The sequence below is a fragment of the Corapipo altera genome, unplaced genomic scaffold, assembly GCF_003945725.1.
Source record: "Corapipo altera isolate COAL_440 unplaced genomic scaffold, ASM394572v1 2b, whole genome shotgun sequence".
Taxonomy (NCBI): domain Eukaryota; kingdom Metazoa; phylum Chordata; class Aves; order Passeriformes; family Pipridae; genus Corapipo; species Corapipo altera.
The window spans coordinates 12,191,816-12,334,187 of record NW_020884874.1 but is presented as its reverse complement, the minus strand read 5'-3'; the positions used below and the strand labels follow the sequence as shown (position 1 = coordinate 12,334,187).

The window sequence follows — 142,372 nt, the reverse complement described above, 5'->3', positions numbered from 1 at the left end:
CTTCATGGTCAAGGAAAATAGTGTCCTAAGAGCATATTAATATTTCTTCTGCCTCTTTTTTTAAATGGAAAAAATAAGAAATATGTCCTCTGAGATTTCAGCTCTGGAGCTTGTTGATGCACAGTATTGAACCTTCTGCAATGGCCAATGTATTTTAAATAAATTAGAACTATGTAGCACCAAAGTTTTGACACAGAGAAACATTTTTTTAGGTAAAACAGAACTTTGTTAACAATTTCTGTGTGAAAGAAGAAAGCACAAATATCACACATATACATATATGTATACTCTCTCATAATAAAAAGCTTAATTATCAGATATGAGCCAGCATGTCTAGAGAGCAGCTGACTCTGCTGGGCCAGCTACCCGCTACCATCCCTGGATGGTAGTTACAGGTAGCAGTCAATCCTCTGCACTCTGGCAGGCCTTGAGGGCAAAATGGGAATCTGGGCTGCCATCCTACTGGGGTAGGCCAGAGGAGAAAAGGACAGAAAGCGAGGCCCTGCCGCTGCACAGTGATGCTCTGCGCCAAGAGCCATGTGGGATGTTTGTCAGAGGGCAAGAGGAGTGTCCTTCTGCAGGGAGAGATGGAGCCAGCAGGGCAGCTGGGAGGTGGTAGGGCTCCGAGTGGGGGGAGATGAAAGGAGGAGAAACTGAACACAAGTATGCACGCCTCCAGGTCTCCAAAGGCTAAAGCTGTTAAACTTTGGAACCACATTAGCTCCAGGAAATAGCTGAAGTTCACATCCTATCCCCACAGTCTGCATTTAGCTGCACATTTACTCTTAAGTTTATTTTTAATTTTATGGCCAGTCCACATGCTACTCATTGGCCTATGCTCCTGACCCTGCCATATTACTTGGGAGTTTCAAAGAATACATTTTTTTTCTTTCTGGTAGTACAATGCTGAACCACATTCACAAACTTACACATTCCCCAACTTTCTTTAACTGTGTATGGTATTTTTTTTCACATTTCCATAGTAACTTTTACTTCAGGAATATGCAAGAAGGCAATTTAAGCAAGGTGGTTAAGAAGTTAATTAAGGTTATTAAATTACAATAACACAGCATTTTTTGCTTCATTAACAAAATGAAGTGCTTAAAATCATTATGAGTCCAGGAACTGAGGAAATAAATCCTTGACTAAGCCTCAGCACTTCCTAAAACTGAGAACCTCAACTGGCATATCTGAATCCTGCATACAGCAGGGATCTGGCCAGGGGAGGCCAGCACCGAGGCTTTGCCATCTCCTCCCATAGGGACAGAGGGAGGAGGAGGATGGTGAAGAATGTGTCCAAGATCTCCAGCCTCTTAGGATTGCACAGCAGACAGAGAATGAAGAGCAAAGGGAATTCCATCACAGGATGCTCCCTTAGGTTTTCCTGATCAACTATGGGACTAGAGGAGAAAACTCCTCACCCAAGGGAACATCTGTAGCAGATGGATTTTCCCCACAAACACCAGAGGAATCTTAAAACCTGCAGTAGCTGTAATGATGGCAGTTTTGACAATAATATTCATCTTGGCTGAGGTCAGGATCACAGTTCTCTGAACGTGGAACATTCACAGGGAGTTAGTCATATAAACCCAGACAGCAAAGCCAGCCTCAGCATGGAAGATTTTACTATGTACCAGGGTTGGAGCTACAGTGAAAAGCAAATGTGTTCAGAGCATCTCAGATTAGTACTCACATAATGCTCAAAACCTTCACACATTTGGTAGAGGCTTTTCTAAAAAAACTATGCCTAGTTTACAACAACACTTTTAAATTGATAAATCACATTTCCACCAGGTAGAAAATTTTATGATAGTGGGATGGGGTTTCAGATGCAATTTTCAAAGAAATGTCCTAGTCAACTCCTTAAAGGATTCAATCTTACAAGTGTAGGAAGCTCTTGTGCATTCGCTTCTGTTGTTAGCGCTATCACATCTCACCAAACTCCTGCAAACTGTGCCCCTGTTTTTGCGAAATCAGCAGTAACGATTTCTTCTGGATTTCGTTAAGAGCCTATGTACGTGGTAGAAAGCTGGCTACCAGTAGGAATAAATGAAGGTTTAACTGGCACCACAACAGTGTTAAAAAGGGGATTAGTATTAGCGTGTCCTTTGAATTCAGAGTAATGGAAGTAAAACCAGACGCGTTTTGTTTGGCATCTATTTCATGTCCCAGTGAAACTGGCATACCACCATTTGATCAGGCACGAAGCCATCCCAACAGATGGTCCCCAGCAGCAGCAGCCAAGAGTCCATGTATGAACATCAAATGTGTTTGAGAAGGGCAGGTCTCCAGGCTGCCAATGTCAAAATTGTTTTCCATTCCCAGCTTCCATGCCAATGGCTAGCTGGGCTATTCAGCCCCTCCACGGCACTGGGGACAAACTCAGCATCATGGGGAGGGTGTACGGTCAGGAGTGTTGTCAGACCTTTTGTGCTCACTCCTGCCTGACCTTTTGGAGGAGGCCTTCATCAGATCAGTAGAAAAATGCTGCTGGACACACCATTTGTGTTTAAATAAAAGGATGGAAAAAGAGTGAGCTTCTGCTGCATGATTTTCTCATGACCTGTATAGGCATAAGGGCACCAAAGTGCTTACAGAATGGGCACCCCTGGGAGGAAATGAGACATTTCTTTAAGGGCCAAATGAGCACAGATGAGCACCTGTGCCAGCCACTACACATCATAAGGAGAGACTTTTTTTTTCAATTGGCAATTAGATGGCCGCTGAGCAAATCTATCGCTCGTGTTTCTAGGTTGTAGATTACATAGGTTGTGAATTTGGTTTGCAGAGGTTTAGCTAATACACTTTGGATCCGAATGAGCCTCAGCTCTTCCCTGTCCCAGTCATCACACCTTTATGTACAGCAGTAAATGCCACTCAAGCCCTGTTGAGCCTTTTGCTTTCCCATGTTGTACCTGTGCAGGGTTGTGCCTTCATTCCCAAGACAGACTGAACCACTGAGATTACAGCCAAAAGCTCTGCTTTTTCTTCTTTTTTTTTCATCCTATTCCAAAACGGAAGGTGTTTATACTGCCAGGCCAAACGCTCCCCCTCTACCACATGAGAGAATAAAGAAGGAGGCAAGCAAGCCTGAAATCTTGGAAGAATGTCTGTAACACCACTTGGGCATGCTGCCCCCTGTGCCCACCAGTGCCTGGCCTGGGCGAGCTAAGGGCATGGAGCAAGAGAGGTGGCAGGAGCTGCCTCCAGCTGGCTACTCGTGGTCACACCTCTTGCTGGTGCACTGTGGAAAGATGGGAGAACCCTGAGGCTACCTGGCTATAAGGCATGGTCCTCACACCACACGGTACCCACAGGTGTCACTGGTTATGGAGACGGTTTTTTCCCCCTTACCCCCTTCCTCGTCTTCTGCATGTTTTTCCACTCTACAGGAAAGGTTAGCCTTTTGAATTACAAAAGTATTCTAAAGTTCCTTTGGAGCCCACAGTGCTGAGATCGTGGCTTAATTGCCATCCATTGTATATCATGGCATTGTCCATCAAAGAGCATCCTAGAGCTTAACAAGCCAGACATGTAAGCTTCACAAGCATGCAAACACAGACATATGTATTCCAAATAACTTCTCTCATTGCTGAAGCGCAGCCATCCTGCCATGAATTGTGGCAATTTTTCAACAATGTGCAGCTGCATTACCAAACCGTGCAGGGTAGGAAGTAAAGGATACCTCATTTCAAGGAAAGCCAGGAAGAATCTGAGGTTGGCTCCATAGAATTAATCCCATGTGAATTTGTCTCCCGACCAGGTTAAATAGTTGGCAAGTGGAAAGGAAAGGAGAACATATTTTATTAATACTGGGGCTTTAATTTGCTTATATTTGAACTCTTTCGTGTGTATGAATCTTGAAAATAGCTTGTGATTCAACATCAAATGCTTTTGTGCAATTCTCCTGCCAAGAGAAAGAAATTTGTTTGAGCTTCACTGATAGTCCAATACCAACAGTTGATACAATCTGGCTAAACCCTAAATTTCCATTTGTTATATTCCTTGAATGTTTCCAATACTAAATAAAGTGTCAAAAATGAAATGGATCTATGAATATGTTAGAGTGCAAAAAAAGGGGTTACATACACTGATCCATATATATGGTGTTTTCAGTGAATACCAGAAGGTCTTCAGTCTGGCTAGGGTGCCAGAGTTGGTGCCAAACTATCTGCAAACAGCTTTTTTAATAGCATCTGCCCTCATAAGGCCTCAGGTGGACCCGCTCTAGAAAATGCTTACACAGTCCATGATGGCACTTCTAGCAGTCTTGCAGCACCACCTAATGAATTACAAGGTTTTTTCCTGGCAGCACCTGCAGATCTGTGGGAATTCCTCAATCACAGGTTGAGCAGGCCTGGAGTCTGGGGCAGGAGAGAAGTAACATACGTGGTTTGATATTAATAATTTTGCCTGCAGCTTCTGACTGAAAGCTCATGAAGGAATAAATCAGAAACAGTCCTTTTGTAGGGATTTTAGTTTTGCTCAGGTTTGTTTGACTTAGAAGCATTGTCACTACAGGTACTTTATGTTTTCTACAGGTTTGGTTCTGGGTTTGCATCAAGCATCAGATTCTTTGTGGGTCTGACATAAAGCCCTATTTATCACATTAGCAGATTTAGCAGATTTTTAAATCATCTTTTTCATTTAAATCATATGTTAGAAGACAGGGAAGAGACATTTCACAGTATTATCTTTCTAGTATGAAGTTTTATAGGTCTGTTGGTGATACATGGATACTTCCATATAAATTGTTAAAAGGACTGAAAAAATGACATTTCCAGGGGTATCTTTGCCACTTTATCTCTTGGGGGATTTTTTTTTTCTCTTGTGAAAGCTTGAGACGTTTTGGAGTGGGATGTGTGCTGTCATCATGCTTAAGGACTACTTTGATGCACAGCAGCAATTTCAGTTTAGATCTTTAACAGGGTTCTTAGCAATTCAGTTCAAATACTTACTGGGCACGTGTGTGATTTTTCCCTTTTAAATTCTTCTTCCAGTGAGCAGAATGGTGCTTTGCTTCCCTGAGTCTCCTGAGATCTTGCTAATAGAGAGAGTTGGTGTGGGAGTTTTTCGAGCTTTCCAGGACTGTACTGCCATCTCCTGATCAAACTTGAGGTTTCCCCTGCTGAAAATCTATCGGGACAAAGGCTAGTAATCTTTTTCCTTCTCTTTCCAGAATGGACAGTAGAATCATAGAATCATTTCACCTGGAAAAGACTTCTAAGATCATCGAGTCCAACTGTGAACCCAGCACCACCATGTTCACCACTAAATGATTTCCCTAAGTGCCACATTCATATGCCTTTACATACCTCCAGGGATTGTGACTCAATCATTTCCCTAAGCAGCCTGTTCCAATGCTTGACATCCTTTCTGTGGAGAAATTTTTCCAAATATCCAATTTAAACCTCCCCTGGCACAACTTGAGGGATTTTCCTCTAATGCTTTTTACTTGGGACAGGAGACCGATCCCTATCTCATTATAACCTCCTTTCAGGTACTTTCAGGGAGCAATAAGGTGCCCCCAAGCCTCCAATCCTCCAGACTATACCATCCAGCTCCCTCAGCTGCTCCTTATAAGACTTGTGCTCTGCAAGGAACTCCATCCGTTTCCTCCCACCTACTGTTTGTCAAGAGTGCTTGTGCAGAGGACACCTGTGGGCAGTGGCACCGAGGCTGGGTTTGGAAGAGGACCAAAGCTGCTGGGAGCTGCTCTTGCTAAGGGCATTCCCCGGTTTGCCTGGCAGGTATAGGAGAGACTGGGCAAAGGTCCATTCTGAAAAGACGAATAACATTTTCTGAATGTTAGTTTTTGGGAAATTCAACCTAGATTTTTAGGAAAGTTTTGTTTTGGGTTGGGTTTTTTTTTTGGTTTTGGGGGTTTTTTTGTTGGTTTTTTTTGTTGTTGTTGTTTTTGTTTTTGTTGTTGTGGTTGTTTTGGTTTTTGTTTGTTTGGTTTTTGTTTGGTTGGTTGGTTTTTTTTACATGCCTAATCCTACCTTTTCTGATGCACTCACTATCTGCCCACCTCCAGGGTCCAACTCCGAGGCCTACAGGTGTTTGTCCAATCTCCTCCCCTCTCTCCACCTCAGTATTGAGACTTGCATCTTTCTCTTTCCCCTGAGGCAGCATGATGCTGCACCAGATGCCTCCCTGCCACTCACGCTCCTCTTTTTCCTCCTGTGGGGAGACTGCCTTGCTGCACCCCTTTTAACCACTTTTAGGGTGTCCAGCGGCACTTTTGGGGGTTCCCCTGCAGCACAAACACTGAGTGGTCTCCCCGGGAAGACGGCAGGCGACAGCACCCGGGGGCAATTGACGCAGCCCCATAAGCGGGACACGGTTCTCACCATGGGTTTAGAAAAACTGCTGCCGGCCATGACCCGCACCCGCACCACACTCATCTCTCACAACACACGGAGACCCGCACCGCACCACGCCCCGCAACGCGCTCTGCACCGCGCACGCCTCACGCCCCGCCCCACCCTCCGCACTGCGCCTCGCACCCCGGCGCTGTGCCCACCCCAAGCTCAGACCGGCGTTCCGCACCACGCCCACCCTACAGCGTGACCAACACCGCGCCCATCCCATGCTCTGCACCGCATCCCACCCCACGCGGGCATCACGCCTGCCCCAACTCAGGACCGCGCCTGCACTGCGTCCCGCACCGCGCCCACATCAGCCCCGCCCCACGCTCCGCACCGCGCCCTCACCGCGCCCTACACGGGTCAGCAGGGCCGCGCTGCGCCCACCAGGAGGCATTCCAGGGCCGAGGCGGTGTCGCTTGCGCCGCTTATTGATCAGCGCTTATTGATCTTTTTTTATTTTAATTTTATCTTATTTTAATTTTATTTTATTAATTTTATTTTATTTTTTGGCTTTGGTGTTTTGGTGGTGGTGCTGCTGGTGGTTTGGTTTTGGGTTTTTTTGTTTATAATTTCCTTTTTTGGTTTTGACCAGCGGCAATAAACCCTACGTGTGGTACGTCTAAGAGTGCCTTTTGCAGTGATGCTGTAATCTCACTAGATTGAAAGGAACAAGTAAAACGTTAACTGCCCCACTGTACATTTATAATGGCAAAGTGTTTCCCTCTCAGATATTGAGAGTCTTTCTTGCATCCAAACCCAGGGTGTTATTTACTCTTTAGCCCCTACTCCGCTTATTTATTCAGGTTTATTTATCTCAGTAAGTGAGTCATTATTGGAAATTCTTTTTAGCAATAAGGCATGAATTTGCTGCTATGTTCCTTCTAAAACAGGAGTAAAGATTTAATGGTAGCATACCACCTCTCCTACAGTATGATTTCTGTCACTAAAGTAATGGCAAGTGGAATAAGAGACAGGTGGTGGTATCTATAAACTCTGCTAATGGCCCCATCAACATATGTTTAATGTATTCTAAACTATACTTCACATCCTACTGTTACCAGTACATTTCCTCTGGCACCTCTTCTCAACAAAGAAATTTGGAGAGGAAAGGAAACATTAATAAACCCAAAGTGTTTAATTTGAAAGCAGATATAAAGTTTAACACTGCTTATAAGAAAGCTTATTTGACAAGAGATCAGCTCATTACAGATCTCAATAATTTTGTTGCTAGCATTAGTGAAAGGCTTTGACAAAGCAAAGGCTTTTTAGATATAGTTACGGCCTTTCTGCTGTGTTTGGTGTTTGATCATGTCGCGCAATAACATCAGCTTCTAATGGATTACAAAAGTCGACCAGTCATGAGACAACCCTGGGTAAATGTTTGTTGGGAGGAAAAAAAGGTCAGTCTACAACAACAGGATTTCTCCTGCTTAGCTTTTTAAAATGTATCTTCCTCTGTACACTGTATGGATATATTTCAGGCTGACTTCAGATCCCCTGCTATTTGGTGAGGTCTTGAACAAACCTGCACTGCCATTTCCCCTCCAAACTTTCAGAGGGTGAGCTTCGAGTGGTGACAACTTGCCTCCTCCCTGTTCCCGAGGAGCTGCCAGAGCAGCAGGGCCATAATCCCCAGCAGCGTCACCAAGTGCTTTGAGAGCACCGATAAAAGTGATGACAACACTGATAGTCCTTGTGCCAGCAGTATGTATCCAAAGCCTTGCCAACAAATTCGGAGTGAAATCAACTGTCTTCAGAGTGCAGAGATCCCATGGAGAGTGGAAATCTGCAGGAATAATCACCTCTAAGTGTGTGAAGTCAAGACTCCGGTCATTAAGACCAAATTCTGCCCAATCTACTTACAAAATCCCTACTGAAATCAACATTTAATGTGGCATAGAAAGGCATAATTTGGATGCCATCGTTTCTAGCCAGCCCACAGAGGTCATCCTGAAGGTGCATCGTATGAAACAGCTGCTATTGGAAAGCCTGGCTTTGTAGCACTATTATATGCCATCACCAGGAACACTTTCTTCCAAAGAGTTGTGTTTCTTGAAATGCACTGTAACTGTGATGTTAGCATGCTTTTCCTGGGGCTGTGCTTGTCTAGCAATGATGACAGCCAAAATTCCCAGCTGAACTGCAGTATTCACAGCATGCCTCTCATTAGCAGTATCTTAATCTGAAATCACTCGAAACTACCTATCTTCTGGTACCATGCTCAGGATACAAGGGCCTTTCCAAAAAAGTGGACATGATGTGATATTGGGGAAAAGAAACAGTGTCAGTTTAATGTATTCTAAACAGTGTCAGTTGTAAAGTGCCAGTACAGGAGAGATGAGGAGCTCTTAGGTACAAAACCCCAGCTGGACTTTTGGTATCCAAACTCCTATGTACTGCTATGTATGTGATGTACATAATGTACACCTGTAGGAATCAGCTCCTCACGGAAGACAACCTCCATCCTTAGCTCCTGCTGGGGCTCAGAAGAAGAAGGAGGGGATGCTTTCACTTCACAGTTTCTTCCTCAAGGAATCTGTTCAGGCAAGGGCGGGGGGGTAAGGTCTACTTCATCTCCTGTTGGAGAAGAGTCCTTCTCCCAGAACTGGGCACTGAGCTACTGGGTGAGAGCAGTCACTAAAGACCTACTGACTTAAACACAGAATTATCCTGGGAGCAGTCATGGCAATTGTGTTCAACATGGACTATGGGAGAGACCGAGATCTGATACAAACTTGTGGATTCTGCCCTCAGCTAAGATTTTTTAAAATGTTGTGACCACACCTTATTTATTTGGATTGATTTCCTATTTGCAAGTACATGCTTAGGGTAAAAAAGGGAGGCAAACATTAGAATAGAAGAAATTACTAGACATTCAGAAGTCCTCTACAATATGTTTTAAAGGATTATTTGTTATTATGAGTAGTAACAAAACCATTTATTATCATATTGTAAGAAAAAAATACAAGTATCTTCTATTCATATATAAGAGTAATTCAATTTGCTTTTCTGTTGTCAGTGCCAGAATCATGCTGTGATTTCCAACAGAACATTAGTTTATGGGGTTTTTTTTCGTTATTACAGAGAATCAGTTCCACTCTAATGAAATGAAGCACTTCAACGTGCACTTAGTCTTAATTGAAAGTCAATGAATCTACTCATATATGTAAAGCTAATTTTCTAAAAGCCAGACTGGAGTATATAACAACCTGAAGGATCAGGCTCTAGCAATGTTTCCTCTTTCATCTTAATCATTAAAGAAGATTTTCCTTTGGATTCAGTAGGGTGTCCCTTCCTCTCATTTTATCCAGTGCAGGTCTTTGTCCCAGATGGTGTTATTTATTAAGAAGCCCAAAGAAACAGATTAGCTAATAGAAACTCTTATTTGCCTTAGCAATTTTGTTCTCAGATACCCAAAGTTAGTGTTCATGTCTCAAACTCTGCAATAAAAATTATAAAGGGGAAACACAATTGTGAGAATTCCTCTGTATTGTAACATCACTTTTCAAGCCCGTTTTCCCTCTTGCTTTGCCTTTTGATTTTGCTCAGGGGTCAGTGGTGGGAAAAAGTGTTGAAGATGATCTCCCATTTGTCTGTTTTGGCTTTTACTGGTCTGTATCTCTTGCTTGCTAGTCCCTGTTTTTACCCATCCAGTCAGGTAAGAGAACAGTGCCTCACAGTGCTTCATATGTAGCAGGGATGGTGGATGTCTTGTGCTGTGTCATGATGGAAGCAGATGGGACCAGATTTTAGTATATTGCTAATAAAGTAGAACCAGACTTCCTCTAACTCTTCCGGCTCCATGTTTGACTTGGTGTTTGCAGGGAACACAAGCCAACAGAGGGAGGGTTTGTCACTGTTAAAGAATATGCAGCATACATACACACTTGGCAGAGACCAAGACCAAGGCTCTTAGCTGCAAGAGCGCAGCTTAGTGAGATTTCCTTACAACTTTCTCTATGGAGTTGCTGCTTTCCCTGCATGTGAAAGATCAAATTTGGGCTCTTTGAAATCATCCCCACCTTTTTCTTTCCCTATGCCTTCCAAAGTCCTGTTATTTTTGTCTATAAAACCATAGTATAAAATAAAACATTGGTTATTACGCTGAATTTTATTTTCATTTTTTGTATAAATACCTTTATCTGCTCAATTTTTTAACCTCTGTATTAATTCCTGGTAAGGTGCTAATAATTGTCTCAGATGCACACTTGTAATATTAGCCTTTACATCCAACCTTGCTGAGCCTCTGTGTGCAGTATAGTATTGCAGTTTATTTCCTGAGGGTTGTTTGTGGCTCTCTCAGAGCTGCCCATTGATACTGAGGCAGAGATGGTTAACAAATACAAGCTGGGAAAATCAGTTGATATTCCATTTGCTGAAGGCCTGATGGAGAGCTGTACTGCAGTAGCTAATGCAAAGTTCTGGTTAAATATTGTCCTACCGTTTGCACTATACCGTCTGTTGTTTTTACACTAAGGGCTTAGCAGAGGTTGGAGGCAGTATTGACTTTGTAATTAAACTATTTTAACTTCAGGATTTTGTAATCACCATACTTAAACCATCTGTTATGGTACATGGGCAATTCCCCCAACCCCCACTCCACCCCTCCTCTCTGGGAAAAAAACGCCATCATGTTTTTAATTGCAAAACCCCTCTCAGGATGTGGGTAGAAAGGAAAAATGGGAATAATTTTGTTTTTCTAAGACAACATGCAAAAGCTTCACAGATCTCACTCCTTGAGAAGGGAGATGCACGCAGGACTTCCACTCCTACCTCCTCCTGTCCTGGGAGCAAAGTAGAGGGTTTCAGAGTGGGCACCTCCCTTTTCTGACTGACTGCTCAGCCCTTGCCAGGGACTTCTGCTGGGAGAAGAGAGGAAAGCAGATGGAGCCTGAGCTCTACCATGGCAGAACCTGGCAATGAGAGTTGCTCCTGTGGAGATCCGCTGAGCTCTTTGCACTTAGGGAAAGGAAAAAGAAGAAAGGGTTAAGGCAGAAGAGAGAGGAGCAGATTTATTGAAGCCTTTTGTGTCTGTTGACCTACCTGTGTAAGTTCCTTGCTGGTTAGGACAAGTAGCTGAAGTTCTTGATGCTGCTCAAAAAGAAACACAGCTGCCTTTATAGGCTTGGACAAATCCCTCAGGATTTTCCTACTCCTGCAGGTTGCCATTGTCAGTATGGACAAAGCCATAGCAAACCATTCCAAGGGTATAACAATTTGGCATTCCCAGCAAAATGGGTATCAGCACTTGGCAACCCCAAATTCTGGACTTTCACTCATGTAACTAACTCAGCGCAAAGAAGATGATGGTTGAAGCACTTGTTACAGTAATACTGACAGGTATTAAAACCTGAGATTTCTCTGCCTTGGTAAAACAATTTCCTTTCTCCCAGCTGTGTGGGATTCTTTTGTTTTGTTTTGTTTCAGTGGGTTGTTTTGGTCTGCTGTTTCAGCAGATCTAAATGTGTGCTAAATGTGTGCTAAGGTAGGGTTTTAGCTGGATTCTTGATTCCAAGTTTGCTGCTCTGAATTTAAATCACTAGATTAGGCATTTTCGTGCACCTCTTGGTTAAACGTGTCTTCTGTTTCATCTTGCCCCAGTTTTGTGTATTCACCTACATTCTGTTACTGGGAGTCAGCTTGGCAGAGCTTTTTTGACCAATAAATGAGATAAATGCACCTTCACATCTTGTCACATAAACCTGAGATAATGAAAAAAAAAAGAGAAAGAGAGAGAAGTGGCAGGGAATCTTCCCAGTTGCATTGATCAGAACTCCTTTTTTTTTTTTTTTTTTCCCTCTTGTTCTAGTTTGCCAAGGAAGAATTTTCTTTCAGGACAGATCAAACTGCTAAATCAGACAGTAAATGTTCTATATACCTAAATCTGGGATACAAATGTTCTCCCACATATCATATCCATCACACAGGTTGTGTAGACCTGCGCTTTGATCCCATCCTGATTTTGTTTGACATTATAGCTTCTCTTTGCAGGACAGCAGATAAAGCAGTGCTTGAGAGAGGCAGATTTTTGCTGTTAAGCAGTTCCAGCACACCAGGACTCCTGAGGCTGGCAAAGGGCTAGCCACCCTTTGGTTGTCTCAAACTGCCTGCCCCACTGACTCACTTCATGAACCTCTCACAGGGAAATTACTAATTCTTCAAAATTCCTGAATGCTGAAAAAAACTGGTTGATGCATTATGATTATAAGTGGCTGAGAAATTCCATTTAATTCAATCCCATCTGACAGCAATAACCACTGTTATCAATGATACTGGGTTTCACTGATTTCTATCCTATTGTTACTATTTATTTCCTTTCCTAAACAGGGACCCTTGTACCATGCTGTAGTTGTTTTGGAAAAGTGTAGCATTTGACCCAGTGCTGCCATAGATCAGTGACATGCAGTGAGACCAGTGCCCACCCACCCCCACCCCCACTCTGTGAGTTTTGTTTTTATCTCCATGGCTCTCCAGCATGCACTTTCCTGGCAAAGCCATTTCATTAATGCCAGTCAGCAGGAACTGCTGAGTGTGCAACACTTCAGAAGAGCTGTTTGCTTACTTGAGAAACTAAATGCAGATGTAGAAGTCTTGCCTTACCTTTAGAATTGTCAATAAGATGAAAGACCAGAGGATAGCATTTTTAAGTAGTCAGTCATGGGGGATTTTGCATGTTTTCACATGTTGATCTGGTCAACACTGCAAGGGTGAAGATAAGTTTCTTTAAAGATAGATAAGTATTTCTATAGAAGTAAGATTTCTATAAATTTTTAGAAGATATTTTCTATTGCTTACATGATTAGGATGAGATCCTCATAGGCATCAAAAGCTCTCTACACCCATCAGTGTTAATGAAGTTAAACTCCAAATGCCACTTCCAAAAATGCTTGGGCACTTGTTGGCTTATCTCTCTGTTCACCTCTCAGCTTAGCCACAAGTACATATAGTGCATAACCATATGTTGATTAAACACATATTTTCCACTGCACACTATCTGGACATCATCCAGTTTCATCATAGAGACTGTGTGATGTCCAGTTCAGTCTGGTCTGCTATGTGACTAGCATTTCTTGAAGGTTAGCGTCAACTCTTACGAATTGCATTGTTGCAGGGCTGCTGCCAGCCTGGCACTGGGGCTCACAGAGTAATCCAAGCAGGTGGACAAACATGTCACCCTGACCTTGCAGACTGCACTGAGGCTTTCAGGGTCAACAGCCAGGAAGGGACTTAAAGTTTGTCATGTACTAACTGCGGAACAACTGCATGTCCTCTTGCCAACCACACTTCTCAACCTCAACCGAGGCATCTAGGATCCTCACAGGATACATGGAGTGGCTCATGGAAATCATGTGAGCCACAACTCTAAGAATCTGTAAAAGCAGCAAGGGCTAAGGGAAGGGACTGCTGAGCTGAAGCAGTCCTAAGGGACACCCACCTGCCAAATTCTACTTTGCCTGGAGATGGATGAGAAAGGGACAAATTTCCAGCCATAAATAATTCAGTTTCGCATGGGTCTGAGCTGTCTGGGACTCAAGAGAATCTCACTTATCAGTGATAGATAGCTTTCAATGCTGGCAGAAGTAGCCTGAACCTTGTTCCCAGCTCTTTGGAGAGAGCAGGAGCTCTGGAAGTCTCCTTTTGAAAGACTGTGAAAGGATGGGGATCACATCACTGATGTAGAGTAAATGTGGACCCTGGAGTGAACAAAATATTGATTTTTTCACTATTTCTCTACAAAGGAAACAACTTGGCTAGAGGCTGAAGCCAGAGTATACTTTACAGGATTGACTGTAAAGTCAGGAGATAAAGACCACTCTGCAAAGCAGGGGAGCAAACAAAGCTGACTATATAAATATGTCTTCAGTTTCTTCTGATAGCACCATTCTACTACATGTAACCTTTGGAGCAGGATTCTTGAAACATTACCTATATTAACAATTATACAATGCATATTTTGGTAGTTTCAGGTACGGAACTGAGAGAGAACTGTTACATCTAGGGCAGGAAAGGTGTTTCACCAGATCTTTCTCAGGAGCCAGAAGCTGGGTAACGGCTCTCTTAAACATGTCTGAGTTCGGCCATGTGACCTCTAAAATGAAAGTACTTACCACGAACTGAAAGTTGGAGACTGTCAAAAATTAACAGCTGCTGTGGATTGGGTGTGTAGGAACACAGATCCAGTACATCAGTCAGTGGATTGCACACCTACCTAGGAAAAGATGTTTAGAGTCAAGGGAAAGATTCTGTTAGAGAATTCAGTACATTTGGGCTGGTTTTTGAAAGCTGATCATACTTTAAAGAGGAAGCTTGGTAAAAACCATAATAGAGAGAAAGGAAGGGTTATTTATTGTCCACCCCTGTATTGCACAGAGTTTGTATTTTTCCTGTAATGGGGATTTTCTAAAACATGTCATTTTTACTAAATTTAGAGTGATCTCTGTATCTTGGTGCAAAACAGGTGACTAGTCAATAAAGTCTGAGCAAAACTGAATTATATGGGAAAATTAAATATGACAGGAGTCAAAAAGGCATATAGTACTCTAAATGTACAATTTCACTGTATGTTTCTTTCTACTGTAGCAACCAGGGCACAAGGGCAGTATGAACATGTGGCCCTTTATTTGATCAAGGATAATAATCAACTAAGCCAAAAGGAAGGGAAGTAGATTTTCCTAGTTCAGCTGCTAATATAATCTTTTATGTGTTCCCAGTTGTGTAACCATTGCTCTGTGCAGCATTGTAACATGAACCCATTGTTAAATGGGAAAAAACTGTGCAAATAACAAAGAATCCAAATGTAGAGAAATGGTATTTGGTGTCACTTATTGTGCAATGAGCACAATATTTTGCCTCCCCTATTTCAGATCCCAGCCCTGCTTTTGTCCTGTTTTGTCTGATTATGCCTTCATTGGCAGGCTCAAGTCCTTGTAAGAAGGGATTCTGCTGAGCCTGGAAGTTGCTGCAAATGTCTGATGACCATAGAAGCAGCATAGTTTTTAGTAGGATCTCCTGCTTTCCCGATCTTTCACCATCCCAATAATGCTGATTACTTGAAGTCTAATCATTAGCAATGATGCAGCATCTCTCTAGAGGATGCAAATTCAGCAGTCCTTCCATTAAAGATATCTTCTCATCTTTGGTTGTGCAAGATACATCTCTTTTCCATCAGAGAAGTTTCAGCTAATGGCTAATTAGACATGCATTGATCCTGGCTGACAAAAGTACTGACCTAGTCCTAGTCTTTTATTTCAACCCTTAGCTGAAGATAATGACTATATCAGTGAACTCTTATTAATTTCAATAATAAGCATAGATACATTAAGGTCTTAAATCCATAATTAGTTCAGATTCATTGCTTCACGTTGGCTTGAACCTCAACCATAACTTCAGATTCCAGAAATGCCAGTGTCGGAAGATTGATAATGTGGCGTCCATCACCTAAAACTTTAAATTAGTTTCACTCATTTCTTCTAGACCTGGCTTTAACCTAAATGGCTCATCTTCTTTAATTTCCAAATGTAAATTTCAAATCAATTTGAAGTCTACTCTTAAGACCAGACCTTGAAAGAATCATACCTAGATCATCTGGTCTGACTGTAAGTTTTGTATAAGCTCAACAACCCCTGCCAAATGCAGAAACAACTCACTTTTACCTGCTCCTGCTCAAGTAAATCTTAATTGTAATTCTGACTACAATAGTAATCTATATTGTTCTCCCTACATTCTGTTTTATCTAGAACTAAACATCATTTGTGGATCCCTCTAAGCAGCAGCAGTAAGTCAAGCTTGATGGCCACTTCTAATTCTACTATTGTCTCATGGTTCCAGCTTCATGTTGACCCAGCCCCTGAAGTTAACCTTAATGCCAAAGCTAACTCAGGTTTAAGCTCCATCCTGAGTACATCACTAAGAAGAAAGCAAAGAACTTCCATGAATTAACTACATTAAGTTAAACACACCGTGCAGACTCTTCTGGCAAGAGCCGTAAGCCAAACTCAGGTATTGTGCAGGTTCATCCAGCACAGTAGCCTGAATCCAAGACCATAAACTCAGACACAATAATACACAGATTTACATTTTAGAAGTTATTTCACTGTGTTTTCACTACATATTTAAAGGTAAAGGCCAACTTTCTCACTAATTTTGAGTTTGGAGTAATATTCCTGTGGTCCTACTTACCTTCAGGGTCAAAGAACTGCACTTCTCTTGCAGCACAGATTCTGTGCTGCTAGGCATGGGCTCAAGGCACACAAGTAATTGTTTTTTCTCCAATATTGCTTCATCTTGGTCGATACAATTTGTATTAGAATCAGTTTTACTTTAGAAGTGGAAGCTGATTTGACCCATTCATGCATCTCTTTTGCCTTTCCTAGAACCAGTTCGAATTCATAAATATCAATAAATAGATCAAAAGGATTTAATTTTCCATCTTACTTTCTCAGAAAAAAAAGCAAACCACCTTTTTTTTCCCCCTTAGGCAATATTCATTTGACACTGATTGTACTCAACATGTACAATTTTTAATTATGGATTTTCAGGCATTTATATATTAAAAGCAATGCATCCACGAAAATTGCAACTGAACTGAATAGTACAAGACCACCAACAGTCAACTCCATTGATTCTTCATATTATTTACTGTAATGCTGTTGCACTACAAAAGGTAAAAATCTTCCCATGGGGTATTCACAAAAGCTATGTGCTATTTCATTTCCCACAGACAAAACTTACCGAATTCTTCAAACCATATATTTGATTGAACTAATGGGTCATAAAATGGAAATTTCTCATTTGGTTTTGCTAGTTACAATTATGATGGGCTTGTTTTTTTCTGCAGCACTATGAGAGAATTCTCTCAACTGGTTATTTGAATATTAGAATATTTTTTATTGCTCCTTACTATTCATTATAAACTGTGATTTGTAACAGTGTGACACTTTATGTTACTTTCTATTCTGCAGCCTTCAGAAGAATCTGCACATTTGATGACATATGACTGTTTCTTAATTCAGATAATGTGCAGATACAGTAATTTAAGGGGGAAAAAAAAAAACAAACACAAAAAAACCCCCAAAAACCCCAATGCAAAATGTTTCACATGAAAAAAGAAAATGACTGGCAACTATGCATATAAATCCCATATGAGAAATTATGTATTCTGAACAGTTCTTTTTATGTAGGGCCTAACAGACTAAGACCCTGTCTGCTAGTGATTGCCTACCTCCCCTAAATTCTACATATTGCTCTCACATACATTCAACAATCTGGAAGCTTAAAGTGATGATTTGTGCCATGCCGCTTGTCAGCAGAGGGAACCAAGCACTTCAGGATAGTGACATATCCCTTGTCCTAGCGGCATATCCCTTACCTTTGCACTCCCCTTCCCCATCTTATCTCACTTGGAATGGGAGGGATCTCCTCTCCTGTCACGGACTATAGGGGTGACCTGCATAGATAGAGGACCTTTTATAGGACTCATTTTAGAAGAAAATATATCAAGTTCTGAACAGTCATGAAGAAAGAACTCTTTTGCACTACTTACTTCACTTGCTACGAAGATTTGTCTAATAAATATTTTTTTGAATATTCTGTGTTACCACTACATGTCATTGTGAATTTTTATAGAAACCAAAACTTTCTTACACCATTATGGCATTTTTGGTCACAGCATAAGTCTTCATCCTGGACTAGGAAGCAATTGAGTTGAAGCAATTCAGTTGAATTACTGAAAAATGGTGTCTCGTTTCTACATAAATTTTTTCATATCAGGAATTATGCATGAGCTAGCCCAGTCAAAGTTTTTTATTACTTTTTTGCTGCAGTCAGGCTTCTCATGATAGAAAATACTAAAGGAAGTTATACAGAATTAGAAAGAAAGTATCATCCATTTTCTTCCACCAAAAAATTCCTTACTCTCCAATTCCACAATATTCAGCATATATTCAATGGGCTGAATGGGAATATGGACATCAAATACCCTCAGAAGACTGGATTTAAATCCAAAACTGAATCTGCTGTTGAGACAACCAGATTATAAAGTCAGACCTGTTATTTCATTAATGTGTAGCAAGAAGTTTGTTTTGTGAGTGTGTTCTCTGTCCTCTGTAATACCATTAACGAATATTCTTAACCTGGCTTCTCCAGCCGCAAACACAAATGCACGTATGTGCATAGATTATCATGGCACTTGTAAAATATTTTTTTATTAAAATAGCTGTCTAAAGGGTTGCAATATTTTTTAATAATTTTTATTACTTTTGTTTTCAGTTTATACAGTTGCATTAAACCCATGATGAAAATTGATGAACATATTTTTGTGGATTTCCATCAGCAGAAATTTTCGGCTCATACCACAAAGTAGTTCTAAAATCCCATGACATTTAGTGGCATAGTTTTATTTCCTTCAGTTATTCAACTACAGTAGCAGGCTACTGAAATTAGTTAGCTTATGATATTTGAATGTTTTGTTGGTTTTATTTTAAGAGAAAGAGAAATAAAATACCCATAATAAGTTTTATTTATTTCCTGAGGACTTTCACTTACACAAGTAGGCACTAAACATTTGAAATAGACTTTCCAGAGCACAACAGTAAAAAACTTAAGAATTTGGCTTAGTTTCATTTAAAACTGTAAAAATTGACCTTGTAAACATTTCCATAGGAGGTAGGATACATACATTTGACAGTCTGTCAAATATGAGATAGTAAACAGTTACTCTGTGGTCCTAATAAATAATGAGCAACACAGGCATTAAATAAACCTTTTTATAAAAAAAAAAAAAAAAAGAAAAAAAAAAGAAAAAAAGAAAATATATAAGTGAAAGACTAAAATAACATTTTTAATAAATTAGGAATAGATGCAATAATTTCTTTACAACTTAGTCTTGTTTACAAGAATCAGTGGCTCTTTCTGCTTACCCTAAATTTCTGACTGAAAAGCTGTGATGGTGAGAACAATCCTGAGAGATTCACAAGCAGGACCCAATCTAAATATAGCTATTTTTTTATGTGTGGATGTCTGCTAATATCACTAAAATGGCTCCTCTAACACCTATATGTAATACTTTTATATTCCACCAACTTGAAAGGCATTGTCTTCATAGCTTTAATGTCTGAAGTTGGAAATTAAGCTTAAGGCACTGACATGTTTCTCCCAGTTAGGTTCCTCCAGCAGCTGCTCCCATGAAGACAGTGTTGATTGGTGGTAACGATGACACCATATCTCTGCTTGGTGGGCCATGGGCCTCCAGATTTTCCTGAGAAGGGAACGGACCAGGTGTTCCGTACATACATTGTGAAGAAGATGTGGTTTGCAAGTTTGAAGCTGTGGTGAAAAAAAATTTACCATCATTGCAAGTTTTCAGTCTATTGAATTTAACAGAAATTACAATCCATTTTCATTTGATGGAACCTCTTTTCTACCAGGCACATCATCTGAAGGATGGAAACTTCTGATCTTCTCTGCAAGGTTAACAGGTAAGTAGAGGGAAGATATAATCTTGTGGAGAAACAAACAGTGCCCTAGTTTATGTCTTCCATGCAACACTTTTTGGAATGGGAGACCAAACTCAGCTGCCATTTGTATAAGGCATATACCAAAACAAACCCTTTGCAGTCAGGTATTTATGCCTAAAATTCACTGTCAGTGGGAGCTTTGCCTAACACACTCAGTTGTTGAAGCACAGGATGGGGACTATACCACAGGAAGTATATACCTAGACACCTCTGACCCAGGGTTCATTTGATCTGTTTGACAGTGAGGATCCTTAAGAGACCTTAGAAAAGCCCAGTCTGTTATTAATTCACTTAATAGTTAGAAACTGTTTCCTAAACCAGGTTTTTTTGCAATTCAGGCCAGTCATTCCACTCCTCATGGACAGTGGATCACAGACCTCCTTATGGGAGCAAAGAGTTATTAAACCCATTGTCCTGCAATTTTAAGGAAAACACATCTTATGATAAATCCGAAGTACTGAGTTATTTCATCTCTATATTGCATTTTATATCTTATATATGTGAGCTACAGTTTAATACTCAACACTTGCTAGGATGCTATAAAGTTCCTCAGTTATTGGCTATACTTACACATAGGAGTCCGGCAGACAATTGAAGGTGAGGACTCTGTGTAGTATGAGCCCGTTTGTTTTCTTCCACTGTCATCCAAGATATTCAGTGGATCGTGTATATCACTGTACGATGGCAGTGATCGAATGCTGCTTACACTGCTTATTACAGAAACATGCTGATCCACCATTGTTCCAAGTCTATGAGATTCTGAATAATTTATGCTGTTTCCATAATATCCTATTGAAAGAAGATTGAAAAAAAAGATGAGTGAAACTACTGAGTAGGTTAGGAGCCTGTGATAACCTTGGACAAAAAGTACTTGAGAATAAGATTATTTATATACACATACAGCCTAGTAACATTAGAAACAGGTGCAATGATTGACCCAAAACAGAGGTGGTAACAAGGAAACAAAAAGATGCTAAGGGTTCAGTCATACCTTCAGCACAGAAAATTGCCCTTCCCTCCTAAATTCAGAATCAAACATAGCCTGCAGTTGGTGGCTGTAAGAGACACCATGGGGAGCCCTATCCATAGTTCAGTGCTCCCTTTTGAAACTCACAGCCAAGGAAGGTATACATGGAAAGAAAATCTGCAGGGTAATATGGACTTACTGCATATACAAATCCATATAAAAGTAACGTTTCCACTGTGTCTTTCCTCCAGCAGAGGGAGATGGAGGGCCAAAGTCTCAAACTATTGTTAATACACATTTTTATACTTTGTTTCATCATCCTGACTCTGTGACTAGAATGGTCCATTATGGTGATCCCAGAGGTAAACTATCTCGTGTCTGCTCTGTTTCATAGTAGATGTTTTGGGGGCTTTTCAAGAGATCGTTAAACGACAAGGCCATGCTGCTTTTGCATCCTTTGTGCAAGACATGGTGATGGTACAAAAGGAAGATTAGCATAGGTCAGCAGATGCATTTGAGGTCAAATTAAGATTCAACAGAGGAAAATAAATCCTTAAGTAACTTATTAAGCTGCTTTACACCTCTGTGTGTCATCGGAGAAGTGGAAAACAGGAATGTATAAATAAGAGTTGAAATGCATCTTTCATAGAAAAGTGGAGAAAAAGTATTTTACTCCATCAAGGAAAGAGAAACAGAAGGGAAAAAGAAAATATATATTAATACCATTGGAAGCATTAGCAGGATATGCTGCTCCTGGACATGTAGGCACTGAGTTGTTCAAGAAATTGAAACTCCCAGTATTCAGAAACTGCATATTGTGTGTGTCCTGAGACATGTTTGAGGGACCATAGCTGGAAGGGGATCTGGCATTGTATGGAGACACAGCACAACTGTTGCTGAAGTAGTCTCTGGAGAACTGCTGTTCACTGAAGGCATTGAATCGGCTGTGCTCTGCTCTGTGGTCATAAGCTCCTGAAGTGGAATGGGCTTGTGTTCTGAACATAGCCTGGTAATTGGAATTGTTTCCGTAGTAATTCTGATTAGTTTGTGACAAAGTCTGATAAAGCGGTTCTGAGTAAGAAGAGCACTGTGAATGTGTCGATAACACGGGACCTACACTTGGAGGTCTCACAGCCATTGGCCCCTGGTTGATAACACTTCCTCGGCTGACCATGGCTGGTGAAATAGGTGGAGTCATGAGGTGGCCAGTGCTTTGAGACAGCTCCATTTGATCTGGAATAAATAAACATTAGCCATTATTAGCACCCATACTGCAGTACTGCTGTTAAGGCACTAACCCTCTAGTGAAGTGTACATTACTATTTGAAACTTTTACAAAAGATATGCATTAGCCCCCACCTATACAACTCACAGCTTTTAATCCTTGGCTACAGGCTATAAAGCTTCCCCCTTTCATTCTCCAGCTTGGAGACACTACATGCAGTGGGAAACTCCAGCAGTTACAATCCTCTTGTGCTCCAGATGTTACTGTTCATTCTCTCCTCATAAGAAGCTCACCAAGCCAAGAGGTATAAGATAGTTTACCACTTTTCCGAGAGGAACTATTACTGGCAGGGTAATGACAATTGCTGACTTCTGTAAATCAGCACAGAAGGTGAGCTCATGAAATGTTGTTTATAAGAGGTCTTTATAAATGCATGTGGTCATTGCCCCTTCTACAGCAACATGGTACTGTGAACTGAAAAACTAACAAGCAAATTGGGAAGGAGAAGCTGGAAGAGTTGATACATACCTGTCAGCTGCATGTTCTCGCTGTCTCCTGTGGTGAAGGAGTTCAGACCAGAAGGTACGCTGCTGGGCTGGCTAGCTGACAAGGACACATAGGTTTGCTCTGCTAGACACTCATTCTTGACTGAAGTGTCACTGGGCAGAGGAGCAGCTTTGTTACGATTTGCTAGGAAGCAAGAGCTTGGTGATGCAGTGAAGGTGGCTTTGCTTGCATCTGAAGGAGTAAATCAAAACTCCTGTTGGTTGTATGTATGCTCATTGCATATAAATTTACTGCTAGCATATAGACAGCATATGAGCTGCCCAATTTGTTTGTATCTTTGGTTGATTATTCTAAAACCCTCTGAAGTCTGCGTATTTTGCATGTAGGCAATGAATACAAATATTACTCTAGTCTTGATCTTCCTGGTGAAAGTGTTGCTATCATTTTCCCTGACCACAGATATATATCACACAGTATCAGCTCTTTACTGAAGCTGTCGTAGTGAAGGTATGAATCAGATTTATTCCCTTGAAGTAAATGTCAACAATGAAGCAAAGTAAATTGCACTAAGAGTGAATCAGGCTCAACACTTTATCCTAAAGAATTAACAATGGGAACTTCAGAATGCTCGAACTCTGTTTCATGTTGGTATCTAGAGAAGAGCGTTTGTTATACTCAATAATTCTTTAGTTTTCTGCAGATTATTGATAAATTCAGTTCTGTTATTCTGCAGTGGAAACCATGATTCTACCTTATGGTTTCAAGTATTCCACCTAAATACCCAAGGACAAGGCAACTGGTACATAGGACAGATTTTTCTCTTGGAGGCTGAACTAAAAGAAGTGCAGCACCTAGTGTCAGACAAAGTCTATGCAAGTTTCTTTCAACAAAGTTCAGATTTAGAGTTGATTGCCGGTGCTAATGTTAATAAAGAAAAATTCTGCAGAACCCAGTGAAGTTTCACTGTTTTTTTAAGGATTAACTTGGACCAGAACTTGATCCAAATCCATCTTCATTCTTTCGATAGCAAAGAACTTGGAGCATATAACTTCAAATTGTCTAACTTGGAAGAAGTCTGGTAGATGGAAAATGTTAAGGATGCTGTTTTAAAATAGTTTTATTTCTCTTTCACATAATAGTACTTCATCCAGATGATAAACAGGGCTCCAAACTTTTGTTCCAACATTGCAGGGATATTTGCATTTTGGTAATATTTCATACATTCCCAGTTCAAGATGTAATTACATATTTAGGCTTTGGAGAAAAACTGGATTAGGAATTCCTGCCCTTTCTGTTGCTTATACCTGTTTTCACATTTCAGCTCATGGCTCTTTGGATGTACCTACAAGTATATGTTGCATTCAAGCAAATTTCAGTGATCCATTGTATTCACAGGCCCACAAAACATTATGAAGTCAACCATGCTGGGAAGGTGTGAATGAATTGCTGAGTGAACGGTCACAAACTTTTCAGGTGAATTTGACCATGTTGCATATAACTACAACTTCAGGAAAACAGAGTAAACTTGCTTCTGTTTAAAGTTAAACAAATATATCAATTTCTAAAAGTACAGAAGTATATGCAAAAGGACCAAGCTCTAGTTACCTAAATTCTTCATGTATTTGTCCAGTAGATTCTGGAGTTCTTGTTCTTTGTCATTGTTGAACTGTGTCTCCATGGCAAGCAGGATGTACTCATCTAGTAACATGCGGATCAAATGAAAAGAACCTTTTGGAAGAGAAAGAGAGAGAGTAGCTGAGTTATCTTTGTGACCATCTCTCTCTATTCTACAAGAAGTCAGTGAAACAAACAAATAATTGTGGACTTTAAGTGACCTGGCAAGACCAACAAGGAATAGTGCCTAAATTCTAGCTCTAATCTCTCTTTGCACTGGCCCACCTGGCTCAATTGTTTACTGTCCTGTAGGCTATTTGACCACTAATTACATCAAAGAAAAATACTGATGAAAGTGAGACATGCTTTAGACTTGAAGAGGGCACACAGTGGAGCTAGATAAGGCCGAAGTCTGCTAGAATGCCTCTGCTCTATTTCTGTTTGTCTTGTGCTAAATAACCAGACAATAACTGGTGAAGTCTTTGACCTTATTTCAAGGATATATCACATTAAAAAACGTGTGTCCCTAACAGCCATTTAAAATACCCTCTGAATTTTAAATAACAATGTACCTATGACTAAATTTAGGAAATTATGTACTAGAGTTAGTTTCACTTGTTCTACCGTCTACTGTTTTATAAAAGATTCTTCCTGAATGTTCCCAAAAATGTAAACATTCCTAAAGATGGATGTGTGAGCCTTAAATTTTAAAAGCCAGAAACACTGTTGAATTGATAATCCTGGAATTAAATGTGTGGTGACTGCCAAATTTCTTTTGCTTTTATTAAAACATATCATGCACAAATCTTTGACAAAACAGTAATTTTTTACCAAACTTGATCCACAGGTAAAACTAATAAGTTAAATCTTCTGTCTCCTATACTGAGCTATGCAGTTACACTTCCATTGCCATATTAAAGCAAACAAAGCTTTTGCCACTTAAATGACAAAGCAGTATCAAACAGCAATTAAAAAAAAAAAAAAAAACCCCGTTTTAAAAATGAACATGTGACACAAGTCACCACCAAAATATTGCTAGCATTTAACATGAAATGTTAGTTTGAAAAACACATTACACAGCATTTGTGGCTTTGATCAAAGTATCTTTAGATTAGGACAGGTTCCTCTGTTCAGGAAAGCTGGTAAGTACTGGCATATATGTACAAAATATGATTGTTTTTTAATGATCAGGTACCAAAACTTGATGCGTTGTTAAGGGTTAGATTATGCATCACTCGAGCACCAAAAAAGCTCCATTTCAGAAGGAAGTCTTGAGCTCTCTTCTTTAAAGACCTCCCATTTTGCTTGCTTGCCTGAAAGAGAATAGTAAAATACTGTTAAATATGGTAGCCTGCTTTCTGCACACAGGAGAGAAGAACTCAATATGTTTGAGAGTTCAAGGAGTCCTTGGCTCAGGCTAATATGGCAGAGTGAATCAAGTTGCTTGATTGACAATATCTTCTTAATGTGTGTCCTAATGTGGTAAAAAAGAGCAAGATCCTCCCTTTACAGTGCAGAGCTCGTAGAATGTCAACGTTCGATGAAACAAACTGCTTACTGCTTGGGCCTTGATATGCCCTGAAGGTACATAGATTACCTCATATTCTAGTACTAAAGGTGCCAAGTTGTTCTATAAATATGAAGCAGAAAGAAAGAAACCCCCCTCCTTCTGGCACTATGTTATTCCACATAAAGAGGGAATAGAAATTAGTCCTTGTAATTTAATTTAATCTGTATAATACTGGCCAGACTTTCTCTTACAGAATGGTATGTTTACTATCATGATGATTAAAGTGATGTTTTTAATATTGCTCATTTCATACTGTCACTTTGTTCTGGCAGTGATTTGTTTGTGTAGTAACATATGCCCTGTTACTTTCTCAAACAGCAAGCAGAAAGAAGTTGTGCGAGTTTGACAGTAGCCACATTTTGGCATGAACAGAAGGCAGACAGCAATGGAAGGATTGCATGTTCTGTCAATTATTAGCTTCTGCTTAGTTGACCTAGCTTCATATCAGAACTTGTTGGTATTTCTCCCCTTAACTACAGGAAAGCAATGGTAGAAACCTTACTTGTTAACTTTAATAATACAGAAGCACATAGTAGATGCTGAATGGAAAAGTGCTTCACCTTTTCTGTCTGACTTGTTTTATCAGAAATTTTCTTCTGAAATTGTGGAATGAGTTTTAGACCATAATCATTCAGTTCTAAAATAAATCAAGATTGCTCAGCTTCAGTGGGAGTTTTTTGACTAGGGACTTGTGTGTAGATAAGGACTTGCTTTGGCTATGCTGCCCTGAATCATCCAGAGCTCCTCATTGTGCTGCTTACATATGTCAGCAAATGTTAGGAAACTCAGAATACTTTAAAAAGAAAGAAACTATCACTGTCTCCATTGAAATTTGGGAAAACAGGGAAAAAAAAGGAAAAATGGCATGCCCATGATTTTCCTGTACGTGGCAGTCACTCTTCTGCCAGCCAGTCGATGCTAACTGCACTGTCTCATCCTTTTACATCCACTCATATTAAGATGCCACCTAAAATGATGGATAAATTATTACACTTCCAGATAGAAAAAGTCTGATGAGGAGACCTGTGTTCAACTATTAGCAAGCAATGTGAAAAATCTTATTCTGCTAGTTTACAATTATTAAAGTCACAAATGGGTTAGATATCTCTTACTTGAGATAGAACTCCTTTATTTTGTTCTGAGCTGTATTAATCCCTGTATAACTACATGCATATAGAATAGTTGTGATGATAATGCATATTGTAAATTGGAACCGGGTGGGGGAATACCATCAAAACCATCAATTACTGTGTTAAGCACCTTACAATGCTACAAAACTGTATCTTTCATCCTGGTATGTAGAAATTCTTCTGGAGGTTGGCTACTTCTGAATCCACCTGCTGCAGTAACTTATACCACATACAATACCAACCAAATGCCATGAAAGAAAGAATTGCTTCTCTAAGGAATAACTTTTGCTCACCTTACTCACTGAGAAATACCTCTGTGATTCTGCATGCCCACAGAAGCTGGAACGGTTTCTTTCATGTAAAGTTTATGAAAGTGTTGACTTTACTGTTTTAGTTACAGTTTTTCTTAATTGGTCACACATGCAAGATTGTTCAACAGGCTCAACATGATTAATTAGATCTAACAGCACTGGAATCTTTCACACTTCCCTGTTACAGTAAGGAGATGGGAGTAGAGATGAGAATCCCATGTGGGAAACCAATAGGACTGCATAAGGGTCTTTGTAAGGAGTAAGGGGAGTAGGATTTGTTCTTTAGTCAGGCAGAACATTTGAAATGTACCTTGATAACCCTTTGCTCAACCACAGTATCCAACCATTCAATAAATGATTCCACAGTGGCATTCTTCTTTAGAAGGTCCTTCAGTTCTTGGAACACTGTAATAGAGTCATCTACCATGTAAAAAGGAGAACATATCATTGCACACTATTCTGAACACAAGAAAAAGCCACTCACCAGCCATATGACAATATTGTAGCATGGAAAGGAAAAGCAAAGAATTAGAGCTGTGAAGAAATAAGTAATTCCCCAGCAAAGCAAGCAGACACACATCCATCAGTCATATATATTTTAATTACTTAAGCATTACAATGACACAGGCTGTAAGACAGTGAAGTTTTACAAGAAAATAAAACCAAAAGAAGATTATATTTTTCATTCCTTTTAAGATTCAGCCTTGAAAACCTTTCTAATACTAAGTTTAGTAGTAAAGTTTTATCCGTTATGTGGCAGATTTGTAGTGTCTTAAGTTTCCCTTATATCTTACAAGTTTCTCACTATATTATGCAAAATTAACTTCCTCAATTCCCGTTTTCAAAAAAGTGCCTGAATGACCAGTTATTTCTCTTCTCCTTTTCTTTTTTAACCAGTATGAAAGAAGATGAAGAATAAAATAAAAAATAGCTACACAAAAAGTAGAGAATGGGCAACTCAAAAGTGTGAATAGGATTATGAACCATTAAAGAGAACAAACATTCATTATCAAAGTAATGATATTTAGAGGACAACACATTGCTCTTCCATTCAGCTCTCTAAACTCTGATCAACATCACTCTTATGACAAAAGTTATCTTTTTAATGAAAAGGTTATATCTATTTTTCAACAACTGGTATGGATATGAAAGTTAACACCCTCAGAATTTATACTTCGCTCTGTTCTGTGTATGAAAATAGCTGCTGCACTAAAGAGAAAATCATTTAAGATCAACTTGCATAAAAAAAACCCCTATTCATAAAAAAAAAATATTCATTACATTAAGCCATAATGACATGGAATTTTTGAGACATCTTTCAGGAGTCGATCTGTGCTAATATCCACATTTAATTACATCAAAATTTCAAAAGAGATTTGATTGCACTTAGCAACTGACATGTAAATTAATTTTTCAGCAACCATTTAAAGTCATCTAGCTGGGATGACTTCCCAGTACAAGCTTTCTTAAGCTACTGAAGTTAACAGTGTACTAGATTACAGAATGCAGTGTCTATGTGTGCCTTGTCTCAGTCAGTCCAAGTAAAACAGTGTGGCATGGAATGAAATAGTGAATTATAATGACACAAATGTATCACCATGGACTTACATTCACTGTAGACCTCCCCATCAGTGTCTGTGCTCCCTGAGACTGCAAGGAGTGCCTGAGAACCAATACTATTCAAATCAACTTTTTCAATATCTGACACCATGGAATTCACCACATGCTGATCAAACAGTGCTGGCCGAGCAATCTGCAAGAGAAAGCAAGGTAAAATGCTGAGACGCTGCTGTGGTTTAGCCACATCAGGCAGCTAAGCACCATATGGCCACTCAGACACTCCCCACTCTGTCACGGAATGGGGGAGAGAATTGAAAAAGTAAGAAAACTTGTGGGTTGAGGTAAAAACAGTTTAATAATATTTAAAAAGAAAAAATAAAAACAATAACAATAATAAAAAGTAAACAAACAAACAAAACCAGAGAAAAATACAGTCCAAGACAGACAAGTGATGCAAATGAAGACAACTGCTCATCAACTGACTGATGCCCAGCCAACTGCCCAAGCAGTGGTCCCCTGCCAAACTTCCCCCTAGTTTTATGGCTGATCATGATGCCATATGATATAGAAACTCCCTGTAGTTAGCTGGGATCAGCTGTCCCAGATGTGTCCACTCCCACCTACCTGTGCACCTCCAACCTACTCTCTGGCAGGGCAGTGTGAGAAGCCAAAAAGGCCTTGAGTCTATGTAAACACTGCTCAGCAGTAGCTAAAACATCCCTGAATTATTGACAGTGTCCAGTACAAATCCAACACATAGACCCATACTAGCTACAATGAACAAAATTTACTGTATCTCAGCCAAAACCAGGACAGACTCACACCTGGGGATCACCTTAAGTTTAATTTTACTGTCATGGCTGGATTTTTTCACAGATCAGATAAGATAATGTTTCCCTCTCATCAGACTTCTAATGCTCTTCTAATGTGCCTTCCTATCAGATCATCTTCACAGTATCACCCACATGCTACTTTTGTCTTAATATTTGTGAAAGAGAAACCCAACTCAGGATGAATATATGGTGCATTTATAGTCATTCATGAGGACAACCACCTCAAAGCCCAAGCTGTTAGCAGTGAGCAATGCTCAAAAGGCATTGTATCCTTCTGTATAATCTATAAAAACGTCACCTGGAGGTGACTCCTAGTTGCAGATACCTGCAGCCGGACAACACAGCCTTGGAATCCCCAACTCCCTGTCACTCCCATGTTCCCTTTTTGCTCAAAACTCAAACAGAAATAAGCTCACTGAAGAACATCATGGACAAGACAGCAAACGTTTGCTAAGCAAGAAGATCATCTGAAATTTTCCAGTTTGGAACTAAACCAAATACACACGTATTCCACTTCATCATTTGATTGCCAAAAATTGCAATGATGGCTGTTCATTATAACCATGGTCTTTGCTCTCTTTTCTACTACAAAAATAGGAAGTTTTGGTCAGATCTATTTATGGTCACTTCCTTCTTTCATGGTTAAAAGTACAAGATGTAAATCTTCCATGGCTGAAGGTCAACCTTGAAAAAATAATGCATTATATCTCATGGCCAGAAAGCTACACTGAATATAACTAACAAATTTTTGATGTATAGTTTTATTCTGTTTACCTGTGCTAGATGTAAGAATGACGTCTGTCGTTTCAGGGAGGAAACAAATCTTCTTGCAATAGGCAATTTCTTATCTGTCAGGTTTTCTGGTAGGTTTTCTAAAGAGGAAACAACCCACTGTTCCCAGTTTTTCGCAAAATTCCTTATATCTGCCAGTAAACTATAAAAAAAAACCAAAACAAAACAAGGTTTAGAGAATCACCAATAAAAATTGTCTTGCATTAGTTTAAATAATTGGGTTTCAATCTATGAGTAACTTATCTATGAATTACTCCTCAGGTATTACCGAAAGGAAACAGGAAATGACCAATCATTAAGCTAAAACTGAAAATATATTGATCTGTACGTCCTCAAGAAAAATTGTAAGCCAATTGGGACATTAAAATACTGTGTAATATTTTAAGGTTGTCCTATAGGTGTCCTCAGAGCTGACAGTATTTTGTCATACATACTCCACTGTTCTAAAAATGAGTATAAATACTGTGAGGATATAGAATTACTGCTATTTACTTGGAATATGCCTAAAAGCCAGAATATATTGTGATTATTGTCAAATACCTACCTTTCTGGCATTTCTTGCATTGTTGCAGGGATGAGTACATCTGTAAGAACCTTCAAAAAGTTAACAGAAAATTATATCAAGCTTCCACTGGCCATTTATTCATTCATTCATGTCTGTCGTGCTTACTTAGATTGTAAAATGATAAGTACAGAATTTTTTTACAGAATAAAGCCATTTAAGCTATTGGCCAGATATTTATATACCTAGATTTTTCCAGTCACTATTACATAGGAACATATTAGATATTTATATACTGATAGCTCCCATTCTAAATGTATGTCAGCATACCGGTATAACAAGAAAAAAACCAAGACAGCCTATCCCACACGTCCTCCAGTAGGAAAATCAGTAGAAGTGAGGTGCATAAACACTTCGGCTTTTCTAGCATCACCAAGCCTCTGTAAAGCAGATACTCAAGTATCTCCCAAGTCTTTGAGTGCTGTTGACTCTTCTTTCTGCCTAACTGGACATGGCACTGAAAGCATTCAGAGTTCAGCCATAGTACCCTGTAGCTAAGTATGGTGTGGAACTCTTTTTGCAAAAACTGTGCCATCTGGCGTGGCCTTTGGGGAATGTTATTGTGGAGGGTAAAGTTTTTAGCCTATATCACAAAAATCTCTTTTCATTGTTAATGTAAATTTTTAACAATCCAATGTAATTCCTCTTTCCTTTTGTCACTGTGCTGTCAAGAACATCTAACATGATTATTAATAAGAAATAGTGAGAGACAAAGAGGCACATAGTAAATTTATGAACTTTTTAGAAACTCTGTCTTATTCAATTTATAATTTAATGCTTCTGTAGTGTTTCTTCTTCTGTCACATTAAATCTTTATCATGAATAAAGTTAATATTGAATCTATTGAGACAGCACATTTAGAGCAGGAAAAAACTCATAAACTCAAAGTACAGTGTAATCACTACAAGTAAATGAGGCTTAATGGCTCATCTCCTGTGTAGTAATTATGATTCTCAATGCTAATTACCTTTATTTCCCTGTGGTAACTAAAACACTTCTTCTTACTTCACAGATTGTTATGCTTCTAAGAAATACATATTTTCATCATTTCTGGATTTTCCCCCGTATTTTTGGACAGTAAAGAATGACAAATAGATTACAATAGGGCATCAGGGCTAAACAGCCCCAAGTCTCTTGCTTTGACAGGTTGGTGTTTACTGTTATGCCAATAGTTATTTCTCCCCATCAATATGTGATATGAAATCTGTTAGAGGGACATCTGTATGACAATCCTTTTCTATTTCTATGACATGTCCTATCAGAGGAGCTTAAAGTACTTTGCAGCTATTAAATAATGATCTGATCTGACTTTTGAAATGAAAAACTTAGGAAACTTTGGTGGCATTATTTATTTATTTTTTTTATTTTTCCCCCAGTGCACTATCATCTAATCCAGACCTTACAACACTCGTAAGTTTCACTTTGTTTCAACTATTTGTGTGATCATGCCATGAACTGGATCAAAGAACTTACATGGCTTAAAAGCTCTGCTTACAAGTATTACTTAAAAATTTTTTTTGAACCCAAACCAGTTCACGGTGGAGCAGCTTTTCTGGTACATCTAGTAGCACAGGAACAGATATGAAGTGCAGCAGGCAGGAGAGGCAGGAATATTTTAACCCAGTATTGTTCCAACTTCATAATATGAAACCATGGCCTGGTATAACCTGTGAGCAGCAGACTGGCATGTAGAATCACCTCATCCATGTGCCACAGCCTCTCTTTGCTGGTAGAAATTGCAGTACTCTTTTAAGTGAAAACAAGGCTTCCGTTTTCCTCCAGGATTACCTTAGTCAGCCTTTTCAGTGAAGCACATGAACATTTCTTTTAGCAACATTCAAGCAAGTAGGTCAGGATTTCATTGTTAGTGTGCTACCTGTGGTTACACAGCGAGTGTGCAGCAGAGCTGAGACTGAAGTTCAGCTCTTACATGTGCCCATTTTATTTCTTTATTTCAGTGATTCCCTTGCCAATTTACACAGCGGAGGCAGAAAGCAGTCATGGCATCCTGTTATTGTATGTTTTTACAGATACAAAAGTTGTAATGCGGTTGATGTTATCCATGTAGCTAAATGCTTAACTTACCTTATACAGTATTGAGTCACAGACACAGAAGATGTCAATGATGATGGGATTTTCGAGCAGGGGAAGAAGATGATCAGGCATTCCTTGCCAAAAATGTAATAGGAAATGTTGAATCTAAAGGAATAGGAACCAGATTCATAGACATAAATAATGCTTTCTTGGTTCCCTGTGCATATATACCAAGAATATGTGTTCAAACAACCTTACCTCTTCAAAGTTCCCATTAATTGCATTGTCAAGGACACACTGACAGTGTGTTTTGTACATCATGATAAGAGTATCTACCTGTTTTGGAAGGAAGGAAGAAAGATAAGACTGAGTTTCTTAGCTCTCTCCTTTACTGCTATAGTGATCGAGGTTTCTACTTTCTGTAGCTATTTAAACATACAGTATAAACTATATTGCAATGCGTATTCACAAGTAGACAGTCTGTATATCCAGAAGTGATGAGGAGGGCACTCATCGCTAGTTTTATCAACATTTTTAAGTCATTATTAGTCAAGCATTATTTAAGTCAAGCATTTATGTTGTTGTCAGAAATGTAGCACTTGAACATGTATACACTGTGAAAATGTAGGTATTAAGGTAAGGCAATAGTCAGATTATCCAGTCAGATGGTAAAGTAAATTCACCTTTCTGAAGCTAAGATTAATCCCAAAGAGCAGTGCAAGTTAATCATTAGGCTACTATAGGCGTCTATGAGTGTTCTGAAACATCATCTACTTGGACAAATGAGAAAATAGCTGCCAGTCATTTGGTCAAAGTTTAATCACTGCCTTACATGAACTGAACTTTAAAAAGCAGAACTCCCTTTCATCTCATCAGGCTACTTTATCTGAGTGGAGTGCTCTCTTATTCAAAAAAAAAAAAAAAAGACAGTAATTTTTTAAATTTGTAGCAAATTATAAGACAAGAAATACACTAAACTATTTTAAGAAAAGAAAAATGCTAGCAAAACAATTCTTGTGGTCCTGAATCACAGAAAAGTTGTCACAGCTTGTGAACTTCTCCAGCAAAACACTATCAGATTTAACATGAACCTAGTACCATCTAATTGCAACAGGTTTAGCATGCAGATTTCTTTGAAAGTAGAATCTTTCTGACTTTCAGATCTGCTACTGTAACTATGTATCTTTGAAAAACAATGGCAAAGTGTGAGTTCTAAGAACATTTTAAAGAATTGTTTTTGTAAGGGGTTGATGGAAGTTTAAAGTTTGGGTAAGTTTTCTTCAGAAACATTAAATGCAGAAACTACCCATCTATTTTATTGCAGAATGCTACATTTATGGACTCTTAAGAGATCTCAGGTGCAAGAAATTTCTGGGAGTTTAATGCAGGAGTCAAACCTCATGTCTGGACTTAGGTTCAATAATCCTTGGTCAGATAAGATGAAGGAGGGGAAAGACAGTAAGGAAAGAAAGTAGGAAATAAGAGAATTAGAAATGAGGAAAGAGCAGCAACGAAAGAGAGCACAGGAGATACACTGAAATTCATCTCCCTTCTCAGTCTCCTCACAACTCCACAGGTCTGCCCCCAGACAGTCAGGCACAATGCTGCTGATTAAAAAATGAAGGTGAAAAGAGCTGCAAATTTTTCTTCATCGTTGGAGCAGTAAAAATCTGTTTTGTTTACAGTGCTGTGTTGAGTTTGCAAGGAACCTCAAATGTTCTTCAGATTAAAATGTTATGAGAGTGTAATATATAGGAGAGATGTCAATTCACTGATGCAGGCTATAGCAACAGATGGTGCACACTGCTGAGTACATCTGGGCTTTCTTTAGAAACTGTAAGATTTCCAGCTAAGATGGCTCCTTTTGTTTAGCTTCTCACTACAGGGATCCTAGGCTTCACTACTTTCCTAGAAAAAAGCTTAAGAGGAAGGGCTCAAAACCAAAAAGCTTTAAAGCAACATATCTCAAAACAGTCCCAATCATGACCTGCACTGGAGGCTAAATTGGAGAGTTCACAATGTCTATCAAAAGGTTTCTAGAACAGTTCAGGGATGTAGCAGCCTGTAATGTGACCAGAAACAACACAGACATAACACATGGGCAATGAGTCAAAGACAGAAAACATGAGAGAGATACTTTTAAGTGAACAGTTATACTTAGGATACACAATACTAAATATTGATTTGAGGAATGATTTTAATAATTAAAAAAAGCCCCGGATGTTCAGATTTTCGGTCTCTTTTCAAACAATGAAAGAGAGTAAAATTCATCTAATTATTTGTTGTGAATTATTTGTTCTGTTCTAATCAGAACAAAAAACTTACCTTAAATCCAAAGGTATTTGGAAAGAATACAACTCTCAGTTATTTGTTTGTTTTGCTCTCCCCGTCTTACATACCATCAGTTTGTAAAATACTGGGTCAGTTAATAGGTAAATAATTCAACCACCTTTCCAGTGGAAAGCCGGTTAATCGGTGTTAGTAAAGGTTTGCCCCCTCTATAAATCAGTCACCTCTATTTGATTATGGACATTTCTGGCTCTTTCATGTCAATACCTCAAAGGCTAAGATACGAAGAAACATTCTGTGGCAAATTTTTGATCTTAAAGTCGGAAAAGAAGCAGCTCACATTTTACCTTGTCTTTAGAAATGCACCCTTGAAGCAAAAGGTGTTGAGCACTTGGAAACTCTGGGAGGAGTGTTCCAGTTTTGGAACTCAGAGAATATTTACGAGTAAAACCACCCTGAAACAGAAAGGAAAAAACAGGAACATTGAAATAGCTAATATCGATACAACTGAAACAAACAAATCATCCAAAACTTGTATATTATCTCATAAGTCTCTCCACATACCAGAATACTTGCATTCAGATAATCCTTCAAAAATATTGATGCTTATCCAGATCTGGATACCGGCTCAGGAAAGTTATTAAATATTTGTCTAGATTTAAACTCCATCAAACACAGTTCTCAGAGTGAAGGAGCATTTGAGACACATTACTTCATGGAATTCTACAAGCTTTGGATTTAATCTATGTTTAAAAGCTAAAGTAAAATGCTACTCTTCTCCACAGTGTGGGCTGTGATCCTGTGATTCAAGGAGACCCTAATTTTATTTAATATGTATCTTTCTAGTGCAAGGATCTAGAGCAGCGGAGATATTACTGTTCTCCCCTGCTCTCTTCCTGCTCTGATAGCAGAGCAATCATGATTTCAGCTATTTTACTATGCCAACTGTTATTTTAGTTTATCATAAAGTTTGGTAATAGTTTGTGGTGTTATGGATGTGATGGTATATATGATCTGTGGATACTTCTGTACCATATATTTATTATACAGCTTTCTGTGATTGTGGCAGACTTGACATGAAGTCCCAGTTTTACATCGCAGGAAGAATATTCCCATTCTCAGTAAGATATTCCCATTTAGTGTTTTCCACTTTGTTGGGACATGGTCAATATTGACTCAGACACAAGATAAATTCCTCCTGAATTATGCTAAATTCTGCCGATCTCAGAGTTTCTTTCTGTTCCTAGATTTCACATATTAAGTCTCCTTAGCTTGTGATATCTAAAATATTGTAGACACATCTTGTTCCACTTACAGACTGAGAACAGATCTTGAGTACATCTTGTAGTAATATAGGGTAATTACGTGTATACTTATAATGCACACCTTATTAGGCCTATTAAGCTCCTAAATGCTATAATTAAGGTGAAACCCACATCCTCAAGAGAAGCAATACAATCTGTATTATGATTCTGTCCTTACTGACTGAACTGTACTTATTCTCACAGGATTCCATTCAAATCTGAAGACTGTTTGGCTGAAACCCTTTGTTCCATTTTAGCCTAACCAGTCCTTATATCAAGTCAGTGTACAGAGCCACAAGCTTGCCTTCTGCATATTCCTGTGGTAAATCCATTACTTCTGCTTAGATTCCCTCTGTCCTAATGGATGAAATTTATGATCATGCAACAGGCTTTTGAATGGAACTTGAAGTGACCGTTTCCTACCCCTTGGCATACAGACAGATTTTTCTAAAGTGGGAATAGTAGTTACAGAGTGCAACACACAGTGTAAAAGCGTGCCAAGGGGACTATATATCTATAAATGTTGACTCATTAATTGGAGGCCATTTTCAAGTGAAATTCTCTCAAATACTGAATTCAGAAAACTATAGCTGTAACTGACTTATTCAACATACATATAGCCCTATTTTTAGAGGGAGATGTGTCTGCCAAAACAGACAGTAAGAAAAGAAAGCATACTCTATGTAAATGAATTTTGTCTATGCTATCTACTATGCAAACACATATAAAGCTCTAAGTCATAGAAACTGTAGAAATTTAGAAACCTTAATACCTCTCTGTGTCAACACTTTTGGTGTTATAATCATCTATCAGTATAAGGAGGTTCTTTTGGGGTTTCTTTCATAACAGGAGTAGTCTTAGTGATTTTATTATGCAATTACCCATGAAATATATTAAAAGCTCTGATTAAAAGCGATTTGCTCATTTAAAAGAAGTAGTGATTGTGGTGGGAGGTTTAAGAGAAGATAGTATGCAATGTTTTTTACCTTGCTAATGGACTTATATATGACTGTGCCTCAGTTCTAGGCTTAATATTTTAACCTGCTGCCACTTGCCCTTTCAATTTAAGGCCATCTGTTTCTAATGGCCATTTAACATTAAGATAATGACAGTAATATTATCTGCCTAATTAACCATACAGACTCTAATGGTGCACTAACTGGTTTAGATAAAAGAATTTGCTGATATCTCCCCCTACAGAGAGAATACTAGAAAATGCGATAAAACATACCAGAAGTAAACAGTGTCCCTGGTACTCAATAAGTATTCATTCAAATGCCATTTACTCATTATATTTAGACAATCAGTGCTTCAACATCTTTTCAATGTCTTTATGTTCCTACTGGGAATTAGACCTTATGCAATCATTGTAAATCTTTCTGGAATACCTGATTGCATGTACTTTCAAGCAAATGAGTAAGGATATATCTATCACCTGTTCATATTAATGGAAAGTATGATGTCAAATTTTCCATAGGCTGAAATTATTGTAGTTCAGTTTTGACTATGAAAGACTTATTTCTTTTAAGAACTGTCTGAATAATTTCAGACAATACAGAGATAGACAATCAAAAACTCATACTGATGTACCTTTTCTCACACATCTCTACCACGTCATCTGTGAACATTTTTTCTGGGAGGACAAGGGAACTTTGGGGTAGAAACAAGACAGATTTGTGGGACTTTGAATTACAAGGCAAACTGGGAATGCTACATCAGAGATGGAAGTAAATATGCATTCATTTATGCCAAGGGAACTAGATATATTCTGTCCCAAAACTGAACAAATGAATGCTGCAGTAGTGCTTGTGAATTTGTTGGGAATATCCCATGGCATAGCAGAATCTGTATTTGATAAGATAGCTGATTATCTGAACAGGGAAATTGTAGCAAATCTAATCTATCTGAACCTCAGTAAAATACTCGATGTGGTGTCACCATGGGAAATGATTACTTACACTGGTGAGAGTGGGGATTAGTAAAAGAATGTAAAAATGTTTAAGAAGCTGACTCCAGCTGAAAGGCTAAAAAGTTGTGTTGACAGGGAAACTACTGGGTTGAAAAGGGATTGCAGGGAAGATTCTCAAAGTTCAAATTTGGGGCTGATCTCACTGAACATTTCATAGATTAGATTGGTTGACATGAGCTAATGAAATCATCAACAGAGGAATATCAAGAGGTCATGTAGAAAGATCTGGATGGCTTTGAGATAATTGTAATAAAGGGGATGAAAATCAACAGAGCAAAACTACACTCTCAGGGACCAATAAGAATGTCTGCTATTAGCTAGGTGTTGCTTATCTGGAAACAAAAAAGTTGAAAGTCTTGCTGTGTATCAGTTGATCACAGAAGGCGTATCTAGTCTAGCAAATTAAATGATGTCAGAAAACATTCCCAAGCAATACTGGAACAGTATTATTCAGAATGGTCTCTGGTATTCTTTCAGCCCATGCCAATTAGCGGCATCCCAAACACTTTCTGGTCATACTTCAACAGGTACTGCATGTTAGGGATGTTTTTCTGTGGGAATGTGGCTGAGATGTGCCTAGGTTTTTTTGCAGGTTCAGGAGTTTAATAATGTGGATGCAGGATATTCCATGCCAGCTGAACTCAGTGTCAAAGAAAAATACTAGGATCAACCCTTAACCCTTATTGTACAATAATACATAATTTTCTGGTATAAATATGACCGTAATGACAATGACTATACCATAGTATAGAGTTGTGAAAATGTAGACTACTTTGGGAGAACAAAAACCAACAAAACCACATCCTGTTCTAGGGGTCAGTAGAAGGGAAATTTCCAACAGAAATTGCAAATATGCCATTTACAAGGCTTTATGGTTTTTTTACTCCAAAGATACTCAAATCAGAACAAGTATGGTGAAAGGCCGTAAGGCTGATCAGAAATTACTAAAAGCTGCTGTTTGTTCCATCCAACAAGCAAAAGCAGGAAAAAGACATATCACAACACAATGTCATGAAGAGTAAAAAGTAGAGAAAGACAATCCTGACCAGAAGGCAAAAATTTAAGTTTGTTAAAAAAAAAGCTTTCTATTTGGCTTCAAGTCAGACAAATGAGATTCTGAAAAAGTCCTTCTGCAAAGGTAATATATACAAAAAATTAAGTAAGAACCCGATCCTTTACTTAAAATGGTCTATTATGAACATCTATGGTTATGGAGAGTTGGATTGCCATGGGAACCCTAGAAGGTGTCTTCCAATCTTATTTTTCTTTGAATATTTAGAGGAACAAATACTCAGCATCATCAAAAAAGATTATGCAGTCTAATGTGTAATGAAAAATACTGTTGCAATTTTAAAAGAAATTAATATGAAGAAAATCACAGGTCACTTCATATTTGGATTACAACAGAAGTAAAAGGAAACAGGCTACAGTACTTACCTCATTTTTTAGCTTGCTTCCAGAAAACCTTTGGAAATAAGCACATTTGGTTATTTTTTTTCCTAAGCAGAATATTTGTAGAGATGAGGTGCATATAGGTGTATATATATATAAATAATAGATCTGTTAGAAAAATTGTCACATTTTTTCAAATGTAACTCTAGTAAAAGTCATGGGTTTTTTCCTTAATTTCTTCCACTGATTTGCAAATGCCTGAGGATGTCTGGAAACCTACTGATGTCTTATAAAACATGAGGCTTCAGACTGTTGACTAAACAGTAAAGTATAAAGCCCAGTTTCAGCTTTTTGTTTGGATCTTTGCAACTTCACAAACAGCAAAAGGATAGCATAGATGCAAGTCCATAAGGTTTTTATGAGGAAATAAATACAGGTTTTGATAGAGCTAAGTAAATTCAGAGCAGAAAAAGTACATATAGAATTTACAGTTCTTGGGAAAATTAGGAAATCCTGGTGATTTTCTATTCTTTTTCACCACAGTACTATTTTGATAAAATTATTTCTGAGATCAAAGATTTGTTAATGGGTAAAAATATGTTGCAGTATGGTGAATGTCCTATCCAGAGATTCTCAGTGAAGTCATTGGACTATCAGACTACCCTTCTGCACAGAAATCATAAAGCACATGTTTTAAGTTATAACTACTAAAGTAGAGAGAATGTGTAATACTAGCGATTCTAGTAGATCAGTATAATGATAAATGTTGTTTGACTATTTTTATTTCCTGTACCACTAGCTGCCAACTGATAAGATACTGTGGGCAACGTGGAGTCTTATAATTATTAGGGGCAATATTGTGGTTTCCTGCTGTTGAGATGCTCTGCTGGCAGAACAGAAAACCAGAGGCTGAGTAGTTGTGGAATTCCTCCTGCCTGGGCCAAACACAGGTGCCTAACAATTCCCACCACATGATGATCCAGCATATGTTACCTACAGCGTTCCCTTGCCTGTTGATAGATAAGTATAAATTAAGGCATTACTCAGCTGATTACAACGTAGATCTAATTAACTTCCTAGATAGATATATTTGTTATGGGCTCTGGATTTCTGTATGTTCAGCAAAATGTACACAGAATGTACAGCAAAAATGTGAGGCAGCACCTGCTAGCAGTGCTATTCCAGAGCCTTAATTGCTAGCTAAAGCTACCCTTCGCATAGTGCTGTGGATATAAACCATTTTTGGTGTGAGGTGTGCTCCTTTCACAGTGCAAGGCTTGATATTTAGAAGAATCAGGAGGTCAAATTTACAGTTTAAAGATTCAGGCACTGTAACCTTGGATTTAAGGACTATTGTACTCAGCTCAGTTACCTAAATATTAATACATGAATGCCAATTAAGTTTGAAATTGCAGTGTAGAGGCCTATATTTAGGCAACTAAACTGAAGCCCACTGTCCCATATAATCTCTGGTCAAGCTGCCAGCTGACATGCAAACCTTGTGGTAAAGGCCTCCATATGTCTATATTTGTGTATGGGCATGACATGATCTGACATCATTATCAACTCATACATTTTTCCTGCCTATTTTGCCCCAAGCTTGATCCAGGAACCATTTTTATAGCTCACCTAGAAGAGATATCAGACAAAGGACAGATTTTATGGATCACTATATGTAGCAGCCAGCAACTGGGAGATTCAGTTATGAATCCCTGCACTGCCTGACTCCCTATCCAGAAGCTTGTTCTTAACCCCAGGGTACTGCCTTATTCTGTTCACACAGAAAAATCCAACCACAGTTGTGGTCCAGATGGTACAAAATGAGCATTTGAGCTTCTGTTCTAAATCAGCTAGGGAGGCAATTAGACTGCCAGAACCTGAAAATTCAACATCTCATACAGGGCAGCACAGGTCCTAACGCAAACAAAATGTTCCTAAGTACTGAATCTCATGAGTATTCCTGAAAATCTTAGAGAGTATCTATGCCATCTTTATGTGTGTGTATGCTGTCGGAAATCTAGCTGTGGGGAATTTCGCATGACCTCGACTTTCTTTGTATTCATTGCTGCTAGATTGTGCAAAGACAGAGCTTTACATGAGCAGGCACTGCCTGACATAAAGCTGAGGAATAAGAGTTATTATACTCCCTTGAATGAAATTAACTGTCTTTTAGTCAATTAGATAAACAGTTGGTTTGAAATAATTCTGTATTATGAAAGAATAATACACTGTGTACCAGCAACACCTCTGCAGCTCTGGACAAATACTGGATAAGGAAATAGCATATTTGAATCTACTACACCCTAAGTCCTGAAGTGGAGAGAGCCCTCCTTTTAAGCATCATTGGAAACATTACCCTCAATTTTTACAATTGTCCTATTGTTTGGAAAAGGTCTCTTTGAATATAACCTAAACCTGCCACCAGCTGAATTTTCTATGTGTGATTATAAACTCATTTATTCCTTTCCTTTCTTAGAGTCCCACTTATACAGGTATACTGCCATAGACAATGAAAGCCATCATTCAAACCATATGTGAACAGAGACATTTGTTTTACGAACTATTAATCTTTGGCAAACCAACAGGCAGCTATCGTAAAGTATTGATCCTACTAGCTGTCCCTTAAATAAATATAATTAGAGCTTCCTGGGTTAGGTTTAAACTGATATTAGCCAGTCAAAGGACCTGTAAATATTAATCTATACAGATCCCTCCCTCCTTCCCTACAGGTGCCAGCTTCACACCATTCTCTAGACGTTTCATAATGGAAAGCTGTCCTGAAGAAAGAACTCACAGGGTGACACACAAGCAAACAAAATGAGACAGTGCCCTGGAAATGGTATTTTTCTGCCTCATACAAACTTGAACAAATGCTCCTCTGTCATAAGCTGATGCACCTCCACACTGACTGTGGTGGGGTCAGATTGGAAGACATTAGCAAAATATCTAAAACAACATCTTAAAACAAACACTGAGATAAGCAGCAATACTAGTTCTGGTAGAAACAAAAAGTAGAGTCCTACAAGTACCTTCCAAGGGAAGGTTAAAGTTAGACCTTCACTGACTAAGTCTCAGAAGTTATGTCATTGTACCTGGTTAAGCCTTTTCCAGAATACACAGAGTGGTAGTATGCGCTGCTTTCTTTAATGCCAATTCCATAATAGTGGTACCTGTGGAGAAAAAAATAAAAAAGAGGAGTGTTTATGAGTGACATGTCAAGTAAAGCAAGTGGTCTAATTGATTTTAAATGCTTTATGAAAACTTTTCTAAACTGTGTCTAACAATTCCTTCCACTGACATGGAACACAATCTGGTCTCATAGAAAACAATATTGTCATGATTTTATCAAAAATTCAAGGATAGGGTCTTCTTTAAATTTAAAATACTTACAAAAATGTAGCTGGAACAGAAAATACAGAAACGTGTTACATCTGTTTTCCCTGATATGCATTCTGTTTCATTTGACTTCATTTGTTGAAAGGGTGCTGGGTTCGATCTACCAGGTTTATTTTATCTGTCTTACCACTGCTTTATTTAGGCAGTCTCTCAGAGTACTTCTCAGTTGAAAATAGCTTGTTGGTGTACCTTATAACTTAGTGTTCAGCCTCCTAGACTAAAAATGCTAACATGTCATTCATTCACTCTTCTGTTGCTTTGTAGGCTGACTAATTCTGAATTATTTAGCCATTTAAGCAGTTCTTATCCACATTTGTCTCCCTTGCTGGTCTCCTGGAGATTACTGCTCCCAAGTAGAGCTTGAAGAAGGAAACATGCCTATTGCTCAGGCTTTGCAGTGCTATGCCCAACACCTTAATTGAAGACAGCAAAGGTGCTAAAGAGGGAGTGTTGTTGCTGAGAAAACTGGCTGTGCAGTGAATACTTACTGCTTTCCACTGACTCTGCTACAAAATAAGTGACCTTCTGGAGAAGGGCAGGGGAGCAAGCTGGGGGCAGCTCTTTCCTTACTGGTCATAGCAAGGTTTGCTTGAGTTCATCTATCAAAGGTGATAGCCCCTGTCTTGTAGATTTAAAAACTGATTGTGTTAAATGACATTTGTCTAAGAATGTTATGGATAGTATACTCAGGTTCAATTGGTTTTTACTAAAATTAGCTTGAAAATGCTACAGCAGCTGGTTTAACTGAGCTGCTTCAAAGTAACACTTGCAATTTGAGTACATTGTGTGTAAATCAAAATTAACTCAGAGGTACACTGCAACACATTGCACTGATTTTGCGAAACTTCTCAAAAGCTTGAAGAAATGCACTCTTAAGACACAAAGACCCAGCAAATAGTTCGTAGAACACATTAACCAAAGTATTTATCTCATTTCTGCTGTTCCTGGTGATGCCCATTAAAAAAAAAAAAAATCATAGTATTTTGTTTGTTCTTGCATGGGACTATCACAGGTAAGAACAAAATCCTCAAGTGCTTTATATTTACAAATCTGATTAAAGGCATTAGATGTAAATTATAGCTAAGAAAATATTCATTAGGATGATATATTTGCCTAGCCTAGGTAGCTTTGAAAATCTCAGCTGAAATATTCTGTTACTGGACAGTCTGTTGTGTGGGTTCAGGATTTTACAGGCAAAAACATGATGAAAAGTGGCTGTTGTTAAACATCATCACTTTTAGTGTTTTCCTGAAACTGATGAGTCTACATAACACTGCTATATCACTGTGGCACCTGTCAATCCCTAGGAAAGCCAAAAGTTTCTCCCCTCTTTATTCACTTTTAGTTTTCTTGCCCTCATTTTTCTGAGGGATGATGATGTGATGAACTGACTATTTTTAAATACCTGTTAACATAAAAGCTCAGACACAGGACCATCTACTCATAACAGTTCTCTTTTTCTCTGTTAAAGTCAGGCTGATCAAAGCAAACTGACCCCTCAGTGTGGTTTAGGATGCCAATGGAACCTTTCATTAAATGTTACAGTACTATATGGTTGTCCTCCAGCTCACATGTTTTGTCACCTATGTTGTGAGTAAAGTCCTGAAGATTTTCATCCATCATTTTTGGTTTAGGAGTATTAAACTTATAGACTTGGGCTAAAGACCTGGATATGGAAATTCCTAATATTTGACAGAGTTCTGACACAAATGCATTTTTTCTTCTTTCATGAAAATTAAGTAATTTTAGATGTGACACAAGAGGTATTGAAAATATACACGTATGGGCTCTTTGAAATAACAGCATTTACTTAGTCTTTACATTGTAAAGGTTGTCCATTGAACAGGAATGAAAAAAAAATAGAGCTGTGACCACTCTTTGACAATGTTATCTGTACATTTTTCATTGGCAGTGTAAGCAAGCAGTTGCCTACATCTCCTTCCAGTAGCTTAAATCTCCCAGTTTCAATCACATGCCATTTTTTAAATTCTAAAAATAAAACTTTACACTTTCACCACAGATTTAACATTCCCTCCTTGGAGTGGTCCAGAGGCAAGGAAAATCATTACTTCCTTACAAAGTTAGGATTCAATATCTAGATTATTCAACATCTAATTCAATATTAATATATTTGGGTTAGAGACAGGAACTATTGTGTGATTTAGATTCTCAGGCTTCCAGTGGTAGGCAATGTAGTTATTCCTGCTGGACTGCCCCAAAATATCAAAATTCATCATTGAAACATTTTGTTATGTATAGATATTTTCCGTAAGTATTCTGTGTATATTAAAGGCACAACAGTTGCCATTCTGACTTTCTTCAGCGATTTTTATAGCTGAATTTTTTGTACTACAAAATACAGTTTTCTGGTCATGACACAGAAACATTAAAAATAATATAATCTTACTGTTCACTCTCTGTCTGGTATACTTCATAGAGTAATAGGGTATGAAGATTATTCTCTTACAAGCCAAAGTCATTAATTCAATAGGTTATTTTGGGCTCCCTATTGAGAGTAGTATATCAAACCCAGACACACTGATAATATCTTAAACCTACATCTTCAAATGCCTTCTGTCTCTTTTATGAGCATATTTTTATATGTATGTACAGTTTATCTATATTTTATTATTTATATTTCTGTTGTATAATTAATAAAATTTAACCAGTCATCATAAGGAACTTACTTTCAATTTTTGAAACAAACATTTTATAAAACAAGTTGAACTGCTTTTCTCTTTTAATTTCAGTGGTTTGTTGTAACATATGTTCCTATGCTACTTGTAGTCCTGATTTTAGCATACACTGACACAAATGATAGCTGATAAGGAAATGATAGGCTTAAGCTGTTCAGGGACTTGCAATAACTTGTTATCACAGGGCCAGCTGCCATATCAGTTTTATTAACCCACTAAATCACTCCTAATAAATAAGATAATAGTTTTCAGACATGATGGATAAAAGCTAAGATTCATCATTGATCAAAGTCTACACAGAAATTAAATTGTAACTTGAGCTCAAACAGTCTTCTGTGCTTATGGATTAGGCAGTTTGTACGTTTTCCCAAATAGCTGCTTGTAATTCATGTACCATGAAGGTTATAACTGAATTCTATCAGTTATCACAGTATGTTCAACATTACCTATGCAAAAAAGTGGATTCAGGACCTGCTGCACAGAGAACTGTTATTCATGAAATACTCATCTAAGAGAGCAGTTTGCAGTATTTATGGTACTGAACCTTCTTTCACTGAGTAGGAATATAGAAAATTTCCTTTACATTGAACAGTATAGAGTGATTAGCATAGGTATGAGAGATGAATGAACTTTGTTAACAAAATTGTGTCCAACGTGTTGTATTTCTTGGCAGAATATTTAAATGAGTGTTTTAGTATTGATACTAAATGGGTTGTTGGATGTAAACACAGAGGAAAAGAGGCTCTGACTTGAATTTTAGGAATCATTAGACCCAGTTTTAAGTCTGTCCTTTGTCCAGTACTGGAGATGACAAGTGCTGCTTGGGATCACAGGAAGAGCTAACAATTGTGTAACTCACACCTTAAAACAGCAACTGGATTCCACACATAAAGAGCAGGAGCTCTTTCTCAAATCCAGTTCATGCTCATGAGAATGTTAGAGAGAGCTTGGCCTTGTTTCAGTATGGGAGAAAAACAATTTCTGTCACTTTCAATATGATGGAAATGGGAACTGATTTTCTTTGCTTTCTCCTGGTCACAGCCAGGTTCTATCAATAGGTTGCTGTGTATGCATGCAATGTCCAGTAAGGTACCTTTCTCCTGGGGAATTAACTTTTCTTTGAAATATAAGAACAGTGATTCCATTGGAGGAGAATTGTCTCTTTCCTTTCATGCTTTTGAAGCATCTGACTCAGTAGAGTCCTGGACAATGATCAGAGTTCCTAGGCAATACCACCAAATAAAACATCACTGTTAGGAACAGTCAGTACTGATACTGCTCCTACTAATATTATATGGCAATAATGATAGCAATGATAGAAATAATACAATGTCACTATACTACCATGCTTCAAAAAATATCATTTAACTGCTAGTAAGAACTCTCTTACCAGTCTCAGCAACCCAGAAACAGCTTATGACATTTAGAGTCTGTGTGACATGAAAACAGGGTGACTAGCAATTTCTCAAAACTGATGATCAGTCCTTTAACTTGCTTATCAATTTAATGGAAATACTTCAGTAAATGATATTTGTGTGACAAACTGCTACCTGGTGAAATTAGAAATTAATTTGCTCCTCAGTAAGTCTGTGGTTCTGAGGGGAATATGGTCCACAACACCAGACATAGAAAAATAGATAGTCAGAGATGATTGAACTGATAGAGGGGAGGTTTAGATTAGATATTAGGAAGAAATTCTTTTCTGTGAGGGTGGTGAAGCAGTGGCACAGGTTGCTCAGAGCAGCTGTGGATGCCCCATCCCCAGAAGTGTTCAAAGCCAGTTTGGATGGGGCTTTGAGCAACCTAGTGTAGTGGAAGGTGTCCTGGTCTGTGGCAGTGGGTTGAAACTAGCTGGTCTTTAAGGTCCCTTCCAACCCAAACCATTCTACTATTCTATGCCTCTATGATTCTATGATTTATACTGCCTCTTCTCTATGACTACTTGCTGTTGTATTCAGTTTCTGAACTGGAGATATTGTCATTTATGCCTTTTGTAAGGATCTTTTTAACACAACAAGATCAATGTAAATGTATCGTAGTGGAAACGAGAATTGCAGAGGAAAAGTCTCTAACGAAAACTCTGATGAAAAAAAATAAGGAGAAACAAGTGCCAGATGTTCAAACAAAACCAGCAGATGCCTCACCCCTTTGAGGAAATTGTTCAAGAACAGTTAATCCATATGATCTGGCACATAATACCAACCAGTAGGGATATGGAATCTGCCGAAGAAATGTTGGGCATGAGTTATATCTAACATTTTTAAATGTCTTAGAGAAAAGTGGAATATAGTGACACATGTCCCAAAACAATTAATTTTTGCAGCTAGCTACCCCTTTGAAACATACTCATTTGCTTAATATAAGTTGAATTACTGTGCTTAAATTATGCAGACACATGATACATTTTGGAAGTTTAGCTACTGATTGGATCTTGTTTATCAATCCATTAGATATGTCAGAAAAAATATATAATGAGAATGTGGGAGACTTTTTCCTGTATTGTCTCATTCATTATAGTTTATAAGTTGTTCTCCAAATGTGTTGGATTATGAACCTAAGAATTCACCAAGACATTGATGAATTAGTAGGTTGTCAAATAGTCCTGTACAGATTAGCAGCAAGTGTCTATCTGTAAAATTCTGTCTACATCATCTTATGCCTGCATCCATAGCTTAAGTTCACCACAGCAGACAATACATAAAATCCCTCTTTTCCCCAATAAATAACCTTTCTAATAGTTGCTCTCCTCAAAACCCCTCTATTCAGCACCTATAGGTCATCTACAAAAAGAGAAATTAACTTTAGTCCCAGTTTCCCTCTGTAGAATACAGACTGTGTACCATCTCCTAAAAAAGATCAATGGATTACAAATTTATAACTCTGGGATAGAAACTATACAAGAACTGTCCTCTGTCAAAAAAAAAAAAAGGAAAAAAATAAAAGAAAATAATAATGTTCTATACAGGCTTTATTTCCTTTGGATTTTACTTTCATTAATGGTTATTTAAAATAAATACTTAAGGCATACTCAAGAAATAGAATGTCTTAGTAAAAATTTGGAATTTATATGCTTCTCCACTTTCCATTTTTTCTGCAACAAAACCTAAAATCCAAAAATGACATCTCACATGCATTCTTCAGCAAAACTAAGGTGGAATCAAGTAGCTATTTCTTATATTTCTAAGGCAGAAGAAAATCAAGCATAACATGTAGCAACCCCCAAGAATTATGAAAGTAAAAAATGTTTCTTTCAGACATTTCTAGTATATTGCAAAACACTTAGGAAAACCAGTCTTGTAGGGTTTTTTCCTTTTCAGTCTCTATTTGCTTTGAGTTTTGCTTATAAACTACTGAAAGACCTGAGTAACTTTTTCTTTCAAGGCTAAGTAGTTCAAAATTAAGAGTTTTCCCTAACATACAATGTCTGAGTTTCCTCTATTACTACTTTTATTCTGGTTTTCTATCTTATTCATTAGCAAAATGGATGTGAGGGAATAGTTTGTTGCCACTGTTCACAACAGTTTTACACTAACATTATTATAGACAAAAGCATAGTGCCAGAACCAGAACTAATAAACATGTCACTATAGGTGATATAGGATCATCTATGATCTGTTCCTACAACCTAATGTTCCACAGATCAAATATACAAATGAATTGGATTTATGAAACGACTGCATTATAGGTTGTGTGCTTTTTAGAGTTTTGTAAGATACCCACAACAAAGACCAGACATATACCTTCTTCTCAATTTAAACCAACATTTTTTAGTAGTGTATTTAAGTGAATCCATATTGTTATATACAGAACACAATGGAAGTTTTTACGCTTGCAAAATGGAAATAAAATCTATTTATAGAAAGATGAACAACTGTAAAAAAGATATACGCATTATATGTTTTTTATCTCTAACATTTTGACATATATTTTCAACAAATGCAAGGATCTATAAAGAGGATAACAAGATTTAGAAACTTAGTTTAATTTTAGAAATTATACCGGCAACAATGTTTTTAAATTCAAACTTTCGAGTTTGAATTTAAGTGTCAGTTTAATGTACATGAAATTTATCACTTGCAATGTATAATCTGAATAATTAGTATTTACACCAATTAATATTTATTAAAGAGACATGGAAATACATGTCATTCCTAAAATGTGTTCTACAAGTGAATACACAGGTAATTGTGCCTTACTTTGAGTGGCCCCTTGTTCCAAGCCGCCTTGTGGTAAGGAGAGGGAATTTCTGGCGAATGGTCTAAATAGAAAATAACTGTATTAATTTTTAACACTGGTATAGTTTCTTAGCAATCTGCTCATAGAAAAATTGTAGTGTAAATATATGATCTAAGGTTGTTCATGAATAAATATTTGTGACATATATGGCACAACATAAATGATTAAGCATGTTTCACACTGCAGGATTTCTTCCGTCTTGCTGTGTGTCTGCAGTCTTGCCACCTTTTCTCCCTTTCTGTTTTCAATTTTACGTTTTAAAATCTAGGCTTCTTCACCACAATCCTGTTTTGTTCAAGTTCCTAAAATGCAACTTTATCTTTTGCTTCAGAGATCTAAACAAAACCAGGGAAAATTCTGCCCTCTAGCTATTCTGCCTTCAAAGAGAAACAACTAGAAATACATTGATTTTTATTTGAAAAGTGTAACTAGAAATACATTGATTTTTATTTGAAAAGTGTGGTCTGAAAAATAATTCAGTACTAGAAGTAGATCCAATAGATACATCTAATAGGTCACTGTCAAAACAATGTTTAAATGAAAAGCTACTGAAACGGTGTAATAAAAATTAGACATATAATTTCTCAATATATCCAATTCAAGAGGAAAATATACGAAGCAAACATTTTATAAACTGGATTTTAAATCCATTATTATCATTCAATTAAATTAATGCAATTTGCTATGTATAAACCATTACTAGATCAGTAGTGTTTTAAAAAAGATGATTCTTGAAGCATTTTTGGTTTCCCGTTTCACTAAATACTCAGGATTTAATTTGGAGAGTTCATATATCCCTTTCATTAAATTATTTCAGGATTAATTGTAGGGAAGGGCAGAAATTGTGGAATCAACAATTTTTCATTAAGGAGCTCTTTGTGTTATTAATTTTTATTCCCCTTCTATTATTGCTTCTAGTGTCACATCTCACTTTACATTGCCTTCAGTGTAATTATGTGTCTCCCATGTCCAATTTGTTTTTGCGGAAAGAACCTATCACTGTCATCAACAAAATGGAAAAAAAAAGGCACTCAGAGAGGAAGCCTTTTTTTTTAAAGAATAACAATAAATAAAAGGTTATTTCAGTTTCAGTCTCCAAGAGGTGATGTTATGAAACCCCACTGAGACAGTGTATTTGTAGTTAGTCTGATTCCATGTACATTAGCAGTAGAAAACGTGAATTTCAGAGGAATTTTGACAAAAGTGTATTAAATTGTGAATCTGTCAAACAATTAATCTAACAAATTATGAAGGCATTTACTTGTTACCTTCCCAAAAGTTGCAGCACAAGCAGGTTCCAGCTTCTCTTTTCTGCAGAAGTCCAAATAATGTGCATAAAGGATGCATCTTGGTAAACAAACTCCTTCGCAGACAATGTAGTTTTCTTCCAGCCTGTGTAGAGAAAGAAACTGTCAGAGCAACATGCACCATGCAGTTTCTCCTGATTGTAATTTTCCATTTTTTGGTACTGCTGTCATTTTTTTGTTGTTCTTTTTTTAATTTTACTGAAGAATTCCATCACAGCACACAGATAAGTTTCATGCTGAACAACACAGAACTACAGACTGACTCCACACTTGGTGCTTAGGTTAGTTGCAGAATATGAAAAACCTGGAGCCAGGTCCCTTTTCTTCATGGATGTCTTTCAATGTCTGGATTTTTTGCTTTATACGAATAATTAAATTATCATCAACTAGGAGCCAGTCTTAGTCTGAAAATAAGAGCACTAACTAGACTATGAAAGACCTAGGTTTAAGTCTGTCCATTGAAAGGACTTAAGATCATTTTCTGTCCCACTGTATCCTTAACACTTGAGCTAATGTCTCTTTTCTTCCTCCTTTTGGTTTCTAATTTCCACTCTGGACCTGAAAACTGCTTCTTGACCAAACCACACTGAAAAATCAAAGAACAGGTTTTTTTGAAGGAGGTGCAAGTGCCAAGTAATGGTCATTAAAGTAAAATTTTAAAAACCTAAGTAAAAACCTGGCTGTCTTCACATGAATGGAACCCTTGGGTATTTCACTGCTGTCCTGTTAGCTTCTTTCTTTATCATTTTACATTACTCCCTACTCCTGGGATGATGTGCAAAAAAATGTATTTCTCAAATTACACAAATCTGTAAGAAAATACTGTATAGTAAACACTGCATACTGAATAATTTTGAACTGATTCACCAGACTTAACTATTTACACTTAGAACTCAGATGTAAACTAGACTAAGAAACTGAATAATTTAGATTAGTCTAATTTTTCAGGTAGAAGGAAAAAAAAAAATCTTTATTTACAGTCTGCATTTGCTAATTAAGTTCCCACTTAATTCAGCAGCACTCCTCCCTAATTTCAAGTGCACTTTAATAGAAATGTTTATCAATTACTGTCTGAAGAATTTGACCTCTTATTTGGTTAACTTTTTTCCCCAGATAAAATGAAGCAAAGTTAGGGCTTCTATGGGTAGTAGAATAAAATGTAAAAGAAATACATTATAAGACCGAAAATCTGTCATATAGCCTTAAAAGATAATTAAAACAGCCATTCACATATGTAATCCTTGAGTAGTGTTTCGTTTCTATGTTTTGTTGATACATTTCATCCACAGCCATGTACTGTGAGAATTCAACAGAGACTTCTGTTAGCTGACAAACCTCCGATAATTTAAAAAATCAGAAATTTGGGGATGGATGTACTTATCCGTAGGGAAGGCTGATAAGAAAAAAAATATAATAAACCAAAACAAACCCAACCCCCAAACCAACTAACCAAACACCCCACAAATGACAAATATTTCTAAAATAACTGTGAGATGTCACCCTCTTTGCCGGATCTGCTGCTAGAGAAAGGTCCCTTTGAGTCTGACCGCTCGCTGCTGAAGCCGCGGGGTCCCCGCCGAGCGGCCGGGCCCGGGGCCAGAGCCGGCCCAGGGGCCGGGGCGGGCAGCAGGGGCTGGCCGCCGGGGCCCTACCATTGCAGGGTGAGCTGCGTCTGCTTCTTCTTGTCCTTCATGATCTGCGTGATGCTCTTCTTCGCAGACGGGCTCTGGTCGGCGGCTGTCAGCGCGCCGTCGCGAGGATCCGCATCCTCTTCTTCCGAGGAGAGGGCTTCGCTGCTGAGGTGTGTTTCTGAGGGCCAGGGCCGACAAGAAGAGAAACCCGAGGGCATCGTTACGGTCCGGCCACACGCCACCCCCTCCCGCCCGCCGCCCTGCCCGCCGCTGGCCGAGGGGACGGCAGCGCCCCCCGCAAGACCCCGAGCTCCTCGGCCCGGCTGCCGCACCTGCCCTGCCCGCGGGCTGAGCTGGGGACGCTGCCAGCACCCGCCTCTTACCTGCCTTAATGCCGGCGGGCAGCGCCGGCCCCGACAGCCCCTCTTGGGCGCAGGGCAGCAAGCCGCGCCCCAGCAGCCCCCCGTAGCACTCCTCCTGCCCGTCGGTGGGCACCGCCTGCTCGGCTGGGAGGTGCAGGAAGGCGTCCTCCTGCTCCGGCCCCTTGGCCATGCTCCTCACCGGGCCCTGCTCTGCCCCATGGGCGGCAGGAGGGGACGGGGCAGAGGGCGCGGTGGCGGCGGTGGCCTCAGGGCGCGGGGGGCGCCGGCTGCGGCATGGGCCGGGGCTCTGTCGCCTCGGCGGGACACGGTGTCAGCCGAGCGCCGACGGGAAGGGGAGGAGAGGTGATGCGGGGGCGGCGGCGGGGAACAGGTGTGCCCTACGGCGCCTTCCAGGGAGGTTGCATCGCTCCCCTGCGGGCAGAGACGGCCGCGCCCGCAGAGGGGACTCCGCCTTGGACGGGTTCCCGGAGGTGGCTGTCGGGAGGCAGCGGGGAGTTGTCTCCGTCCCTGCCTCGCGCCTCTCCTCCCGCCGCGGTGCTCAGTGAGGCCAGAAGGGGACAGGACACGGCTGAAGGCCCGGGAGGTTCAGGGGAGCCGGCTAGGAGTGGATCTGCTGGGGACTTAATGATTAACTCCTGTCGGCAGCGGCTCCGGCTTGTGTCAGGGAGCTCCGCCGCGACGAGGCCAAGGGGGGGCCTCGAGGCTCCCCTCATTCCTTCAGGGCAGAAGGCGGCCGTGGATGCTGTCCTCATCCTCCCCTCCGGAGGAGGGAGAGGGGTGACCGATGGGTGCTTTGCTCTGCGCAGCAGCCTCCTGACGGCCACAAGGCCAAGACGGGGGAAGTTGGTCGTTGGACCCTTCTGGGTTCTGTCTATCACTGTCAGTATTTCCTTAATTCCTAGTGTAGTTTTGTGGGCGATTAAAAAAAACATCTTCAATCTGTACAAAGTCAAATTCATATGGCAGACGTGTCTTTGCTTTGCTCCATTTCAGCATGCTGACTGAGAGATGGCAGGAGACAATCACAGAAAGATGGTCCCTGCTTTTTTCAGAGAGCAAAATTGTCAGTAGTATAGAAAATAAGTCTGATCACTGCAACATCCACTGTTTTAATATGTTCTCATTCAAGCAAAATCTTGAGTGTTGTGCTCCTCCAGATAAGGACTGGGAAATTTAGTACAGCTTGTGGTAGCAAGTAGCCCTGAAATATTGTATAGGATGAATTGAGAGGCATTCTTCTAGCCATCAAGTAGTGTTGGTCTGTCACAGACAAAAAACTTGTGAAGAGCTGTTCTGTCTTCTAGTCTCCTCCAGTCTTCTGTTGCACTTCAAGTCATTGATCCCACCAGCACTACAAAGCAGCAGATTACGACCACTTCCACTCCTGCACAGATACATTTTCAGACCAGCTGTCAGCCGTCATCTATTACATCCATATTTAATAAAACCCCAGGTGTGTTCATATCTGCCAAAAGCCCAAAACCTCTTCATAAGTAATAAACAATGGACTTCAGAAATGAGGAAGGCATGTGAGAGGGGCCTCGAGTCAAAGATGGCATTTAGCCTGAACTTTCTGCTGTTCTGCTTTCACCTGTTCCCTTCACTATGTAAAATATATTTCTTTCCTTCCTGGTTACTCTATTCAAACATGTTTTCACTGTTCCCATGTCTCTGTCTTACTTCATTAAGTGATGCTACATATGACTTTATCTGTACCTGCCTGTGTCAGTGCATCAATTCTTAGTGTAACTCACTGTGACAGTTCATCTTCTGGTCCCAATGGCTTTGTTTGAGGTTATGGTGAAACAGCATTTGACTGACTTTTCTGTGACTTTTCACTGGCCTGAGCACTTCAGAATTTGGTCCACAAGTACCTGTATTTCCATGGGATAATAAAATCTCTCAGCTACTAATTGTTGTGTTGAATCTTTTGTGAGCAAAACTCAATGTGATATTATCTTTTTGGTATTACGGAGCTAAATGTACCTTTTTGTTCCTTAAGAGCAGGATTCTCCTTTGCTATGATGCCAGAATACCCTCAGTGTCACTAATGAAGTCTAGCCATCATCACCACAGAGATTTATTGAGTGAGGGGTCCAGCTCAGGGGCCAGCTAGCTTCTACCCTGGGACAACACCTATTTGTAATCTTGCTGAAGGAAAAGAGGGACACCAAAAGCTATGGCAGTGGACAATCCTACCCCACGTCTAAGCTCCCGGCTGCTGGAGTTAACAGTCGACCCAAATGTATGATTTCAGCCTTTGGAAGACAGAAAAGAGGGGGCAGGTATAGAATTGGGCTAGCTGGAGCCATAAGTACTATGGACATTACAGCATTGCTAGTGCCTAGAAATTTTTATTATTATTTTGTGGAGTGTCCATTGAGAATTGTGATCCTAACACATTGTTCATTACTGAGTAAAATCTAATTATGAAGTAGAACGGTTAAAACATACATCTACATCTCTTTGTTTCTTTATAGTTTTCCTCTTCAAGAATTGCAGAGAGAGAGAGAAAGAGTGATAGATAGATAGATTAGATAGATAGATAGATAGATAGATAGATAGATAGATAGATAGATAGATAGATAGAATTGCCCAGAGATGGGGTAGATGCCCCATCCCCATCCCTGGAAACTTTCAAAGTCAGGCTGGATGGGGCAGGATTCTGAGCAACCTAATCTAGTGTAAGGTGTCCCTGCACATTGCAGGTGGGTTGGACTAGGTGAGCATTAAAGGTCCCTTCCGATCCAAACTAATCTATGGTTCAGTGATTTGTCCCTGAAGCATGTGATACCTCTTGCCTAACTCTGTCTCAGAGCAAGTTTTCTGTGTCTAATCTGTTCACCTTAGTCTCCCCTTATAGTCAGTGGAGAAGAAAAGGTGTATCCCAGGGATAATTCATACCAGACACATTACCCAGTGGAACAAGCCATTTTCTCAACAAATTTGTTTCTCTTCCTTGTCTGTCCTGAAGGCCTAGAAAGCCTTGCTTAGTTTTAGGTGAATTTTGTAATGGTGTAATCCCACCAAAATTCAACAGGTTCTGTTATGCAGGCTGGAGTAAATAGATATGTGTGCTTTGTAGGACAATAGAATTATTTTTTCTAAAATATACATCTGAAATACCTTTTATATCAGCACTCAAGTATTGCAGCATTTTATCTTGCTTTTTATTGTTGCCAACACAGCACATTGAAACAAAGCATTTTTAAACTTATTTATATCAGTGTGACTTGCCAGTAACAACAATCTACTTGAGGGGTTCTCTGTTTTGAACCTCAAAATGTTTGGAAGGTAAATGAGGCAATAGAAGTGTAATTTGTTATTGATCTGTTCTCGTGTAACTGCATGATATTTACCTAAGTGTTGGAAACTGTTTCACCTCATATCCTCCCCAGAAAAATGAACTACACAGTGGCTCTTATAGGGTGTTGATGTTGATGTCAGTCCTGTTGATGTCAGGACTATTTGGTAGGTTCTAACACCTATTTCTTTCCAAATATGCTGATAGTACAATAACGATACAGTATGGTACATACCAGTACTCTACAAGGAAATAATAAAGTAATTTCTCGTTATTGTCAGTGTTTGTCATTCTCTCTGCTTTGACATAGCATGAACATATTTAGCTCTTTCTGAAGCTCCATTTCTGGTTTTCTGTAAAATTACAAGAAACAGTTTTAACCACCACCAATTCAAACAAGACAGCCTTCCCACTTATTTTGGTCCTTTCCACATCTCAGCAATACTTTTTGACAGTATTTTGGTCTTGAAAATTAAAAAAAATTAGTGCATTAGCTAAAATCTCCTGCATTTCGTACTGTCACTGGCAACATCTTCTGCAAGGGTATAACCAGGAATAGATATTTTTATCATACAGATTTCTTTAGATTAATATCTGCTTATTAATTAAAGGGTCAAAGCATTGAAACATTCTCCATAATTTAGATTTACTGTTTCCAATAGTAATTTAACCATTCTTCTTGATATAATAATTGTAATGATGGCTTCAGGTCATCACTCACTAATAAGGAAAAATTCTTTGGTTTTGCGTTCTTATTGCAGCTTCTTTCTGAGCCCTTCTCAGTGTGCTTATACCTCAGAAACTTTTTCTAAGTAATTTCTCTAAAGAATTTGTTTAGTTCTGGTGTCTCAAGTCACCGGTTTTGTGAATGCGACGAAATGAAACCTTAGAGAAAGCAAAGGGAAAGAAAGAGGAGGGCCCTTAAATTTTACCACTTTTCCATTGGATCTCTCTTCTGCCACAGAGGAGGGTACTTGTTTCATCTGCTGCTACCACTCAATGCTGTGGCTTTTCTGACACTTGTAGTAAAAAGAGGTGGAGAGAGATGTAAAAGCAGGGGGAGGGCATCAGGTATCAGGCAAGAACCCTTAACTGTGTGGCCAGGGATTTCTGCTCTCAGTGGGGAAGGGAAGGAGCATCTTTTGTTGCCCAGCTAGTCCTGTCTAGCAGCTAAAGCAGGGGAGTGCAATCTGCACTGGTGCCTTTTGACTTCAGCAAGCTCTGTGAAACCCACTCCCAGTCTTGATGCTGTAAATCACAGAGATATGCTTGAACTTTTTCTGTGCAGCTGAGAGAATAAAATGTTAATATTCAAAACCATGGAGCTACAGTCAGCATGAACTACCCGGGGGACAACCATGGAGCTCTGTGTGGTACACATGCATGTGTTTATCTAAACAAAAATACCACAAGGAAACAAATTGATTATCCAGAAGATGCTATTGCCCTCACACCTGACTATACTCACCTTCTTTTTATCAGTTCCCATTCTGCCTTATTAGCAATTTCATAGCCTGCATTATAGCAACCCGAACTTTCTGAGTTTGTTTTCATGATGCTGAAAATCTTTTCCTAACTTGGTACTGAAAAGGTCCACCAACCTTGACTTGCCAATAACTTCACAAGCAATGTCAGATCTGTGAAAGCAGAGGCTTGTCTGACAAGTTAATTCAGCATAGAAGCTTACAGTTTCCTTTGTAAGGAACAGTTACTGGCATCCAGTAGATGGTGATGTTTAATAATATATTTCCTACTCTGTCTCCAGCTGATAAAGCCAAACATGTCTGTCTCTACATTTAGGTATTTTGCTCATTGCCTGTTCCTATGATCTTTAAATGAAAACCCTTTTTTTTTATAAAGTGGACTGTTTTTATTTCTTCTCAAAGAACAAACTTCAAAATACACAAATTATGTATTGCACTAATCCCTTCACAGTTATCCACTCTATCCTCTACACATAAAGTGAGACTCTACACTCTGTAGGTAGTCTAGATAAACTGTGTAGTTTGACCTTATGTAGCTACATGTAAGTATAAATTTTCCATGCTTACCTCTCTCGCAAGTTGTTGTTAAACAGTTATCTCAGGTTACTTGTCTTGATATTGAAATGTCATTTTCCAGTACGTATTCTTTTTTTTTTTACCAAACTGGAAGAAAATGTTTGTATTCATATAAGTACATACTCCTACAAGCTTACAGACTGAATAGGCACTTCACTATTCATGTATTTGCACTGTGCTTTGGTGGGCAGCATCCATGAAAAGAATAGTAAGGAGGCCTGCCAAGTTTTTCAGTGGGCAGCTATACAAACATCTCGCATTTCTCTATGAATGATGCAAGAATAGAGCTGAGCTTAGAGAATATGTTCACCCTTTAAGAAGTGGTTTTGAGAGTTTCTGCAGATACTCCAAGCAGCTCTATTAGCAGCACTTATTCTTGTATACCTAGCCTATCTGCAAACAACTGCTAAATAGGTGTTAACAGAAGCAAACCACTAAAGTCAAGGGACTATTCTCTTTATGCAAAGCTGAGGCCTAAGGGCTCTACCACCAGCTGGGTACAGCTCCCTAAATTACTTCATTCACAGACAGCTCACCACTGCCAAAAACAGGTTGGTTTTCCCTTCTGTGTCTCTCTGTCCACCCTATTCCTGGCCACACACTCCCACTGCTAACATTGTGTCAGCTTCAGCACTTGTCACACACTTCTGTGTCAGTTTAATTCACTGAAATAACAAAAAACAAGAGTAGAAAAAAACAATGAAGAGCTTTCTCACATTTCGGTGAATCAAATCACACAAGTGTGATCAGAGAATATGGGTGAGATGGTATAACTGTGACTGAGGGAAAGAGAAGGAGGATGGAGTAGGATAGAGGAGGGAGAGAGTATGTGAGAATGAGACTCAAGTGGAGCGGAGCAAGATTTCCTCACTTTTGTAGCAATAAAATCTGCTGAATTGCCTCAAAAATCTTTTTTTTTTTTTTCATTGAGATTGATTAGCCACAGTCTACACAAAGCCTCAGGGACAGACAGCGCCTTCACTTGGAAGTTGCTCAGGCCCTCAATTAACCTTGAAACAAGACCACGGTCCTACCCTTTTGCATATTCCCATTTGTGTCATATGCTCTGTGGTGAGATGAAGGAGTGAGGCTTTGAATGATAAGGGGACGAGGCTGTTTCCTGGATGGAGAGAGATTCCTGCACTTTCTGTTCTCTGAGTTACAATCATTTCAACAAGAGTTTTCTAAGGTTAGGAACCAAGTGTTTGCTGTCACTGGTCCCTATTGTCACTGATAAAATGGTGCTTCCCAGTAATGGATACATTATAGCCAATTATTTTTAAATTTTGGGACAGAAGTAAAAAAATATGATTTCGTATTATATATTTGGACAATATTTTAAAAGGCATTTAATAGGTACCCTATAGTTAATGGTAGACAATGTAAAAGCAATTCAGTGCCTGATCCAGAGGCAATAGGATCCTTCGCGCTGACTTCAATGGGATCTTGATTAGGTCCTTATTTGTTAAGTAAACACTAGCATGTACACAGTCACAGAATAGTGTGCTCTAAGTAAAATCACAAGTTCTTGATGGTAACAGATTCTGGAGTCTGTTCTGGAGGAAAATGAATTTGATTATCTGTGTCAGAGAAGTTATGTTGTTTACTGTCAAAGATCTGTTTTCAACCACAATGTGGTCACGCTATTTCAGAGCTTCTGAGCATAAATACTGGCCAAAGACAAGATCCTTGGGATAGCTGGGATAGAGGACAGAAACGTAGTCATACCCTGGTGAGGGCCCAGTATGAAGCCTTACATGATGCAGACAATCTATGTTGATATGGGTTCCTTGGTAAAGAGATACTAGATATGCTCAGTAATGGTCAGGTTCCTGGTGGTCAGGGTGCTTCCCAAAACACTGGCATTAAATAAACAAGCTTGCCCATTTCCTACTCTGTTTAATACACCGAGCCAAAGACGGCTGAGTACCTCCTTAGCTCCAGTGAACCTGAACCAGTCCTTTCCTTCACCTCGAACACCTTGAACACCACCTGTTCCACCTGCTACATGTTTTGAAAACATCAGAAAGGTCTTTGCTGTGTCTCTTATCAACAGATTAAGTGAACAGAACATTTGTGCAGGAATTAGCAGCACATCCCACTACAATCTGAACCAACATGTGCATGGCATAATGAATGTTAATGGCACACTGAAATGATGGGTGGATTATTATGATGGTACTCAGTAATGGTTGCTTTAAGAGGCAGGTTTTATTGCTTGCTTTTAGCATGTTTAATTTGCCCTTGGAAAAGTCACCTGCTCTGTCTGTAAAACGAAGTTAAGTAGTTCCTTGGGTTCAGTTAGCATTAAAGTCTTTGAGGGGAAGAACTGTTTCTTTTTATGCATAGTGTGCTATAGAGGCTTAGAGTCTTAAACTTCAGAAGCATTACAAGTGATAATACACACTGATACACACTGATGGCAAGACATGGGAACAGATTTCCCAGAGACGTTGTTGTGAACACCCCACCCCTGGAATAGTTCAAGGCCAGGCTGGATGGTGCTCTAAACAACCTGATCTTGTAGAAGTTGCCTCTGCCAATGGCAGGAGTTTTGGAACTAGATGATCTCTAAAGGTCCTTTCCGACCCAAACAAAATATGGTTCAATGATGGTTCTATGGTATTTATAAAAAAGCCATTATGATTATCTTCAACAGAACAAAGAAGCTCTCAGTTTTTTACAGGTACAGTTTTTTCTTTGTAAGGGCTCTTTGTAAGATTCTCTCATAATACTTTTCATAGAATAATGGAACTATAGAACCATTAAGGTTGGAAAAGACCTCTAAGATCTCAAGTCCAACCACTAACCTAACGCTACCAGTTCCATCACTAAACCATGTCCCTAAGCGCCACATCTACACATTTTTGAACACTTCCAGGGACAATGATACCACTACTTCCCTGAGCATCCTGTTGAATGCTTGACAACCCTTTCAGTGAAGAAATATTTCCTAATATCCAATCTAAACCTCCACTGGCACAACTTTGAGGCAATTTCCTGGTCCTATCACTTGTTACTTGAGAGAAAAGACTGATCCTCCCCCATCTACAGCCTCCTTTCCAGGTAGTTGTAGAGAGAGATAAAGTCTCCCCTGAGATTCCTTTTCTCCAGGCTAAACAACCCCGACTCTCTCAGCCACTCCTCATAAGACGCTTCAGTGCTCCAGAACCTTCACTAGCTTCATTACCCTTCTCGGGATTATTTTCATAGACCTCCAAGATCATCAAGTCCAACCTTTGACCAAATACCAGCATGCCCACTAAACCATATCATATTATTTCAACAGTCAGGGGAATCCACAAAGAAACTTTGTTGATCACTTAATACATTCCTTTTATTTGGGATGAAGAGTGATAGGACGTGGTAACAAGGACAAGTCCTTGGTTTTTATCTACCTACCTTTTTAATTTTTCATAGATATATGCACATAAACTTGAAGAAAATAGACATGGATCTGTATGCTCATTTATCTAAATTCCAATTAAATGCCACTGCTACACTTCATTAAAAACAAGGCACTTGGAAATGCACTGTTTACAAATCAGAAATAACATAAATAAACCAGAATGAGTAACAGTTAGACCTAGTGAGAATAAGAAAGGCCTCATGGGAATGAAATTCCTGATGAGAAACTCTGGAGATTATACCATTTTCAAAATATTTGTGTTGGATTAATGGGATTAAATAATTCTGACCTTAAAATTTGCTTTACATTTCTTTCATGCTTGTATTAACATTTATTTTCTAATAATACAATGCATATGCTACATTGCCATGTATTAAAACTGCTGTTAAAACTTCAAAGACCTTGGTACTTTCCAGATCACACTGTGTTTTGAATTTGGAGGTATGATTGGGGCATTTCTAAAAGTTATAATCTCGCACTGAATCTTGAGATCTGTCATGTTTCAGATCTGGAGGGTACAGATTAGTCTTGTATAGCCAAAACATCTCTGCAGAATTAAGATGTAAATTATTCTTGTGTAATTCAGAAAATAATTTAGTTTTCTGTTTCCTAATTTCTTAATAATGAGATAGGACTAGACATGGCATCTCTACAGAGACCATTCTTACTGTCTCACTTAGAATCATGTTATTATGAATCATCTCTCATAACCTACAGATATATTCACAGACTCTAATATGAACCATCATCATCTACACTCCTCTACCTACCATCAATATCACTATCACCATCATCATTATAATTATTATCATTATTATCATCATCATGGTTTTATAGTGCCTGGTTGATGATTTATGAATGCTCATATGTGGAAATAATGAGATTACCTTTTAAAATAAAATATTATCTCAAGAAAAACAAGAAAATATTTGCAGTCTTTCAGTACATAAAGAAGACGTACAAGAAGGATGAAGAAAGACTTTTAGCCAAGTCCTGTAGTGACAGGTCAAGGGGCAATGACTTTAAATTGAGAGAGGGTCAATATATTTACTATATAATGTAGACATTTTTTACTATGAGAGTGGTGAGACAGTGGGACAGGTCACCCTGAGAAGTTGTGCCATCCCTGGAAGTGTTCAAGGCCAGGTTGGATGGGGCTCTGAGCAGCCTGGTCTAGTGGAAGATGTCCTTGCCCATGGCAGAGGAGTTGAAAACAGATTAAACCATTCCATATGTCTAAGAAACTGCTGCCCACATGTAACTTCAATGCAGTATATGCCTTTCAATGTATTTGAGGTAGAGAAAAGATTTGAACAAGATATTAGGTACCACACAAATATGATTTTTCTTATCACTAGGAATGATGTGAAAACAGAGCTTCCCCAGTGAGTGGTGGGAATTTACATAAAGAAACTGATGTGTGAAAAGAAGAAAACCATTCTGATTTAAAAACAAAACAAAAAATCAAGCAAAAAATTCAAAGAAACAGATGGGAAAACAGTATATGCCTTGGACTAAAACTCCTGAAGTTCTTTTTTCTTGCTGCCCCTCTGGATAATAAAGATGATATAAAACACCTCTGCTGTTGAAAGAAGTGAAATCTTTAGACAAAGGTAGTATAAGGTTTTATGCTTATCCTCTCAGACTTCAAAATGGCTCCATCTAACAGAAAACACTGGTAAATATCTCTGTCTTTTAAACATAGGGATATTTAAATATACCTTTAGGAAAATACTAACTTTTTTTTCATTTTCCAAATAAAACTTCCTTGCTTTTTCATGAAATCATGAAATTTCTGTCTGGCAGTGTAGCAGTAACCATTTCATCCACATAGGTAATGAATTTTTCTCTTAAAAACGTTTTCTTGGCTGATGTTCGTAAATTCTTGTTGTCTTCTGGGTAGCTGCTGACATAATTTGTTTCTTCGAATTAATGAAGGTAATCATAGTTTTTCTACCATCCTCAGCATTCAGGGCTGAGTGATTGCAAAGAGATTTAATACCAAACTTAGGACAAATCACAGTTTTATGTACTGTTAGCTCCTTTGTATTGTATTTCTAGAAGATGTGTATAAGCAGAATGCTTGCAGAAGTAACTGCAGATTAATGGTTTTATCCATCCTTGAAGTATGCCTTCAAAGACAATTTCTTGTCAGGGAGTCAAAATGACAGTAAGATCTTCCTTTTTATTTTCTGTTTAGCCAAAATCAGTAATGCAGTATTTTTGTGGATGTAAGCTCTCCTTAACCAACAGTGCATGATATTCTGTAGGAAGTGTGTAGAATCTTATGTTAATCTACAAGATTTTAAGAATGAACCTTTTAGAAAGAAACATTCCCAGTGGTTTTAATATCTAAAACCTTTTTTTTTTCTCAGTCTTTAACTCTAAAGATTGAAATCCAGAGTGTCTCCTGCAGATTTACTGTTTTGGGTTCTTTTCCTTATCTGAAATGAATCTTTAGAATTGTCACCTGTTCTGCCTGTACTACTCTCTTTGCAGGTGTATGTTTAAGTCTATAACACAATCAGTTAAACCTTGTAAGGTGAACTGAGATCTTTTATGTTCTCAAAAGAAAACCAAAGTAAATTAAAAAGTCCAGATTAAGAGTGGCAATGAGAACCTTGAATCAATAAGTGTAAAACCTGAACTGAGTTAACTAAGGCATAAATTATATCTCTTTTCCAAAAACTTGTCCCTTACCTGCAGAGCTCCTTACAGCTGCATAAGGAGCTCCCAACAGCTTATAACCTGTACAAACATAAAGAGATTTAGGTTCTCAGAAACAGAGTTTCTCAAGACATGCTGGCTGAGCTCAGGAATGCCTACAGTAGTTTGTCCTGAGAGAACCCTCAGATCTCACTTGGGTCTTCTATAGTTTGGCATCTGTGGACACCTATACCTCCCTTACGAAAGAATCACACAATACTTGAGGTTGGAAGGGAATTCTGGAAATCCTCTAATCCAATCCCAAGATATCTTTTGCTGTGTTAAGTAACTCAGTGTTAAGGGAGAACATAAGCAGCTATGTGTTAGCTCAGATATGTGGTTTCAAGACAGTGATAAGATGCAGACTCTTATGAAATCAGGGCAAGTGAAGATCAGCTCTTTTCCTGGTGTACCATTCCAGATACTGTCGGCCAGCACATTTGGGAGACACGGACTTGGTTTCCTCCTCTATCTGAAGGGTCTTAAATCCATGTTTTCCAGAAGCGTTCTTGATAAAATACTCTGAGGGAGGGAAGCAAATGAATTCTCACTTGTTTTTATTCTGAAATTTGCATAGAGTAATTGAACATCTGGGCAAATATTTTCATGCTGTCTTTTAGTGATTCATGCATTCCCTTAAAAGTAGGTTCAAGCTGACTTTCAGTCCATGCTTTCAAAACATTTTCCATGTCTCTTATTGAAATTACAGTTTAATACTATCGCTTCCGCTTTATCTCCAAAATAACTGAAGGAAAGTGCTCGTATTTTTTAAGGAATTTATGTGGGACAAGCACTGCAAGATTTAAAAAAATCACTAAGTGCTATTTGCAGAAGAGATTTAATGAGAATAAACACAAGATCACCAAGATGGCTATGGCAATTTCACAAAATGACAGAATATGCCGAGTTGGAAGGGACTGACAAGGATCACTGAGTCCAACTCTAAGCCCTGCACAGGACCATCCCCAAGAGTCAAGACTTGATGCTGTGACCACTTCCCTGGGGAGTCTGTTCCAGCCAACCTCTGGTTGAAGAACGTTCTTCTAATAGCCAGCCTAAATCTCCCCTGACACAACTTCAGACCATTCCCTCAGGTCCTGTCCCTGGTCACCACAAGGAAGCTGTAGAGACTGTGAAGAGATCTCCCCTCAGTCTCGTCTTCTTCAGGCTGAACAGAACAAGTGACCTCAGCTGATTTAGGTAGTTTTCTGTCCCTTTAACAGCCCATATTCAAAACTAACATGCTCAGATCCTCCACTTATATTTCTAAATCCCTATAAACCAACTTCATACCTGCTTGCCATTATCATTTTCATGTGAGATATCTACAGACTGACTTTCTTGCCAATACACCCCCCAGCATTTCTGGCTATATGAGTCTCTGAGGAGGGTTCTTAATGCTCAGGCTAGAAGGACTTTCTCAAAAAAATTGTCAGTGGCATTCCAGTGAGTAGAGGGCACTGGGAGAAGAAAGGTTTGAGTCCCCTCCTTTATGTAGGAAAGATGTCACTATGGGATAGTCTTTGGCAGAAGGACCCCTGGCCTCCAGTCTTCCAGGAGAAAGCCTGAATACCTAAGCTAGAGGTTCTCTTTCCCTGTGGGTGACCCCTTCACTACAGTCTGAGACCAAATATTTGCACTGTCAACAGATGAACTACATTTTTGCTCTCTTGTTTTTTAATTAAGAAAGAAGGAAATGGAACAAAGGAGAGAAATAAAACCTGGTGAAAAATTCTGAAAACAGCATCTCAATAAGCTGGGTCATGCCTACTATGCTGGTTTTTATGAAAAATTGTCCTGCATCCAACCTATGCAACTGACTATCTTGGCTGGGTGGGAAAGGGGCAACCTTGCTGGATTATTTAACCCCCCCCCCCCGTTAATTATAGGTAAGTTCAGTTTTGGAATGGCTAAAAATATTTCTCATCAACATCAGAAAATTCGAATCCCCTTTATTTTTCATGTCAAAATTGTATTCAACCTGAAATTTAATATAAGTATATTAGAATATCGGAGAAAGAAGTTAAGTGAAAAAAATTTCTCTGATGTGAACTAAAAAAAAAATGTAGAAATTTCCCCTTTCATCACTCTGTTTTAATTTCTTTTATTCTACTATAGCATGAATAACAGAGGTACACTGAATACACATAGCATAAACTATTAACTAAAACACTTTCTGCAAAAAAAATTACTGTGAGGCTGCCCAGGATGGCCCTGACAAGTCCATGGAGCGGGTTGAAGGTACTGTCATAGCCCTCCTCTATGCAGACAATCCAGCATCTCAGTTTTCCACCAGAAGTATTCCAACATGGTCATTTGCATCAGGGGAAATTCAGCTTTCAGGGAACATCAAGAGGCACATTACAATATTGTGACCTGATGAAGAAAAACAGGATTCATCCTTCCCACCATGCAGCTCAGCTGACACCCTCTAGAGGACAAACCCAATGAACTTGAAAATCGAGTTAGTTTGTTTCCAAATTCCATTTCACTGTTGATGTGTTTTTAAATTTTATGTTTGTTTCGTTTTATAATATACTGCACTTCAAAATAATGGGTGTTTATCTTCCTATTCTTTAATTTTAATATTTAATATTAAGCTATACAGGATCCAAATAAATAGAAAATTTTTAAAAGGTAATTGAAATTAAGTAATGAGATATCCACTGCTTTTTTCTCATTGTTTGAACTTCCTTAAAAGAAACTCAGTAAATCAAAATCATTGGGTTAAATACAATGGTTCTATTGATCTAGAAAGCTTGCAATGCTAACCAATATTTAATATTCTTAACGCAAATAATGGGATTTTATTTGAATGCTGCTGGGTTCTCCAAACAGGGCAATTGTCATTATGTCAGTGTAGGTCCTGTCTGAGTGAGGAGAGGTTACCCTACTCTTTTGAATAATGGTGAGAATATCCAAATTTCTTCTTTTTTTTCTTAACTATTGTACATGCCTGGCAGAGGATTTAGCTGTCTGTTGTATGTTTGTTTGGAAACAGCACAATTAAAACCAGTTTAAAATAAAAAGTAATGAAAAATGTCTTTCTCCTTTAACAGTATATGACTGAATGGCCTTCAGAGAAAAGGTATTCCTATTGGAATGTAAGCCATTAACTGCTCCATGAAAAACACCAACTATGACAAGAAGTTCAGCCAAAATATTGGTGTTTGTTTCCTGCTGAGTGTAGTCTCTCTTTGCTTGACCAAGCTACTGACAGTTGCAAAACTTCCCTCTACACAAAAGCCATAACCTGTCCAAGTCTGTTTTCTAGACACGATGGTACTTCAAGTATCCTATGCTTGATTCTACCTGCCAGGAAATATTCCTATGCAGACAACTGTGAAAGTCTAGTGTTGTGTCAATTATATGTCACTATACTTGAAGTAAGGAAAATTTTGTACTATACATTTATATCTATTGCATTTAAGTGCCAAAGAAAAAGGATATTTACAAACAATTCCAGTCAATTCTGCAGTATTAGAGTAGGCTGAGCTATTTCAGTAAGACTTCTAAGTATTTCTCATCACTAGTAGTAATGATGAGATATAGATCTTGAAAACAAACAAAACCAATAAAATCCAAAAAAACCTCTACACTATGACATAAACTCTATGTAGTTGAATTGGAAGCATACCTCATTTTGTGGTGTTTTTATAAATAACATGAAATTATGTACCAATTATATGTGATGTTTATTTTGGCAACTTCCAAAGTGACCAAGTAAAGGTTTTTTACTTGTAGGTAAAATCCTCTTCCATAGAAATTAATAGGTTTTTAGAGACCAACCAGAGTAAAGTTCCTTTTCTGTTTCTAATCATAAATTATAACAAGTCTGAATTTTCTAATGATCAGTACTATTTTTCATTGAATCCTTAATCCTTAGTGTTAAGCCTTTAAAAGTTACATTTTATTCAAAGGGCATGTGGCTGAATATTTCTTGTGGCTTGCTTAAGGAAATCACTAGTTCCAGTCTTATGCTTTAGCTACACCTAAGTATACACAAGTTTTTATATACAAAGTTATATGCAAGGTAAAGAAAACACTAGAATATGTGGAACATGGATGCATTACATGGCTGGTAAAGAACAAGTAAACGAATACTGGCAAGTGAATGTCTCATAACTCAGAGTCAGAGTCTGACTACAGTTAACACTGCTATAACTCAAGAGAAAAACTTTCGGAATAGCTGGAATTTTTGCAAGTCAGTGCAGAAGCAGCATAAACTAGTATCAACATCTGCCCATAAAAGTATGTGATCAGATACACTAAATAAAATGCAGGCAGCTGTTTACTATATGCACTGACCCAGCAGTGAGAATTCCACATGGAAAGAAAGAAGGCAGATGAAAAAAACACAAACTGTTATAATAAAGGGGCCAAATGTTCACTTAACTAAGGATTAACATTTGCATTTGCAAGTAATATGTCCGTTACATTTGGATTTATAAGAAATATCTCTGTTGCAAATGGATACTCTAACTACAAAGAGACTAGCAAGAAAACAAGCAAAATATAATAAATAATTTGTATGGTGTGCATTATGCTTATCAGAAAGAATACATAACAGACATCCCAGTTCTCTTTTTGCTTTCCAGGAAATAATCGTTGACACGAATTTTCTATGTAAACCCCAGCTTTTGTACCTAATAGACAATAAACGGTATTACTGAGCCTGTTCTTTTCAGAGTGTTTTGGTATACTACCAAAAGAAACAAAATCTGAAGAAGCCATTTTAAGAAAACAGAGAAATAAAACAATGTCAAGAGCAGAGAGGGATTATTGTCAGATCTGTGTCCCTTAGTGAGTTGGTATTGTTTATTAGCATAAGTCATGTTTCTGTCCTGAAGAGGTTCACTTTGGTGTTTATGGTTGGAGTTTATGAAAGCTGAGAGTCCAGCCTCTGCTTTTTTTTCCCCCAGTTCCCTCCTGGCACAGCATCTGATTCCTGTGAATCTGATGGGAATGGTGACAGTGAGAACAGCTACTTCCCATTTCTTGCACAGCACAGGAGCTGCTTTTTGTGTGCTCGTGTCCTCAGTCAGAGGGGAAAGAAAGCAAAAACTAGGACTTATATTTCCCACTACTCTGTGTTTATCACATTAACCAGCAGCAGACTCGGCCTGGCTTGTAAGTACAGAACCTGATCCAAAGCCCACTGAAGTCCCTAGGAGATGTGTGTGCATCACAACCATGACTATTAACTTAATCAAACAATTTTTATATAAAGATGTTAAAACATATAGAAAAGTGTTGAGAGAAAGGCAGTCTTTTGGTAATTTGGGGTTGGGGGTTTTTTTTGGACCAGAGTCTGACCTAAGGCACACTGTGGCAGCAGGGTCTTTTCTCAGTACTCTTTGGACTGGACCCTTAAAATATTTTCACAGTAGTATCACTACCATAGTACATGACTGCTTCTTTGCACCCTGCACTCTGTTGGAAGGTATTCAAAACAAGCCCAAATTTATACCAAAACATTTGCCACGTGTTTCAGATAATGTATAATAAACTTTGAACACAACATAACAGATTTAATGGCCAACATTTTCTTTTAAACTCACTTATCTTTCTCCCTCCCACTTCACTCTCACATCCCTGCACCCTCACACTTTTTCTGACAGCATTGCTTTAGTACCTTCAATAAAATAGCCTCAGCCAGTGAAGCAAATACAATCACCTTATGAGGTGTGACTAACTTTGAGTGCAGACTTTGTCCTTTGCTGCTCTTTACAGATGACACGGAGCCCTTGTTGGCCCTGCAGATGGGAGTGAGCAAGTGAAACAGAAACATGGCATTTGTCAGCGTTTTGGTCCCCTGCTTTGTGATAGGCATTGATCTTGCTTTCTCTTGTCAGAATACTGTCGACTTCGTGGGTGCCAGTTCTCCAGGAGACATCATTATTGGAGGCTTGTTTGCAGTTCATAGCGAAATGCTGCATCCAGAAGATCCCATCAAGCCAGTAATTCAGAACTGTGCCGGGTGAGTAATACTGGAAATTACATATCTAGCAAAGAAGAGGTCACTGAAATTGGGCATGTAACTCTTACATTAAGGTGAACAAATTCTGGTCCTTTTGCTTTTCTTAGTCCTTAAAAATACCCCGGACATCACACAAATTTCACATAAATTAATACAGGGTGATAAAGCATGGCAAAGTTATAGTAAAAAATACTGTGCCTGCCTGAGGAATGGAATGAGCATTTGATCCTATTTCAGGCTTCATAGATAATCCAGTTGCCTTGGAGGTTTGTGCTGAACAATCATTTAATTTCCATGGAAATGCTAATTTGCTATAGGAGTGAATGACTCTGCTGTGCAGCTAATCATTTTTTGTTAAGAAGTTGAACCCACATGATTTGAACACAGGTAGAACACATTTTACCTAAGCCCATAGTCAAGTATGCCTCCCACCTCACAGGGTACCTACAATAGTACCTTGCAGACGGCATTGTAATTATTTTTTATAATTACTGTAATTATTACTCTCTGAATTATAATCATGGTATTATGTTACGTGATAGACTACATATAAACACCATGTGATGAAGGTATTCAGGTTCAGAGTGTGTACCAGAATATTTATTTTGTTGGCTCCAAATCCTGCTGTGCTTGAAACATCCATTTTTCTGGAATACATGAGAAGGAAACCTGGTGAAGAACTTCATTTTAAGTATAACGAAGCTTTCCTAAGCCCAGGAACCCCAAATATGCATTTTGTTTAATTTAAATACAGGTTCAGATCCTCAAATTTTATTTGAATTTTGCATGCATCTTAATTCCACATCTGAATCTAATAATCAGATAGGCATGCAGGCATCCATTTGGATATATAACAAAATGTTGATAAAGTTGACAATTTTGTCAGTCTTCCCTTATTTGTCTATGGAGTCATAAATTGTCTCAGGTCCATCTGAAATTTAAGTTAGTTCACAAGATTTGTAAACTTTAGAGAAGTTTGCCTGAGAGTAGGGTTGGTTATAATACAGGCATTTTTTGCTAACAGAATTCTGATTAAGCATCTGTTTTAACATCCACTGGAGATGAGGGAAATAGCTGTACTAACTTTTGCAGGTTTAAGTAGGATTTTGGAACAATCAATGCAATCACTAGAGACTTCAACCTCTGAAATATTTCCTTCTACTCTGAAATATTTAATACTTCCTTTTCTTTGCTTGATGCATTTGGTGAAAGCAAATACGTTTTTTAAAAGGCTTACTGGGCATATGTAATAAATTGGAATTTTTTAACTGACATTGACAGATACTTCTCAAAGATACTACTTGCAAATTTTCATGTAGCATGAAAATTAAATTTTTAGTCCCCTTTTTTTCAGAAAGACACTTTTTTTTCCTTTCCAGGCATATATTAAGTTTTGTGTTCATTTTCCTTAATCTCTCATTAGGTGAGATAAAAATATATGGTTTCTAATCTTTTGTACACTAAAACCCAAGAAAATCACACAAAACTTACTACCCATAATTTCTTCTCAATAGTTGTCAAATTCTAAGGGATATGCTCAAAACTGACTTTGCTTCAGCCTTGTTTCCAGCAATGTTTTTCTAAAAAATACCTCCTGTGTTTCCTGACAGCTTTGAAATTCAAGTTTTCCTTCAGACACTTGCAATGATACATGCTATTGAAACAATCAACAATTCAACGCTGTTATCTGGAGTTACTCTGGGCTACGAGATATATGACACGTGTGCAGAAGTTACAAAAGCCATGGCATCTGCTCTGAGGTTTCTGTCAAAATTCAATTCTTCTGAGGATGCTGTAGAGTTCAAGTGTAACTACTCAAACTATATTCCGAGAATTAAGGCAGTCATTGGAGCCACCTACTCGGAGGTGTCGATGGCAGTTTCAAGGCTGTTGGCTTTGCAACTAATCCCACAGGTAGGTTTTAGGGAATTGAATTATTTTGAACAGAGGTTCAAATTTACCAGAGAATAAAGCTGCATTTCTCATCATAGGAATTGCAAAAGCCACGTGTTTACTACAGGGCAGGATTTGGCTCAATCTAAGGACATCAGGAGGGGTGGACTTCAGCTCCAAATGGAGGACTTGATTCACTTGCCAAAACAAAAGCAGTAAGGGATATTTTATATGCCTGAGGCACATGCATCCAAGTGCTCTTTCAGGGTGATGCTGGGCTCTTGATAGCCTGGAGTTGCCATTAGTCAGTCCTGTTTGTGCCAGTTACTCCAATGTACCTTGGATGACACTCTAGGACTTTGGTCAGGCAGCAAAATTACAGCTGCCACGTCTAGTCTGGCAGGTGGTAAATATGACAATACTCAATCTCAAGCTGAAAAAAAAAAAAAGAGGGACTAAGTCAAATCTAGACAGAAATCTGGGAATTCTTTTCTGCCCAAGAGAAATTAATTATTAGAGTTAGATAAAACTATGGACAGGAAAGTGAGGAAGGCTGCTATAAAACACAGATTTACTCCTGTTACTCCTCAAGCAGTAGAAGAGAAAGAACACAACCATTTAGATCCACACTGTCATTCTCAAAGCGTTGTTCTTCATTTCTGACCTCTCTAGGACTGGTACTGCCCCACACTTGTGCCTTGGCCAGTGCTTATGTTCCTGCTTTCACCATTGTAAAAGAGTAAGGGTCAAAGCTGGGACCAACATGAAAAAAGCAGATAGCTTCCACACCATCCTGTCTTGCACTTTGGTTTTGTGAATTGATATAAATAACCTCTGCAAAGTAGCAACATAGTAACCAAACACTTGGAAAAGACATAGAATCTGAACCAAAGATAACTTCTAACTGAATCTTCTCCTCTGCAATGGTAGGAAGTAATTCTGACCTTCAACGCCACCACAGGAGCTATAGTAAGTACGAAAACTGAAGTGCCACACTTGAACATAACTAAAAGGCAAGTGGTATGAAACAAACCTGCATTAGGGCATAGATGGAAAATGGGATCCAGCAGATTTTTCTTATCAATAGCATCTGCGATCTTCTGACACCTGTAAGATTTGGTATCACCTCCAGGCAGGTGATTCTTATTTTGGAAAGCTCAGATTTATTTTTTAACAACCATCAAGCAATGTAGGGGGAAAAGTTCCATCAAACAAATAGAGAAGGATTAAAACTAGAGAGATTGGAATAGCAATGTTCAATTTATGTTTTTCTAGCTACATTCACAAGAAAAAGATAGTAAACATTTTGTACGAAAGAATTAGAGCATTCTGTACTATTTATTAGTCTTTGTTTTTCTGGGAGGTTCTTCAAACAGATTTAATTATTCTTTTAACACATATGATAATTAAATCTTGGAAAGAATATATGTATATGGATGAACCATATTAACATACTCAATGATAGAAAAATACTGCAATATATAAAAGTATTAGGAATTTGAATAGTAACTCAAAAAATAGTTAATGCTTCCAGTGTTTTAACTATTGTTTTGAATAGTATGTTGATAGTATCTGAACAGAATAAACCAAAATCTTTATACCATCATAAGTGTCATATCCATTTTGAAAGGTTTTGTTCTCTGCCTTCACTGAATTATGCTGATAAGGACGAAAAAAGTGGAACCGGTACTGGGCACAAGTCTGAATCCTAAGAGCAGGGAGAGGGAACTTGTCCCACTTGGCTGTAGCTTGTTGATGCTCACTCACAGGAAGAAGGGAGGCTGGGTCAGGCTGGAAGAAAGAGCAATTGTGGCAGCTTTGGATCTCTTGGTGGAGACCAACTCTGTAACTGAATTGTTCGCTCTTCCTAGGTCAGTCCTGCATCATCAGCTGAAATCCTCAGTGACAAAATCAGGTTTCCTTCTTTCTTCAGGACTATCCCCAGCGATTTTCATCAGACAAGAGCAATGACCCATTTGATCTGTGAATCTGGGTGGGACTGGATTGGAGTAATAGCCACTGATGATGACAATGGGCGGTTCGCTCTGGAGAGCTTTGGGGTCCAGGCCATGGTGAACAACGTTTGCATAGCTTTTAAAGAAATGCTACCAGCCTATCTCTCTGACAGCACCTTTAACACCAAAGTTGATCATGCAATTGAGAAGATTGTCAAGGAAACAAGAGTAAATGTTATTGTGGTCTTTATGAGACAGTTCCATGTGCTCAAATTGTTTAAGAAGGCAATTGAGAGGAACGTTAATAAAATCTGGATTGCAAGTGATAACTGGTCAGCTGCAGTCAAAATCAGTACAATTCCCAATATCAGACAGCTGGGAACCATTGTGGGATTTGGATTTAAAAGTGGAGATATGTCCTCATTCCAAAACTTTCTGAGAAACCTTCATGAAAAGCCCACGAAAAACAACAGGTTTTTACGTGAATATATTATGCTTTTGTCAGTTTGTGCAAACCTGGAATATTATGATTTTCAAACGTGCATTTCAAACCAGTCCCAGGATGATCTACTTGAAGATGTTGAGAATAAACACCAGATCTGGAGAGATGATTTTTTGAATGCTAACATTGAACCAGGATTTATCCAAAGTACTATACTTGCAGTCTATGCCATAGCTCATGCAATTAAAGGACAATGCAAAAACAGAAACTGCAAGGATCCCTCTGTATTCACTCCCTGGGAGGTATGATGTTAATTCTTTCAGGTCTTATAATCTCTGCCTAACTTTCACCTAATTTTTTGCTCCCACATTCCTGGATTTTCTAGCTTGGTCCTTTTACTAAATGACATTTTATTCCTCTTCCTGCCAGAGTAGTAGTATCTAGCTGCTGCAGTGATAACTACACTCCAGATTTGTCTCCCTTTTTTGGCTTATGTGTTCTGCTGTAGATATAGATAGCTACTGGATGATGGTAACTGCATAACAACCACCTCCTCCTTGATGGGTACAATAACAATGGCTGTAAATATGTGATTCCACAAGTGGAGAAGGGATCTTTAGCTTCTGGGCTTCATTAGCTACCCTAACACTTCCTCCATCACCTTCAAAGAGCACATAGAGTAGGCACCAGCTTGAATGAAGGCTCCATTCTGTAGGCTTCTTGACGGAACATCTTGCTAGCTACTCATGCAGGATAAAATAAAATGTGTAGTCACTCTACAGTTGACTTATCAGTTCTTCAGTTACTAGTAGTTAGTCCTGTTGCTGTAAACCACTATGTGTAATACACATCTATGAGTGCTTTCGAGAGATGGGGATACTGCTGGATAGGAACATTCACCAAAGAGTTTCAATTTTCCTCTCTCTCTCTCACTGTTGTATCTGTTTTGTCTTAATTCAAGTATTTTCCTCTATAATTAATTTCTACTTGAAACTGAAAATGCAACACATTTTCGGTTTCATCTCGATTTATACTGAATTGACTGGTTGGAAAATTAGACATAATCTTTAAGATAGGTGAGGTACTCATTATCACACTCAACTGGGTGGGAAAAGAAGAGGAAAAATCAGACGAGTAAACCTGACCTGACCTTTTACCCAAGAACCTGCTTAGGAGTATTCACTTTTACACACTTTTACTCAGAGGATTAAACAAATGTTAATTTAAAAGACAAACAACCACTCTGACTTACTCTGACCTCTTATCCTAGGTCAGGGCAGGTCAAACCAAGATAGGGGATTTGAAAAAAACCAACATCAACAAACCAACCAACCAACAACCCAGTAACAATTGGACTCTTACATGAATTTGTAAATGCAAATGAGACAAATTCAGGACTGCTCTGTAGGAATGCAACTTTATGGAGCCGTATTTACATCATTGTTAAGCCAAATCCCAAACCATCAAAATTAAAAATCCTTTTAAGTTGTTAAACACTCGTGAAGAAAACTGAAAGCAATAATTATTTTCCTTGTGTTGTTTTCATTACATACTTCTTCTACACTACATTTCTAGAGAGTGATATATATATAGAGAGAGATAAAACTTAGGATCCAAATAATCCATATCACACATCTCTATATACAGAGAAACAACAGAGTGATTGGTGTTACAGACTTCACAAAAATAATTATCAGTTACATCAAAATATTGCTAAAAATAGAGCTTCCATCTGAAACTCTAGATGTATTCAAAAAGCTCATATTGCTAGAGAAATTGGAAAAGTAAAGATGAGAAATATTAAAAGACTAGTCTGAGTATATACTATAAAAAGAAATCCTATTCAGTTCCACACAACTATGCAGCATCCAAATTGAATGCACTACTGGTTTGAAACATACTGGTTCTTCATAAGTTATATGAACTCTCAAAAAAATTAGATTATACATGAAAAAATGGCATATTGTATACACCAGATGTGTTACACGTATTTGACAAAGCCTATTGAGGCAGTACACCTTTCAGCATGTTTGTTAAATGCTACGAATATTACAAATGGATCCATGTAAGAGCATGACTTTCAAAAGCAGTTGAACTCAGCCTTTCACCAAAACATTAAATTTTCTCCTTGTCAGTTAATCCCTGTTGCCAAAAAGTCTCTAGGCCTGCAAAATAATAGAGCCTTTGTTTTGATTAAGAACCTGGTAGCAAATTGAAGTTCTTTGATGATATCCCTATGAATTGAGAGTGGGTTATATCTGCCTTAACCTGCTCTTTTCTATATTCACACAGACCTTTTTGATATGGTTGTTTGTGAGTAGGGAGGCAGAAATTTTACCTTGTTGAACAGAATGGATTGCAATATGAAGCTGGACAATTGCCTTATCAAGCATTCTTATTTTGGTATTTCCTATGACCTATCAAATATGGCCTTGCAGTTTACTACCATTGTGCCATTGATCTCTTCATCTGAGCAAACTGGCACATACTGTTCGTTCAACAGTTCTGAGTCTCCTCTTGCCATACACAAATTCAGTCAGAGTCACAGCTGAGAACAATGCTAGATATTTCCAGACATATTGGGGGAATTTACTCTGGAAGAAAGTGTTGCCCAGATTGCCTCTGATGACAGTAAAGTAATAGCAGGAGTACCACTCACTCTTGTTCTTTACAAGAAGGGGAGTGTCAAAGGACCATTAGCTCTTGCAAGCAAAAATATTTTTTCTCCTAACATTATACCAAAATTTCCACAGCTGCAAAAGAATACTAATCTGAGTATTTGTGCACCCTGCATAGAGTTAAGAAATTATTAATTTTTTATTAATAGATTTTTTAAGGTCAACAGGATTGTATATGTAATTCTGTAAACAGCTATAAAGATGAATTTAGATTTTAATACTTTTCTTAGTCCTGAAAGCATTTCTTTTTAACTTGATATTACCATACAAATGTTAAATTACTCAGTTTGTCACACTGACACAATACTGATGTATGTTATCATTTCTTATACTTATGTGCAGCTCCTTGAAGAACTTAAAAAAGTTGTAATCATTGATGATGATAAAGAAGTCAAGTTTGACTCCAATGGAGATATGAGCACCAGTTACGATGTACTTCTTTGGAAAGAAATCGATGGCCACATGGAAATCACCACTATGGCAGAATATGATGCAGAGAAAGGTGACTTCATCTTTGAGGATGAAGAGAAAAAAAAAGATTTTCTAGATTTAAAGGTAATTTTTAATTTACTGACATAATGTGAAATTTGATTCATATGATTTCTTCTCCCTCCAGCATTTGCAACTGAATGTGTCAGCCAGAAATCTCTCTTGTAGTTTAATGTTCTCCTTTAAGAGTGAAGAATCCTTTTGGAGTATATTTGATCACTTTCATGCATCCTGAGATGCCTATTAGCCTGTGAGCATCAATTTAAAATTTATTTATTTCTCTAGAATGCTCCTAGAAGGCTTCCTAAGATGAGAAGTTATGTCTGTCCTAGGGGTGCCACTTAAGAATCTTGAAAAGAGAACTTAAAATAAGAAATGACTGTTTACAAAAAAAACCCTCTCTAATTAACCACAATTTTTTTTCCCTTTCTTTACATGAAGACTCATATCTGTTGAGTTTATTGTTTAAAAAGAAAAGAGGATGCTTTGTTGTTTATTTGGTCCTGTTAGAGCTGGGGTCATCACGGCTACATGAGTAGGTGATGCCACACGTAGTCCCAGCACTGGTGTACACAGAACTAGTGTGTGGTCCTGGACAGTTCCAGCTGGATAATCTGTTATCTGTGCATGGCTGGAGGTCTGAGTTCATGATGCAGCTCCCCACTAATTGGACAAGGAGAGACAGCTTTACCAAGTGGGTTGAATTCTGGTCTCAGCATGTGAACTCAGTTGAGGACAGAAGAAAACCTCAAATCTTGCCCCTCTTTGTGGTGCAAGCAAATGTTCAACGTAACTTTCAGATTCCCTTAAAATATGAACGATACTAAAAAAAAAAAAAACCAAAACAAAACAGTACAAATTGCAGCATTACTGGAGGTTTATATTAATGGGTTTTTTAGAGATTTTGTTTGTTTGTTTTTTATTCTTTGCACACTGCAGAAAGTTCAGTCAACATGTTCCCAGCACTGCAGGCCAGGCCAGATGAAAAAGGTTACAGAAAGTCCACATACCTGCTGCTATGAGTGTGTTTACTGCCCAGAAAACCATTACAGCAATCGAACAGGTAAAGAATTGTGATCCAAATAAAAGTTTATTTAGACATCAGTACAATTGTTCTGTTTGTATGTAATGTGCCTTGACAACCTTGGGTTAACTTTGGAAGGGGATTTAAATATATGTTTATGATCAGTTTCCCATAAAACTTGCTATAAATGCTTCTTAGGAGACCAAACTTAAAGCAGTTAGATTGGTCAGCAAACTAGCTACCCTTTGCTGGGATGGAAATTCTGGCTGATTTATCAGTGAGACTGACTCTCATTAAAATAAAGTCTTGCCTCCCTGTCTTTCCATAGTACACCCACTCCAATAAGGAAGAATTTCTTTACTGTGAGGGTGGTGAGGCACTGGAACAGGTTGCCCAGAGAAGTTGTTGTGGATGCCTCCTCTTTGGAAGTGTTCAAGGGCAGGTTGGATGGAGCTACCTGATGTAGTGGAAGGTGTCCCTGCCTCTGGCAGGGGGGGTTGTAACTAGATGGTCTTTTAAGGTCCCTTCCAACCCAAACTCTTCTATGAGCCTATGCATCTATGAAGTTCAAGCATTATGTATTTTGCTTACCAGAATTGTACAGTAATATTTTCTAGTATCAAATCTGATGTGTACTTTACCAGTGGTTCATTTATGGATTTAAGCAAAAATTTTTAAAGGAGAAAATAAAATATGAAGGAAAGAGATAGAATTAAGAAAACTGTGGTACTTTGTACTTTTAATATCCTGAGAGTAGAAGGAAATTAAATTTTACCTTCTTATTCAATTAGCTGTGAAATGTCTCCATATCAGAGGACAAGAATTTCAAAGCAAAAGCACCTTTCAAATCATAAACTAAAGCAATGTTTCTTCTTGTTATTGTATTTCAAAAGCTATCTGTAATGAGCATATTGGGGTGTTTTCTTGTCAAAATAGACAAATAAAAGAAAAATAGTTCAAATTTTTTGCCAGAGAATTGATTATTTATTGTTCAGGTTTTAGTAAAAGTTTGCCTGTCCAGAGCTCTGGCCAGGTCACATATTGCTGGTCAGTGATGACCAAGACAGTTTTAGAACCCTGGTCATTCTCCCTGTCCTCTCCCTGTCCCTGGCTGCAGGAAACCCTTGCTCCCAGCTGGCAGGTAGTTCTGTGAGCGCCACCGCAGCCACCGCAGCTCTGCAGCTCCTCCACCTGGACGGCTACAGCAGCAGTCGGATGCAGTCAGACACGTCTTTTCCTCTTAGCAGCCCTTCCCACGTTGCTTTTGTATCTCAAGGCCGATAAAACACTTCGCAGTTTATTTACTTTGGGTTCTTAAATTATCTTCCTTTTTGTCTGCTTCCAGATATGGATTACTGCTACCGATGTAACAACAAAACCTACTGGGCTCCCATCAACAGTACCACATGCTACAAAAAGGCAGTCTATTTCCTCACCTGGACTGACTGGTTTGCTGTTTTCCTCCTCCTTCTGTCTGCTTTCGGGGTTGTGTTAGTTTTGTCAATTTGTGTAATATTTACTAAAAACTTGAACACACCAGTTGTAAAGGCATCTGGTGGTCTGACTGTCTGCTATATTATTCTCTTCAGTCACTTCTTAATTTTTTTAAGCACCATCTTCTTCATAGATGTACCCACAGAATTCAAATGTAAAACTAGGCAAGCACTCTTTGGCATAAGTTTTACACTCTGCATTTCATGTATTTTAATGAAGTCACTAAAAATTTTACTAGCCTTCAGCTTTGATCCCAAGCTTCAGAATTTCCTGAAATGCATGTATAAACCTATTCCCACTGTGGCCACCTGCACTGGAATTCAAGTTATCATTTGTACCTTCTGGCTAATATTTAGGACACCTTTTGTAACCCAAAATTTCTCAATCCCAAGAGTAATAATTCTGGAGTGCAATGAGGGGTCTATTGTAGCTTTTGGGATTATGCTGGGCTACATCGCTGCTCTAGCCTTTATTTGCTTCATATTTGCCTTTAAAGGTAGGAAATTGCCAGAGAACTACAATGAAGCTAAATTCATCACTTTTGGTATGCTAATTTACTTCATAGCATGGATTGTATTTATCCCTGTCTATGCAACTACATTTGGCAAATACTTGCCAGCAGTGGAAATCATTGTTGTTTTAATATCCAATTACGGAATCCTCTGCTGCACTTTTCTTCCAAAGTGCTATATCATCATTTACAAGCAAGAAACAAACACAAAATCTGCCTTTCTCAAAATGGTTTACACGTATTCCTCTAAAAGTGCAGGTAGCCTTACTGTTAGTCAGGTTTCTTTGGACTCAAAGTCTTCCAACTTCCGAGCTCCTGTCTCAGACTCATGTAAAACTGACAAAAACTCTGTGAATGGAAACTGCCAGTTCCAACTGCCAGGGCAGCCACTAATAAAAGGCAAGGTTCTTCCTAAAAATGCTGCCAGGAAAAGAGTCTCCAGCATATGACTGGCCAGTGGTCAAGTATTGGAAGATAAAAAGCCATCTTAGAGAGCTATTTATCTCTAAGATCTCTTTCCTTTTGGCATCCCCAAGGAGAGCAAGACATGTGAAACTCTTGTCCTCCTGTACTTAAGCAGTTATCCATTACCAGATCTGAAAGGCTTTCCTGGCCCTGAGATTCCAGTCCTTGCTCCTGCAGGCTCCATGATGCACAGTCCCCTGCGGGACCTGTGGGAACCTATTGTGCAATCTCCCTTCCTCAAGTGAGATAGAAGAATCACAAAATTATTATTTCTTACAGTTGCATAGGGGGGACCACATGAGTTTACTCCACTTCTTTTGCCTCTGATACACAATTCTTTAAGGAGTTATTCTTCTCATCTGGCCCCAATTCACAGATCAAAGAGAACCTTTTCCCAGCCTTTGTTTGCTAGGCTAAACAAGCTGAGTCCTTTAGTCTCCACTTTTAAGATAGGCTTTCCATTCTTCTGAACTTCCAAATGTAACCTTTTTCACCTGGTATCAGTGAATCTCTTTTTTTTCCTCCCCAGAATTGCACACTTTATTCCAGATGAGTGCTGCAGTAACCTTTAAAGTTCCTTGTATTTATCAGGATGGTAATGAACTAGAGACAGGTCTATAAAAGAATTAAAAAATTTCTTGGGAGCTCTGTAGTTATACATATGTTCATCTACATTTTTTCTCCATACTCAGAGGAAATACACTGATTCACCTCGTGCACCTCCTCTGATGCATGAAGAGGGAGCCTACTGTGTTTGTCCCCAAATGTCCTCTTAGTTGAGAGTGTAAGGACAATGTGTAATGTCAAAACTTAAAACCACTTATTGATTCCTCTCATCAGGATAAATAGTGTAATTACCAGTATCAGCATGAGTACATCCTGGGAATTTTGAGGGGTTGTATATGAGTTAAAAAAATCTGATTTTCAATAAGAACATGCCAATGTACCATTACAGTACACAGAAATAGCACAAGATTGAACTGGCATGATCTGCATTGGATGAGTCTCTGCTCTGTAGCGACATGAGCACAGCTGTGCTGTGCCTTCTGCATGAGAGACAAAAGGCAAATTCAGAGAAGGGGGAGCTCTTCTGTCAGGGTAATGGTACCACAGAGCTTTTTCAGACTCTAAACAGCAAAGCTACACTGTCAGTCCAGGACCAGGAAAAATACTTTTCCATATTCTGAAAGCCTGAAACATATTTTAACTTATGTGACGTTACTGTGAAATAATACTAAATTCCTTGAGTTTTGCCCATGCTTCTGTTTTGATCCAGAATAACTGGATGTTGTAGAAGAGCAAAATAAAAGCAGTAGATTTTGTGTTATGGAGGTATGTTGTACTATGGTTATGTAATTTATATCTATTTTTATAAAATTTTTATTTATATGTTGTAACCCTTATCCATATTTTTCTATTCATATTTTGTTAAAAATAAAAAATAAATCACATTTCAAAAATGGACATGGGCGATGAAATTATGACGCATAAACTAGGTATGTACTGTGTATCTATGAAGACATTTTAAAGTAATTTGAATGGCAAGAGTGCAATTTACCTGCAGACTTGTGTAATTGCAAACATTCTGTTGCTGATTGGAGGAATGAAGTTTTATGCATATATATTTATATGATGAGTGCTGTTCATACATCAGTTGTTGCAAATACTTTTCTGGATATGAAGTTATGTATAATAAGGTTTACAATTACTGCAATTTGACTGCCAATGCAGCAAGAAGTCTCTCCCTAAAAGAGAGAAGCAAAGCTTACGTTGCATGACTGTCAGCAATCAGCTGGTCAGAAAAGTTAATTTGGCTCAAATGTCATGCCTGTATTTATTGTTTCCAAAAGCTTTGAGTATAGCATGTCTTGAATCTATATGAAAGGGAATGATTAAAGCCATATTGTCATTTCAAATTGAGTTTGCTTACTTAATTTCCTCACCTCTCCACATGATCTTCTGTTTGGCCTTGAACAACAGCGATACACACACCTGTAAGGTGTTTCCACTGTAGATCTCAGTCTGCTTCTTAGAAACTTCCTTTAGGTTGAAAGTTGTGTATGGTAGGGCATTCCTCCTACAGGACAATGAGGAAAACGTCTAGAGGAACAGGGCCTGGTGACAGCAATGTGAAGGTCTCTACTGAGGTATCTTTAAGGAAAGACACCATATATGGCAGAATTTCAAAGGAGCCCTACCTGCTGCATCTAATTCTTCAGCTACTTGGGTCTTGTGCAAAGCACAGTCAACAGTGGAGCTAAGACCGTGTAACAGATTTGCTAGCCTGGCTTGGCAGAAAAAAGAGACACTATAGTAAGCTGTGTTACATGTTTTTAAATGTTTTGTCTGTAAGAAACAATTGATCATATGTAGGTAGAACCTGAAGGGATTGTGCTACAGAGGATATGAAAAGGCTTAAAACAAGAGTTCATTATGCTAAAGAAGCATTTGCGCACTTTCGCCTGCCCAGAGCAGTAAGTATTCCACCAATGTAACCATTCCTGTTACCAGTCATGGGGACATGAAATGAACCTGAAACAGATTTTCATCCCCAGGACACAGAACAGAATCACCTTCCAGAGTCATAGCAAAGCCTCAGCATGATGCTCCCAGAGCCACAGCCCATAGGTCAGGTCATGTGGGGCCAAAGGGGTCAGCTCATTTTTTTCTGGCTCACAGTGCACTCTCCTTGTTTACTTTGGAAAGATCCTAAAACTAATTCTCAAAACACTAACATCCCATGAGCACATTTTCTGTCTCTGAGAGCAATAGAGAGAACAAACGTCCCCAAATACACTGCTGTTCATAGAGAAATCAAATGTGAAAATGTTGTTAGTTGAAGTCAGCAGGAGGTAGCCCTGGATGTAAACACTATTTAAGCTTTTCGGGTCTCATTCATTGTTAATGGTGCTAAATAATGCATTCTGAACCCACTATCACACAACGCACAATACCTTCAGGGAGACTGAAGACTATGAAGGCCACTCAGTCTTCAAGTCATCTTCTCCAGGGCATAATTCCCTCAAGATTTCAGTAGCTCTGGATGTGGAAATGCCTTTCAGCTGCCCAGAATCTTTAAAGCGGTTCTTTGGTGAGAGCAGAAAATTACTTATGCGCGTTCCAGGCTTCCTCCCAGCAGCTCTGCTCATGGCCATCGAAACTACAGTGACTCTAAATGTGTGGTTTAACATCATGAGTAGCAGCTAATAGGAGTGCTTGGAATGTTGCTCATAATGTATGACACTGAGCAGCCCAGTCCAGATGTGCTGACTCTTCCTGCCCTTGCCAGATGTGTCTCCAGGGACAAGGAGCATGCTTAACCCTATGTCATTCTCTTCGAGCAGGAAGAAGGCAAAGGTAAAGTATCACCCTCTAGGTCATTTCTACCTATCTGTATTCATCTCCTTGACAACATTCTGAAAAAGGAAAGAGCTGCTCAGGGAGTGTATGTGAGTGTGCAAAGAGGTGCATCTCTTCCTATTTGTTATTTTTAGAAGGACATGGGAAAGCTGGCATAGAGCTTTGATTCAGGGAGCTAGATTCTTCCATCTAGAGACTGTCTCATTAGCAAACAGAAATTTTGTTCTGAAACAGAATGTGGGAAGATTGATTTCTGAATTTATTTTTTTTTAAGTTGGTATGAGTTAAATGGATTGGAATGGCTTTGATGTTTTACCAACAATAAGGACATGTTGTTACTTTAATGATTTTGGAATAAAAACTGTACATGTATAGATAAGTAAACATCAGCATGGGACTACTTACTGAAAAGAAAGTACTTTTTTAAATATCTTTCCAGAGTGAAATGTTGTTCAAATGGCATTTTAAAAAAGTTCTAATATAAAGGATGCTAGAACTCACTTTGGCAAAACCAATTTCTGATTTCTTATACCCAACAATTTGATTTCAGAAAAAGATGCTTACCTCTGGCTCTGTTCCTTAAAAAAAAGATAGCTGGAGCTTTTGGCTGCAAACAGTTCAATACTCCTCATTTGTGCTCTCATGCTGAGACAGGACTGTGGCTGTTGCTGGGCAGTGATTCTCCCTGGGGAGTAAGACTTCCTCTGTTCGTCAGCAGTCACTCTGGCTTTGGTTGATGCACGTAAAATCTTCCACTGTTTGGTGCTTCAGACACAATTCTGTTGAGACACTGTCTTATACACTGTCACAGATATCATGCTGACGTGGGTTGTTTCTTACTAAATATGTAGTTCCGTGCTGACAATCTTTTTGTTCAAGGATATGTTCATACCGAAATTTATTTTTTTGTGTTTTTTTGTTTTGGTTTGCCTCAGGTTTTTTTTAATAAGGGCTTAATCTGACTAGGACATGAAAGGAAAACAGAAAAAAGGTTTTCAGTTGAAGTAAATGGAAAAGTATATGATGAGAATCAGTACGTTCGAACCTTCTGAAAGCAGTAAAATGACAGAAACATGGACGTGGGCAGCTGTGTTTCAGAACTTAAATCCACCTTGCTCTGAAACATAGACTCAAAGAATGGTTTGCATTGGAAGGGATCTTAAAGATCATAGAGTTCCAACCCTCCCCTGCCATGGGCAGAGACACCTTCCACTAGACCAGGTTGCTCAATGCCCCATCCCATCTGCCAAGGATGAGTCATCCCCAACTCCTCTGGGCAGCCTGCACCAGAGACTCACCAACCTCACAGGAAAGAATTTCTTCCTAATCTAAACCTACTTTGTTTCAACTTAAAGCCATTACTCCTTGCAATAGGGATATAGGACCTTGTACAAAGCCTCTCTCCAGCTCTCTTGTAGGCCCCCTTTAGTTACTGGAAGGCTGCTCTAAGGTTTCCTTAGAACTTCTCCAGGCTGAACAACCCCAGCTCTCTCTACCTGTCTTCGTGGGAGAGGTACTCCAGCCCTCTGGTCATCTTTGTGGCCCTTCTCTGGACTCACTTCAGCAAGCCCACGTCCTAACACGAAGGTGAACTACTGCGGCTGTTTCTTTAGCCGAATTTTGACCTGAAAGCTGAACTTTCCACACTGGAGTTGCAGTCCGTGAGTGCGGCAGGTGAGCAGGATGCCTTCTCCGGAGGACCGATCCCCGCCGTGTCGGCGGCAGTCCCGCCTTGCCTCGCGTCCGGGCGCGGCTGGAAGGGTCCGCGGGGCGGGGCCGGGCGGGGCCGGGACCGCGATCGAGGCAGAGGGGCCCGCCGCGGCAGAGGGTGCCTCTAATCCTTGCCGCCCTGGCCATGCTGCCGGCCCTTCTCCGCCCCGGGCGGCTGCTGTCCGCCGCGCCGCTCCGCCCGCCCGCGCCGCCCGCTCCGCGGGGAGCCGCCGCTGGTGGGGAGCCCGCCCGGAGCCCGGGCACCTCCCGCGGTAAGGGGGGAGAGGAGCTGCGGGGGACCAGCTCCGCAACAGCTCCCCGGGGCTGACGGGGAGGTGTGCGGGCGACTCGGGGCCGGGGCCGAGCGGGGCAGAGCTTCCCGGTGGTGCGGCCCGCGTGTGGCACGGCAGCTCGGGTGCTCCTGAGTGTTCTCCTACTGGCTTGGGTATCCACGCCTGCGGGCGGCGGGGGTTCGAACCAGACCCGCAGGAACACTCATTGCATGTGCAGGCGCTCCAGAAACCCCGCGGAGGTCACTCTGCGTAGGCGAGACCTGAAGGTCTAATATCTGGGGTTGCTCTTCCAATGACCAGGACGGTCAGGGTTTTCCCCTTCCATCGTCACTAGCAGACATCATTCACTCTTAGTGTACGGTTTGACGAAGTGTTTTTTTCCTAATCTTTAAGCTGAGCAGGCTCACAAGGTGGTTGCAAGTTACAAACCCTCCAAGTTTGACAAAAAAATCCTCCTCTGGACTGGCCGTTTCAAGACAGAAGAAGAGATTCCTCTGAGGATCCCGTAAGTATGCTGTCCTTGTCCAAGAGGAACATGGAGATGAAGGGAAAACAGTGGCGTGATTCTGATCTAAAGCTTTTCCACAGAGTTTAGAACAGTCGGTTTTTCAACACTGAAGACTTGGAAACAAATTAGAGGGCAAGAGAATTTCCTGTCCTGGTTAGGGGTTAAGATGAGAAAATGTTCCTTGCTGGAGTCCCCAGAGCCTGGGATGAGAACTGGATGCATCTGAGTAGACAGCCTTGGTTACGTTTATGTACTGACTTGTTTGTTTTGCTTATTCCTAATATGCAATTGGAGAAGGATGTTATTGGTAAACAATAATTTCTGTTTATCGCTCCCATAAACAGTTGTGAGGGAGCTGGCTGTTACTGAATGATTACATCCAAAAATATTATTATTATTATTATTGAATTTCAGGAAAACTTATGGAAGTAAATTACAAGAGAAGCATTCCCCACCAAGGAAAACTGAGTACTTAACGTAGCCTTAGCCTCCCATTCTTGTTGACCCACTGGACTAGATGATCTCTGAAGGTCCCTTCCCACCGAAACCTGACTCTATGGTTCTTTGACTTGCTGAAAGTTAGCATCCCCCAAGGGAGTCAGCCACTAAACACATGAAAACCATCTAATGCCAGTTGCTGCCTTTTCTTAGGATGTTAGTGTGTTACACGTCTCTCCAGGACACTACTTTTTATCATCACACCACATCCTTGTCTTTGGTGACATGTTGAGAACAAGCAGCATGCAGAGGTGTGTAAAACAGTTACATCCTCTGCCTGCTCCTGTTGGTTCCTGACAGTTTCGCTGTTGTTTGCTGAGCTGGACAGTGGCTTTCTGAACGGTCTAACCTCTCTTGCACTGTGTTAGTCTCACCATCTTCCTCTAGAGAATGGTTCAGACAGGTTTCAGAAGCTGTAAATGCTATTCAAGTCATCAGGAAGTGTTTATAAAGACTTATTGCATTTGCCAGCCCATAAACATACACACACAAAAATCACTCATTTCTGTGCCATAGCTGGCCTAGCAAGTTCGTGTTACCACCTTGTGCTTTCTGGGTGAGCAAAGTCTTTTTACAACTGCAAGATCACCGGTATATACTAGAAGTAGCTAAAAGTGATACACTGAAGCTGAACTGTGACACTGTTTAACTGTTGTTTAAAAAAAAAAAGAATTGCAAGATGTTGCTCCCTGTGAACACAATCTAGCTGCTGAAGATAGTTTGTACTAAAGGACAATCTGCAATCCTTAGTCAAGGTTGTTATGGTTTGTTTGGGTTTTTCTAAAAACAGCTGTCACTGACTTCAGCAGAGATTTACCCAGAGTCTTGATTAAGGATTGAGTAGTAAAGGTCGTAATGTGCAATTAGGGACGAAAATTGTAAGGTCTGTTTTCCTTAAAGCAGAGGAAGTGAAAATCTGCTTCAGAAGAGCTTCAATTAGTGCATTGTGAAATATGATTAGGCTAATATGCCACGCTAATAACATTTATGGTTTTGCTTTTGTTGCAACAAATGGATTATTGGATTAATAATTTTACGCGCTAGGTCTGATGTGTGGTCTGTTTTGCAGATGATTTTTACCATTGTACAAACCAGAAGCAGTTACTTAGAACTGCAGGCATTGTCAGTCATCTGCAAGAAACATAATGTGCTCGTGTGTGCCTTGGCAACGAAGGGGGTAATATGGCATTGCCACTCATAGGATTTGCCCTATTCCATTGCACTAAACCTTAGAGAGAGCCACTGCAGCCCTCAGCCTTGGTACAGGCTTTCATGGGCAGAACTTCCACTGTAAAAACTCCAGCTCTGCCCAATCCCACTGCATCAACTTTTAAAGTAAAGCTAAAGGTGCTTTGGGGAAAGAGATCATTACATGATCTTTACTTAAAACAAAAAATCAATTCTTTGTGAAACTATCCTTTTTACAAATATAGTTGTGGTTTTATACATGCGTATTTATATTCTTTATCTTACAAATATCATGGCTAGGCTTCGCGACTTTGGGAGGGGAAGATTTGGGAAGGGCTCTACCCACGTTTGTTACAAGTGCGTCGGTGGCTAAAAAGGCCAATATGAGACAGGCACGTCGGGTTGCAAAAGGCACAGCAGAAAGTATATTCTGCAGGGCACGATTCTTTCTGCATTGTCTTTTCTCCTCAAGAGTGATCCTGCGTGCTTTCTCAAAGGCATCAGCAGCGATATAGATGGTGTGTCTCCAGACCTCCCGATTGGAGGCCAGAGTAGACCAATTATGTTCATCAATGTAGCCAAGGCTGAGATATTGTTTCAGGGAGTCCTTGTATCTTCTCTTTGGGGCTCCTCTCTTGCGGCAGCCAGTGGCAAGTTCACCATAAAGCAAGATCTTAGGGAGGTGGTGGTCCTTCATCCTTGAGATGTGCCCTGCCCATCGCAGCTGTGTTCTCAGTAACATGGCCTCAATACTTGTGATTGCTACTTGTTCTAGAACAGATGTATTGGTCACATAATCTGACCACTGGATGTTTAGGATTGCATGAAGGCAGCGTTGATGGAAGTGTTCTAGAAGTCGCAGGTGGTGGTGGTAGATGACCCATGATTCAGATCCATATAAAAGAGTAGACAGCACAATGGCTCTGTAAACACTGATCTTGGTACTTTTCTTCAAGTGTTTATTTCACCAAACTCTTTTATGAAGCTTTCCGAAGGCACTGTATGCCTTTGGTAACCTGTTGTCTATTTCCCCATCAATCTTACCATCCGAGGAGATGAGGCTACCTAGGTAATTAAACTGCTGGACTGATTTGAGTTCTGATTGGCCAATGGTGATATGGGGATGATGGAAGACTTCCTGAGGTGCCGGTTGATAGAGAACCTCTGTCTTCTTTAAACTGACTTCCAGTCCAAAGAGCTCAGCAGCCTCTGCAAAGCAGGATGTTAAATGCTGCAAAGCTGCTTCTGTGTGGGTGACAAGGGCAGCGTCATCAGCATAGAGTAGCTCCCGGACAAGATGGTTTAAAGTCTTAGTGTGGGCCTTCAGTCACCTTAGGTTGAAAAGGCTTCCATCAGTATGGTATCGAATGTAGATACCGTCCTGATCCTCAAGGTCTGCCATGGCCCTTTGGAGCATCATGCTGAAAAAGACTGTGAATAGGGTTGGTGCGAGAACGCAGCCTTGTTTCACACCGTTAGTTATTAGAAAGAGCTCAGAAAGTGCATCGCCGTATCTGACTTGGCCGTGTTGATCCTCATGGAGTGAGATGATCATTTTGAGGAACTTGGAGGGACAACCTAAGCATTCCAAAATCTGCCACAGACCTTTCCTGCTCACGGTTTTGAAAGCCTTGGTGAGGTCAAGTCAACAAAAGTTACATAGAGACCTTTGTTCTGTTCCCTACACTTCTCTTGCAGTTGTCTGAGGACAAACACCATGTCTGTGGTACTCCTGTTGGCTCTGAAACCACACTGGCTTTCAGGTAGAGTTCCTTCTGCAATAGCAAGTATTAGTCTGTTCAAGAGTATTCTTGCCAGGATTTTGCCAGCAATGGAGAGCACAGTGATACCACGGTAATTTGAACAGTCTGATTTAATTCCTTTCTTCTTAAATAGGGTGATGATGCCTGCATCTTGAAGGTCTGATGGTAGTTCACCTAGTTCCCAACAGTGTAGTATGAACTTGTGAAATTTAGCATGGAGTGCTTGGACCCCATGTTTCCAGACTTCAGGTGGAATTCCATCAACCCCAGCTACCTTGCCAATTTTCACCTGCTGAATGTCCTTAAGGGTTTCTCCTAAAGTGGGGGTAGTATCCAATTCATAATTCACCAGTTGTTGTGTGAAAGACTGAATGACTGTGTCTTGGACTATACGGCTAGTACTGAAAAGGGTCTGAAAATGTTCAGACCATCGATTCAGAATGGAGGTTTTATCTGTCAGAAGCGTTTGACCATCAGCGCTGAGTAGAGGGCTTTGGACTTCGTATGTAGGCCCATATGTTGTTTTCAGGGCTTCACAGAATCCTTTGTGATCACCCATATCTGTGCATAATTGAGTTTTTTCAGCTAGATTGATCCACCACTTGTTCTGGATGTCATGGAGTGTCTGTTGGAGCTTGCTGCATGTAATGTGAAAGGTTGTTTTTCTTACATGACAGGATGGCAGTGCAAGGTGTGCTTGGTGGACGGTTCTCTTCTTCCTCAACAATTCCTGGATCTCTTGACTGTTTTCATCGAACCAGTCCTTGTTCTTCTTGAGGGAGAACCCTAAGGATTCTTCAGAGGACTGAAGGATGCTGTTTTTGATATGGTGCCAGAGTGTTACAGGAGAGAATCTGTAGAATCTGTGGAATGGTTATCAAGCCTAGTTTGAAGATTAGCCTGGAATTTGTTTCTCACTGTGGCTGATTGGAGATTGTTAACTTGGAGTCTCCTCCTTGGGATACTGCCTCTTTTAGGTTTGAATTTAAGATTCAGGTTAAGTTTACAGCGCACCAGTCGATGGTCTGTTTGGCATTCTGCGTTGGGCATCACACAGGTGTGGTGGACATCGCGCACATCTCTCCATCGCACCAAGACATAATTGATGAGGTGCCGGTGTTTGGATCTGGGATGCATCCATGTTGTCTTCAGACTATCTTTCTGCTGAAAGACAGTATTAGTGATGGTGAGCTGTTGCTTCACACAGAATTCTAGCAGAAGCCGACCATTATTGTTGCAGCTTCCAACACCATGCTTGCCTAATATTCCTTTCCAAGTTTCAAAGTTCTTTCCTACTCTGGTGTTGAAATCACCAAGGATCTGCAGGAACTTTCTGGGTAAGGCGGCGCAGGTCGGTGTAAAATTTATATTTTTCAGCAGGGTCAGTTTGGAGAGTTGGGGCATATATGCTAAAGAGGCATATATGTTGCTTGCTGTGTAGTGGAAGGTGTAGGGAGATAATTTGGTCAGAGTGACCTGTCGGCAGATTTTCAAGTTTAGGAACAATAGAGTTTTTGATCATGAAGCTGATTCCTGAGATATGCTTTTCGGTTCTGGGCTTACCTGACCAAAAGAGTATGTAGCCAGCACCATGTTCTCTGAGGCTGCCTTCCTCGTGAAGGTGAACTTCGCTGAGAGCAGCAATGTCAATGTTGAGATGTGACAGTTCATGGGCAATAAGGGCAGAATGACGCTCAGGACATCAGCTATCCACAGAATTGAGCATGGTTCTGATGTTCCAGCATGCTAGAGTTAATTTGGGTACACCTTTGGAGGCAGGTGTATATGCCTTTGTCTTTTGATCTTTGTGTGACTGCATTTGTAGAAGATGTCGATACAGGGCTTTGCAAATGTGAGTAAGGCCTTCAAGCCCGTGCAATGGATTTTTTAGGTGAGACACAGTATGCCTGGAACTGAACCCACCCTTTAATCCTAAGGTTCATCTGCCAGGGCCGAGCAAGCTTGGATGGTGGCAGCGAGGTCTTCAGGACGTAGGTTTAATTAGAGTGACCTTCTCTTAGATGGATGGCCTTACAGGACTGATCGAGCTCCATCTGCCCAGGTTTAGAGTTGTCCTTCTCTTCTGTGTGTTCTGGGCTCCCCCTCTCATCTCCCATGAAGGCACAGTCCACACCGGTGAAGCTCCCCCTCTCTCGCTCCTTTCCACACCTGGGGCTGGGCCCGAGCGCCCGGGGCCATCTGGGGCCGTGCCACGCGCACGTGTTCCGGGGCCAGCCAGGGCCGCGCCGCCACACGCCCTTACAAATATGTATATATATAAAAAGAATACCCATGATGATTTATGAAAGGAAAATGGTGCACAGTCAGCATTATTATGAACATCTTAAAAACTCTACTCCCATGCAACTGTACATGTCTGACTTGGAAAAAGACTGAGCTGAAAGTTTTGGGACAATTTTCATGATTTCCTATACTGCTGGTTCTGAGCAGCCTGCTCTGAGCAGAGAGGAGGGTGGAAATGGGAGCTGCACCAATCCAGGCTGCTGGGCTGTACATCTCTCTTGCAGCAACTACTGCCAAACAAAGGGCAGAAGTTCTCACTACTTCTGCCTTTGATGACCAGCAAAAATAATCATGTAGCTTGTTCTTGTCTAAATGTACGTTTCTGTGATAGTGATGTGGCTGATGTGGCTGTGATAATGATCAGCTGCCCACTTTCTACAAGGCTGTTGCTTTAATGAAGAACTAAAACCTCTAACTCATAGCAGTACAAACTCTGCTTTAATCCAATCCATGTATTTAATGTCCTTAGCCTACAGGACACCACCTAGACAGCTTAGAGATGACAGTAATTGATTTCTAAAGTGAATTTTGAATAAAAGGAACTTGCTTTCATCCCATCAGGTTGACACCACATTTATTTCTGCATCTATTTAAAACAGATTAACCCCCTTAATTTTCACTGTGTTTAAACAGAGCTTAAGGTACGATTTCTGGTGTATTCATTTAAATGCAAATATTTATTGCCTGAGCAATTTTTTCAGCTTAAAAATAAATAAATAAATAAACAAACAGCCTAAATCCATTAAATGTTGCTTTTCCATGGGAAATGGATTAGGGTCAGAAAATGAGTGGTGCATAACCAACCACAGCAAGCTGAAGATGTTTGTTTCAGAAGGTAATTTTATTTTTCAGTTGTGATGTTACGTGTGTGATGCTTTGAAGAACAGATACTTTACTGCTTTTTAATGATTCAATTCAACAACTTTAATTGCAGGCCAGAGATGCTAGACAAGGCAAGAAACAAAGCTCGAGTGAAAGCTTGTTACATCATGATTGGTCTCTCAATTGTTGCCTGCTTTGCAGTGATTGCTTCAGCTAAAAAGGTGAGTATGGCCATGTAGCATACTTTCAAATTATGGAATTCTGTGAAAAGTAGACTAACCTAAACCAGAAGCAGCAGCTTACACCTACCCAAGGTTTAGCTGACCTAGTCTCTGCCAGCCCCCAGCATGTAAGTAGTTGTTGTCCGTTCCTGAGGTTGGGTAGCTTTCCTGTGGGTGCATTGTTACTCCTACCACACTACTCTTCAGATGTTTTACTTCCACAGGCTGCTGCACGTCACGAGTCCTTAACAAGCTGGAACTTGGCAAAGAAGGCCAAGTGGCGGAAGGAGGCTGCGCTAGCCGCGGAGTCAAAAGCAAAGTAACTTCATATGAAATGCCAAATGCCCTTCCAGGAGTAAAATTAACTGTTGCTGAGAGCAATTAGTGAGTTTCACCCATACACGGACAATAGTATGCACACGCTGGAGCCAATAAGGGCAGTTACAGCATCACAAAAAGAAAGGGAGGGTCTCTTTTATTAGGGAGATATTTGGTGTACGTGCTGCATATAGTTAGAGTTAGTTAGAATGTTTTGCATATGCTTAAAAGCAGTAATTCATTTTAAAGGAGATGAGGTACTTTTGTAAGAATATCAGGCATCTTTAGTTAGATAATGACAAAATACTTAAACCCACAAAGTTTTCTGTCTGGGACAGTGCCTAGTTTTTCAGCACGCAAATCAGACAGTTTGAACTCATTTGCATCAATGCTGTATTCAGAACGATATTTGCATTTCCTAGTTTAAGAAGCCACACTTACTGAACCACTAAATAAATACGATAAACATCTGTAAAATAGGTTTTATTGGTTTCTGTACGGTATTTGGAGATTTAACATTCCATAATATTGCAAACTACTCATATGTGTTCTGTTACAGTAATGGGCCTTTGGCCTGGATTTAAAGATGCACTATTACTATCTGAAGTTAATATAGGTAATGTAGTTTCCACACATTATATGAAGACATTGTGTTGTAAGTTGCTGAAATTTCTCATTCCAGATTTCAGAGAACTCTTAAGGTCACAGTTGAAGTTCACATACCCATTTTCACACTTATTACAAAAATCTTCAGTTGTACAATTTAATAAATTTAAACCAACCGAGAATTAACCACAGAGGAAAGACAATAGTGCATCTTTACTATTTTCTTAAAGACATGTCCAACAATAAATAGTTTCCAGCTGCAAACTTGTTCTACAGCTAACATTTCTGTGTCAACATTATCACTATTTTCTGATTGCTGCTAGCAACAGTGTTCAAAGCAAATACTAGAAAATTAAAAAGCTGTATGAACCAGTCCTTGGACAAAAGTGCAATGATGAAAAAATTAGATATGATTCAGTGTAACAAGATAAGGGAACTAATAAAAAAATCTTATGCTCTGCATAGTTGCATAGATTAGCTAGTTAGTATTCACATTTAAACGGAACAAATGGTACCCTTTTAATAAAACCAAAACCCTTTATTTTTAAATAGACTTTGTAACTGATGGGGGACTTCAGATTCTGTTAGATAGCAAACTTTAAGACACTTTCATATCAGAATTTTATTTTGTTTTTCTCTCCATATCGGTTTCATCTGTTTAGGCAACATCATCACAATCATGCCCCTTCCTGCAAATGAGTAAAACAGAGTTGACTTTAAGTCATAATCTCTGATTTTATATTGTATGAAGTAAATCCAGTGATAAGATAGGAGAGACCATCCTGTATATTTATCCTTTAAAGGATTTTCAGCACTATTTTTTAACAATTTTAGGGTAAACCAAATGTTGAGTTTAAATAATGATTTTCATTATCCAAAGTTCATCGATTTTAGTTCCCTTTTAAACTGTTCCATTTAAATGTATCAGAGGTATGAAGTACAGTTTATCTAAATGTGTAAAGTGCAGTCACTAACTGTTCACACATATAGAATAATATATTCACACAACTGAAGACATTCCTTCGAAACAAATAGAATACTTTAAATGTCCCCTCTTTTTTTCATTTTCAAGTCTTTCAACCAAGACTTTCGGAGCTCAGATTTGGTTTAAATAAGAGAGGCTTATAAGAGAGGCTTTTCACAGGGTTCTTCAAATAAAAAGCAGGCACAGCTGGTTGTGATCAAAACAAGGTTGTTAGAAACAAAGAAATACCCTGTTACCTGAATAATCTTCTTACATTAGAACAATATTGAAATTCAGCATTTGCTACTAATCTTGGTAGATTTCCATGATTGTTACCCTGTACTTTGATAGATGGGGGATGAAGGGGGGAGCACGTGAATGCAGGAAGGTTGGTGTATGAAAACCTAAAACTATGAGAGTAAAAAGGGTATAACTACAATCACCTAACATTATACGAAAATTTGGCAGCTGTACTCAATATTATCACACTACTCAAAACTGTTGTATGCTGTACAAATCTAGGTTTAAAGTGTCATTTGCTAAAATATCTCATTATTCAGAGTTCATAAAGTAACAGCACTCCTATATACACTTCTTATACTTCTATCTTCCACTAAAGAGACTTCAAAGGGAGGTTTCTTCCCTCCCAGTTACATCTTAGTCAAAACTGACCATTAATTTTAGAAAATTCACTTCAAGTCCCACATTCAATTACAATATAGAATATATTGCTGTAACAGCAAAGTGAAACATCTTAGAATCTTAACTTGCATGTAAAAAAAATTCTAAATATAAAATGGTACTGTAAATGATACCACCTTTAACCTGTATTTTTTCAGTGCATTAAAATATTGTTTAGTGACAAGCACAGTGCCATGGGTGAGTGATTTGAAGTTTAAACTGCAGCTTTTTATGAAGCATGAAATGCTCTCATATGTCAAGGATTTCACTTAACCCAGGAGTTTGATGTTAATACATTAATTACAGGTAACAAAAAATAGCAATACTTCAGAGATAACCCAAAGTATTAATTTCTCCAAACAATATATACTACTAATACACCAGAAACACTACTTATATGCAAGTTGAAGCAGAGTATACATTTTTCTGTATTCAAAACTGTTAACATAAAATATCAGAATTCTATTTCTTTTAGTGTTTAACAGCAAACATGGTATATTGCAGAGCCTAAATATTTAGATGACAATAACTTCTAGTTAGTTTTGGTATCCACATACTTAATGCTATTTACAGTACAACAAACTTTTCCTTCAATTGGAAAGGAGTGATTCACTATTCATTCTTCACTGCAGTATTTCTATTGTCTTAGCAAAAGAAAACTGAATTCGTTAACTTAAGGAACAATTCAAGTGGCGGTAGCATATTTGGTCAAAAAACAACACCTACTGTCTAAACTTCTAAGAAGCTACTGTACTAGAAAGGCAAACAATGTTTCTCAAACTAAAGTGGTGTTACCACATTTTGACAGAAGACAGCTGTAAACCATCTGCTTAGTGACTTGTGCAAATCACCATCTCTGTCATTCATAATTGCAGCATTCTTGTGGTAACTACAGCAACTGCTTCCACTGCAAAGTACTGCAGTTGTGGCTGACTTGTAATGTCATTTAGCAGCTTTCATTACAGAGCCAACATCAAATGACCAGCAAGCTCTCTGCTGATTCCAATTTGAAAACTTCTGAAGTAGTCTTCTTCCCACATAATTCAGAAAAAACTTTTTCATATATTCAGTATTATATCAGGTAATTAGCATTATATACGTATATCTATTATGTCTTTAAATACATTTTATAAATAAACTTCAACAGTGTGTTGTAAAGTAAGTAATGCATAAAAGTTTCACAATTTAAATAAATATTTTTCACATTCCAATTCAGCTTCTTACAAGCTCTTCTTTATTTCATGCCTTGGTTTTGAAGCAATGTTTCTGCTTCAATACAAGAGGTAGATTTGATAAGACTGGGCAAGTCAAGCTTACTGCCAAAAATGCAACTGTCAGTAACTGTATTGCTGATATGAAGTTTGAGACTATATGAAAAATTCAGAACCACTACCTAAAATTCTACCAAGTCTTAGCTTAACAGTTCTTGTTAAATCACATTTAATGCTTTTAGACATGATTACTCACAGTTGTTTTCTGTACAGAGGAGATAATGAAAAACACAAATACAAAACAGAGAACAGTTGTCTCTAACACAATATATGAAAGTGCATGAGCTGCTTCTTCATCTATTTCTGCAAAACATATTCAGCTTTTCCTCTAACTTTGGCCAGGAAGAAAAGACCTCTGAGAAAAAAAAACCAAACAACCAAAACCCAAACCGTACAAGTGTTTAAATTTTATGCTTCTATTCACTTCAGTAGTTTAGAGCTGGAAACCCTCCATCGGAGCCTCCTGCTGTTGAAACACAAACTGCTGCTGACTTTCATCCACCTGAGGTGCAATACTAGAGTCCTCTTCTTCAACACCAAAATAATGTTCTATAAGTTCAAAAGCTTTTTGGTAGATCTCTTGGTTTTCATGCCTCTGAAGAAATTCAATTTTATCAAGTCCTAAATTCAAAATAAAACATTTTCAAAAATCTAGTAGCTTAAATGAATGATGAATTCAAAGAGAAACAGCTTACAGCATGGTACTTCTCAAATAAAAAAATGCAATCCCAAATCATCTCAATTAATTCAGTATCACTGATTGTTAATTTCCTAACCCATGTATTTCTACTTCATTTTCTGCTGTCCAAATCAATTTTAAAACTATGCTAAAAGCATATCGGTTAAACTGGGGAGCAGGCTGTAGTATCTCCAAAGAAACATGCCATGCCTATGAAGAAATTGAATCTATATAGAATTAGGATAGCATAAAACTGTTTGTTACAGCAATTTCTCATATGCCAGTTTCTTTTCTTTTACTCTTTCAGTCTTCCCCAACTCTAAATTGTATCTCCAGTCATGTAGTCGTCACTGGCGCAGTCTGGTATCTTTTTTCAAATGTAACTGGGAGATTTGAAGATATTATCTTTCCAAAGGCTTATCATGTGCAAGCTAGAGGACATAACCTCTCCTCTGTTGGCTGAATTAAATCTTTGGCCGTCAGTTAGGTTGATACAAAATTGCTGGTTAGCTATTTTAAATAATTCAGTTTTCACTTAAATTGGATTAAGGCCAAGATAAAGGCCTAAGTTAAGAGGCAAAAGCAGTGAGGGTGATATAATAAACTGTTTTCCCTTCTTGAACTTATACTCTGCAGCTTCAGCAGCCTATGCCTAAGTGGTAAGGGAAAAAAGAGAACCTAGATATTCAACAATTAAAATTATGAACGAACTCAAAATCTGGAACAGAACAAATTCCAATATAGTATTCAGTGCTTATTCCTCTTAAACATTAAATTGCAAAGTTCTTCAACTATGCACTTGATTTTAGAAATAAAACTCTGTAACAGGCAATTCAGATTCAAAGACTGCTTTACAGAAAAGTCACTACCATCTAATCAGATATAATGTGGTCAACTAGAACTGTTACTAGCAGTTTCTGAAATACAAATGTCTGCCAGTTTTGTTGGGTCAGAGCTACAAAAAAGATAACTCTCCATAAATAATGCCAATTTCATTATAAGCCAATTTTAACACTGATTTTGTTAAATCAAAAGCCTCCAGTCTTGGATTCCACAAATTAGTTTTGATAGTCTGCTTTTAAAACATGGTTCAATTCAACAACTTTTATAAGAAGAAAATACTATCACAAGGAAAAACTTGCTCAGTTTTATGGTCTGAAGTTGATTTTGCTGTTACTGATATTTACTATGCTAAAAAGTGATCCAACTTTGGGAATCAGTAAAACGAACCCTGATCTTGCACCCCTGTTGGTAATGAAACTGTACTAGTCAGGACTATGTATTGACGCCTGAACAGAACAGGCCTACCTCGACAAGAGACTAACCATTTTCTAATGGAATTCAAGGGATAATTGATATGGGGAGCATGGAATGGGGTAATAGGGTTGGGGAATGTGTGTAGTTACTATACTAAGGGTAAGGTGTAAGGGTAAAGGTATACATGTTGCTGTTTTTTAAAATCTACTTCTGCTATATAACTATTTATAAAACTTATAAAAATTAGAAAAATCAAAAAACTAAAAGGACCTTAAGGTATCAGTGTTAAAATTATAAAAATTATATTTAGGAATGGTTGATAAACTTACGCAAAGAATGACTCCAATAGACTAGGACACCTGTGTTAAAATACTTCTGAGAATGTTTCTCTAGGGGGACATTTCATAAACTGACCACAGATAAAACACCCAGATGTTTTCTGTATTTTAACAACTTTTCCCACCATGCTACATTACTTCATTTATGATATCTTATGTCTGCTTATGCTTGAAGTAATTCTTGTAATAAACTTACCCACAAATTTCAAAATTACAATGGTTTTATTTTTACAGTCTGGAATAAAGAAGTTCAGGTATGTAGTTTTATAAGAAGTATTTTCTTACCATATGCTTCCTCTATAAGGGCACAATAAGGATTAATGCCCATTCCATTCTGTTTAGACTCCTGTTCTCCAAGACGCAGAATATTTTCAAGTCCATTTAAAGCCACCTGTACTATTTTTGAATCCATCACGGTGAGGAGGTCACAAAGAGGCTTGGTACAACCTAGTGCTACCAAATACCTTTGTAACAGAAGAAAAACAGAGGGAGGGCGAAAGAAGAACTGATAATCCAGCACGTTTATTCTGACATGCCAGTCTACTACTGTTGGTACTTACTTTTGCTATGAAAAGTGATTGAAACAAAAGAATTTCTAAAACATGCAACAACACAAAGATAAACTTAGCCTGACATGGAATAAATATTACAATTTATCTTAATAAGAAAATTTAACGTGCGTATTCCTAATCGGAGTGTGGAATCCGCAGCCTTTTCAACTTCTTTTCACTTATGATCTTCAGATGGGTTTAACTGAATATAAAAGTTTTACCTGAAAGTTCTTTTCTACGGCAGTCAAAATTTTGTAGTAGTAAAGATATCAAGTAAACATCTTAGATACACATAAGAACACTGGACACTGCTCTGTGCTAACACAGATCACACTAGAAGTCCATGAAGATCTTAGCATCACTTACAATAAAGGGAAGGACATAATTATAAAGAAAAAATAGTGGGATCCTGAGTATCTCATTCCTTTTTCCAATTTTGAACAAAATTGTGTATAAATTTCAGGCAGTCATAACCTGTGTCCCTGTTTCCAGTGTGTAAGTAAAATGAAGACAGCAATGTTTGCCTAAATATAGTTTATTTAGTAGTTTTAAACTTCCTGCAGTTAGACAGTAGTACCTTGAGGACATTAGAAGGAGCCAAAACCTCACGACACTGATAATATAACTATTTTTGATGAGAAACTATTGTTTTATGGTATTTCATGCACATTTACTATGTGTAGAACAGTAAATGTTTGAAGATCCTGAATTAAAATTTTTTAAATGCTAAATATTAAGATTATACAAGTGATCAAATTAAAAAATAAACAAAAAATACCAACACACTTTACCTCTGATAACACTTAGTGGTTATAAGAAAACCAGGATTATTTACATTTTAAATAAATGAACATGCACTTATTGCAACAGATCTCCCAAATAACTGGAAGAGTTATCACACCACTTTCAGTTCTGGTTTCCAAACAATACAGTAATTTTGAATCAGTAATTGAGAAGTTGATTTATAAGTGATGATTATGCTGACAATATTCAGAGAAACCAGAGAGTATTTTATTCTGGCAATTCAAGAAGTCCTGTTTTTGCAGCATATAATACCTACTGACAGTAAAATTTTAACCAAACTCAGTTCTGAAAAAGGAGTTTAGATATCTGCTTTAAAATACTACTTATAGTGAGTTTAAAATACATGTAGAAGCCACTAAAATTCCTGAAGTCTCTCCACAAATATACAATCCCACTGCACAAGTTTTCTAAATGACCCACCCAAAGTTTTCTATTTTCAAACACTGAAACTGTTCATCAACTGTTCCAATTGTGTTTGGCAATGTAATATCAGCTCTGGAAGATAACCCTGTGAAAGCCTTAGGTGTAATACCACTGACACAAAGCAGTATTGGTCAATTTATTAAGTTTGCTGCATGTATTTCTCTCATTTTTCCGAATTTCTATGTTTAGTCCTTGCACAGCTCCAAGAATTGAGGCTATGGTTTTCTTGCTATGATTGTCAAGATTCAAATCCAGAAATCCAAATGCCCTGGAGAAGATACTTAGGCAGAGAAAATAGTAACATGCACAAACTTACCTGATCTGTTCAGGGGTTCCTCCTGATGTTGCATTAGTTATGGCCCACGCTGCTTCTTTTCTGGTGCGAAATTCAGCTTTTTGAAGAATTTCAATCAGTATTGGAAAAATATTTGCATCTATAACAGCCTAAGAGATGAAATTGCAGTATTTTACGATAATTAATAGAGATTTCAAAACACTAATAACCTTAAGTACAAGAGTTAGTGATGGTTGCTGATATAAAAGCAAAGAATATTTTGTTAGAAGGTGCCATACAAACTAGAAATGCTAAACTGAAATTCAGAACTATTCTGACATTGCACTGCAGCAGCCATCACAATATGTTCTTTTTCCATTTCTCTGTTTGTGGTGGACAGGACACTGCTTACTGGATTGGCTCATTTAAAAATCATAAAACACATCCTTGGTTTTTGAACTGAAGATCAAGCCTTGGAACAAACTTTCATTTTAGTTTTGAGGTCTCCATAGAGAGAATATGTCTGTAATCGGAGACTTCATTACATATTTTAAGTTACATCAAGAAGTAACATTTTCATCTCTGATTGATGTAGAAGAGAAAAAAAAATCATATTGAAATATGTCCCCTGATCCAGAATTCTCATTTGTGTCCATTAGAACCTTTTTTTAGGTAGCTCCAGACACTTCGAACAATAGTCAGGATTTTAGTAATTTCCACAAAAATACAACTCAGCACTGATAAAATTACACAGGTTTTTTATCAAAAAAAAAAGATCAACATTCCAAATAGGTCCACTTTTCACTGGACAAATTTATGCGAGACGTTTTGTTTCAACTTTTTAAAAATGTTTCTTATTACTTCAATACATATATTACAATGCAGAATAAAATTATAGAGAATGTAGCAATAGATGATGCTCCCACAAGGAAAAATATAACTCTTCATATCAGATCTAAGAGAAGTATCCTTTCGTTTGTTCTATAAGCATAAGTCAAATCCCTTTGAGAGAAATTTACCAGCTTCACTAGTACAAATCATGGCAGCTATTTTTCTTTAAAACAGTATTTCAAAATTTAGAAGAAAATATTCAAATTAGGTAAAATTATAGACACAACTAAAATAATGCGGAGTCAATGCAGTATCTACACAACTGTCCTCGTGAAGGAAAACAGGTGAAGTAGTAAAATGCAAACAAAACCAACCAAGTAACACATTCACATGCTTTACCTGAATCTGAGCTCTGTTTCCTGCAGTTATATTAGAAACGGTCCAGCACGCTTCTTTTCTGATGGATTCCTTGGGACTACTAAGCAAGTGCAAGAGACAGGGTAATGCAGAGCAGTTTAGAATCACCTAAAATAATTTGAGAATTGAAAATTGGGTTGCACAATATACATATATATATTAAAAAAAAAAAAGAGTATTTTAGGGATGCCTTCAAAAGGTTTTGCAACATGTTTATATTATACAAAGTATGATAGACAACATCCTGCAAAATTTATGTGTTCAATGCTCAAGTGTGTGAACTGACAATCCAGCAATTTCAAAGAATCTGCTTTCTGTTAAGTTCAGACCAAAAGACTTAATAAGGCTGCTTAAGGCTAAAATATGAGTAACTCAAAATAACTGAGAAGTGTACTAGTAATTTGTAGTTATTTGTTGGTTGTTTTTTCTTTTTAAGAGACAAAGGTTTTCTGTGTAATTTCTTAACTCTAGAAGAGAGGATTTTGCTCAGAACTTATGTAATTAACCTTTTTCCTTATTTTGCTTTTACACTAATTCTGTCAGCATCTTGGACACCGTTCTTTTTAAAGCACGACCTGATTGATATTTTCTGCATTGCTTCAAACTCAATTACTTTGCCTAAAATTAAAAAAAATAAATCTTTAGAACAAATTACATCAGTAAGACTACCACATACAAATACCTAGACAAATTGTGTATCACAATTGCTTACAAGTGAAAACTCCGACTGCCTTTAAAGACTGAAAAAGGGGGAACCATAATAACTAACTGAACCCCCAGTAAAGAGGAGGAAAAAAAATGGGAAGCAACAGTCAAAGTACCATACAGGAACAAAGCAATCTCGCATTGCTTTGTTCATTCTCGCATTAATTTAATGTTTAAAATAGCAGCCTAAATTGTCAAATTAATGATAGATTTCTACAGAGCCTCTTTCAGTGACGTATGCAGATATCTGTACTGGACATGTATTTTGTCACAATTTTTACAAAATTCTGTCTTGCCAAATAATTTTTTTTAATCAACTAATCTTACCTGTGTTTGGATATCATCCCCAGTAACAATATTTCCAACTGCTCTTAATGCAGGGGATACCACCTTGTAATCATTATGCCTGGAGACAAATATTAAATTACTTGATATTACCAAGTGTTAAAGTATAATTTTGCATTTTCAGTGAACTACGGTTTCCTTCAGGTGCTAAATTTTTAGTTATAGAAAATACTGCATTACTTAGTACACCTCCCCTCTGTTTAGCCAGGTTTGACTACTGCAAGCCCACAACTGCATTGCTGATTCAAAGAAAGGACATCTCTATGGAACAACACAAGTTAGAGCAATCTATCAGCTCAGCATATCCATTTCACCAAGCTCAAGGGTTACTAAATACAAGACCGGAACATACATCATTCCACATCCACATAAACAAAAGGGGTGTTATTTGGTGTATACTAAAACTTAATAGCCTCCCTTTGTTAAGTGAACTCCCCTCTTTTGTAGGTCAATAATCCTAGAAGCCAGTACACATGAAGTCCATGTTCAGTTGCCTGAGGTGTGGGGGAAGGAAATTACTCACTTGTCCTGGAGCTTCTATGGAAGAGAAGCTCACCTCTTCTGACAGCTATACAAATGAGCTTTTCACAGGGAACTGTGCTGAGCTGTCAATGCTGGGAACTACTATCTATCCCTGACCCACTCTGTAGTCTCATGTGAACACAGGGATTTAGTCTTCCTTTCAAGGAAAATAATGAACCATAAACCAAATATACTGGAACAGTTCAGAAGTGGCTCAAGCCTGTCTCTGGACTTTGTTGAGTCCAAGAACTGCCTATATTGCAATTATATCTCCTAGAAAGGAAAATACAACAGTGACATTAAAACAAAAATAAGATAAGAAATTAATTTCCAATTCAAGTTTGGTCTTCAGTCTTCACCCTTCTATTCCTATATGTATATGAAATCCTGCATTAAATTTTAAAGAATACAAAGGAATACTGTGAAGAAAACTTTTTTCACTGTCAGTCTCAGGAATAATCCCAGGAGCCAAGCAACCTAGCAAGCAGCTTAAAAGGTTTCGGACTGAATTCATGTTCATTGCTTCTCACAAAAATAAAGACTTGAGGTGAGAAAAAAGAACCCAATTTTAATATTAACAGTAAGAGATCTATTTGGTGAAGAGAATACTTACATAAGCAGCTCTACCAATCTTCGACACACTCCAGAATCAATAACAGCTTGAATTTTATCATTGGGACCATCTGAAAGGTAGGAGAGGGCCCAGCAAGCATCTGCTAACACATCTGGGTCACTGCTGAACAACAATCTTGATAAAACATTTAAACAAGGAGCAACCTAGGTTAAAGAAAATATTGCATAAAATTAGGTGTTCCGTATTTTTCAAGTTTCAGAGAACACTCTGCAAAGGCATAAATGTGCAAAACTATTTACTGTCAAAGTACACAAGCTCTTTAATGAATCAGGACCTAGGTGGAACCTAGATATTCAATTCAAACTGGCAAATTGGATCAATTCTGATTCACAGTCTATTTATTTACAGATATTATATTAAGTATATAATTGCTCAGCTTAAACAAAACACATCTGCTTTTACAGGTAAACAGGTGATCAGGAATTACTAATGCTTTTTTTAATCACTTAGAGAACAGAATACCAAAGAAATAAAATTAGGTTTTTTTATTGCTGTTTTTGTAGGAGTACTGGCAGTTACTTGCAATAACCAACTTAGAGTAGTTCACAGAGGACCCAACACTCACCAAACCAATCAAACAAGCAATGTCTGATTTCGGTTCTCCCTGCAGCTGTGCCGTCTGTCCTTATCTCCAGTAATATACACACAGACAAAGCCAAATAAACTAGACCATCTTAACACCATTTGGAACCTGACAGGTTTCTGCTGTACACCTTGGGAATTTCATATTCTTTGCAGAACTTAATTTTTTACCTTACGTGGCTTATGCAAATTCAGCCTCCATTATGTGTCCAACTGGTGCTATTGCAAAGGGCAAAAAGCAAAGGATCTATTCTTATCAGCAGCTGCTTACAGGGCATCCTTTTCCTCTGAAGTTTTGTGTTCAAGCAGCAAGAAATCTTGTTGGTTTTTCTCTACCAGAACAAAACACTACTAAAAAATTTAACTTAGGCAGAGCAATTGTGAGGTAATTGATTAACTGACATCAGAAATCCCCCCTTTCTGTTATTATCTGTTCAAGAATTATTAAATATCATTACTAACTCATGAGGTCAACTTGTTCCAGATCAATGATTAATTAACCTCTCTTTTACCAGCATATCCAACGTTCAGTTTTTTCATGCCATTAACCTTACCAGGAATTAATTTCATATTGAAAATAAGAATCTAAAACTCCTACTATCCTCTACAGTGATCCTGTCTTTATAACCACATACTAGTGAGAAGACAAAAAGAGGAGAGCATATAGGCAAATCACTCCTGTCGTCATACTCTGATTTAACTGCATCTGACAGAGCAGAAAACTCAAAATTTTAATCATGCAGCGTGCACTCGCAATCGTAAAATAAACAAAAAAAAAATTAAAGAAGCTTCGATCATAACTCATATCCTCCAAAACAGTTCTGGAGAAAATACAGCCCCAAAGGGTTTGGTGCTGAATGTATAATTTGTCCATTATTTCACACTAGTGAATGACTATTTGCATTTGACTAACTATAGTCTCAAGTTTTTAGGTGATGGGATTTCATTGTTGATAGGTATCAAAGTAGATGATTTTTCCCAGATACAACAGACGGACGAAACTGTGTGAGGACATTAAAAACATAAAATGGAGTCTATATCCAGATTCAAAGATTCTGTTTGTTATAAAATATTACAAACATAAGTATTCTTTAGCTTCTGATTTCTCAAAAATACTACTTTATTATACCTTACTGAAGTCTGGAGGTGGGTTCTTTCCTCTACAAAGATTTGAGAGAGCCCAGACTGCATTTCTAGTTGTTGTAAGACGATTCGAATTTGTCAACAGCCTGTGAAAGAGAGACAACAATAAAAATAGTAATTTCTTATTAAAAAGTTAAGTAATTTCATGTCTATTATTACCAACACTACTTCAAATCTGGAAGAGAAGTCCTATTACTGGGCACTAGTTGAAATTTATTTCTCTTCGTAGCTTACGGGTTGCAGTCTTACATTTACAGTCTTAAAATCAACTGAATTTCAACAGATTATTTCGTGGGGACATCTCATTGTATATGCATATAGAGTACATGCATATAAAGTAAACCATTGCTTATATGAAAAATCATTCAACTAATTTTTCTGAGGGTCTTTAGAAGGGGTACACAGGATCACTCTCGAGGAGAAAAGACAATGCAGAAAGAATCGTGTCTTGCAGAATATACCACCTAAGGAGTCTTTCTGCTGTGCCTTTTGCAATCGGACATGTTCTATCTCGTATTGGCCTCATAAGCCACCAGCGTGCTTGTAACAAATGTAGAAAGAGCCTTCCTAAATCTTCGTCTGCGAAGCCCAGCCACGATGATGATGATGATGATTAGAAGGGGCTAGGAGATGCGGCCCTCCCTTGAATGAAATTTGATAGTTTCACTCAGAGAATGCAATTAATAATAATAAAAATAATTCCATAAGACAGTTAGACAGAACTTCAAAGACCTTCTAAAAAAATTAACACTTTACTGTTTTTGCCAAACAGAACATGAAAGACTGAATATCTGAAAAATCAGGTTCACTTCCTGATGTGGACCAAAATGTCTAAAACAGTTAATCCTTTAAACCCTTGATGAAGGCAATCACACTCTTCTCTGCTATTTTAAGCTATTTTACAATTTCATTACTTTAAGAGGTAATAAACTGGACAAAATTTTTGTTGTGCAATTTTTTTCCCTGTGATGAAGCTACCTTCCATACCATCGTAAGCATATGTAAACACTGGAATGATACTCCTAATGAAGAGAAATCTTCTAGTGGAACACAGCTCATGTAACAACTACTCTCTCAGCTCATCTCAACAAGCAAATGGATAAATAGGAATACTGGAGCTTGGAGCTACCAAAGGTGGGGAAACCACCCTATTGCCCAGCCAGCTGGAAACACACAAGTGTGAATTAAATCATGTCTTCCAGCCTATATATCCAGAAATCTGGCAACACAGAGTTCTGCACAACACAGACCTTTCACACCTGTGAAATAACACTTCTCTCCTTTCACAAACATTGGAAAGCTTCCAGTCATGGACTATTTAATTAAAAATATGCATGAATCTCACACAATCCAAAACACTAGATTCATAGCAATATAATAAAAAAAGCAGCATTCTCAGTTTAGAAAAAAGCTTATATTCTTTTCCAGTATATTTTAAGTTGAAGTTGACAGTTATCTATACATGTATGCTATAGTTACAGTATTAGTTTACAATACTTACTCCAAGAGGGGTGGTAATATTCCACAGTTCAAAACAAAGTCTCTGCATTCTGCATTATCACCAGCAATGTTCCCAAGAGCCCACACTGCCTTAAAAAGCAAAGCATTCAAGTGAATTTATACATGCTTGCAAATCTACTTTTACAGATAATCCATACTTTCTACAGCAGACATTATAGAATAGAAAAAAATCCATGAGGGAAAAAATACACTGACAGTACATTTTTATCTTTCTAGAGACAGATCAACTGGTAGCACCCTCTCTAACCCTACACACCCCAAAAAAGACATTCATAAAGGAATTTTAAGGAACTATAAAACCCCTCAAGAAATCACTTACTTGCTCCTGTACATCTTCATGTTCTGAACTAAGCAACTTAATAAAAATGGGAACAGCTCCAGTTTCAATTACAACTTTGGTGTGTAAGAAAGTTCCAGATGCTATGTTTGTCAAGGCCCAAGCTGCTTCGAACTGTTGAGGAGCACAAAGATGACCATGATAAAACACTCAGCAGTAAAATTTAAATTCATGAAATACAGTTTGACATTAGAGCTACAGAGGTTAATTTCCCAAATTTTTTCCTATGACACTGAAATGCAATTACTTTTAGAGTACTTTCTATTCAGTAAAATACTTGGCATTGACAAAATCTCTATTTAGTAAGAACCTTCAGTAGCTCCGTTATTTTTGTGTTTTGGCTCACAGCACTAACTGTAAGAAAGACTTCAAATCACTATTAACTAGTAAAAATCCCTTTTGTTTACTCTATATTAAGTTAATTCTTCTGGTACGAATGTCCACAAGGCCTAACTGCCATTCCCATGGGCAAGTAGACACAATTAGTTACTCCTACCGCTAATTAGATATTTCACAAAGATTTTCTATTTCAAACAAGTCTTTCAGTTTTCTGTATTTTTTATTATTTTCTAAGATTTCATCTGAAAAGTACTAAAAAATATTCAACACATGCAAAATATCAGTGCTGATGCTTAATATACAACTCTGCAAATCCTCTTGAACACCTGTTTTCAACACCCAACTATTTGTGCAGCTGAACACATCACTCTAAAGACTACTGTGAAATTCACAAGAGTCAAGTCACAATTTTAGGAGCAATAATTAAAATGTATGGCTTTAGCGGTTAAAAATAATCAAACGTGGTTATTAAAAAACCCCACCAGAACAACATGGGCTTTCCAAAGCTCTTTTGCAAGGTTTCTAAATCCCATTCCAAACCCCCAATCGGTACCAGCCAAACTCACTTGCAGAGTGTAATTCTCACTCCTCTCTAGAAACTTCACAAATCTCTGTACTACTCCTGGTTTTTGTATGACTTCATCTATAGGTGGATTAGGCTCTAGGGAATAAAAACAAACTTATCTGTGTAAAAAGATCAAATAAATTACTTTTTCAGTATAACACAAAACATATATGATCTGCAGTTCTTATCATAAGTTCATTCAACCATTTTATTTTCAAATGAAGGAGTTACTTCTTTTGACTTGAGAAGACTGCAGGATCATCACTACAGAGTGCTACAACTTACTAAACACCCTATTATGTATAATAATGGTAGCAACATACTACTATCCATTCACATGTTAGTAACACAAAACACTGTTCCTTCAACCAATAGTTCAGGCCAGTGGAAGAGCAATTATGATTAGATACTATTTTAAATGACCAAGCACACCTTTGCCTGTCATGCTATACAAATACCAGTTTAAATTGAGACCAGCATGTCTTACAGTCCCTGCAAAAACAAGTTGCAAGTGTTCTTTGGCAGCCATGTAATTTTTCTCCCCTTGATTACAGAATGAGAATCAGCAACTGAATCACTGCAACAATTACACACGTTAGTGTGCAGCTAGTTACTGCCTGGACACCTCAATCAAAACATCCTTGTTTTTGTTATTTTGTCTGAAAGACTTAGCATTAGAATAATGAAGCTTTCTGTATTTAGCCATTAGGTTGGAACAGATTTGGCACAGTTTCTCTATAAACAGAACTAGAAGTTTCTGAAAGCTCTATTTTAAAGTTAAACATAACTAAAGGTTAAATGACTGTAATTCGTAATAAGACAGAAAGAAGCAAATAGAAAAATCAGCCAATATTTCCCTACCTTTAGATAGCAATTTTCTGAATTTCTGAGTTGCTGTGAGTTGTTGATCAGGATCATCTGAAAAAATCATCTGTACCATATCTACTGTAATAACTTCTTCCTAAAAATGCAAGGAAGATTTCTTATGTCTAGTACTATGTACATTAACAGACAACATTCCAAACACACTCTAAAGTATTTACCTCTGGAATAGGTACAGTAGAGCTGACATCAGGATCCTGAATAGGACTTTCTACCATAGATTCTTCATTTCCCGGCAGAGAAACATTTCGGCGTTTAAACAGCTAAACGAAGGAAAAATATTTGGGAGACGTTAGAACTTACCACAGAGTGGGTACTGGTGACATACACCTGAAGAAACACTTTCACCAATACCAGTCAAAGAATTCTAACTATTCACCTTCCTACTCATCCATGCAAAGGGAATCCTACACAAAAGTTTAAATAGCATAAAGGAGAAAAACACTACTGTATCTGTATCTTGACAAACTGCACAGGAAAACTTCAGATAGACATTTAAAAACTGAAGTTCTTATTAGTTATCAAAGATCCATAAATTTTTCCACATGCAAGAAAAAGAAGAAACAGATCTTTTTACTTTGATTCTTTTATCCCTTATAATTAGCATTCACTTTTAAGCAGGAAACAGTACTCTACAAGCTACTTTCCCCGTTTTTAGTTTATAGGTTAAAATCATCAACACATAGCCAATGTTTGTACTTCAGCACACTGCATTCCTCCCCTCAACTGCATTTCACACACAGTTGCAGAAACATTAAACTAGAAACATTATTTTAATATAGCTGGAGAAAAAATAGCATAGCTTCAAAGGTGAACTTTCAAACTATGTAACATTATACATTCTCTGCATCCAAAAATTCCTTTACAATTGGCTGCACACACTACCTATGCTCAAAACACATACCTGCACTGTAGTATTTAATATGCTATGTTTAATGAGCGCCTCTTCATTTTCTGGCATACAAGCAAAACCTTCACAGTGGCCTGTTCTCTTCCAGAAGCCAAACCTAAATTTTTATCTTTATCCCAGTATTACACTTGCAGTTACTGTAATTAACAATTCTAAGCATATTATGTTGGTACCTTTAAATATAAATGACAGAATCTCAGTCCATCGACTAAGATTTCACCTGTAAGCATAAGAATGAAACCACCTACTAAATCCTGATGGTTTTGTCCTCTAGGTGTCTACAGACCTAGCCTTCTGCTGCTGTACATCTCCAAAACTGCAGAAACAACTCCATGTTTACATCTAGCGCTATTTCAAACACAAACCTAAACCAAGGTATTCTCTCCCTTGTTCAACGCACTTCTGATTGGCCATAATCCTGGACACAAAACAACTGCAGAATCTGAATGTAAATAAGGTTTAACTCCATTTAAACCCACAAAGGAAGAAGAAACAACATTCCTCTTCTGGAAGAGAAGACATTCTTTCTAGCACTTAACAAGGATGCAGAAGCTCTTGATGTATAAACTGTTATTGTTTGGTCTATCTACCACTCATAATTTCTTCTTGAACCAAAGTAGTCTCATCTCCTGCATAAACTTGTTCTCCCCACTTCAGGAAGAGCTTCAAAACACCAGTCCAACAAACTAGGATCAAGGAGAACATAACAGTAGTCTCATTGTTACAACAGTCAGCATAGGAGAGGAAACACACGTTATTTTCATAATTTATCTAGAGAGTGTGTAGTACAAAATACACAAACAAAACTTTCAGCAGGAACTATTATCCATTCACAGGTAAATGTTCCAGTATCACACCACTTCTGACTCTTACTTTTCTGGCCCAAACAACTTAAATTCTTTTTCCATGCAGTAGCACCACCTTCCCACTAGATGTGTAAGCATTCCTACCTGTAGATAAGTGCCTGGGACATGCTTTAGGTCTTGGGAGACAATTTCAGCTACTTTAGACCGACCAGAAAAACATACTACATTCCTTACCTTCCTGGTAAGAATCTACTAAACATTTTGCGATCAGGAACTACTACAAACTATTAAATTATACAATGTTCCACATAGTCTGATCACTAAGTGAGGACAACTGCAAATGTTTATATAAAAATTCAGGGACATTAACTGGTAGCCACTTTATTAAGTTACTGTAAAAGACCTCTTGGGCAATTTGCACTATGGTATCAAAGATGAAAATAATCCTCCTCCTTCAAATAGTAAAACTTTGACCCACACTCTGGAAGAGAATGCAAGGTTTCAAATCCTTACTGGAAACAAGAGTATTCTTTCAGTCCAGTCTCACATGTGTAAACCTAGACTAAGGATTAAAGTCTCCTCTGTGTGTCCTAGTGACTTAAAAGGGCTATTTAAAGTTAAAAGTTCACTATTTTATGATGCTATTGAGATATTCCTGGTGCTTCCCAAGACTGCAAAGAAAACAGAGATTCAACTTGGAGCTCTGGATTCTATTCCACGGGATGAATCTGCTCAAGTCCCTTCACATATCTGAATACAGCTTCACAAGCACTGAACAACTAACAGCTCATCAAGATACTTACCTGCTCCTCTCTTTTCTGTTTCCGAAGCTGGATTCCTTCCTCCTCTCTTCGCCTGCGCATTTCTTGGGGATTATGTGCATTATTCTTGTAGCTTTTCATTCTGAAGTTATCTTTACCTGGGCTTGCCATGTTGTCTATTAAAAAAAAAAAAAAAAGAAAAATTACTCCAAAAGGCCAAACTGCACAAGACAAACCTGCCATCCCTTGTACTACAAGAGCAGCAGTTATATATTCCTGCATCTGCTTGCAATACCCAGTTCATCAACAAAAATCTTTAAGGTAGAAATCACAGAAAAATCTTTACCTAGACAGGCATTTCTAAACTGCAGATTAAAGTACAGTTCATCTCAAGGACCAGATACATCATTAAAGGGCATAAGCTACTGTAAAAAGAAATTATGGGTCTTACAAGCAAACTGTAAAACAAAAAGCAAAGACATTAGGCTGCTAAATTTTTATTCTGTCAGCAAGTAAAGAAATTTGCATTTCTCCTCTTATAAAGATGACATTAAATGTATTACTGATAAAGACAAAACCAAGAAGAAAACCTACAGTAATTATTGCTTCGTTTAATATCTTATGGCATTGTTTCTTTACTTTCACTATCTCACAAACACAACAGGATCTAAAAGTTATTCTACATTTCCTTCTAAACTGTACACAGAAAAATATTTTAAGGGTCAGTAGCACCCAGATAGGCATACTCTCACATTCTCTATCAACTTCCATGCTGAGATAATTTGTTTTCAGTTCTGGGTTTTTTGTTTGTTTGGTCTGGGGTCTTTTTTATATCAGCAGCACCAAGGACTGCTGAGCAATAAACACAAGCTACGAGAGCAAAACAGACTGCAGACTTAGGCTGACATCAACTAGATACCCCAAAGACTCAGCTGCCTGTTCCACCAAACATATTTGCTTCACAAGAACCTAAGTAAACTACTGCCATCTCTGGACCACAATGCTAAGTGTGCCACTGTCTAAAGCAAATTTCTAGCAACAGTCACATAACTTTGAGATATAATTTAAAAAGATAACTTTTCCAACAATGCTACTGGGCTTAACTAGTCCTAGAACACAATCCCTTTCTCAATCATTCACACCTTGCTAATTCAGTTGTGCCGATAAAACTGTCAGGCCAAGCAAAGTGTACATTCAAAGAAATACAGTCACCAGCTCTAGAAAGAGTTACAGAAGGTCAGCGGGAAGGAAGGTCTCATAAAAACTGTTTTCAAAAGAAAAAACTTACGAATTTATAGCTTCTTTCCTCCCCCAGGGGTTTTGGTATAGACATCATAAGGGCAAGAAGACTGGCATCCAGATTCAAGAGAGTCTGCACTTCTGTGCTGCAAAACTACACCCGTTTTATCACCAAATTCCTCCACCCACCATATCCTGCATCTCGCCCACCTGCTGTGCCTAGACTAAGACCTATCATGCTACTTTTTTTTTCCCCCTCCTGCCTCCACAATCCTGCCGCCCCCTCCCCGGTCGGACGCTGCCCACGGGCTTCGCACCGGCCCAGATCGCCAGGACTGACCAGTCCGAGACCATCAGGGCTGACCTGTCAGTCCGAGGGGACGGACACCCCCCTACACACACCTCGGCCACACACAGCGAGTAGCGAGTCTCTTCACCCGCGTCCCCAGAAGAAGGAGTGGGAAAGTCCCCTCTATCAGCAGCAGGGGGGGGAAGCGGGATGACGGCAGAGCCCTCTTGACTGAGCAAGCGGAGAACAGCGCGTGACGACCCCGACCCAGTCCCGGCCGAGCTGCCGTGCGGGCAATGCCCAGCCAGAGCCAGAAAGAGACCGGCCTCCGCCGGGGAGCCCGGCTGCACCGGGCACGCCACGCCGCGCCGCCACGCCGCGCCGCCGCGCCGCCACGCCGCCCCGCCCCGCAAGCGGTGCAGCCTCTCCTGCCCCTGCCCGCCGGCTCTTAGCGCTGTTCCGCCCTTACCCATCGTAGCGGAGCCGCCAGGCGCCCACCGCCCTCCAAGCGAGAGCTCCCCGTCCCAGAACGCTCGGCGCCGGCAGCGTATCCCGGGCCAAGATGGCGGCCGCCGCCCCGCCGCGCGCCGCACTGGCTTGGGGGCCGGGCCCGCGGCTCCCGGCAGGCTCTGCGCGGCGCGCGCCCGCCCCGGCTCGGGAAACGGCACTTCCTAGCGGGAAGAGCGCGCGCGGGCAGGACAGGGCAGGGCAGGGCAAGGCGAGGAGGGGCGGAGCTGGACTGGACTGGACTGGACACACTGGGAGGCAGCCGGCGCACGGTGTTCGCGGTGTCTGTGCGGGCGCGATGGTGCTGTGCGACGTGTGCGGGCAGGCGCTGCCCGCGGAGGCGGCGGCGCGGCGGCGCCTACCCTTATGCCGCCGCCAGCCCCGCTGCCCGCTCTGCCGTGCCGCCGCCGCCCCGGGCTGCGACGAGCTCCGCCGGCATTTGGAGAAGGCCCACCCGGAGTCGGGGCCTCCGGGCTCCTCCCGCCCTGGGGCACCGCTCGAGTGTCCGTTCTGCGGGGAGGCGGCGGGGCAGGAACTAGAGGAGCACGTCCAGGACCGGCACGGGCACCTGCTGGGCGCCCCAGGCACGGGTGAGCGGCAGTGATGGAGGGGCGTTCTCCCCGTGGGGGTCGGGGAGCGGAGAACCGGCCCGGGATGAGCGCATCGCGCTAGGATGCTCCCGGAGTGCCTCCTCCGCTGTGCTCCCATCCCAGAGAGCTCCGAGGCCGCCTCTGGGTGCAAACACGGGGCAGCGACTGAGGGCGGTGGAGAAAAGTCCCTTGGAAAGGGGAAGTGAGTGCCTGAAGGCGGGAGGGGCGTCACTTGAAGGATCTGCTCCGGAGCTGAACTACAAACGCCAGTGCAGGGGAGCCCGGAGGGTGTTGTATGATCCCACTACGCCGTGTCAGTGAAAGGAAATCGTAAACCTTTTGTGTGGTGGGGAGGGTTTTTTTTTATCTATTTGGCATATATTTGGTTGCAAAGGTTTGGCTTTGCCTCTTTAAGAGTCGTCTTTGACGGGATCCCATAAAGTGGTTGGTTGCATTAGGTGTTAGGGAAAGGAAGTTTTTGACTTTGAAGTAGAGGCTTGGTAAAGATCCAGCACTGAAGTATTCTGAAGTGCTAAATATTGGTTTGGACAGAGATATTCTCGAGGATAAAGTTGGATTAAGGGAAATAGTTGCATATTTAAATACTGTTATTTTATTTTAGTCATGATCAGAATTTTATTTTGACTAACTGTCCAAGTTGCTGGTAGCTATTTCAGAAATTTACCGATGGCATCTTTGCTAGTGGGTAATTCCCTTAGAAGACTAATATTCATGGTGAAACGAACTGTATATACTGAAAAGATTAAAAAATGATGATGTAGGAGCTTGACCCTGGCTGGATGCCAGGTACTCACTACAGCTGCTCTCTCACTCCCCTCTGCAACTGGACAGAGGAGAGGAAAAAAACCACAAAGGATTCATGATTCGAGATAAGAGCTGGGAGAGGTCACTTACTGATCACTGTCATGGGCAAAACAGACTCAAAGTGGGGATATTAATTGAATTTATTGCTAACACTGTCAGAGCAAAAGAATGAGAAGTAAAATAATCTTAAAAATACCTTCCCCACACCCCTCCTTCTTTCCATGTTCTCTTCCTTCTCCACAGCAGTGCAGGGGGATGGAGAATGGGGGTTATGGTCAGTTGTTGTGCCTACTGCTGCTCAGAGGAGTCCTTCCCCTGCTCCTGTAGGGTCCCTCCCATAGGAGATAGTCCTTGATGGACCTCTCCAGCATGAGTTCATCCCACAGGCAAGAGTTCTTCCCAAACTGCTGTCCTGTGGGTCACTTCTCCATAGGGTGCAGTCCTTCAAGAATGAGCTGTACTGGTGTGGGTCCCCCACAGAGGCCACAAGTCCTACCCGGGAAAACCTACTCCAGTGTGGGCTTCCATCTCCTCTCAGGCTCCTGGTGGACCCTGCTCCATCTTGGGCCTCCCACAGGGTCACAGCCTCCTTTGGATATCCACCCGCTCCAGCATGGGCTTCTCCATGGGCTGCAGGTGGGTCTCTGCACCCTGATGGTCCTCCATGGGCTGCAGGGGCCTCAGCTCCAGCATCTGGAACTCTCCTCCCCCTCCTTCTGCATTGACCTTGGTGTCTGCATTGTTGTTCCCATGTTCTCACTCTGCTCTTCCCTGCCTGGAATTTTTGCTGTGCAATACCTTTCTGTTCTTAAATATGTTATAACAGAGGCGTTACTATCACTCTTAGTTGGCTTGGCCTTGGCCAGCAGGAGGAAGCCTGTTCTGGAGCTGGCTGGCTTTGGCTCAATAAGACGGGGGAAGCTTCTAGCAACTTTTAACAGAAGCCACCCCTGTAGCTCCCCCCACTAGCAAAACCCAGCCACAGAAACCTATTACAGATGATTAGGATGCAGAATGTGGCAGTATAATCAACCTCACTGCACGATCTGTGATTAAAATGTTATTTTTAACCAAAAAACCCCCCAGGTCTTAGCATTTAAGAACACCTTTCTTCTATGGGTGCAAATAATGTGAAACTTAAATAAATAACTAAGTTGCCCGCGTGGCAATTTCTGCTTTAAAATGGTTTTATTATGGGTATTTTGGTTTTTTATGTACATAGTATGTTTAAGAAAACTCTGTGTTTGGAGGTTTATGTAAAATGCTCCTGGCGAATTTAGGTTGTTATACCACCAAGATTCCTTCCAGCCCATCATGAATATTTAGCCTGGACAAATGCTTTCCAGAAACAGCTACCATAGAATATTAATTCTTGTGTTTTGTGAGCCTAGGAAGGTGCAAGTAAAATCTAGGGACTCAAAAGGAGAGCAGTAAAGATGGAGTCTGGCATTCGAATGTGGATCTTGGTAATAAGACAACAGGCAGTGGCCACAAATCAAAAAATCAAAAGAATGCCATGCAAGAAGACTTATTTTTTTACTGTGAGAGTGGTCAAACACTGGAATATGTTGCCTGGGGAACGTGTGGAGTATCCATCCTTGAAATTTAAAAACTGACTGGAAAAGACCCCATGTAACTAAACCTGTTTAAATTTGACCCTACCGTGAGGGACTAGATGATCTCCAGAAATCCATTTGAACTTTACTTATCCTATTGGTACTTTCAGTAATACTACTAACACTGCAGAAAGGATATTTATTTAAGGAGATGCGGGAAGACCAACAAAGTAAGAATGACAGCACATTTTATTTTATTCTTTCAGCCCATCAAATGTTATCACATGAATATTAAGTTTTTGTAAGCAAGTGTTCTGTTAGCAGAACAGATCTTTTTATTAGTGGTTTGATATTTAAGACTAAGCATTTTTTAATACAAATATTGTAGCAATTTATGATCTGTAAGTTAAAAGGGGCAAAATGTAATGGAAAGAAGGAAAAAATGGCTTAAAATTGTTGTGTACTTAGATACAAATTCTTAAGTGGTTAAGAGAGTAACAGCTGTTTAGAATTTGCTGCCTTTCACTGGAGAATTTCAATGGTAATGCGTAGACTATATATCAGTTAGGGGGGTGATTCTTACAAAAAACCCCAGGAATTGCATTAATCAAGGAACTGCATTTTTTTTTCAGACACTGGAAATGGTGAACAGCTATATGAATGTCCTATGTGCAGTCTTACCTGTACAGACATTCAGATTCTTGAAGAACATGTGAATTTGCACTTAGAGGAACACAGCTTTTCAGAAGGTACCTGAAAGGATACAGGCTTGATAATACTTGAAAGCATTTACAAGTATTTCCATGTTGGAGAATAGAATCTCATGCAAAATTTAATATAAATATTTCTGTATTTAAAAAGAGAACGAGACACATATATTATGAAGTTAACATAGTTAATAGTAGGTCCTATCACTTGCCCAAGTGCTCTACTTAATTGCACATGCTAAAAGAAATCTTTGTCTATGCATGTTTGTTGAGTAAATGAACTGCATGTTAGCCAAAAGTAAAACTTAAAGCAAAAAATATTTTAAAGACAGCAGTATTATGTATTTCTTTTTCTAGCTCTGTAGAAGGTTTTTATAAATCAAATTTACAGTGGTACGTTCTGCTGAAAATTTATAGCTTATGAAAACTTTTTTCCTCAATTCTTTTCTGTAAATGCTTGTGCTGATTCACTAGTCATATTGTTAAAGTAAAGGAATCAAAATGAATTTTATTTATTAACATGGCTGACAAAATCCTAGAGATTCCCTGTCCAGTTCTCTGATCCTAAATTTGGTTTTGTCGCTTCCTTATAAGACTGCTGGCAATGGTTCTAGAAGCTAAGTAAGTGTGTGGTATTCAAGAAACTGGGACTTCTTGCTAACAATGAAGTGAAACATAATAAACAAAAGCTGTCTTCTTAGTGGTAGAGGTACATGCATTATTTGCCAAGTAATTGCTCCAATAACCACATAAACTCTGTCCAAGTCAAGAGTCTAAGGTCTTAGCAGACTGAATGCAGTCATTACTGTTCAGTGTTTGTTGCTAATAGTAGGTCAAAATAATTTAGGATGCATTTCGTGAAATTAATACCTAGTTGTGTTTACATATGTCTGCTTAGAAATGAATCTTTAAAACTTAAATAAGTGATCCATCAAAGCATTATTAACCTTCTGATCAAGTCACCTCTCTTTGGAATGTTATTCTGGGATAGGTGGACATATAAGAGATTTAGAACTGGCTCAGCAGCTCCAGACTGAAGAAGATAAATGGCAGAGATCAGAAGAAGAGAAGCGAGAGAGGGAAGAATTTAAAAAGCTGCAGGTACACTGTTGTTTCTAAATGGTAAACTTAACAACAGTTGTACCATTAGAAACTGAGTATCTCAGAATTGTAATGTCCTGAAATGGCCAAACCAAGTCAGACCTGTGCAAGTCACCAGTCTGTGTTGAGGTGATGGTCCAGGAGTGGGTTGGAAGCAAATGCATGCTTTTGGAAACCCTGATTCTGGCACAGGTGCTGGACTTTAGCTATTTGGCTTTACTGCTTTGAGTGGTGCTGGCTTAAGATGGGGCTGGGTGCTCCCTGTTCATGCCACACTACTCTCACCAGCGCACCTGCTGCCTATGCTCCACCCAGCTCTAGTGCTCTGCCTTGCTGTGCAGCATGGAGCATGTTCCCTGTCAGAGCACCAAAGGCCCTGAGCATCCTGGCTGTCCTCTTCCAGAATATCATCACCTACTCTAGGTCCTGCTTCCCTCTGCCTCCCACCTCACAGCCCTGGTAACTCATTTCCCACTCTCACTGCTTCCTTGCCAGACTGCCTCTGTGCCAGCGGCTCTGCCAAGAGGGAGCAGAGGAATGTGCATGCTCTTCCAGGTGTGGCTTTTGTAGACCCACACTCATATTCAGGAATGAAGCTTGACCTTCAGCTCTAAAATAATTGTAATTCTGAAGTTTTTATGTCTGTTTTTCAAAGTTAGTGACAGTGATTTTGAAAAGCTGCGTGCACAACAGGTGAATTTTAAAATTGCGATTTCAGTCATGCACATTCCATCCCTAACAGAGACAGTATGGCTTGGATAATTCTGGTGGCTACAAGCAGCAATTTCTAAAGAATATGGAAAGAGAAGTTGACAGAGGAAGGATGCAGCCCTTTGAATATCACAAGAGAAAAGCTGACATGATGGAAAGTTTGGCTTTTGGTATAGATGATGGGAAAACAAAGACCTCAGGTAAAACCACTGAAATTATACAACTAAGACTTTATTTTCTAGACTTAGGTTGTAGTGATCAAAGCGGTCTTTAACAAAACATGCAATTGGTTGTTTAGTATTGGTTGCATCCTAGTTCTAATTCTTATTTTCTAGATCAATCTATACCATTTTAGTCCTGGTGAGGACTAAATAAATACATTAAGTTTCAATTTCCTTATTAGTTTAGTTTATTTCTAATTTGTATTCTGAACTGTAGGCTTTTTTGCCTCTTTTTTTTCCTTTTTTTTTTTCCCGTGGAACCTTGGGACCAAGTTGTCTGGTTAAGGCCACAAATACAGTATGTATCAAAAGATGTGACTGTCTTATTACAAACTGGTTGCCCTTGACTGTGTGCTTGTTTGCTACTTAGTACTCATTGGTTCCTAATCTAGTGTAGCATTTCAAATTTACAGTAGCTTTTTATCTTGTGTTTCAGTTAACTGTAATATCATGTAAGCTTGTTGCAGGTAAGCACAGTGTCCTGATTACACATCTGATTACAAAGTCCAGGAGAGGACTGGGAGGAATAGACATCTACTTGATACATCCTCTTTTAGATGTTTTGTAGTTGGTAAAAAAATGTAATGCAGGTGGATTTCTGTGTCCTTTTTAAAAGGGTCCGTTGTCTTTCCTTTGTTTCTCCTGGAAAAATAAGTTGTGGGGAATAAAAAGTGTCACCATGTTTTTAGGAGGATGTTGTACTGGGGGTGGCAGGGGCATAGGAATACTTTATTGGTGACATACTTTTTCTATATCACTGTAATAGTTCCTGTGACTATCACAGTTTATAATGTAGTCCAAGTTGTTTAATTTAAAATTGTGTAGCAACAATGAAAAAATAGATTTCATTTTGAAAGCTTCATAGTACATAAATTCATCAGAATAAAGACCATTGAAATTAAGTAGGTGCAATGTCCACTGGTTTTGTGATTTGGGTTCCAAATGTAACATAGGGTCATTTAGAAGTTTTAAAATAAATTGTATTAATATGTGTATTTTCCAAGTTGGACAAAGAATCTTCTGGCAAATTTCGTAGTTCATTTTACAGGTAAACTTTATATTTTTTCTTCTTTTAGGAGTCATTGAAGCATTGTGCAAATACTATCAGAATGAGAACAAAGATGTGAGGCATGTATGGCTTTCAGCAGGAGTAGATCACTTCCACTCATCCTTGGGCGACAGAGGCTGGGGTTGTGGGTACAGGAACTTCCAAATGCTCCTCTCCTCACTGTTGCAGAACAGTTTGTATAGAGACTGCTTGACAGGTATTAAACAAAATGTGGCTTGTTTCACATACCTGGGATGACAGCCTGCTGATTGATGTTTTGCCTTTTAATTTACACAGCAAGTCGTGCAATGTAAATGAATCTTTGTAACATCAGCTACCTCTTATAAAAGAAGCTGAATATTTTTAATTAATAGACTATTTCAATAACCGTAACAACAATTCAAAAGCTTTTCTGTTCCAGATACTACACTAATTCCTAGTATACCAAAGATTCAGTCCATGATTGAAGATGCCTGGAGAGAAGGTTTTGATCCTCATGGGGCATCTCACTTCAACAACAGATTACATGGTTCCAGAGCATGGATAGGAGCATGTGAAATTTACTCACTGTTAACCAGTCTCAGGATGAAGTAAATATTGTTTTTTGTTATTATTTTTAAGTGCCGATTTAAGTGCTAGACCTTTAAAGGTTAGAATTCGTGTGCGTAATGGCAAAGCTACCTTAGTGACTTTAGCCAGTCTGTAAACAGATCTGATTTAGTGCAGCATGAAACTGTATAACTACTTATGGAGGTACATAAACCCACTAACTGCTTAGATCATTGAGACTTGGTGCAAAATTATGCCACATATGCATAAATTCAAACACTGTTTGAAAGCTTTATTTCTCTAAAAGTCTCTTCTCAAGAAGAATCTGAATTTCAGCTGTTTTCTATATCTTCTAATTGAATTCTCTATGTGTATCACATACAAAAAATCGAACATTAATTTTTACAAGCTTCACAACTTCTTGTTGGACAGAACAGAGTAGAACATTTCTTTGTTATGTAGTAAATTTTCCAGTTTGGAACAGTATATATTGCATGCCTTGTAATTACGTGTCCCCTACTCCTGTATTAAAAAAAAAGGTGGTAAGGACCACTTGATGCCTTGAATTGCTGTATTTATAAAACATTCTTGGTGCCCTCCCTTGGAGGAAGGGAGAAGAGGTGATTTTTTTTTTTTTTTTTTTAACGAACAACCTGCTTGAAATTTTATTGTTGTTTTCATTCTCTGTGTTTTGTAGATGCCAAATCATTGACTTTCACAAACCAACTGGTCCTATGGGTACACACCCTCGTTTGTTTGAGTGGGTTTTGCATTACTATTCTACAGATAATGGAGGTGGCACAAAGGTGGTGTGTACTTCCAAACCACCCATCTACTTGCAGCATCAAGGTCAGTATCACTATATGCTGGTTTCTTACTATTCTCTATCTCTCTTGATATCTGCTGTAATTCAGAGCAGCATTTTGTAATCCTTCTCATTGAATTGAAGGCATGGCTTTATTTTGTATTTAGTAAGAGCAGCATTAAAGTTTGTATTTTTATTGAATGGAAGAACTGAATGTGATTGGGATCTCAACTTTTTGACATGTACTCTTTACTTATAACTATTATTAAATTTAATTAAAAAGTAATGCCTTCCTTGATCTGAAAATCAGTAGTGTGCTACAAGGAAGTAAATGGGATTTATATGTTTTTAAAATACTGAAACTCTATTTTGATATTAGGTCATAGTCGTACTGTTGTTGGAATAGAAGAGAAGAAAAACAAAAGTTTATGTTTGCTACTGTTTGACCCAGGATGTTCTTCCCAAGAAATGCAGAAACTGCTGAAACAGAACAGTGATGGAACTAATGTCAAACTACTTCGGAAATTTATGGGTAGCCTGAAAGAAAAGCAGTACCAGATAGTGGCTGTAGATGGGGTGCTGTCTTTGGAAGAGAAAGCTGTATGTATTTCAGAAAATAGTTTCAGTCTAAGAACATTTAAGACAATCTGCAGTTCTTCTTTAACACTCAAATGCACATTCATATATGGTTCTGTGGTGGATTTTTTTCATTTCTTCACTTTCCTTGTTCTTGTTCTCTGCTACTTTCTGCTTATATAATCCCAGGATATCAAAACCAAAAAGGTTTTGCATATATATGAATGCCACCTTGCTGCAAGTGACAACTTCTAAATCTTGTATGAAGCTTGCAGCTGTTTGTGGATGTAAATTAGGTGCTTTTTTAACTTTTCATTTTCTTATAATGTTTTCTCCTAAATAACTAATTGTGACCATGGAAGTTACTTACAAAGATTCATAGTGCAAAGTATGTTCAGAGGTTTTTATTGCAATTTTGTAAAGCTGTGTGGTGTCTATCAGCCTTTGATAGTTGAAGAACAAGGTGCACAGAGACTGAGGCTTAACCATCCAGTGTCTCCTCATCTTGGACGCTACAACTAGTGCATTCAGCTTTCTACAAGTGTTTAGAACTTCATATATTTAAAACACAGGTCTGAGAAACTTAAAAGTTTGAGTTGTTAGAATTTTTATAAACCCTTTCCATGTGTTTGGGTTTGGGCATTTTAGCTTTTTTAAGACCTTAGAAGTTTTCAGCTGATTGTCAGATGTAGTTTTTGTTTCTTAAGTTTTCTCTTCCCTACTCTAACAAATTGATTCTGAGGACCCCTGTTCCAATTCTGTGGTGCCTTACATTCAAACTTCAGGACAGAATTTCATTTAAGCTGTTAAATAACTGATGACTTAATTACTTGCTCAACTGTATTTAACATATGTATCTTGAAATGAGGTATTATCTTAAGAGTTTTCTGGCCCTGAACATGTCAGAAATATTAGTGAAATGTGGCAGTCCTCTCCTGCTACTGACAAAAGCTTTAAAATTCAAGACACAGGAAAAAGAAGTGTCATTTGGGATTGGGAAGGGGTGGGTTTGTTGTCTTTAGTATGGTACTTTTTTTTTCTTCTTTTCAAAGATTTGATTTATACTTAAAAATATCAGTTGTTTAAAATGTTATCTTGAAACCTCCCATTTAATTAAGATGAAATATAGCCCCTTATACTCATTAAGCTTACTACACTACTAATTTGGAAAAAGCTGTCTAAAGTGCTGGTTTTGTTCATTAAATTATTCTCTTTCCCTCTCTCCTCACCTATTTTTAGGCTCGCTGCCGTGCTTCTCAGGTCTTAACATCAGAGAAGATTCCTTAAAGGTTACTTTTATTGCCTGTTTATGGAATTTATTGGATGCAAATAATTAAACTTGTGGACTGTGACCCTAACTCGACAATTTCTAGACTAAACTATGTCTCTATAATGATTGGGGGCGCTGGAGAAGCACAACACTGGAGTAAACCTGTAGTTTTGGTGTTCAGTCAAAACTCTGCCGTCCTGATATAACTAACTCTGAAGTATTAGAGTCTTTGTCTTACTAGAAAATGTGTTATTTTATTAGTTGCTTAAATGAGCAACACCTACTGTCTTGTATCAAACTATGCACTGTCAAAGCAGTGGATAAAGATACTATGGAACTAGTTTATTGGAGTTCCTGGTCATGGTTTATGTCTGTAAATGTAATTATGTGTCCTCTGTGACCAGTCCTGTTTCTCCACAGTACAGTCTGTTACACCAGGGATTAGTTTACTACTGAACTTCTTTTCAGTTAGCTGGTTTCTCTAGAGGTATCACCTGTAAACATGAACACAGAGGTGGATCAGTGTTGGCATTGGCTGTGAGGTCTAAGAAAGCGCTGTCCAGAGTAGAGTGCTCGTGCTTTAGATGCCACACAAGACAATCTTTGGAGTACAGGAAGATAATATATTTTTTGTACCATGGATAAATAAACTAAATATGTTTTTAAAAGTGTTTCTTTAATTTCATCCTTTTTTTATTTTCTATTTTTGTGTATGTTTTATAATGTATATCCCCTAGATCTCAAAGGCATCTCAAAAGGACATGAACTGCACAGGGTTAATGCCGTTAACCCTGTGCAGTTAAAGAGACTGTGGAGCTATCTGCTGAAACAAGTATCTTGGGTGTTAGGGGCACCTTAATGTATCTAAGACATGCTGCTCTGGTTGAAAGTAAGAGCCAAGCCTCTCCAAGAGGGCAGCTGGAGGCTGGGAGGGATGGTTGAGTGTGTTGCAGATAGCACTGTATGTCTTTGCTTAAGCAACTGAATCATGCTATAGCATCCAGTTGTTGGAACTGGACCTTAGATACATCCCTTTCATTTAGACTCTTTTCTGCGTTAACCTTTAGAGGTGTAAGAGCCTTTCCATTAACCTGTTTCTCTCATGTGCTCTCATGTACTCTGGCAATTTTTGGAAGCAGTGAAACGTGAGCATGTAAAGATATTACAACCCATAAATCGCTGATTTTTCTGAAATATGCATGAAGGTAAAAAAAATTCATGAAAATGCATTCATTTCAGTAGGTATGTAAAAGTGGCCTATAAGCTGTAAAAGGTTTAAATACTTAGGACAGGACAGGGGCTGACACTAGGGACATCAGCTCCCATATTAGCCCTGGTCTATGTGGCATGTGTCCTTATGTCACGTGAAGTTTTGCAGCCACACAATCATTTAACCTCTCATAGATGTGCTTCAATCTCTTCTGCACTGTTCCTGCACCTGCCTGGAACTGGGACGGAGTTTGTTCCTCGCTCAGGCTCTGCTAATTCCAGCCCAAGCTTGCTCTTTACCAGTGCGACACTGTGCCCAGATGTGTAAGCTGAAGAAGCAAGAATTGTAGTACCAGCTCTTGGCTTCTGCAGTTGAGCTGGTGTTTCAGTGGAAAGCTGTAATGTGCCAAATTCAAAATACTTCCTTGCTCTGCCTTGTATGTGCCATTTTATTCCTACGTTATCACCATGGGGCAGTCAGGTGATAGGTGAGCAGAAGAGTAGGGGCCTTGATGGAGCCGAAGGTACCTCTGTAAGGGCTCTTGTAGCAATGATTCCTGGCACCACCTGGACACCAACCAACCATTTGAGATATTTGATTCCTTTTGTAAATATGACCTTATGTCAAAATCTCAGTAGATTTTGGGTTTGGTTTTTGTTTTGTTTTGTTGTGGGTTTTTTTGTTTGATTGTTTTTTTGGTTTCTTTTTAACAAGCACTCTGGGAGTGTCAGAGCAACACAAGGCTAATTAGATTTATTAAGTTCAAGTTCTTGGTGTCTTACTCGTTTCAGCTTGACCCCAGGAACGCCATGTAAAGGTCTGACCAACCAAGACAATCATGGTGTAACAAACAACAGCCTTTTCAGAGAATTGCAGCTGGAGTAGGGTAATGGGGTAAGGTTCAAACATGAACTGAACATCATGGGAAAGAAAGCAGTGTGGTAACCGCGTATCATGTATCATCATGGCTGGGCTTCATGAACTAAGATTTGGGAAGGGCTCTACCCACATTTGCTACAAGCGCCCTAGTGGCTAAAAAGGCCAATGGCAGATAGACAGGTCCGGTTGCAAAAGGCACAGCAGAAAGACTCCTTAGGTGGTATCGGCAAGACATGATTCTTTCTGCGTTGTCTTTTCTCCTCAGGAGTGATCCTGCGTGCGTTCTCAAAGGAAGCAGCAGCGTTATATAGATAGTGTGCCTCCAGACCTCCCGACTGGAGGCCAGAGTAGACCAGTGATGACATCATGGGAAAGAAAGCAGTGTGGTAACAAAACATTAAAATAACCCTACTGAGACACAGAACTTAACCTGAATCACTACTAAAGTTTGCCCTGAGAGAGAGAATGAATCTGCTTGGGCTCAACGCTAAATAAAATAACTGCTCTTATTGTCAGACTGCCCTGAGTTTTCAGAATCTGAACTTTTCATCTTCTTTGCAAATAGTTGCCTCATAGAAACAACAAAATCCGGTTTGGATCTATTTGCAAGATCCTAATGTTTGGTTAAATGCTTTTGTGCAGAAAGTGACAGAAGGACTTTGACCTGCTTTTCTCTTCCAAGAATAGCACACTTTTGTAAACAGCTGTCAATGAGTATGTCCTTCCTTATATATTAATTGGCTCACTACCATGATTTAACCTGTTCATGGCTCAGCTCCGGAGAGTGGCTTGCCCGTGGATTTCCCTGAGGAGATATGTAGACATATCTCAATATTTTTTCCTATCAACAATTCAAAACTATTTGCAAATTCAACAGCAGTACTCATCACATACATTTGATCTAGGATATATTCACCATTGTAGACAGTAATGACTTACACATTACTTACGAAGGGGAGTCCTGAGTATTCCTCAGCTCTATCCATTGAAACCACTCACAAACTAGAGCTCTAGTTTCTCTTCTCCCCATATATGCACCTGTTAAGTCTCTGATACATCTCTAGCATTTTTCCCCCTCCAATAGCCTTCCATCCGTTTAAGCACAGCCTCAGCCAGAAGGGCACAGGACGTGATCTGAGGAGGGAACATTTTGTTTCAACTTTTTTTTCAGACACCAACTGTACTTCCCTGGTGGGGAAGACAAGTTTTGGACCCTGATCCCTGCTTCCTGCTACAATGTCTACATGTTCAAGCTATAGTAACTTCTTTTGATTGTTAATAAATCAATGCCCTAACAACCAGCCACAGCAAGTTGCAGCTTCTATTTAAAAAGATCCCCAAACTACTCCAAATAATCATTTTGATTTGACAAAGAACATCTAACCTTGGCCTTTTCATGAATTGTTTAGAAATGTAAAATAACCTCGCAGTTCACAAAATTGCTTGTTCGCTTCTTTCATGAGTCTCAAGGGATCAGCTTTTTCTTCTCACTTTCAGTCCACCTATTTTAGCCTTCTGGTACTTTTTTCCTGCTTTTACCTGTACACAATTACTTGATGCAAGGCACAGGTAACTGTTTCCACTAAGCAAAGATGACCTCATGTAATTAGCCTACAAGAAATTCCTCCTGGAACTTTATATTCCTGATACAAAGAAAATAAGTTACAAACAAACCCACTCCACGCCCTCCAAAAAACCCCACAAAACAAAACAACAAAATACCAAGAAAGCAGAATAAAACAAACAAAACCAAAACCAACCAACCAAAAATACCAAACCCCCAAACACCTTTATGTGACTTAGGTAACCACTGCATCCCCTGATCTCTGACTTAGAACTTCCAACAAGAGGATCAGTGATCTTTTCAATCAGATGGAAGGAAAGAAAGAAAAAAAGAGATACCAATAATGCAACCATAATTTGGTTGCAAAATCCTAGGCTTTGCAGCTAGATATTGTAGCTCAAGATTGTACTCCTACAGCATCTTGATGGGGTAGGTACCATCCTCTGAATTTTAATAGAGCTCAGGGACCAACTATTCAAGACATTCAGCATCTTCACAACTATATTAGCTCTGGTCATAGTTTAGTGTTGCAACTCAATATTATCTCCCTTACATGCATCACAGTGTATGCTTTGGAATTGGGCAGTTAAAAGTAAGATACAAGAAGGGTTGACAGTGCCATGATTTTAAATTACTGTAATTCTGTCAAAGTTTATCAATGGGATTTTATTAGTAAAAATACTTCAATCTAATCCAAAGTGTGTAAGCAAATTTAAATATCCCACCTGAACTTTTGCCGCCAAAAAACCCTTATCTCAGTCCACTTCAGCAAACTAAGACACACACACACATAGACAAGCTTACTCTCAGTCAAATTCCCTTTTATTTCACAGATGTTAATTGCTAACAAAGCTAAACAAATCTGCAGTTCAGATTGAGTCACTGAAACTTGTTCCAAAGACCTGGAGGAACAGACTTTACGCAATTTGTTTGTCACTTCAACCCTTATTATTTCCTCTGCTTTGAAATACAACAGTGAAAACATATTTTCATGTTTTGTTCTTTATAATTTTTTTTTAAGCTCTACATCCTCTGCATGAAAACCAATAAATATGTTAGTGTGAAAACAGACTAGAAAATTTCACTAATCTACAAATATCATTAATGAGAAACTTTCTTTCATATGTAGATGATTCTTTTCAGTGACGCACTTGGAAAATTTTCTGATTACCACATTTTGCACAGACTACAGCATTCTTGGATTAGGTCCAAATTTAAAGAGAACTAATTTTCTCCTTTTATGAAAAAAATGCCAGTTATAAACATACAGAGCTGAAAATGGAAAGCAGCCTTAGGAATTAAATAGGTTTTTTATGCAGCTCAATCGAGACATACCAGAAGTAAATTAGGTTCAATACTGAAGAGCATTTTAAAGTATCCTAGCAATTACACAGGAAGCTGGATGTAGTAACTATCAGGTTTTCAATCCAACCATATCTTTGGAAAAGCCAGATTTAACATCACATTAGCTCACAATTTTTAATGTATTTGGTAACTCTGCTGGAACAGAGATCCTGCTTATTGCTTTGAAACATACAACATTATCATTGAAACCTAGATGCTTATCTAGAGTTCTTAGTCGCCAAAATTAAAAAGATCAAGGAGAAGACTAGGAACAAAGGCACATGGTTAATTTATAAAAGTATTTACAGGGTACTTGAACATTTATTTCTATCTACTAGAAATTCATCTTGAATACAAAAAGAAACCAAAAAAACCTCTACTGAAACATGTTAAAGGAGATCATCCTAAACCGATATTCTCAAACAATATGAGCAGAGAATCTTATACTCCATTAAATTATTTCTGGAACTAAATTTGTCATTTTGAATATGGAATTTTCAAATATTAAAATTCATACATTTATTATTCCTCTAAGCAATGTGGTACTTCAGTGCAACCCTCTTCAAAGACTGAAGCTGGCACAGTTAAGGCAGTCTACTAACAGTATTTAAAATTCAGCACATAGCGTTTAATCATTGAGATGCCTGTATCTCTATTTGGAGAGCTCTCTTTTGAAACCTTCACCCATACCATCACCCTTCTAGTAATGCAGTTTCAAACACACCATGTTTAAACACCACAGTTCTTGCAGTGCTTGGAGTTTTTTTGGAGGTGATAAGGGAGGAGTCTAACACCTGTTAGCTCCAGAAGCAACTCTGCAGGATGGGTAACATCCCCAAGTTGATGTGTAGCTTCTACTGCGTGCTGTCCTAACCTTCAGAGGCTGCCAACAAGATGCTTCTAAAACTACACCCATTACATTCAAACCTAAAAGCACTCTATAAGTCCTGGTACTGTAATCTGCACTCACTGATACTGTTTTGACACAGTCTGTTGCTAAAACCAAACTAATTTTCCTAAGGTGGGTTTTCACTTTTCATGGAAGTTCACTGATGCACTCATTCAAAAAAAAACCAAACCCTCTCTGAACAAATCAACCAAACTTTAAGAGGACTTGATCACGTTCTGATTTTTTGCCTACTGACTTGAACTAGTCATTTTGAAAATATTATTCACGATGATGGCAAAAAAATTTACTCTAATTGTATGGAAATGGTTTCCATTAAAGTTTAATAAGGCTGTACAACAAAGGTGACTAGTTCTGTCTACCTACAGGTGATAGGTTGGAGCATCAGAACTGACCTGAAGTATTAAAAAACTTCACAGGAGGGAAAAAAACCAAAAAATAAATAACTGCATAGTATGTGATCCCTTTTATTCACTGAAGCTGCCCATGTATATTCCAGGTGGAAGACAGCAGAACAGCTGCTCAGCCTTTAGATGCAGGTGTGTTTCGTGCTTGCTGTAACATCTTTCCATCTTGCTTTGTTGCCACATCTCTTCAAAGGACAATTACAGAAGTGGGAAGAAAAAAAAATAACAGAAACTAGACAAGCGTTTCCAGACAGATCAATATTTCTCAAATTTTCCATTTGAAATATTAAAGTAAATTTATTTATAGTGAAAGTCATCAGAAGACCATTCCCCTGGATTTAAAATATTTTGGTTTTTTTCTTTGGAAAAAAAATTAAAAAAAAAAGAAAACTAATACGCATTACTAAAGCCACAGATGCTGTGGCTTTCCTGCCTGCTCCTCTTTCCTCATATATGTCCATACTGATGACAGAATCAGTTCAAATAAGTCTAATCACTATCTAAATTAACAGGGTTGTAGTCAGGGTCATCCTCTTCATCCTCCAACTCTAAATCATCCATCTCTTGAAATAAAGATTCATCAACCTCCACATTGTTTCCAGCTGTAAAGAACAGAAAAATAATTTATTTTCATGCAACTAGGAAACAGTAACTGAACAACAAAATGCACAAGACTTTTTCATATTAATTTTTCAACATAGGTAGCTGCTAACTTACTTTTTATATATCAAATAGATACCAAAAAGTAAACACGACATTTTATCTTTTTACAGCTAAAGTGTTGCTATTTTTCCCCTCATAACAAAACGCATTCAAAAGAAACGTGACACAGGACCTCAGAATTCACTGGGAGAATGAAATTAAAATTTATAGTTGCCAGAAGCAGAGATCCTTTCTCCCCAGGACTGCCAGAGTAGGAGCTCAGGACCTCACAGCTGGAATAGTTACAACTATCATAATCACATAAACACGTTGGGTTTATAAAATATTCCTTACACACCATATGCCTACATACATATATTTGCCTTCAGATTTAAATTTGACAAGCAAGATGAAGCTTTGCATAGTTTCACATTGTCTTCTGAAAGAGGTGCTGCTGATCTGCAGATAAAACTTGAGGACTGCTGTTATTTTATTTGCATGCACCAACAGTGACATCTTCTGGTCACTAAAGTTTCTATTATTTCACTGGATTTGAAAGAGCCTTTATAACCATTTCTATCTAAAGATAATGCCATTATGCTCTGAAAATTAGCATTAAAGACTGTTATAATGTTACAATACAGTTAGTAACCTCTTTTACGACAGAACGCAAACAGCAATAAAACGGGGAGTTTTTAATCACCAATAGCAACAGGATTAAAAGTTAACAGGATTAACCGCAAATCAGTTGGGCACAGAGCCCAGAGGTCTGTTCCTCCCTTGAGGCAGCCAAATGTGCCATCAACAAACCATCTTCATTTTACGCATTTTGGAGGAAGACAAGGTTAAATTATTCCTTCTAAAAGAAACTAAACTCCCTCGTTACTGCCATTTCAAGTTTATGCTCACTGACATTCATAAATAGTTTGTTTAACTGTTACTTGCAGAGAAGATACTTGATTCTTTTCTGACTGTGTTTTACCAGTAGACAATGTGGCTACACGAAAGAATTGCCTTAACTCAAAAATCATGTATTTCAAACTAGGACACTAAAAGGTGGTACAGCAAGTTAAACAAGTATGTGACTAGGAGTAGATTTATTTGCTTTACTTCCAACAGATTTTCCAAGTTTAAAATTTTTTTGGCACAGTCCTACAAAACTTTCAATTGGCACTAGGTTGATATTTTAGGCAAGATAACAGGTAAATATGCAGAAGCCATGAAGAACTGGATTGCACAGAGGCAAACAGCATTTATTTTGACCTGTAAGATGTTTACTATTGGTGTTGAGGTTCAGAGAGGAGACAGAACTTCAAGATCTGTGCTTTAAATCAGGGGTAAGAAGGCTGGCTATTAGAAAAAAAAACCCACCTAAAAGCAGGGTTTGGTTGCCTTTTTTTGTTTGTTTGTTTTGCTTCCAATCCAATCATTTGAATAGAAGCAATGGAAATAAGAACAACTCAAGCTCAAAGCTGCAAATGAATATGCTTTATAATTCTGAAAAGATTTCCTTTGTTTTTATAAAGAGTTAAAATCACTTCAGTTCACTTTGAAAAACAGTACTTCTCAGAAAGTTCTTCCAATGTAAAAGTGATACTGAGGAAAGACGTTAAGTCAGAAATATAACACAGATTTTGCTTAGGAATTTTGACCTATTTTAAGCCATTGTCTTTCAGTTGTGGAAACAAACAGAAATTTACCATCCTCCAAGAACTGGATGTCAGAAGTGTCAAGGTTGTGATCCATTTCAAACAGCTGTTTACCTAGAAATAAAATAAAAAATAATATATAAGCAAGTAGAATTCTGAAACAACCTAAGGCAACAATAGTTACCACGTGTATTTCAGTCTTTTCATATTAACTAATTCTAGGAGACTTTTTTTTAACTGCTTGTTTCTCTAAGTTCCCCATTGTGGTTTTATGACTATTCATCCAGGATTCATCCATGACAACAAACTGCCTCCTCTTACATGTGAAATGGGTCAGTGTTTCTTATAGTCACTTTAATGTTATTACGGCTTTAATAATGGGGGAGGCAGAAAAATTTACACCATACTGCCCCACAGCCTGTGTTCAGTCCTTATTGCTTTAGTCGTCATCTTGCATTCCACAAGAAATCCTCTGTGGGAACTGGAAAAGAAATAAACTGACTCCTCCATCTGTTTCCATATATCCTCTCACTTGAAAAGGCACTTGCCTCTACCCACAAATCACCAGCTCCAACACAAACACACATCTGTGAAGGAAAGCAAATCCTCCCTTTCTGATTGAGAAGAACAGGAAGAAAAGCTCTGGACTCTTTCCATGTAAATCACCCATCTTCCATGTACATTTGCATTGCTTATGCAAGCTTCTACAAACAAGACTGGTTGGTAATACTGGGGTTACACTACTGGCATCCACGAATAAGCCTCGTTTTGGTTTTGTAAAGGGGAGCTTTTATAAACTACATTTGTATAGAGGAAAACAAAAAACTTACTAACAATACTTTTAAGAACAGAAAAACTAGAAGCCTGATTTCTGTTATCTCATCTTTGCAGATTCCTGTCAGAGAGGAATCAAGTGTGTCCCCTGCCCTGCACAGCTTTTTATGAAACTTACTACCATTAACATTTCCATCTTTGTCAAATTTCATCAAAACTAGCCAAAAGTTTCAAAAGCCTCCAGAAATGAGGAGAAAACAGGACAGTGATACAGCACAATCACATAGGTCATGCTTTCTCAGGTAATCGGGTTAGAAAGCAGATCCAATATCACAGGGGAACCAGTTCAAAGCTAAGCCATGCAGACTGTAGAGGAGGATGCCCAAGATCTAATTCTTGCCTAGAGGTTCTCATAAGAAAAATAATTTCCTCCACATTTTTCTCACTGGATACAGTTTGCTTTCTACTGAATGAACCGCGATCTGCAAAACAAAGAGCCCCAAACCACTGCTAGGACAAGCTCTTCCACAAAATATCAGAGCCATTCTCACTAGTCATTGTAAGTTTGTCATATGCAGCAGCCACTGTGTTCCTTCAGTCCAGCAACAGCATCCCAAACTCCTAGATGTGCTTAGATAATCTGAAGTCACTGTACAATCCAGTGCGATAAAGGCCAAATCAATAAACTGTTGATGTAGATTTGTCCTGTTGCTTAACAAACCCCAACTATTTCTGTCTGATAGCAGCAGCTCTAAGTGGTATACTGGCTTAAACACACAGTTTGAAATCTTAATGATTTCAACAGAAATCTTGTCTCTTAGCTCAAAATCAGCACTCAGAAAGACTTCATGTGACATGGAGGGCAATAATCAGATACTGCATTAAGAGTTTATTTATTACCATCATCTTTCATAGCAAAACTTACTTTTAGACTTATCATTATAGTCTGGTAACATTGCAGAAATTTCACAACCAGAATTAAAACATACCACTTAATTTATTTTTGCCTGCTTGTTCTTCTTCTTTCATCTTTTTCCTTTTTATTTCTAGGAGTTCTGCATCAAACTTGGCTTTCCAATTCAGGAAATTCTCAATGGTAACAGGAGTGCCATGAAAACGTTGCTGAAAGAACAGAAAACAAGGCTGCAAACACAACTCGCAAAGCTCAGGTGAAGATGAGCATTCTCTTATTTATTTAAATTTCAACATTCCAAAAGCATTGCTTACTGTCAAATATTCTGAGAAATTAATCCTAACTGAGAACAGACAAAGAACACACTTTTTTTCTGTCATGAGACTCTGCCTTCAGAGAACTATACTGAGGTGGAAACTCTCATGGAAAAATCCTGCACACTACTTTTGGACCCTAGAGTGCAATAGTTTAAAATGCATCACTAATACAAGTTATCTATAAGTAGGTAGCACTTCTTATCAACCCTTAAGTGCAATCTACACTTAAATATTTACCATTAAAATACACTAACTCTTTTATGTTGTTGAAACAGAAAAAAAAAGGATCATTGTTTCTCAACCATTTTCAGAAATACTAAACCTTCCAAGTCCCATCACCCTCTAGCTATTTCTCAGGAAGTAAGTGAAGACTCATTAGTTGGACTTATAATGGTATATTCCATGAATGGAAAAACAATTCCACAGTGGTTGATTGAATGGACACGTACAAGGAGGACAAACCAGTGTTGAAGACTGGTCCCACTGCTTCCATCCTATCCACTCAGTTTACCAAGGAAGAGAGCCCTCCTCAAACCACAGAGTCTCTGCGCAGCATGACATATTCTAGCCTTTCTTGCTTCCCATCCCCTCCTGCTTCTTCAGGCAAAAACCTGTTTACAGCAACTTTGACTTCATTTGGGAAAAATCCCTGCCCCTTCCTTAGGAAGTAATGCTACCACACTGCTCCTGCTTCAAACCCACACATTCTAAGAAAGTAGGGAGTCTTTTTAATTGAAAACATTTTTTTACATACTTTCTCTTCTTCTTCTGCTTCTCTTTCTTTCTGTTTCTTCTCCTCTTCTCTTCGTGTTTTTATCTGATCCACTATTTCATTTAATTTCTCCTGTACTGCTGAGACTAGAGTGAAGATCATTACCATTCCTAAATTTTCTTCTGCCTACAACACAAAGAAGGCAACTTCAAACAGAAGAACCTCAAACCTTCAGCAAATGAATGCAAAAGTGCATTTAGAAAGCGGGATGCTGTGCAAATGCAGACAGCACAGCTGATGCATTCTGCACCAGTCTCAAAAGCTTGCTGTAAAATCCAAATCAATCGGCCATTTAATTCAGTTAGTAATCTCCACATGGGTGTGCAGCAAAACACAAAGCTGAACACCTTTGTTCAGGTTGTCAACACATTATAGATATGTGGAAAGCTTTTTCATGAACAAAATAAAATATGTAGTAGAAATACAACTCTAAAATTTGAGTATTATAAATCATAAGAGACAAGAGTCACTCAGAACCTCTCCTGTAGGTTTATTCCTTAATCCTATTACATGCTCCTTTGAAGTGAGACAGTTTCCCAGGAAAACCAAAAAACATCAGTTGATGGAAGGCCATACGAAGTAAAGTGAAATGAAAGAAAGCCTACTGAACATATTATGGCAATTTTAGGGCAGGGAGGACTTGTCAGGAATTCCTGATACCAAAGAAGGGTTTCCTTCTCATTCCTTCATGATGCAGTCTCACTGATCCCAAAGGTTGAAGAGATCCACCCCCACCACCCAAACAGTTACATTATTAAAAAGAATCAAGCATCAATGTGGCATTTTTCAATACTTCCAAATAAAACCGAAATGGCTTATTTTCGTAAATGCTACATGTACAGTTAAACAAATTCACCTTAAGACAGAACTGCAAATGAGGGGAGGCTCTAGTGTACTTCCATTTCATTATCGTACACACTGAATTAGCCCTATATTTTACCTCATTACCACAGCTTACCTCAATAATGTCATTTACCAAACTCAAACCTCACAGTCAGTCCCTATAGTATGGAATAGGTTTCAGGTCAGTAGCACATACCTCAGAAAACAACTGATTTGAGAGAGAAGTTCTGGCTAAATTGCAAAGTGATATCAAGCTGTATCAAGATATTCCATTTTCCTTACCTGCTGCTCTAGCAGTTTTATAATGTCTGTGACATCATTATCATCAAGATTCTCCTGCGAGACAATTTCATAGAGTGGAGTTTCATCAGGGTATTTTTCTCTATAGGTAAATTTAAGGGTTGTTTGGACAGCTACAAGATAAAAAACATACATTCTTATGGTGGTAACTCTATATAAATTTATTGTATATTTTTTTATTGTATCGACAGTCTAAAGATTATAAAATATAAAATATTCTTGCCTTAAAAACAGTCTTCTTACACAGATGTTAAAATAATATGAACAGATTTAAACATAAACCACAAGTTCTGAGAAATTAAGATTATGAAAAAGTTTACACTTGCACAAACTATTATAACCTATTCATGTCTGAAAGGTCTTTAGGAAGACTGGAAAACCTTCTGTGGTATGGCAGATACCAGAGCAGTAATCTCTTCTCCCTCATATTCTACTTAAAGCTGGAAAATGGTGAAGAGTCCTAACAATAGAGCTAAAGAGAATCTCAGCATATTAGTACTTTAAATTCTGTGTGCCTGGTTGGAGTATCAATCTCTATGTTGGGTTCCAAAATTCCCCATAAATCTTATGACAAAAACACTATGTCCAGTAGGCGGTATTAAGCAAAGAACCACCTAAGGAAAATACATTCAAGTTGAAGCTGCCCAGAGCCAGGATAGCATGGAAACAAGTAGAAGAAAATCATGGTCCTTTTACACATTCTCCCAGAACACCAAGGAGAAGCTTTCCTTTAGTTCCAGACTCACAGTTCTCGGCAGCCCAGCAGTCTCTCCAACACAGACACCTGCTCCAAGCAGGACTTGCTCCTTTAAAACTTAGTAAGACAGCACCAGTTTATTCCTTCTGTTACAGTAACCCAGAATAGCAGCTTCCAAACCTGCTTGGAGCAAGGCTTGCTTACATCATGTCCATGCAATTGTGGACACCCAACAAATACACAGCGACTTGGGACCCACAGCCCTCTGCTCTGGAACTGTTCCTTAAGGGCTGCACATTCAGAGCCCACAAACTCAACTCTCCCCTGTGGCTGGGATACATAAAGTTGCTAGGAAAAAAATCCCCTCACATGGCTGTAAGCTGCTACAAGGATGATGATAATTCATACTTTTTGAAGATATGCTACAAAGCCTTTGAAATTCAGCAGAAAGCAGTCCTAGCATTCACATTTCTGTAAACTAAACAAGGACCACCAAAATCCCTGAACTTCATTTGCTGAGGAGTGTTTGCTGTATCAGGCCCTTAAGAGGACTTAAATGGAGGTACACATAGTTTTTGGTGATAGAGTTAGGCCTACAAAGAAATTCCTCCTATATATGTTTAAGACACGATCAACTTACTTTCATCATTTTCTCCAGCTTCAGATGTCACAGTGATCGTGAAAGTTGTTGGCTTTTCCGACAATACTGTTCAAAGGAAAAAAAAAAGTCAGTGAGAGAGTCCTTAAATCAGACAACCACTTCTTCACATCACTAAAACTTGTCAAGAACTAATGAAGAAAAGAAGCTCTTGATGCAGTGTTAAGGGCCTTTTTACCTTATTAATAAATACTTTTCCATTAACAGCTACTTTCCATATGATGTGATGCCTGGAGTACTCTTTGAATGAGTGCATATAAAAACCAAAAATATCAAGAAATTTCTCCTTTGGAAAACTTTCTCTTCTGGCAGTTTCACTTTTCCAGAAAGTACAAATCTACCTACCATCAGTTAGTGCCTGGAATGTGTTCAGAAAGCTCCCAAAGCTAATTTGCTTTACTGCGCCAGATATATGTGATGAGCACCCAGTGCACTCTTGACCCTGGACTATTTTTACAGTATGTCTGCACCTATATTTAGGACAGTTTAATGTAAGAAACACTTCTTAAAACAAAAAAAGGAAGGGTTTTCCTTCAAGACTGTACTACCCCAGTAATGTACTAGAATGTGTAAATTAGGAGCTAGAAGACAGACAAAAAGCGGCTCCTATGGAGATGCACAGAACGCAAGCGCTATGATCTGTGTTTCACAGGCTGAAAACACATAAGGATTGCTCTGTATCACTGTTACAACCTATGCCCAAACTAGTATACATTCTTCCAAAGTATTATGTGAATTTTGCCCAATTGCTAATGTACTACTACTATCTTTATTTCCTCTTCTTCTCTTGGGCATAAAAGCATTACATGAATGAACAATAACTGTGGAGTAAGCATCAGAGCAGAGGCTTTACAAAAGAATATTAGTTCTGTATCAGTAATTCAGCGTCTCCAACTACCAGAGATCAATTTGCATATCTTTAAGTAATCTTTAACATAAAACTGAAGAACCAAAAAGATTTTCAGATTGAGGCAATGGACAAACATCTGTGTGATGAAGTTGCTGTCAAATAAGATACTGTGGGACTTCGGGCAGAGTAGATACTGTGCAGGAAGGGAACTGAAAATGCCCTGTTTTTTCCACTGTTAAAATTCTTTGGATACTGAGCAACATAAACCATGTTGGAATAGCTAACATGGTAGATACTCTTAATTGTTTGATGGTAACTTGGAAGTCCTGGAAAACTGATGAACCAACGTATCCATCCTACAAAAGTTTCAGTAATACAACATACTCCACCAAGGAACTAAAGCTTTCCTTTTTTCCACTACAAGACAGCAACAGAATAAGGCAAGTACTGGCTGAGGACATTTACGGAGAAAACAGCATCTTTACGTACCCCAAAACACCCCGTGCTACACGGTCGTGACAAGCTATCACCGAAAAGGAAAATCAGTCGGCACACAAGCCAATTCCCCAACTGCCATCTAGGGCCGCATCTTTTGAAAGGTTTCTCCAAAGGACATCCTTCCACCTGCCACGGCCCGGGCTGGGATGGAGGAGCGGGTACCCACGCTGGGCAGCTGTGCCACGGCGCCAAACGCGGCAGAGGCAGCGCCGCGCACCGCACCGGCACCTACCTGGCGACGGGAGCCATCGAGTGCTTTGCTTTTCCTCCCCAGGGAAAGCAAACAAAAAGCCCGAAAAAGCCACCCAGGCTGGGGGGCTCGGGAGCCCCGGGGCAGCCTCGGCGCGGCCTCCCGCCCGCCCCGCCGGCACGGCGCGGCCCCGCCGCGGCTCACCCGTGAACGAGTCCGGGTAGATGGACTCCAGAGCCTCCAGCTCGTTGCGCTGCTCCTCGCTGTAGTCCGTCATCGTCGCCCGCCGCCGCCCACGGCCATGGGCCGCCGGCCCCGCAGCGACCCCGACCCGCAGCCGCTCCCCGCCCGCCCGCGCCTGCGTCCTGCCCGCCCGCTGCCTTCCCTTCCTAGCATGCCTAGCGCTCGCGCTCGGCGCTGGATGCCTTTGGGCTGCAGCGAAGGGAGGGAGGGAGGCGGAGCGGCGGGTAGTGGTGCCATCGCTGGGCCGGGCGAAAGGCGGCGGTGAAGGCGTGGGGAGCCGGCCTGGATCGTCTTCATCATCAGGGGAGGCATAAGGTGCGGTGCTCTCTGCTCAGCAAATTCCAGCATTTGCTGCTTGGCGTTCAGCTCCGGGCTGGGCGTGTTTGCCCGCCTGTACCTGACGTGCAGGAGGAATCCGTCCGCCGTGCTCCGCTCCACACGTGCGCTGCTTCCCCGCAGCTTCAGGGTCGCTATAAAGAGCACATTGCTGTTAGGCAGATATTCACTCTCGGACGTTCTTCCATTGAAAACCTACAGGGATCAGCAAACTGAAGAGGATTCAAACCCGATGCTCTAGGTATCACA

The 142,372-nt window shown here is 38.9% G+C and overlaps 6 protein-coding genes across 7 annotated transcripts; 3 read left to right on the top strand and 3 right to left on the bottom strand.

The window, feature by feature from the left end:
* Window positions 1-18,901: 18,901 nt before the first annotated feature.
* Window positions 18,902-53,762, bottom strand: RFX6 (regulatory factor X6). Its single transcript, XM_027633864.1, has 19 exons — window positions 53,594-53,762; window positions 53,232-53,388; window positions 51,541-51,664; window positions 50,233-50,294; window positions 43,037-43,114; window positions 39,990-40,017; window positions 35,627-35,734; window positions 33,249-33,326; window positions 33,042-33,155; window positions 30,939-30,988; window positions 30,377-30,536; window positions 28,818-28,962; window positions 27,520-27,629; window positions 25,394-25,511; window positions 24,190-24,312; window positions 22,606-22,815; window positions 21,576-22,085; window positions 20,456-20,674; window positions 18,902-19,694 (listed from the first exon to the last, which is right to left on the bottom strand). Exons 1-19 carry the CDS (start codon window positions 53,760-53,762, stop codon window positions 19,528-19,530), a joined length of 2,730 nt encoding a protein of 909 aa, XP_027489665.1. The 3' UTR covers window positions 18,902-19,527.
* A 16,904-nt stretch (window positions 53,763-70,666) lies between these two features.
* Window positions 70,667-83,895, top strand: GPRC6A (G protein-coupled receptor class C group 6 member A). 2 transcript variants are annotated; one of them, XM_027634263.1, is made up of 7 exons: window positions 70,667-71,052; window positions 72,663-72,966; window positions 73,876-73,914; window positions 74,817-75,644; window positions 78,363-78,575; window positions 79,449-79,572; window positions 80,879-83,895. In XM_027634263.1, exons 1-7 carry the CDS (start codon window positions 70,862-70,864, stop codon window positions 81,985-81,987), a joined length of 2,808 nt encoding a protein of 935 aa, XP_027490064.1. In that variant the 5' UTR covers window positions 70,667-70,861; the 3' UTR covers window positions 81,988-83,895. The 2 variants fall into 2 exon arrangements, with proteins under 2 accessions (XP_027490064.1, XP_027490065.1); XM_027634264.1 differs by lacking the exon at window positions 73,876-73,914.
* On the top strand, window positions 83,469-95,352 carry FAM162B (family with sequence similarity 162 member B). The gene is made up of 4 exons (XM_027632267.1): window positions 83,469-83,499; window positions 87,760-87,871; window positions 94,562-94,670; window positions 94,895-95,352. The coding sequence occupies exons 1-4, from the start codon at window positions 83,469-83,471 to the stop codon at window positions 94,991-94,993; spliced, it is 351 nt and encodes a 116-aa protein (XP_027488068.1). The 3' UTR covers window positions 94,994-95,352.
* A 104-nt stretch (window positions 95,353-95,456) lies between these two features.
* KPNA5 (karyopherin subunit alpha 5) lies at window positions 95,457-116,244 on the bottom strand. Its single transcript, XM_027632042.1, has 14 exons — window positions 116,134-116,244; window positions 114,179-114,312; window positions 111,821-111,922; window positions 111,639-111,738; window positions 110,779-110,873; window positions 109,856-109,987; window positions 109,517-109,605; window positions 108,002-108,101; window positions 106,270-106,433; window positions 105,117-105,195; window positions 104,067-104,192; window positions 102,879-103,006; window positions 101,070-101,248; window positions 95,457-99,131 (listed from the first exon to the last, which is right to left on the bottom strand). Exons 1-14 carry the CDS (start codon window positions 116,135-116,137, stop codon window positions 98,944-98,946), a joined length of 1,620 nt encoding a protein of 539 aa, XP_027487843.1. The 5' UTR covers window positions 116,138-116,244; the 3' UTR covers window positions 95,457-98,943.
* Window positions 116,245-116,318: 74 nt separating this feature from the next.
* ZUP1 (zinc finger containing ubiquitin peptidase 1) lies at window positions 116,319-126,801 on the top strand. Its single transcript, XM_027632032.1, has 9 exons — window positions 116,319-116,761; window positions 119,775-119,891; window positions 120,841-120,950; window positions 121,693-121,861; window positions 122,959-123,147; window positions 123,352-123,520; window positions 124,177-124,328; window positions 124,664-124,884; window positions 126,100-126,801. Exons 1-9 carry the CDS (start codon window positions 116,470-116,472, stop codon window positions 126,145-126,147), a joined length of 1,467 nt encoding a protein of 488 aa, XP_027487833.1. The 5' UTR covers window positions 116,319-116,469; the 3' UTR covers window positions 126,148-126,801.
* Window positions 126,802-130,587: 3,786 nt separating this feature from the next.
* RWDD1 (RWD domain containing 1) lies at window positions 130,588-141,911 on the bottom strand. Its single transcript, XM_027633983.1, has 7 exons — window positions 141,749-141,911; window positions 139,989-140,054; window positions 138,634-138,764; window positions 137,491-137,634; window positions 136,496-136,628; window positions 134,784-134,846; window positions 130,588-133,043 (listed from the first exon to the last, which is right to left on the bottom strand). Exons 1-7 carry the CDS (start codon window positions 141,819-141,821, stop codon window positions 132,931-132,933), a joined length of 723 nt encoding a protein of 240 aa, XP_027489784.1. The 5' UTR covers window positions 141,822-141,911; the 3' UTR covers window positions 130,588-132,930.
* Window positions 141,912-142,372: the final 461 nt, after the last annotated feature.

Excerpts from the sequence above, each read along its gene's own strand:
- ZUP1 (XM_027632032.1), top strand. The coding sequence starts at position 116,470 with ATGGTGCTGTGCGACGTGTGCGGGCAGGCGCTGCCCGCGGAGGCGGCG. Across the intron at positions 116,762-119,774 it reads GCTGGGCGCCCCAGGCACGG|ACACTGGAAATGGTGAACAG; the intron begins GTGAGCGGCAGT and ends TTTTTTTTTCAG. Across the intron at positions 119,892-120,840 it reads GGAACACAGCTTTTCAGAAG|GTGGACATATAAGAGATTTA; the intron begins GTACCTGAAAGG and ends ATTCTGGGATAG.
- GPRC6A (XM_027634263.1), top strand. The coding sequence starts at position 70,862 with ATGGCATTTGTCAGCGTTTTGGTCCCCTGCTTTGTGATAGGCATTGAT. Across the intron at positions 71,053-72,662 it reads GTAATTCAGAACTGTGCCGG|CTTTGAAATTCAAGTTTTCC; the intron begins GTGAGTAATACT and ends GTTTCCTGACAG. Across the intron at positions 79,573-80,878 it reads CCATTACAGCAATCGAACAG|ATATGGATTACTGCTACCGA; the intron begins GTAAAGAATTGT and ends GTCTGCTTCCAG.
- KPNA5 (XM_027632042.1), bottom strand. Across the intron at positions 105,196-106,269 it reads AGATTGGTAGAGCTGCTTAT|GCATAATGATTACAAGGTGG; the intron begins GTAAGTATTCTC and ends ATTTGTCTCCAG. Across the intron at positions 101,249-102,878 it reads GGAACCCCTGAACAGATCAG|GTATTTGGTAGCACTAGGTT; the intron begins GTAAGTTTGTGC and ends TCTGTTACAAAG.
- RFX6 (XM_027633864.1), bottom strand. The coding sequence starts at position 53,762 with ATGGCCAAGGGGCCGGAGCAGGAGGACGCCTTCCTGCACCTCCCAGCC. Across the intron at positions 51,665-53,231 it reads ACGCAGCTCACCCTGCAATG|GCTGGAAGAAAACTACATTG; the intron begins GTAGGGCCCCGG and ends TTCTCTACACAG. Across the intron at positions 22,086-22,605 it reads CGAGAACATGCAGCTGACAG|ATCAAATGGAGCTGTCTCAA; the intron begins GTATGTATCAAC and ends TATTTATTCCAG.
- FAM162B (XM_027632267.1), top strand. The coding sequence starts at position 83,469 with ATGGGCGATGAAATTATGACGCATAAACTAG. Across the intron at positions 87,872-94,561 it reads GAGATTCCTCTGAGGATCCC|GCCAGAGATGCTAGACAAGG; the intron begins GTAAGTATGCTG and ends CTTTAATTGCAG. Across the intron at positions 94,671-94,894 it reads TGATTGCTTCAGCTAAAAAG|GCTGCTGCACGTCACGAGTC; the intron begins GTGAGTATGGCC and ends TTACTTCCACAG.
- RWDD1 (XM_027633983.1), bottom strand. The coding sequence starts at position 141,821 with ATGACGGACTACAGCGAGGAGCAGCGCAACGAGCTGGAGGCTCTGGAG. Across the intron at positions 137,635-138,633 it reads TAAAACTGCTAGAGCAGCAG|GCAGAAGAAAATTTAGGAAT; the intron begins GTAAGGAAAATG and ends TTTGTGTTGTAG. Across the intron at positions 136,629-137,490 it reads AAGCAGAAGAAGAAGAGAAA|CAACGTTTTCATGGCACTCC; the intron begins GTATGTAAAAAA and ends CTGTTCTTTCAG.